Genomic DNA, 144179 nt, shown 5'->3' with positions numbered 1-144179 from the left:
AATTTTGTTTTAAATTATTTTAATAAAAAAAATAAATGAAATTAGATTTAGTATCATGTTACAATAATAAAAAATTACGATAATAAAATTTTAGTATACTTTAGAAAAAAATACATTGTCTCTATTAGTAGAAGTAAAATTTTAGAATAAATGAAAATATTTGTTTTAGAATATTTGTAATTAAGTAATTTTATTTTACAATTAAAATAATATTTGAACCAAACTGTAAGTTTTTAAATTAAAAGGGACTAAAAATACTAGGACTTATTTTCTAGGGACGAAAAAGGGATAAACGTAATAACTTTGAGATTTTATACTTATGCACGATGGAAGAACATTAAATAAAAAAACTCAATTTCTTCATCTGTATTCTCAAAACCCTCTTCCAAAACTTCTTATCATTTCGGTTTTAAACACTCCATTAAAACCCTAACTTCTTGTGCTCTTGAACTCGTCATCTTCGATTTCTCCCTGTATCAATTTCATTTTTCGATGTTGTGAATCCGATTTTCACTTGATAACATCGATAAAACCCTAAACTTACTTAATTTCATTCTTATCGAGTATTTCTTATCAACGAAAATGGCTACATCAACACGTGCTTCAAAATCTACACCATCAGATCACCTAAATGCCATTATTACCAGAACTTCTCAAGAAATTCCAGGTATTTCAATAGTTCTGTTAATTATCATTTATATCCTTGAGTCTGTTTGAAAACGGCGATATAGCTTTGAGAATTGACCTTCTATTGTTCCTCCAGTCTCCACATCTACATACTAATAATTAGGGCATCGGGCTCTTGTTTCTTAGTGAAATACTCAGCACAAACAATGAGACAAAGGCTTCACAACTGAGAATATGAGCGTTTTTGTGTTGTTTGAGTATGTATTTATAACAAAAATATGCGCCTACTTATATTACATTTAATACATTCTTATGTGGGATTCTTTGGATTAATGATAAATAAAGCTTTAGCCTTTCATCTATTTGCAGGGGCATTCAGTTTTGATTCCAACCAAACACATTTATTTATTACTTTTGAGATTTTGTGTGTATGTGAAAGAGGAAATAGACACAAGTGCTTTCAAGGCAGATATGAAAAGAAACTTTCTCATGGTATTGGTCCTGCTAGTCTTGCTATGAATAAGAATAATAAAGTTTTTCCATTAAATAATTGCATATTATGTCCTCTAATAATTCATAACTTGATCTGAATTAGTATAGAACTCATCAAATAAACAAAATAAAATTGTGTAATTAACAATAAAGTTATTATATGTGTTTTCTGAATTTTCTGATAAAATAGAGAGTTATCATTCCACTTTTGACATCTTACTATGTGATTCAACTTCTAACTGTTCTTTTACACAAAACATTAGTATATATGTAGCCTTCTTTCAGGATAAATGCTTGTTTCTAGTAAATGTATGTATGTATAAAAATTTCAATATGTCTGAAAAACCTCGTAAATCATTGTGTTTTTAATACTCCATGTGAGTTTTATAACCATGCTATTGACAAGGAATGCCTATACATAACGTTCTTCAGGCGTTGGAATGTTCTGACGTTTGTCACCCCAAATGGTGGATTGTAGCTAACAGTCAGGGCACGGGTTGTCAAGCCCGTATAAATCTATACACAAACACCATGCTCCCCCTCCAAGGGATTCTGGTATATAATATAAGACTTGAAATGTGTACTCGAACATACGTGAAGTTAATGTCTCACAAAACTTAGTATAAAACTGATTTACGTGTGAAAAAGTTGGTTCGTTATTGTATATGAAAGTAGCTTCTTTAAATAGTATTTCCATGTATGTAAAAGTTCGTAGTATTCTCGTAAAACTATACCTATTATAGTTTCCTAAAAGTGTGTTTCGTGTATAATAAACCCTTAGTAAAAATGTTCACTTGTTATGAAAAGTTTAGTTTTTGCAGTGCCAAAACCGACACACAGAAATGTAGTATAAGCGAGTATCTGATTTATATAAATACATAAATTGTTTCCCATTTCCAAAGATAAAATGTTGTCGTGGTATAATTTGCATATGAAAGTTTCCTTATAATAGTTTTAAATAGCGTGTGATTCCTTTGATAAAATGCGTATAGTAAAAGTTTATATAACACACGATAATAATCGAGCGTTTTACTTGCATTCCCCCACTTAAAAGCATGTAAAAGTACTCATAAAACATTTAAAAGTGTGAATTATAGGGGTATGAACTCACTTGTAAGATTGGTGGTTGCGGGATGAAAACCGGACAGAATTTCGGCTCGCGAAAGTGGATTTCCTCAGGATTCTCGAGAATCTCGGGGGCACAAACGACCTTCGGGACTCGAGCAAAGTGATCGGGGCTTCGGGGTAGTACGGACACGAAAAGCGAGGCAAGATCGTGAGAAAAGTGAGAGAAATGGGGTGTTTTTCCCGGAACCCTCGCATCTCTATTTATAGGGGGCTGAGAGGCCTCGGTACGCGGGGCGTACTCATGCGTCATGCGTGACCGAGTCCTCGACTGCCTCGGCTTCGAATGGGACGGGTCGGGGTAGCTCGCATAGGGGCGACGTGGACAAACGGAGGCCAACGCTTCGCATACGCTGGGCGTACGGGGTTATGCGGCGCGTAACTCAGATGAACCCGGTGACTCCCCTTTCGCATAATACCGAAATTTTGAATTAGATTTATATATTAATTATTTAGTAAACTTCAAAAATTCATGTCTTCTTCATACGAACTCCGTTTTCGACGTTCTTTATAACCCCGCGAAGGTGAGAAGATACTCTACAAGTTTCGTTTAGCTTCCGTCGGCAAATTCCGAAATTATTTTTATTATTTATTTTAAAGAGGTCGCGGTAAGAAAATTTCTTTAGAATTCATAACTTCTTTATCTGACGTCGGTTTTTGCTAGACTTTTTACCGCTCAAATACCATTGTTAAGACCTTCGATTCTCGTTTAGGTCATTCGGCCAAAAGTCGCTCGATCTCTAATTCGAGTTTTTAGCCGTCTGCCGTTAAGCCAAACTTGAAAAATTCCCAACTTTCTTATACGAAGTCGGATTTGAGCATTCTTTTTACGTACGATCACGGTTTAATGACATCTATCATAAAAAGGTAACTTAATTAGTGATTTTTGGATATTTTATTTTCGAAGTAAATTTTATTACATCTAACGTGGCTACAATACTTGACTTTTTAGGTCGTTTACATGTAGTTGAAATATCGGGTTGTCACAATAGATGTCTGAAAAGAGGAGAAGAAAACTGTAAATAATGTTCCCATTATTAACGAATATCCTGATGTTTTCCCTGATGATCTGCCTAGACTTCCTCCGGATAGGCAAGTAGAATTCTAAATTGACCTTGTGCTTGGTGTTGCTCCAATTGCAAAGACCCCTTATTGTCTTGCGCTAGCCGAGATGAAATAAATGATGATCCAACTATAGGAATTACTTAACAAAGGCTTGGTCCGACCGAGTACCTCTCCCTGGGGTGCTCCAGTATTGTTTGTCAAGAAGAAGGATGGATCAATGCGGATGTGCATTAATTATCGTGAGCTGAACAAGGTGACTATCAAGAACAAGTACCCACTACCTCACATCGATGATTTGTTCGATAAACTTCAGAGTGTTATCTATTTCTCAAAGATTGATTTGAGGTCTGGCTATCATCAGTTGAATGCACAAGAGCAAGATGTACTGAAGACTGATTTCCGTACTCGTTATAGGCATTTCGAATTCCTTGTCACGCCATTCTTCTTGAAAAATGCTACTGATGTATTGATGGATATGATGAATCGAGTATGCCACCCAATGCTCCATAAATCTTTCATCGTATTCATTGACGATATTCTAATCTATTCCAAGTCTGAAGCTGATCATGCCATTCATATTCATGAAATCTTAGAGCTTCTTCGATAGGAGAAACTTTATGCTAAATTCTCAAAATGTGAATTCTAGCTTCGCCAAGTTTAATTTCTCGACCATGTGATTTCTGGTGATGGTGTATCTATAGATCCTATCAAAATCAAACCCATTCAAAATTGGGAAGTGCCCCGTAATGCTTCAGAAATTCGTAGTTTCTTGGGTCTCGCGGGATATTACCGGAGATTCATTAAAGACTTTTCTCGTATAGCCGTACCGCTCACAAGTCTTACATGGAAGGAAGTCAAGTTCGAATGGAGTGAAGCCCAAGAAAAAGCTTTCTCGACTTTAAAATATCTTTTGACTAATGCTCCCATCTTATCACTTCCAGAAGGTGATGATGATTTCTCAGTGTATAGCAACGATTCAAGATTGGGACTCGGTTGTGTGTTGATGCAACGTGGAAAGTTGATAGCCTATGCTTCAATACAAGTGAAAGAATTTGAAAATAATTATCCCACTCATGACCTTGAACTCGCTGCTGTCGTATTTTCCCTAAAGATTTGGAGGCATTATCGTTTTGGTACAAAATGCCAACTATTTACAGACCACAAAAGTCTCAAGTACATATTCCGTCAGCGAACTCTGAAAATGAGACAACAACGAGCCATGGAGCTGATCAAAGATATGATTGTGAAATCCTATATCATCCTGGAAAAGCCAACGTAGTTGCCGATGCACTTAGCAGAAAGGTTTATCACAGTATTATGTATTATGCTATTACTCATACTACAGTAAAATTCACTATTTTAGATGAGTTAGAGAAATGGCAAGAAGAGGCCCTAAAGCGAGAAAATGTGAGGAAAGAAGGAATGATACATTATAATGATGCTTTACTTGATGATCCACGAGGATTAAAAGTATTCAAGAATCAGTTGTGGATTCCAAAGATTGGTGGATTGAGACAGAAAATTTTAGATGAAACGCATAAATCTAAACTGTTAATCCATCCTAGTACAAGTAAAATGTACTATGATGTAAGAGTTGATTATTGGTGGCCTGGATTAAAGAGAGACATTGGAAGATATGTACAAGAAGGCTTAGTAGGCTTATAAGTCAAAGCAGATCACCAAAAGCCATATGGAACCCCAGAAATTCTTTGTGTTCCTGTATGCAAATGAGAAGACCTATCCATGGATTTCATTACAAAATTGCCAAAGACTGCTAGACAGCGTGATAGCATTTAGGTAATCATCGACCGCCTGACTAAAAGTGCTTATTTTCTTGCCATGGATGAAACGACTCCAATGGAGAAATACGCACACGTATACTTGGATGAAATTGTTGCAAGACACGTGTGCCACTAAAGATCATTTTTGATCGTGATACTCGCTTCACTTCTCACTTTGGGAGAGTATCCAACGTGAATTAGGATCTCAAGTTACTCTCATCATAGCTTATCATCCCCAAATAGATGCTAAGACGGAGAGAACAATCCAAACAGTAGAAGATATGCTTCGTGCATGTGTCTTGGAGTTCAGTGGTAACTGGGAAAAATACTTACCTCTTGTTGAATTCTCGTATAATAATAGTTACCACACTTTAATCAAAATGCCACCATATGAAGCATTATATGGTCGCAAGTGTCATACTCCATTATGTTGGCGAGACATAGGATTCCATTATGTTGTCGAATTCAAGACACCACCGACAAGATTCAAATCGTACAAGAAAGAATGAAAGCGGCCCAAGATTGACAAAAGTCCTATACAGAAAAGAGAAGATGACCCATAGAATTCCAAGTGGGTGATTTCGTAATGCTGAAGGTATCCCCATGGAAAGGCCTTATGAGATTTAGGAAGAAAGGAAAGTTGAGTCCCAGATTTGTTGGACCTTTCAAAATCATTCAGAGAATTGGATATCAAACATACCGCTTAGAATTGCTTGAAGATTTGGTGGGTATTCATGATGTGTTTCATGTGAGTTATCTGTGCAAATGCTTGAGCATCTACGATGAGACGGTTACGTTATCCGATGTGAAATTGGATAATAAGTTAAGATATGTCGAAGAGCCTGAAGAGATCATGAATGAAAGAACAACTAAGCTACGTAATAAAGAAGTAGAATTGGTGATTGTCAAGTGGAAACACCATGGAGGCCAAAACTCTACTTGGGAGAATAAGAATGAGATAAAAAGCAAAATATCGCCATTTATTTTAAATCGATGTAATTTCGGGGACGAAATCCTGAAAAGGAGGAGGTATTTGTAACATACACGTTTTGAAATCATGTTTTAAGTAAATAATATTATGAAATATTATGTGAATTTGAATGTTGAGATCTAACGGATAGTTTTTACTAGAAATGAAGTAAAACTCTGTTTAGAATCACTCATAAAATATTAGAAGTCTTATGAGATTCTAATTAAAAGCCAAATAGTGAAATATAGCGAAAATATAAAGTTTGAAATAAGTAAAATGTTATTAGTGGAACTTGTAGATAATCTTGTTAGAAACATTTAGGCGAAAACCTCATCGAAATCCGAGTTATAACGAAGAAGTTATGACCAATCGAAGATCCGCGATAAAACCGGCACGACCCCGAACGAAGTAAAAAGTGAGTTTTTGAAAAACTAATTTTTAGCCTTAGTAATCTAAATGAAATTCGTAGTATTCATCAAACTGAGGAGTTTGATAAAAAGAACGCCAAAATATGACTTCGTATGACGAAGTTATGATTTTTCTAAGTTTTGGATTAGCAGTACCAGCTAAAAACTCAAATTTAAGATTGCGCGATATTTAGCCAATACAACCTAAACGAGAATCGAAGGTCTCGTTATTTATAGTACAACGGTAAAAACTCTGACGAAAACGGATGTCGGATGAAGAAGTTATGAATTTTTAACGGATTTTCTTGTCGTAGTCTGTTAAAAATAATAATATTAAAAATAACTTCAAAATTAGCCGACGAAGTCTAAACGAAAGATGTAGAATATATTCCCGCCTATGCGTGCATATAAAGAACGTCAAAAACATAGCCCTTATGCGAAAGTTATGAATTTTAGAAGATTTGGGCTCATTTTTTGAGGAATCTCACATGGATAAGCATCATCGGAACCGGCCACGTCACCTGTCCCTATGCGCGTCGTGTATGCAGGCTGGAGATGTGTCCTCCTTGCGTTTCTGAAGCCTGCAAAGCAACCGGTGACCCTCGTTGCTACCAAGTCCCTCACACGAAGCAGCTACGTCACCAAGATGTGCCATATCCGAGGTGCGACGCGTGTCGCGTCCAAGCCTCGCTGGCCCTCGCAGCTGTTGCAACCGAGCGGCTTCGCACCTACTTCGTCACCCCCTCTAGACTGAGCATCACAGATGCAACGTGGAGACTTCTCAACCCTAGGATTTGAACCCTCTCACCCTATAAATAGGGAGGCTGCGAACCTTCCCGGGTAATTTTAAGATTTTGACACTTTTTCACCCTAATTCCGTATTTTCACTATTTTGAGTTTCCCCGAAGCTTCGGTATCAATTTTAGCACCCGAAACATGTCCCGAAGCTTCCGGGAAGCCCGAAAAATATATCTTTTCGGTTTTGAAGCCCTAACTTCGCAGAGCCCGGTTTTCAATATATCTTCCGGTTTTTATAGAAGAAAGCTATTTATAGTAATGAAGTGCTACCCAAATTACTGTTTTGACCCCCGGTTAACTCAAAGTTGAGTTCAACATATAGGAACAATTGTATGTTATGTGTTATATGTACAAGGTGCTTTCTTGTGATATTCTGGTATTGAGTTTGAGTCTTTGGCCATGTAGAGCATGTCTCGTATTAATATTATACCTTTGATCATGTGGAGCATGTATTCTATTTTTTCGGTATTGGCTTTGTGCCTTTGGCCATGTAAAGCATGTCTCATATAACTTGTGATATTGGTAATGGGCTAGGTAGGGCTAAAAGCCTGTATATGCTAGCAAAATGATATTCAGAAATTTGTATATCTTCTATGCCATTTGGGCTTAACTTTATTGATGTATATCAAGCATTAAAAAGTATATCTTTGAATAAAGTCTTTGATTGATATGAACTCCTGTCACATGATTTCACATATGTATTTGTTGTTCCTCTTTGCTTCTGCTATATTGATGTATATATATGACATAACGTTATATTGTATCTATTATTGAACTCACTAAGCGTCACCGCTTACCCTATCAATGTTTAACAATAGCAGGTTATAAGTAACCAGTATGATCATATACTGTTGAAAGATTTAGAATAGTTTGTAATAATATATATTTTTTACTTCAGCTTATGTTTGTATAAATTACAATATCCTGGGTAGTTATGTAATATATAACACTTCGTAATAGACGGTTTGTATCTAGTAGTTTGTAACCTCTTTATCAATGTAAGATATTGATTTTATGAATATGCAAGTAGCATGTTTTGGAGTAATAATATTGTGAAGTATGAAAGTTCGGGTCTTTCAAAAATGCGAACGTTTGGGTCTTTTAATATAATGGTGCATATATGTATATAATTAGTTTTTACCTCAACTAATTATGATATGGAATCACTTTTGGGACCAGGAAACACTTATTTTGAAGTGTTATAATCATATATGATTGCATATGAGGGGTATATGGCCGCACAAATGGAGTGTAAGGCCTAGGTGCATCAGTTTTGTGGGTATGCGGTCAGGGTGTGCAGTCGCGCACTCCCTATGAAACATGCTAAAGTGTGTCTTAAGGCTTTTGAAACCATCTAGGAAGTGTGTCTTAGCCATAGGTTAACTTACAGGGGTGTTTTTTTTTTTTACCATTTTGGGGCCCTAAAAGGGTGTGTACGGTCGTACACCCTTGATGATCTTGTAAAGATAGTCAAATTTGTGTTTCAAGGCCATATGATGCATCCTCTAAGTGTTCTTGATCATGCTTTAGCATAGAATGTGAATTTTGAGGCCAATATCCACCAAACAAAGGGGTGTATGGCCACATGGGGTGTGTACGGCCGTACTCTCCTTGATTACCAAGATTTGGACGATTTCTAGGGGCATACCTAGTAATTAACAAGCATGGGAAGGAGTACTTACGATATAGAATCCTGTATGCGTGTTTGAGGTCCAACAACGTATTAGGCGTTATTGGTTTTGTTGGTGAAACTGAAGAACACTTGAAGATCTACCAAAATGGAGTGATTTCATGGATGAAATCAGTGATTCATACAAGATAGAGGAATAAACAACCAATCAAGGGAAGAAACACCTACAATCTTGATGATGTAGGTGAGAAATCGGATGATAGTTGAGAGAATAACCAAGTTCTTGGCTAAGGGAGGTGAAAAGGGTTAAATGGAGGCCAAGTCCCCCATATATAGGCTAGAGTGTACGGCCGGAGGGGGGTGTACGGCTACACACCCCAAGTGTACGACCGTATACTCCTCATGATGGATTGTATGGCCATTTTGTGAAGTGTTGAACATGTGCGACCCACTTCCAAACCCTAACTGTGAAGGTACTACTAGTATAATGCTCTATTTGACTCTAAACAATGCTAGAAGATCCCAAAACGAGTCCAAATTTGATTGATTTGAATAATTGTACAAGGTAGAAATTTTGGGTTGTTACAACAGTAACTACAGTTGTTACTGCCACTTGGAACATAGTCGAATCCACTCGTGGTAGAGGCGGCGGTGGTGGTGGTGCCATTGTGGTGTTCTTGCACTTGTTGTACTTTCGGGGTGGTATTTAACTGCCATAGATGGAATTGTCAATAAGTCTTTGATAAGAGTTATGTTCTGGACACTAATGTAACGAAACATTCGATTTATATATGTCAAGGCTAGTGGTTATTAAGCGTTACTTTGTAAATATAATTGAAATCTTGTAATAAAAAATAAATAGGAACAAATAAGACATAGCAGATAACAATATCCATAAATAAAAACACATGTTTTTTCATTAATGAGAAGGTAGTGGTACATAACTTTTGGCAAATTGACCTTTATAAAGTCTATAGTAGATGAAGATAAAAATCCGACAGCGTAACAACACTCTGAATTGTGTAATCACTTAGACGTAGGGTCGCTCCTACATAAAATACAAAAGGGTAGCACCAACGCATACCCATAAACTTAGTCTATGACAAGTGGTGAGAAGGACGAATACTACTCTCGTCAAGTAGTCCACTATGGTCCCTGGGATGACGTAGAGGCACCCTGCAGCTCAGTCAATCGATGCTCAGCGGTGAGTATTCTTTCCTCAAGTGTTGCATGCCTATGCTAATATACCCTTACCTCCGCTTGCAAGGTAGTAAGGTCCTCGATGAGTCGCTCCATAGGGTAGTAATTTTTCTCAAGGTCTCGATTGTGCGCGTCAGTGACCTCTATGGCAGTTTTCATCTCCATGAATCGGTTCGCCTTCGTCTGAGCTTGATAACCAATGTCTAAGATCCGACGGATCATAATATGAAGGGCTCGATCAGAAGGTCCTCCATAACAAAGGTCGTAAAATCCTCACTCCATCCCAAAAGGTAGGATTTGCCTCTGGTGCCGGCTCCATCTCTCAAGGTCATATGTCGAGGGGGCATAAGGACATTATATCCCCAACGGTATACATGTACTCTAGCCATGTAGGGAGCATCAATGACTTCGAACTCCTCATTCGACTCATCCTCCTCCTACTCCTCTCTCTCTCTCTACTTCCTCCTTAAGCTCATCCGCCGTCTCTTCCTCTAGGATCTCCTCAGGATCCTCCTCGATCCATCCTTCGTTCCTCTGTTTGGGGAATTAAGGATCTCACAGATGGTGGAAACTTGCCATGGCATCTGTACGAGAATATACGCATAAGAAAATAGATGAAAGATGCTTAAAATGCCAAAATACCCTTATAGTATTTTATTTCTTTGTGTTTTGTTCTTAGATTCTTTTGGTTTAAAGTTTGTTAGTTTTGGATTTGTTATCTACCTCGACCACCCTAAAAAACATGTTGGTCATATCTCGAATAAAGATAGTTGATCATGCTATATTAACCTAAATATGATTAGATAACTATCTAAGTTTGGCCGCGATGTCCAACTCCTCTAAAGACTTTTTATTTGTTTTCTACTATTAATATGCACACATGTAGGTAAACTTTTATAAAAAAACACTTATATTTTGTTAGCATTCTTTTATTCAGAATGTTTTAATCCCATTGTATTTATAGTTGTATATCTTCTATGGTTAAATATAACAGTTCACTATAAACAATGCTCTGATACAAATCCGTCACACCCCTGAACCAGGATGGCAAAAATGTCCGGAGGCGGTCGACTTCATTATATAGTATTATAACAATTGAATATAAATGAAACATAGCAACCAAGTAGTATACATTGAGAATAAAAACATACATAGTTTACATATTGTATTTGATCATAAGTTACACAAAAATGGCAGAAAAGTAAAATACCATAGTGATGCATCACTTGATATCAAAAAAGTTGATTACCTATTACTGGTTCCCTGAGAATACAAGTTATTTTGAAAAATGTCAACAATAATGATGGTGAGTTCATAAGCATTTTTGTATAAAAAAGGTTTGTAACTACTTTGTTTAAAATGACTTTTTATGTTTCCAGAAAATCCAATATTTGCTATAAAAGAGTTTTTTAGTCTAATAAGCGAGACTAAAAATGTATGTGTGTTATTTTTATCTTTCACTTGTAAGTATGAAAATGTATGTTCCCATAAAAATCTAATATTTTCTTATTTAGGAAAATTGTAGTGTTAAAACCCTAAGACCATATGTGTAGTGATAGTGTACTGAAAAAATAGTATGTAGTTCTATTTTTAATAAAACCGGTGAAGTATAAGCTTTGCATAAACCAAAATAGTATTGTTAATCCCTAGTTGAGTTATTATAACAATGCTTGATGTAACTTTTCTACCTGTACAACCTTCTTCAGGTGTCAAAATAGGTAAGACATTTGTCACCCTAGACTAGGCCATCTAGCTATTCCGAACAACTCAGGTGTGGGGTTGTAAATCCCGTATAGATCTATAGAAAACTATCTCGCTCTCCCTCTAAGAGACTCTAGTTATAATGCAGGACTTATAGTGTACTCTAGGTAGGTACGGTGAAGAGAATGCATCATTAGAGCGTTAACGGATTTACATGAACTACGACTCCCTGTTTCATGTATAATGGTTTAGTTACTTTATTGGAAATTTATAACATGCATTTTATGACACCCAAACTAATACCATTTATAGTTGGCCTTGTATATCGTTTTGTGTAAGCTATTTATATAAACTTTATATAATTATCGATTTGAAATTTATTCTAGTAGTAATATATGTTGTTGCAACATAATATTCTTGTGATTTAACCCACCAAGCAGTGATGACTAAAAATGTGACCACTTTTACTAGAAAAACTATTTTTAGCAAAAAAGAATTACCAAAACTTGTAGTTTTACAAGTCATAATTTCTTGTTGATACTTGTATCAAATAATGAGTTTTATTATTGTACATCAACGCATGATATTTGTGTATATAAGTTAGTGTTAACCACATCTTATGCAAATATTATTTCACATTCAAATAATAAAGATGAGACAAGCAAATATCCATAAGATAAACATGTTTTGACTTGCATCCCACCCCCCCCCCCCCCCATAAAATCAAGAAAAACTAAAAAAATTGGGGTATGAAGCTCACCTAGCATGTTTCATGTGGATGTTTTGAAGTGTTGTTAAGATATTTTGAGCCTAAACACTAGGTTGCTCTTGATGAACTCCTCGAAGTTTATAATACCCTAAGAAGGTTAACACATGATTTTGTGTGTAAATGAGAATGATATTTACATAATAATGTGTAACAACAGTAGGGGTTATTGAAATTACTTACCAAACTCTAAGGACCACATAGATGATGAAGATCTTTAGGAAGAACCAAGCTTGTTCTTAAGAGTATTTTGAAATATATAGCTAGATTGTAGAAGGAAATGGAAGAAATAAAAAATGACGGGTGCTGGTAAATGGAAGGAGTCTTTTGTCGTGGTTTAAATTGAAGAAATAAGTATGGATATATGTTAGATAATTGAGTGTTATGCATGGTAGTTTGCTAGGTAAAAAGAGGTAAGGTTGAATCTTTCCACCCAAGGTAAATCTTTGACATAGAGAATATCTTACAGAAAAATCCCCTTTGATAATTGAGTGTTATGCATGGTAGTTTTCGGTTTTGATATGGTCTATTAATAAGGGTTTTCGGTTCTATAGGCTACCTTAAAGGAGTTTTTTGTCCTTAGCTCATCCACTAAGGGATGATTTCGGTCATCGGTTTCCATGGCCGAAAACCTTAATGTCATCACCTTTTTAATTCATGTTTTAAGTATTTTGGTCCATCTTGACTTTTAACTATCTACTACGAACATGTTGTTGGATTTTGAGCATTCTATCACTCCTAAGTGTACATGCAACCCTAAATACCTTGGATCTATGTTTTCTCTATTATATATACAAATATGAACATCCAAGGTATTATCCTAATCTAGCATACAAAACAATGAATATAACAAGATAGAATACATACCTCTTTGATGTAGAATGTCTTCATGAAGCTTGAGTGCCTAGTGCCCCAAGTGTGACACCTCAAATGGTTCACACAACACCAAATACACTTGGAATAACTTGAGAGAAATTTGAACACTCCTTGAAATCGTTTGGCCCTCACACTCACATAGAGTTCATGATTTCTTGAGCCATGGGATTCTTTTATATGGTGGGTATTAGGGTTACACCATGTAACTCATGAATTTACCCATTCCTTATGTTCCATGGATTTTAACCTCCATGGAGTATCCATGGGTCACCCCATGGACTTACTCCAACAGAAGGAATCTTGGATCACAAGCCCATATATATATAAGAATGAATAATTTACACAATCAACAGATATATTTAATTAGTCTTCTTTTGATCACTTAATTAATTCCAAATTAATTATTGGTCAATACTAATTAAATAACCTTATTAATATATTAGAACTAATAATATATTAGAACTTATAATATATTAACAAACCTTAAGTGTTATTTCTCCCATTTTAGTCTATCCAAATGCATGATGCCATGCAACCCAAATGGACCATGTCGGGTCGGGTCAAGTCTTACCAATTATAGTTATGGACTTAGACATTAAACCAACAACTGTTTCACAATGTTTACTTATATGTGGATACACATAATGTCCTTTTTGATTTACAAGAATACATTGTAGCAAGGTTACATTGTACATTTATTGAACATGGTTACAATCTAGACTTTAATTGACCCTAAATTTACTAGTTGTGACACAAATAGTCATTTAATGGAAAAGCAGATAGATCCTAGGAAAAGATCACTTCATTCAGTATCAAGAGGGATATTGAACTGCTTGTGTGGTTTCCTATGAACTATAATTGAATACTTATAAAGAAGTATCGAAGGGATTCTTTTAGATAAGCTTCGACGGTAAGAACAATTTTGTTCATGATCACAACTTAACATAAGTGTGAATTCAATGATCAAAATTACTTATATGGCCAGTGTAGTCAGTGACAAGGAAGGTTATAAAAAATTGTAGGTAACGAAGAAACAAATTGATATTCAGATGAAAATCATATTTCAAAAACAAATAAATGTTGGATCCTGCTGGGAAAAACGTCTTGGGATAAGAACATTTTATCAAGACCACTCAAATCGAAAGAAATTTGATTTGAATATCTAAGAAAGGTACATAAACAATTTTTTCGTTAAAATATTGAACATGAAGTTCACCGTCAATTCCTTTAGTGGTTGGAAATTTTAGGTTTCACCATCATCACAGTCTCATGAATCAGGATCATTAACACAAACTTGTTCACTATCTACATGTTGATTGGTTTTTACAAGAGATGTCGAGCATACACAAGTGAAGTGTGTGTTTCGTGAAGAATTAAGTTTGATGAAAAATATTGTTTAAAGAAAACCATGTTGTACCTCTGCGAAAAATATGGACATAGCAAAAATCTCTTTACTCAAAATGAGAAGAGAAAAGTCGCTCGTCGACTAACAAAAATATACCCTATTTGGGAAGGAACCCTCTTAGTGAGTGATCCATTAAGGCTTCGACACACATTGAGTCTTTAGGATTAGGTCGACATACATCAACATGCTTCTAGGGACACCTAAGTAGTGCATAGAATCGAATTGATACCCGTCACAAAATAACAAAGCAATGACCACCAGAATATGTCGAAAGATCTACGAAGAAAATGATTAAACACAAAAAAACAACAAAAAAAAAATCTTTTCGTATTTTTGTTTTTGAAATGAAAGGACAAAAATAAGAAAATCTTTTTGGATTTTTTTTTGCAAATGAAAAGGCAAAAGAAAGAAAATATTTTTGGAGTTTTTGATATTTTTGAAAATAAAATAAAATGTTTTTGTTCGTTTTGATTTATAAAAAACAAGAATATGTTACCGAACAAACGAAGTGAAAGATATCAACATTAAGATGTGATACATCGACCCATCAAGCGTTGTCAGAAAATGAAGCGTAATCTGAACCATTTAGAGACATTTAGAAAACTAAGGATATTGAACACTTAACAATGAACTGTAATGGCCGATTCCTTTAGTGAAAGTCAATTCATCTTGATTTTATACTATGATGACGTACTGGGAACAACACTGGCCTCAAGATTTCCTAAGCCCAACAAAATCCTTATAAAATATTTCTCATCTAAAGGTTTAGTAAAGAAGTCAGCTGGTTGATCTATTGTCTTGACAAAATAAATCTCTATGTTACCAACCTCATCGTGATGTTTAATAAAATGATATCGAAGTGCGATATGTTTGGTCTTCGAATGTTGCATAGGATTATGGAAAATGCGTATGGAACTTTGCGAAACACAAGACAATGTAATCTTCTTCATGTTGATTTCATAATCACAAAGTTGGCTTTGTATCCATTTGACTTGAGAAGTACAAGCTGCAGCAGCAACATATTCGGCTTTTGTTGTAGAAATTGAAACATATGTTTGTTTCTTTGATTGCCATCTCACAAGCTTCCCATCCAAAAGTTGACATCTACCAGAAGTGATTTTCCTGTCTAGTTGACAACCACCAAGATCTACATCAGAATATGATTGAACAATGAAACCTGTCTTCGATGGATACCATAAACCCAACGACACAATTCCTTTCAAATAACAAAATATATTCATGATGGCTGTTAAATGAGGTTCTCTGGGATTTCATTCATACCTATCACAATTGCAAACAAAGAAGATTAAATCAGATCTAGTAAGAGTCGAGTATTGTAATGAACCAATCATGCTCCTGTACAATGTTATGTTGACAATAGGCGTGTCTGACGAAGGTCCTAAGCGCTTGCAACGACCAGCAGTAGTTTCAATTTTCAACAATTCGTCACGCCAAACTTCTCAAGCAAGTTTTAGTAATACTTTTCTTAATTTATCAAAATGCCATCCTTGGTTTGAAAATTATTTAATCCTGGAAACTTATTTATCTTACCCATCATGCTCATTTCTAACTGGGTTTTCATCATATTTTTGAATTTTCTTGACAAAGAAGGGTCATTCGAGCAAAAAAATAATATAATCTACATAAATTGGAACGAGCATCAAGTGATCCCCCACTTTCTTTCAAAATAGATTGGGATCAACAAATCATTGTTTAATTTTTGAAAGTTTTAGAAAATTTGTACTAGTTGCGTACCAGGCTCGTGGTGCTTATTTTAATCCATAGGTCGCTTTATCAAGAATATAGCAATGATCAAGGTATTTAACTTTTACAAAACCTGGTGGTTTTCAACATCTACAGTCTCTTCGAGTACACCATTAAAAAAAGTGAACTTGACATCCATTTGATAAACATCAAAGTCCTTATGTGCTGCATATGCAAGAAATATTCGAACAACCTCGAGTCTTGCGACAAGAGCAAAGGTTCCGCCTTTGTCAATGCCTATTTGTTGTTAATATCCCTTTACAACCAATCTTGGCTTATTTCGGACCACATTTCCTTTTTTTTTTTATCAATTTTAATTATAAAAATACATTTTAAACCTATTATTGATACATCCTCAAGTTTTTCAACAAGTCTCCAAACCAAATTTCTTTCAAATTCAGCAAGTTCAAATTGCATGTAAATAATCCATTTGGGATCTTCCAAAGTAGCCTTAATACATTTCGGTTTGATTTTTGAAATAAAGACATTAAAGATGCAAAATTCTTGATGACAATTTAGTACCTCATTCTTTCCATGAAGTTGAGCTCTTGTCAAAACTTCAACTTGGGGATCGCCCATAAGTTGTTATATTGGATGATTTAGTGTCCATCTATCAAGTGGTGGGTATGCAAAATTAAAATCCGAAGGTGTGTCTTCGAACATTTCATCCGTTTCAGAACCCTCACATGCATTTGACACATTATCAGTCAGATCGTGAAAAACATCAGTATGAGTATTAGAAGTAATTTGTATAGATCCATTTTGCACCCCCTTAAGAATAGGATCAAGATTATGTTTCTCCCTCTCGAAATCTACACTCGTATGAACATCCTCCCCCTCGAATGTATGCTCCCACTCAACAATAGATATTGAATTCATGTGCTCCCCCTAAACCTGATCACCTTGCAACACAGGGTTACATTCAACATGTATCAGGGAATTGGCGGTGGATTGTGAACTACCATCACCTTGAGTTATAGTAGAGTCATCATAATGGTTCAAAACTTCAGGAATTTGATTGTATTCAGCATGTGCTTCTACATTGATAGCCCTATCAAGAACATAAAAAATTAAGTCATATTCAAAATCAAAAGAATTTGAAATTGATGACTCATCAGAAGTTTCGTTAAGAATAGGCTTCTATTCAAAATACATTTCAACACGTTTAACAAAATAATCATCGAAAGTTAGATTGAATTTTTATTCAATCTTCCTTGCTCTCTTATTCAACACCCTATATGCAACAGAATTATGTGAACATCCTAAGAATATCCCCTCAGTAGCTTTTGACTACGATATCGAAAGGTTAACCTTGAGATTCATAATGAAGCACCTGCAACCAAAAATATGGAAAAATTTCACATTTTGTTTTTGATCATTAATGATTTCATAAGGGGTGATGTTAAAACAATGATGAATAAAAGATTGATTTTTGTGTGAAACACGGTGTGGAAACAGCTTCGGCTCACAGATATTTAGGTAGATTTGCATATATGAGAGTTATCCTTGCTGCTTCGCATAATGATATGTTTCGCCTTTTGACAACACCATTTTGTTGTGGTGTGTAAGGTGATGAAAAGTTATGTGCAATTCCAAGATCAGTTAGAAATGAATCAAGAACTTGATTCTTGAATTATGTACCATTGTCACTTTTCATTTTTCTCACGTTCTTTCACAAATTGAGTTCAATATGATTAATGAAATCAATCATTACTTGAGCAGTTTTAGACTTCTGTCGAAGAATGTAAACCAAAGTGAACCTTGTAAAGACATCAACAATGACCAGTATGTACCTATTTTTGTTGAGAGCCTCAACAGTCAAAGGTCAACAATGGTCAATTTTAAAAAGTTCGAAAGGTTCAATGATCTTTGAATCGATGACTATTGGATGACATTGACGATGTTGCTTCACTTGTCCTCATGCTGCGCAAAACAAATCATTATCAAACTTTAAAACGTGTAAGCTTGGATAAGGTCATTTATCACCGATATATTTAATTTTTTGAAATTCAAGTGAGAAAGTTTGCGATGCCATAGCCAGCTTAGATCAAATGTAGCTTTTGAAAGAAAGCATCCAGAAGGAACCCAACAATTGGATGGATGTCAAGTGTAAATATATCTTCATTTCCTTTCGACTTAAGCAATACTTCTTTAGTTTCTTTATTCGAAATGAGACTTCCTTATCCATCGAAGACTACTTGATTACTAGTGCCCACAAATAGTTATGAGAAACTTATCAAGTTGTGCTAAAGGCCTTCTACATATGCCACTCGATTAACTATGAAGTTTCCATTCGTTACTTCGCCATATCCTTTAACCTTGCATTTATGATTATTTCTAAATTCACCCACACCAACATTTTCCAAGATTCAATAATCTCACAAGTTTTTCTTTCGTCCAGTCATGTGACGTGGGCAACCACTGTCAATGTACCAATGTTCATCGTATTGTTTGTCACATAAAACCTGCAATTAATGTAAAATTTTAGGTCCCCAAGGCTTTTTGGGTCCTTGGTTATTAGATTGGAATGCATTATGACACGAAGATCCTAATACCCAATTACAAACTTTAGATTTGAAAGTATTGATTAAGTAAACTTGCATAGACTTAGGTATCGAAATGAAATCATTCAATGGTTTAGAGTTGATACTGGCTTTCCCTTTCCCATCAATAGTTCGTTTTTCTTCAACCTTTTTTATGGGAACTGCTTTCCACTTTCGAACTAATGGATTTGATTCTATGGAAGAAGAACTTCCGTTTGAAGAATCATTCCAGTACCTTTCATAAGCATGTTTGATTTCTTCTTGTGAAACCTTTCCAGATTGATAAGGCTTTCCTTCACCTTCAAGCCAGTAATTGATATTCTTCGCATCAGATTCCCCTTTAACAAACAAAGCTTTAACTGGCTGCTTTGAAACAAGATTAGGAAGACAAGTTTGTTTTGGTTTGAAAGGTTCGTTTCTTTTCACTTTGACTTCCATCTTTTCAAAATTTTGACTTGGAAATGTCAGTTTTGCATGTGGTTGACAACAGTTTTGAAAATTCTTGTTATAACCAATAGATGTTCGATTATAAACTTGTTGAGCATTTGAAAACCATTTTTGACCTTGAAATTGATGAAAATTCTTTGTTCATTGGATTTAAAATCATTTCCATGAAAATTATTTTGTGAAACCATTATGTTTTTTTTATTAGGAGCAAAATTCCTCTATGATTGCTTTTTAACAAAATTCTCATTTCTGGGTTTTTGAACACTCGTTTTTTGAGTAGGAATTGAAACATTTGTATTACTCTTTTGGAAAAAAAAAATTGTTTTAGGGTTGTTTTTTCTTAACAAAAGACATGTTTTGAGGTAAGGTCTAAACTTGTTTAGTTACTTTCTTAACAGTAAACTTTTCAGAAATATCTTTTTGTTTCTTCAAAGACTTGATATTTTTCCAATAAACCTTATTTAGAGCTTTTGATATCGGAATGCCTTCTTCTTTGGAAACTTTATGAATTTCATCTTTGAAATTGTGAGCTTTAGTCTTTTGGTTTTGAGAAACAGGCTCATTTGTTTGTTTGTTATCATTCACTTTTTCTTTCATTACTTCCCAAACTCTTTTTGTTATCTGTCCTTAAAAAGTGAATGAGTTTTTGTTCAGATTGTTTCCAACAGTGCTTCGATTTGAGAGAAACTTTCTTTCGAAATACCTTTGTTGTCTTCAACAACAATTTTGTTGATCACTGGTTTTACTTTGTCACAATTAGAAGAGGTAACAAACACTTGATTTGTAAAGACAACGTCATCAATGTGTTTTAAATTTAGATAAACAACAAAATTCGATTCAAGATAATAAGGACCTCTCTCCTTCATCAGCTTTTAAAATTTCTTTGTGTCCTCACACATTTGGTTAACAACTCTTGGAATACTTGTTTCACTCGGAACATCTTCGTCATCATCATCATTGTCGGCATTACTATCTTCAACAATCACACGATCATACTAATGTACTTTCGATGTTGAGGTTTGATCAGGATCAACTTTAAAAATGAATCATCACAAATTTATTTACCCTTGGTTATCGAAGTGACATTAATGATAGATAACTGAGAACAATCAACAACTTCCTCAGCCTCAATTTTACTGATATTTTTAGAATCACCTTCGACATCAACAAAAATGTTTTGAGAGTAAGATGTTGAAATTTCAGTCTTTTTCAAAATTTTCATTTGTTCGTTTTTGGTCAAGGTCTCATTCACAATGTTAACAAGATCGTTTTCAACTAAACATTCATCAATATTAACAATACCATATGCATATGAGTTATTTGGGACCTTGTCAAACTCAAAATTCTTTTTCTCACATTCATAGGAAGTTGAATCTATCTGTTAGAGTCAAAATCTATTGTAAGGTGTCGAAGGTTTTTTATATTTGGTGGTGTAGTAAAGTTATTTACAAAGGAATTGTTGTTTCAAAATTGTAATGTCTTAGTCGTTTGTAATTTTTTGTATTCTTTCTATTTCTCCAATAAATAGGGGGTGATACATAGATATAGATAGAACTTTTCACCTTGTATTCTGTCTAAACACTCAATGTATTCAAAAGCATAATTGAGCTGAAGCAATATTATATTTACTCTCGGTGTTCATAATTCTTTAGTACTCTGATTTCATTTCATTACTCGATTAATAAACCTCTTCAATTGGTATCAGACTAGGAATCATACTGCAATGATTTTATTTTCAACTTGTATTTATCGTATTTTGAGTCTCGTTTTAGATTCAAAACTTTCAGCACTTTTAATATTGAAAATCATCGTATTTTGAGTCTCGTTTTAAACAACTTGTTTGTTTAATCGAGTGTTCTGTTCACCTTTTCTGAACAATTCATTTCATAGTTCTTAAATTTCATAAGTTATTCTAAGTATTTGTACATCACTCGCGAATTTAAATATAAGCACCATGACATCGTTTTCTCATCTGCTAGGATCTTCAACAAATATTTTATGCTTATTACAGAATATTATGATCAGTGGGCTGATCGCATGGAGGATTATCTTAATGGTCTGGATGAAGAGATTTGGAATTGTATTGGAGGAAACAATCTTCCACCAAGGAATTATTAAAATATTGGTTCATCTGCTACATCTCAAATTGTTAATGATCACACTGAAAGACTGAAGAAGAATTAGAAAAGGTGAATGAGGAATTTACGTGGACCATTGCCTCCAGTTGATTACAACTATGTCAGGAGTTGTAAATCTATTGAGGATGTAACCCCCCATTTATTTAAATAAATTAATAAAGGTAAGTCTCGGACTAATTTGTGAAGAATTTAGAAGTTAGAGGTTAAAAGTGTAAAAAATGGATTTAATTTATAAGTATTATGGAAGGCTGGGACTAAATGGTATTTATTGGGACTTCATTTAAGAGATTTTGTAGCCTAAGGGCTGTTTGGTAAATCAGGTATCAAATTAGAAGGGAATTTCCAAAGTTGGGGGTAGAAAAGGTAACTTAGGGGCTTTGGTTTGAAAAGAATTTTATTGAGAGTGACTAATCTTGACATTATGGAATTAAATTTGAAGGGTGTGGGAATAAAGCCTTAGCATGTGTCGTTTGCCACAAAACCCTAACCCTAGCTAAGGTTGCAGCGTCACCCAACCTTATACCTCCCATTTACAGCTGCCAACTCTCTATCACATTATGCCTCCCTCATCGGCGACGCCACCCCCCCATGTTCCGATCACCGAAGTGCCACTAAGAAAACGCCGAGCCTCCACCATTCTTCTTCACTTTCTCCTTCTTTAACCGCCAAAGGGAAATTATCTAGCCACCGTTGTGCTGCAGAGCCCGCTGTCGTCGCTCCGTCATCATCGGACCAACATAATATGGTTGTCGGAGACGCCGGTGAAGACGAGCAGTTAGCTTCCAATGTTGAATCAGTCATGAGGAACAGAAAGATTGATGCTTGCTTTGAGCTGTTGTGATTCGAGATTGGATTGCTACTTTAATTTTCTATTCCATGCTGCCGACATGCCTTCCTGCTGAAGACGATGCCACTCCAAGACGCCAGAAATTTCGTGGAACGTAAGCACCGACCACCGCCACCACCATAGGATGCTGGCTACCATCGCTGAGAGCCATGTATATGGATTGTTGATGGTGTTGATGCTGGAAAATGGAAAAGATATCCGCCATGGCCGCCAGCCATGGTGGCTGCCACCTTCTACCACCACCGGCCACCATAAGGTGGGTGTGTGTGTTTGTTTTGCTTAGTGTGTGTGTTTATTTTGAGTCTTAGCATCGTACAGTGTAAATTACAAGTTGGATAATGAAAAGAAAATTGAAAACCACCACCGTGAGGTGGTGGCTATCGCCACCGGCCGCAGAGTCGGGTGGCAGTGTGCTTTGCTTAATTATGTTGACTCGTTTGTGGTGCTTGAAACCCTAATGGGCCCAATGAAGCCTAATAAGCTTAGTGAAAACCCTAATGGGCTTATTGATATTCTAGTGGGCCTAATAGCCCCAATAAAGCCCTAATTGAGCTAAAAGCCCAACAAATTTATAAATGGGCTAGTATTTGGGTTGGAGAACCCTAATGCCAATAAAACCCAAATTTGCGGAATTAATCGGGACATACAAGAATTATTTGATAACTTGAAAGATTAAATAATATTCATTGGCAAAAATTAATCTAAGCAATATTGGACTTAATGGATTAAGTCCTTAGTGGATTAAGTCCTTAATGGGTTAAGTGAGAAACACTTAACCCTAATCGTCATTTTATGTGAAACCACAATTTCATTTGGGTTTATAGTTGGGCCTTTCTATTGGGCCTTGATGATTGGGTTATTGGTGGGCCCAATTTGGATTAGAATATTTTGATGGGCTTGAGGGTAAGGCCCATATGTGAGGGTTTGGGCCCAATTTCGAATATTCGGCCATAGATGGGCCATAATGAGGCCTTCATGATTATGAGATGTTGGCCACTTGAAATGCCAAATGTATGGACTAAAATAATTGGTTGGGCCTCAATAAAGAGATTTGGGCCCGTTTTGGAAAATCGGGCCATATGTTGGGCTTTGGCCCATTACTTGAATATTGAACATTTGGGGTGTGAGTTGGACCTTAGGCTTGGAACCCAATTATTGATTAGGTATTGTTTGATGTTTGCAGTTTGGGAATCTGTAAACCAGCAGCTGGAGTTGCATCCGCAAAACTTCAGCAGTGCCAGTTGAGTTTCCTCACCATACCAATGGGTCTAAGGCACCAAGGCCGACCTATTTTATGATATGTGGTACACTAGCTGCAGTGGTATTGTGTGGCATGTTAGTTGGTTATGTGTTATGAGGTATGTTGGTGGTATATGTTTTATGCTTATATGGAAGACCATAGGAGAGCCCATAGCACCTAGATGTAAGACCATGAAGAGAGCCCATTGCATTCCTACTCTATAGTAGTGTTTATTGTAGATTCACTACTGATATATTCTGTCACACCCCAAAACCAAGAACGGCGGAAACGTTCTGGGGCGGAGGACGTCATGTAAAGTATCACAACACAGTAAAAGTAAACAAGCAAACAACATCATCCATTGCATTAAATATATAATTTTAATACAAGTGTGTTCCATACAGTTATAGACACCAAAAATAATGTAAATCAAAATAATAAGAGGAGTATCGGATGCGCTCCATCTTCTCAAAAGCTGGCATCGGTACCTGTCTACTGATGACCTGAGAATACAAGTTATTTTGAAAGAGTTTATCAGCATTAACTTTTGTAAGTTCATAAGTATTTTAGTGTCGGTATTTGTATCAAAACATTTGAACATAGTTATAAACAATAGTTGTAAACATTTGTGATAAAATTATGTAAATGTTTGTACGTGTTTGTAAAAGGTTGGATCTCACAGAAAAACCTATATTTTCTATTAAAAGTAGCCTTCTACCAAGGCATAACTGTTTTGTACGTTTGACTATTGTAAGAGTATGTAATTTTCAAAGTGTAACTATCATTATCAAAATATAGTTTATACATTATTGTTTGAGTGAAATAATCTCCAAATGTATATAAAGGATAAATTACTGTAGTACTGTAGTATTATAATGTAGGAACTACTATTGTACTATCTACCTTAAATTGGACGTATATTAAGGTATCATGTGATTTAGTTGTACCATACTATTGACTAGATAACAACGAAAAATGAAAGGTCGTAAAAAGATATGATGTTTGGCACCCGCAGACCTGCAGGTCCAACTGTAGCTAGCAGCAAGGTGTAGGATAGTCAATCCAGTATAGATCTATATGCAAACTCACGCTCTCCCTTCAAGAGAATTCTGGTGACAACTCGGGCCATGACATTTAAGGCATGCTCCGATACATTGGATCACAATTTTGTAAAAGTATATATATATATATATATATATATATATATATATATATATATATATATATATATATATATGCAATGTACTGTTACTTGTTCTAATATCGTTGTATGTGTTCTTCGTCTAGTATAGTTGTATATGTTCTTTGTCTAGTAATGTAAAGTATATGTTCTCATAGTAATGTAAAGTATATGACTCATGAATGAACTGACTCATTGATCTCTCAATAGTATAAATGTAATCCTGTGTTGCCCCTATGGTAACTCACTAATGATGTAACTGATACGCATGAATATAGAAGTACTTTTATGTCTATATATGCACATATGATGTATAATTAATACTGAAACGACCTTCGGACGGCTACCCGTCATCCCACCAGACCACATCCAAATCGAGGAAAAGGAAATAGGGCGGACGGCCTTCCTAAGCCTTTTAAACATTTCTTATATATCTATACATATATGGACATGCAATTTATAAGAAGTATAATAAAATTTAAATAAAAATATTTGGTAAGAAAAGAGTTTGTAAAACATTTTGAAGTAAAACAGTTGATAAATAGTTTGAAACAATGATAAAATCATTGGTTTTATAGTTATTAATCACATGTGGTTGATGTAATAACCATAAGTATTCAACTTGTATTCCCCTCCATAAAAGTATTTAAAATATTGAAAAGTATTTCAAAGGTTAATTAAAGGGGTATGAACTCACTTGTGGTGAGTGGATTGGATTGAAGTGTCGGGTTCGGTGCTAGGTGACAATTGGAGACTTGTACACACGCGCGAGCCTAGTTATCATATAATGAACATATGTATAACTAATTAGCCTTATTATAACTAATAATATGAGTTGGGACACTCTAGAACCGGAAAACACTTTGTTTCAAGTGTTAAAGTTCACAAGGTTTGCATCCGAGTGCTAGTAGGCCATAACTAGGGTGTTTAGGGTCCAAGGGTAAACTCCTTGGGAGTTTACGGTCTAAATGACCTTTACCCTTGGAGTTTATGGTAGTAAACTCTAGGGTTTACGGTCCAAACTCCAAATATTGCAATCCATGAGTTGTTTTGGAGTTTAACAAGTCCATAGAAGTAACCTTGCTAAGTGGTTTAGCTCTTGGAATGGATTAAGTCCACAAAACACCCTCCTTGAGGTGTTTACAGACTAAGGGTATTTTCCCTTGGGTTTACTACCGTAAACCCTTATGGGAGGTGGTATTTCCATTGTTTTAAGTCCTTATCACAACTAGGTAAACATCTAAGTTAATCTTTAGGGTTAAGAAATGAATATGACTCATTTAAACACCTTTTTGGGTGTTTACAGTTTTGGGGCATCCTAAGACCGTAAACACCTGTAAATGGTGATGTTTGGTGTTTTTCAAAGCTTAAACATATCAATGGAAGGTTCAATTATGTTAAGGTAAGTCTAGGGCTTCAAACTAGGGATTAAAATGGGACTTAAGCCAAATTTGAGGGACTTTATGGTGTTTGCGGTCCAAGCATCTTCTTGGACCGTGAACACCTCAATCATGGTGTTCTTGGCTGATTTACTTGGTGTTTGTTTGATATACTAGATTACAAGCACTTAAGGATGAGAGTACTTACTATAATGGTACTTGATTCGAGCTAAAAGGGCCAAGAACACTTAGTGTGTGTTCTTGGTGTTTTGAAAAATCTAAACAAAAATCGGAAATGAATGGATGAATAGATGCACACACACTAGATTAAGTGTTTTACTAACTTGAAATGGTTAGAACACTTACAAGATCGGAGTTTTGGAATTTAATGTTGGATGATAGTTGAGAGAGTTTTTGGGAGTTTACTCTTTTCACTTTTTGGGGAGTAAACACAAATGGCTAGTTCTTGGGGAGTAAAATCATACATAGATAGGAGTTTACGGTTTTTAGGTGATTTTCAAACCCAAAACATAAAAGTTTAGTCGGGTGATTCTAATACGGGAAGTGTTTGCGGTTTTCAAAATAAAAACCCGAGATGACACTTTCTTTTACCTGTTCGTTTAAAAATAATAATGAAATAATTAGACGAACTTTATATTTCTTAACAATAACAAATAATGATATTAAATCACGATACGAGCAGTTGACGTTCAAGGTTTAACCAAAAGGAAATTTCGGGTTGTCACAGATGTGTTCAATTGTAGTCTGTTGTTAGTCATCATAAACCGGAAGTCGGGAAACAGTATAGAGAGAATGATTAAAATTCATGTCTTATGTCTATACGATATCTTGAGAATGGAGGAATATATGATCCCTTATCTAAAGGACACGTGTATCTGATAAGATCAGAGTTGACAACGACTTTTGAAAGCTACGATTGCTGATAAGGTTCTGAAGTTATGCAAAATAGTTATTAGACTTATCCAAGTAGGAGACTGTTGGATTAGTGTCTAAGCCTATAACTATTTTGGTATGTACTTGACCCGATTATGAGCATGGTCCTTTTGGGTTGCCTTCACCATAGCAATATGTAGGATGAATTAAGGAGAGAAAGGATTAATAATGATTTATTAATATATTATAAGAATGATATATTAAAGGAGAAATCATAATGTTTAATTAATATAAGTCAAGAATTAATTAAGAATTAATTTTGTGGCTAAAAGAGCTTAATTAAACTTAGGGGACTGGAATTGTAATTATAAGATAATTGCAATTGGGCTATGGATCATCTTGGAATAATAGGTTGGACGAATTCTATGGGGAAGCCCATTAGAAATCATCCAAGGCATGTTCCAAAAGGGGTCCATGGGCTGCTTAGGGCTTAAGCAGTCAAATTAGGGTTTCCTTGTTTGATAACCCTAATTACCTAAGTATATAAGGAACTCTTGGGCACCAAAAACGTGGCTAACACTTTCTTTAGGGTTTCCAGCCGTTTTTGGTGCCTCCACTCTCTTCCCTCTGCATCCAAGTTTCTTAGTGGAGTTTGTGACTCCATTAGAGGTGCAACACTTGAGGCACTTAGCTTTATGAAGCCAATGATTGATTGTTATTGCTATATAACAATCAAAGATTTAAACCCTATTTTATGTTAATATGATTAATTGTATGCTAGAGCTAGCGTTTATAGATTTGGATATTCAATTGCATGTTTATTGGACAAACTAGATCCAAAAGCTATTAGGGTTTGCATGTACACCATAGGATTGATGTATTGCTCAAAATCCATCAAAACCATCACAAAAATGTCTCTAAATCAAACATCGAATAGTAACAAATCAGACTACAATCCCATGAATCAGATCGTGCGGAAATCAGATGAATGTGTGATGTGCAGCTACCACACCGACTCTTTCCCCTTCGCAAAAGAGGTACGTGCAACAAAACTAAAAACTGTAAGCACGAAGTGTGACAACCCGAAATTTCCATTTGTACGAACATTATCTTTTCAATAGAAGCTAGTCCAGTTTCAGTGAATTTCATACTTTTCCGAATAAGTTTGTGTACATTAGGGTTTACGTTTAAGGAGATATAAGGAGAGTGGATACTTCTAGGTTTGTGAAATTTGAACATTCCAAGTTTCATAATGTTATAGTCCAACTTCCGAAATAAAAATCTTTTCTGTCAAAATATTTCAGGACTATAAATAGATTTCTGAATTTAATTAATTCATTATTCCCAATTCCAACTAGAGAAAAGCCATTTTCTCTCTGACGGGTCTTCGGGTTTTCATTCCAGATTGTGAGTCTACTTTCCTAAATGTGTTTTATTATTTGTTTTATGCTTTATAACATAGATTACATGTCTAAAGTACAAGATCCAGGAGCTTACGGCCCAAGAACGTTCTTGGGGTGTAAACTCCAAAACAAGGCCTAAAAGCTACCCAGTCTCATTTCCATGTTAGGTACCTAATTAAGGACAATATGTATGAACATTAGAGGCTAGAAATCATCCAAGATCATCTAGTTTTAGGAGTTTACGGCCAAGGATATGCTCTTGGGCCGTAAACCCCTTTTTCAAGGGCTAAAAGTGCCCTAAACACCCCTAAGGCTTTAAGACAATTACCCTTTGATACTTGTAACTTGAATGGGTAGTAAATTACATCAAAATCATCCCTAAAAGGGAGTTTACGACCAAGGAACATATCTTGGGCCGTAAACTCCAAGTAAAGGCACAAATGTGTGCCTAATGTCCCCTTTAGCCTAAATCAAAAACATAGAAGCTATCCTACATGTGCAAGTGACTTAAAAGAATTAAAACCAACACCCCATAGGATTTTATGGCTGTAAACTCTAGGGGATATGGTCTTTAGTCCGTAAACTCCTCTATGGAGCATTCTAAGGCCTTAAACTACTTCAAGAATTATTCAACAAGTACTAGGCTTATTCTAGGATTTAGATAGCACCTTAAAACACCCAAAACCACCAAGAGTGGAGTTCACGGCCGTAAACTCAAGGAGTTTAAGACCGTAAACTCCAAAGGTGGGGTTTTTTGGGTGGTGAACTCTTATACAAGGCCTTGGAAGCTTCAAACCCTTTTGCCTTGTCCCGTATCAACTTAGATGCAACCATTAGGACCTTTAACACTTATGCAAAGTGTTTTTCATGTTCCTAAGTGTCCTAACTTATTTTATTAAGTTATAATTTGGCTAATTAGTTATATATATGCTCATTATATGATAACTAGGCTCGTGCGTGTGAACAAGTCTCCGTTTGCCACCTAGCACGGTACCCGATACATCAATCCAATCTACTCACCACAAGTGAGTTCATACCCCTTAAATTAACCTTTGAAATGCTTTTAAATGTTTTAAATACTTTATGGGGGGGATACAAGTTAAACACATACAATTATTACATCAATCACATGTGATTACATTAATCACATGTGATTAATAACTAGAAAACCAATGATTTTATCACTGTTCAAACTGTTTATAAAACTGTTTCACTTCAAAATGTTTTACAAACTCTTTTACTTATCAAATGCTTTTATTAAACTTTGTTTTACTTCTTATAAATTGCATGCCCATATATGTATAAATATAGAAGAAATGTTTAAAGGGCTTAGGAAGGCTATCCACCCTATTTCCTTTTCGCGCATTGAGATGTGGTCTGGTGGGATTTCGGGTAACCATCCAAAGGTCGTTTCAATATTAATTATATATCAACTATACATATATAGACATAAAAGTACTTCCATATTCATACTTATCAGCACATCATTAGTAAGTTACCATCGGGGAAACACAGGATCATACTACTACAATTTCTAGATCAACGAGTCAGTTCATTCATGAGTCAATACTTATTACTAAGAGAACATATACAACGATACTAGAACAAGTAACATTATATTACATATACACGAATACGTTAAAAATTGTGATCCACTGTATGGGAACATGCCTTAATTGTCATGACCCGAGTTGTAGCCAAAGTCTCTTGGAGGGAGAGCGTGAGTTTGCGTATAGATCTATACTGGATTGACTATCCTACACCTCGCTGCTAGCTACAGCGGGACCGACAGGTCTGCGGGTGCCAAACGTCATACCTTATTTTTCGACTATGCGTTGTCGTTGTTACCAGTCGATAGTATGGTGCAATTTATCACATGATACCTTAATATAAACCCAGTTTACGGTAGTTAGTACAACAGTAGTTCCTATAATACAAAACTACAATACTACAATGATTTATTCATTACATATTTTAGTGATAACCTCACTTAAACATTAATGTACAAACTATGTTTTGTTAAATGATAGTTACACTTGGTAAATTACACACTTTTACAACAAACGAGCACACAAAACAGTTAAGCCTTGGTAGAAGGCTACTTTAATAGAAAATATAGGTTTTTCTGAGAGATTCAAACTTTTACAACCACTTACAAACCTTTATATACATCTTACAAACTTATACTTGATACATGTTCAAACATTTTTGGTTGACAAATACCGACACTAAAATACTTATGAACTCACCAGCTTAATGTTGATAAACTCTTTCAAAATAACTTGTATTATCAGGTCATCAGTAGACAGGTACCGAGGCCAGCTTTTGAGAATATGGAGCACATTCAAGACTCATCTTATTATTTTGATATACGTTATTTTTGGTGTCTAAAATGTACAGAACACACTTGTATTAAAATTATATATTTAATGCAATGGATGATGTTGTTTTCTTATTTACATTTACTGTGTTGTGATTCTTTACATGACGTCCTCCGCCCCAGAACGTTTCCGCCGTTCTTGGTTTTGGGGTGTGACAGATTGGTATCAGAGCATTGTTTATAGTGAATCAAGTATATCAACCTATAAAAGATATACTAAACTATAAACCCATTTGGGATTAAAACACTCTGACCAAGAGTCTATACTTTAAATACTAAAATATTTAATTAAGTATACTAGTCTGCATTCATACTAAAACTAGTGTCACAACGACAAGAACAAAAGTATTACGATTGTTAAATATCACAGGTAAGCTCGGGGATGTATGGTCAGTCCTGGGAATAGCATATCCTGATCAACTATGCTGGTCCTAGGAGTGATTAGCATATGCCCTAGAATGGTTGTGTTAACAAGTCTAAAAACTTACCAACAATACCACAAGAAGATCAATAGAACCTAAACTTAAAATACTATAGGTGTATTTTGTACTTCTAGCTACATATATACTATATCTTTATACCTCTCTTCTCGCGTAGATTTAAATGGCTGGATTCCATCACGGCGACCCGTACTTTCCAAATGAAGGCAACGCAGGATGGCTCGAAGCAGAGTCTGATGATGAGCACCAAATTCCATTGGATGATCATCAAGCTGAAGGCTTCTCGGATGGATCAGACTCTAAGCCCGAAGTCAACAACCTACCTCTAGTAGGTCAAGCCCCGAATAACAACCCTCGACCAGCTTTTCCAGGTCCCACTCCCTTGTGGGTAGATAACTTGAATCGCTGGAGTGACGAACAGGGTCAAACCTTACCATACATTGGGGACCGAAGCTTTTACAACGTCAGCGAAGGTGGCTCAACTGACCGAGCTCTACCCATCATTATCCGCAGAATAGCTTGTAATGTTGAGCAAGGTCGAGCATCCATCGACCGGGTCGTGGAGATTGATGCCAACTCTGGTGTCAACACAGTCCGCATTCGCCGTCTCGAAGAAAACATGGAATGGACCCGGAGAACCAATGAAACCCTACAACAACATCTGGTTTCCTCTCAAGCAGAAGTCATGGAACTTCGAGCTCATCAAAGGGCTCATGAACGACACCTTCAAGAGGTGATCCGTCAAATGAGAGACCTCAGGGTTCTCCCGAGGAATACTCATCGCCGTTAGATGATGTCTAGTACATCATTATCTTTTGGGTTAAGGATTAGCCTTTAACATCTGTGCTCTAAGTAGCACTTATCTGTAAAATATTCCTAACTTTCAGTACTCTAATTAGGAATCTAAGAACTATCAAACTATCCGTATGGTATGATGTAAGACCTACTGTTAGGTCAATTTTCATTGAACTCGTTACATCAGTAATACCAATATTATTGACAACTACCTACTCTGTGGGAAGAATCTTTACACTTGTGTTTTCCTACAAACCTTTCTAGTTATGATCTCAAACACTCATTCAATTGTTGGGCTATGGTTAGTTAGTCCATGTGACACTCTCACCTTACTTACAAATTGATTCTTACCACTTTTCTCATTTTTATAAACTTATAGCTGAAAGATGCCTCCTCGTAAATCTCCCCGGAATAACCCTACACCTACACCGTCTCCTCCACCTCCAGTCATCGATACAGCAGCTCTAAATGCTGACGTAGCTGCAGCAGTGGCAACTACCATTGCACAGTATCACTCTACTGATGCCAGCAGAGGGGGAACCCCTGTTAACTCCATTCCGGTTGAAACTCCTGTGCGTTCGAGAGAGTGCTCTTACAAGGATTTCACCAACGGCAAGCTGAAGTCCTTTCATGGGACCGACGGAGTCATTGCCCTCTCATAATGGTTCGAGAAGATTGAAGCGGTCTTCGAAATTTGTTCATGCCCTGCAGAGAGCAAAGTCAAATATGCCGCATGCACCTTTGAAGGAAAGGCCCTGACGTGGTGAACGGCCACGTTAAATCTCTAACTCTCTTCGTAGCCAACAACATAGGCTGGGAAACAATGAAAGACTTAATTATTGAGGAATACTGCTGGAGGGGCGAGATCCAGAAACTAGAGCAGGAGCTTTGGAGCCTGACCATGAAGGGCACCAACATTGTTGCTTATACCGCCAGATTCAGCGAACTGGTGGCCCTCTGCCCTAATATGGTTCCCACTGAAGGGAAAAAGATCGAAAGGTACATATGGGGGCTAGTGCCTCCGTATCAGGGGAACGTCCTATCATCAAACCCCGCTACCTTCGACAGTGCCAAATGACTGGCACAACGACTCATTAACCATGGGGTCAAAACCCCTACAACAACAACAACTCTAGCCATCTCGGAACCCTCCAAACCTGCTAACACAAAGAGGAAACTCTAGGATGAAAGGAAGAAGACGAAACGAGCTTCCAAAAAGCAGCAAATTGTGGCGGTGCATGCTGCAATAACCCCTGCTGTTGCTGCTAATACTGCTCCGATAGGACAGTATGCTGGACGTTTGCGCAAGTGCAACAAATGCAACTACCACCACAATGGCCCCTGCCATGAAATGCAGTGCTCTAACTGCCACAGGAGAGGACACACAGTCCGTTTCTGTAAATCTCCGGCGAGACCGATCGCCCAAGTCCTCGGCTCTGGCGCGAGCCCGACCAGCTATGGATGTGGCGAAGCAGGCCACTATAAGAGGGACTGCCCCAAGGCGAAGAATGCTGGAGGCGCAGGGAGGGTACTAGCTATAGGCCACGGGGAAGCAGTTGCTGACCTGACAGTGGTGACTGGTACATTCCTCCTCGATAACTCCTATGCATGCATTCTGTTCGATAGTGGAGCGGAGCGAAGCTTTATCATATAATGAACATATGTATAACTAATTATCATATAATGAACATATGTATAACTAATTATCATATAATGAACATATGTATAACTAATTAGCCTTATATAACTAATAATATGAGTTGGAACACTCTAGAACCTGAAAACACTTTGTTTCTAGTGTTAAAGTTCACAAGGTTTGCATCTGAGTGCTAGTAGGGCATAACTAGGGTGTTTGGGGTCCAAGGGTAAATTCCTTGGCAGTTTACGGTCTAAATGACCTTTACCCTTGGAGTTTATGGCAGTATACTCTAGGGTTTACGGTCTAAACTCCAAATATTGCAACCATGAGTTGTTTTGGAGTTTAACAAGTCCCTAGAAGCAAACTTGCTAAGTGGTTTAGCTCTTGGAATGGATTAAGGCTACAAAGCACCCACCTTGAGGTGTTTACGGCCTAAGGGAAATTTCCCTTGGGTTTACTACTGTAAACCCCTATGGGAAGTGGTATTTCCATTGTTTTAAGTCCTTAACACCACTAGGTAAAATTCTAGGTTAGTTTTTAGGGCTAAGTAAGGAATATGACCCATTCAAACAACCTTTTGGGTGTTTACGGCTTTGAGATATCCTTAGGCCGTAAACTACTATATTTTGTGGTGTTTGATGTTTTAAAATGCTTAAACGTATCAATGGAAGGGTTAGATATGTTAAGGTAAGTCTAGGGCTTCAAACAAGGGCTTAAAATGGGACTTAAGCCAAATTTGAGGGACTTTATGGTTTTTACGGTCCAAGCATCTTCTTCGATCGTGAACACCTCAAACCTGGTGTTCTTGGCTGATTTCCTTGGTGTTTGTTTGATATACTAGCTTACAAGTACTTAAGGGTGAGAGTACTTACTATAATGGTGCTTGATTCGAGTTAAAAGGGCCAAGAACACTTAGTATGTGTTCTTGGTGGTCTTGGTGTTTTGGAAATCTAATCGAAATACACAAATAAATGGATGAATAGGTGTACAAACACTAGATTAAGTGTTTTACTAACTTGAAATGGTTAGAACACTTACAAGCTCGGAGTTTTGGAATTTAATGTTGGATGATAGTTGAGAGAGTTTTTGGGAGTTTACTCTTTTCACTTTTTGGGGAGTAAACACAAATGGCTAGTTCTTGGGGAGTAAAATCATACATAGATAGGAGTTTACGGTTTTTAGGTGATTTTCAAACCCAAAACATAAAAGTTTAGTCGGGTGATTCTAATACGGGAAGTGTTTGCGGTTTTCAAAATAAAAACCCGAGACGACACTTTCTTTTACCTGTTCGTTTAAAAATAATAATAAAATAATTAAACAAAGTTTATATTTCTTAACAATAAGAAATAATGTTATTAAATCACGATATGAAGGGGTTGACGTTTAAGGTTTGACCAAAAGGAAATTTCGGGTTGTCACATCATCCCCCTGTTAAGGAAATTTCGTCCCGAAATTAAAGTCTAAACAAATAAGATAGTTACACATAACTAAGAAAAAAGATGAGGATATTTCAGTTTCATCTGATCCTCACGCTCCCACGTGTATTCCGGTCCTCGCTTGGCGTTCCAGCGGACCTTCACAATCGAGATGCGGCTTTTCTTCGTCTGCTTGACTTCTCGGTCCATGACCTCTACCAGTTCTTCCACGAAGTTGAGGATCTAGTTGATCTCGATCTCGTCGAGTGGGATTACAAGAGTCTCATCGGACAGATACTTTTTCAAGTTAGATACGTGGAATGTAGAATGTACGTTACGAAGTTTGTCGAGTAGGTTGAGTTTGTAAGCCACGGGGCAGATCCTTGTGAGGATCTTGAAGGGTCCTATATATCTCAGATTAAGCTTCCCACGCTTACCGAAGCGTATCAAATCCCTTCCAAGGTGAGACTTTGAGAAGGACTCGGTCTCCCACTTGGAATTCCAAAGTTTTCCTTCTCTTATCAATCGTTCACGAATTTGAACGATCTTCTCTGTCATTTCCTGAATGATCTCCGGACCTGTGAGGGTGCTTTCAGCAACTCATCCCTTAGCTAACTGGGTATAACCCACCTCAGCCGAGCACAGAGGGGATCTGCACTTTCGGCCATAGAGGGCCTCGAATGGTGCTGCCTTTATGCTCGTGTGATAATTGTTGTTGTAGGAAAATTCGAGGAGGGGTAAATGGGTATCCCACGCTTTTCCAAATTCAATTACACAAGCACACAACATATCTTCTAAGGTCTGGATTGTTATCTCACTTTGTCCGCCGGTCTGTGGATGGTAGGTGTGCTCATGTCTAGCCTTGTTCCCAGGGAGTGTTGTAGCGATTGCCAGAATCTGGAGGTGAACCTACCATCTCTGTCGGAGATAATGGATATAGGTACAACGTGTAATCGTACGATCTCCCTAATGTATGTTCTCATAAGCTTCTCCAATCTTTGATAGGCATGAAGTGTGCAGATTTGGTCAATCTATCGACGATGACCCATATGGTGTCAAGTCCGCCCGTTGTCTTGGCCAACTTGGTTATGAAATCCATAGTGATCCACTCCCACTTCCATTATGGAATCTCTAGTTGTTGCAGTAGACCGGAGGGCTTCTGGTATTCGACCTTGACCTTTGCGCATGTAAGGCATTTACTTACGAAGGTATCAATTTCTGCTTTCATATTTGGCCACTAGTATAGATTTTTAAGATCCAGATACATCTTATCTAAACCTGGGTGGACGGAATACCGAGTGTTGTGCGCCTTGGTCATGACTAAATCTTGGAAACCACCATGTTTCGGGGTCCAGATTCGGTCCATGAAATATAAAGCTCCGCCACCCTTGGCCTCTAAATTTTTATCCATTCCTATAAGGGATTCACTCATCACGTTTTCAGGTTTCATAGCTTCAAGCTGGGCCGCCTGAATTTGCGTAGAAAAATGTGAATAGATAGTCATTGTCAACAACTTGACTCTTCGACCAGAATATTCCTTCCGACTTAGGGCGTCTGCTACTACGTTGGCTTTACCCGGATGATATCGGATATCACATTCGTAGTCATTCAGTAGCTCGACCCACCGCCGTTATCTCATGTTGAGCTCTTTCTGGTCGAATATGTGTTGTAAAATTTTGTGGTCGGTAAAGATAGTGCTTTTCGTCTCGTACAAGTAATGTCTCTAGATCTTCAGAGCAAACACCACTGCTCCTAGTTCAAGATCGTGGGTCGTGTAGTTAACTTCGTGTGTCTTCAACTATCTAGAGGCGTAGGCAATGACCTTACCTCGCTGCATCAGAACACACCCGAGCCCTTGGTTCGATGCATCGCAATAGACTATGAAGTCTTCTATCCCTTCGGGGAGAGATAGTATTGGTGCGGTGCACAAGGCTCGCTTGAGGGTTTGGAACGCTCTTTCTTGTTTCTCTTGCCATTCAAAGGCCACGCCTTTCAAGGTCAAGGTTGTAAGAGGTTTCGCTATTCGGGAGAAGTTCTGTATGAATCTGCGGTAGTAGCCGGCGAGGCATAGAAATTGACGAATTTCAGTAGGCGTCTTTGGTGCTGACCAGTTCTCAATGGCTTTAATTTTGGATGGGTCCACGTGGATTCCCTCTTCGCTTACCACGTTTCCTAAGAATTCGACTCTTCGGATCCAAAATTCACATTTCGAGAACTTTGCATAGAGTTTCTCCGTTCGTAACGTTCCTAAAACTTGTCGCAGGTGATCGCCATGCTCTTCCTTACTTCAGGAGTAGATCAGGATGTCGTCAATGAAAACGACGACGAATTGATCCAAGTAAGGTCAGCATACTCTGTTCATCAGGTCCATGAAAACTGTGGGCACGTTGGTCAATCCGAATGGCATCACCACGAACTCGTAGTGTCCGTAACGAGTTCGGAAGGCTATCTTTGGAACTTCCTCCTCTAGTACTCGTAACTGGTGATATCCGGATCTCAGATCAATTTTGGAGAAGTAACTCGCCCCTTGCAGTTGGTCAAATAGATCGTCTATGCGCGGCAAAGGGTATCAATTCTTGTCCGTCAGTTTGTTGAGTTCCCTGTAGTCGATACACATACGAAATGATCCGTTTTTCTTCTTAACAAACAAAACTGGTGCTCCTCAAGGTGAGAAGCTTGGTCTTATGAAGCCCTTGCTGAGCAGTTCGTTAAGTTGACCAGATAGTTCATGCATCTCTGCTCGTGCTAATCGGTAGGGCGACTTGGCTATTGGGACAGCTCTTGGGATTAAGTTGATTATGAACTCGACCTGTCGTTGCGGAGGTAATCCTGGTAGCTCTTTTGGGAAAATGTCAGGGAAGTCGCTCACTACTGGAATGTTCTTTAGTTCTTTCGTTTCGAGGTTCATGTCGACGATGTGAGCAAGGAATGCATGGTATTCTTTACGCAGATATTTCTGTTCTTGAATACTTGATATAATACGGAGTCTCGCATCAGGTTTGTCGCCGTAGACAATAAGAGTTTCGTTATACTAGAATAATTGGTTGGGCCACAATAAAGAGATTTGGGTCCGTTTTGGAAAATTGGGCCATATGTTGGGCTTTGGGCCATATGTTGGGCTTTGGCCCATTACTTGAATATTGGACATTTGGGATGTGAGTTGGACCTTGGGCTTGGAACCCAATTATTGATTAGGTATTGTTTGATGTTTGCAGTTTGGGAATCTGTAAACCAGCAGCTGGAGTTGCATCCGCAGGACTTCAGCAGTGCTAGTTGAATTTCCTCACCATACCAATGGGTCTAAGGCACCAAGGCCGACCTATTTTATGATATGTGGTACACTAGATGTAGCGGTATTGTGTGGCATGTTAGTTGGTTATGTGTTATGAGGTATGTTAGTGGTATATGTGTTATGCTTATATGGAAGACCATAGGAGAGCCCATGGCACCTAGATGTAAGACCATGAAGAGAGCCCATGGCATTCCTACTATGTAGTAGTGTTTATTGTAGATTCACTACTGATATATCCGGTATGCATGTATATGTGGTATGCTAGTGATCATGTGGTATGCTAATTGTCTTTGTGATATTTTCATGAAAGACCATGGGAGAGCCCATGGAACCTAGATTTAATACCATGTGGAGATCCCATGGTTTTCCTATTAAAGAACATGGGAGATCCCATGGCACTTAGGTGCAAGACCATGTTGGGAGCCCACAACAACCTGGAATAAGACCCTGCAGACGAGCCCACGGCATCCATATATGTTTACATTCATGGCTACATGATTGATATGGATAGGTGATTTATATTGTTTATGTAGCTATTATAGCTGATATGGATATTTGGTTATGTGGATTGTGTGGGTATGTTGTGTGGAACTTACTAAGCTTCGTGCTTATTGTTTTGTTTATTGTTTTAGGTATCATCCGTTTGGAAAAGAAGGACCCAGATTGATCGCAGTGCACACACCCGTGTTTTCCGCATTGAATGATTTTGCAATGGACTCTAATAAATGTTTTAATTAATAATGTTTTGGATGTTTGGAAATAATCATATCTATGTTTTGACTATATAAAAAATGAAACTTTTACCCTTAGTTTTTGGGTCGTTACAAAGGAAATCTGGAATACTCTCAAAGAAAATTTTCAAGGGAGTGAAAAGACGAAGATTAATTCTATAAAGCATTTTTTGGTTGAGTTGAAAGAGCTCAAAAAGAAGGAAGGTGAATCAACTAGACACTAAAGGGCTGAAGTGCTCTCAACTAAAAGTATACTATTAAAATATAAGTACTTTACAAAAAGTATACAAGTATACCTACATATCAGAAGCAGTATCATGTGAAGAACAAAACAAAAGTATTTGGATATTGGACACTGCGGTTAAACCTGGACAATTATGTAATCATGACTAGGGTCAATATAGCCTGATCAACTATATTCATTCATCCACTCCTTACTATGATCATTTGAACGAACTCATTTATCAGTGCAAATGTTATGGTATTATAAGGTAAACTATGGATTTCAATCTCAATTTCATCATGGAATTACGTAAGGAGTGGATGAATGAATATAGTTGATCAGGCTATATTGACCCTAGTCATGATTACATAATTGTCCAGGTTTAACCGCAGTGTCCAATATCCAAATACTTTTGTTTTGTTCTTCACATGATACTGCTTCTGATATGTAGGTATACTTGTATACTTTTTGTAAAGTACTTATATTTTAATAGTATACTTTTAGTTGAGAGCACTTCAGCCCTTTAGTGTTTATAGTTGTATACCATGTAAGGTTCAGTTTCTTTGGGTTCCAGATCTGGTTCATGAAATAGTAGACTCTGTCTCCCTTGATCTCTATGTTCTTTCCAATTCCCCTCAAGGCTTCACCCGACACGTTTTCTGGTTTTAAGGATTCCAGTTGAGCCTCTCTGATTTGCACAGATAAGTGGGAATGGATAGTCATTATCAGTGCTTTCACTCTACAACCTGAGCATTCTTTCCGGCTAAGGGCATCCGCCACCACATTGGCCTTGTCGGGATGGTAGCGTATTTCACACTCATAATCTCTAAGTAGCTCTACCCATCGCCATTGTCTCATATTCAACTCTTTCTAGTTGAAGACGTAATGCATGCTTTTATGGTCAGTGAAGATTGTGCACTTGGTTCTATAGACATAATGTCTCCATATTTTAAATGCGAAGACCACTGCTCCGAACTCCAGGTCATGAGTTGTATAGTTGACTTCATCTGCTTTTAATTGTCTTGAGGCATAAGCAATAACAATTCCTCGTTGCATGAGCACACAGCCTAGGCCCTGATTGGATGCATCACAGTAGACAATGAAGTCATCAGTCCCTTCAGGCAGAGACAGGATGGGTGTGCTGCATAGGGCCTGCTTCAATGTTTGGAATGTAGTGTCTTGTTTTTCACTCCAAAAAAAGGGTACACCTTTCTAAGTCAGAGTGGTTAGGGGTTTGGCAATTCTAGAGAAATTTTGAATAAATTTGCGATAATAACCAGCGAGACCCAAGAATTAACGGATTTCTATGGGAGTCTTCGGTGCTGACCATTTCTCTATCACTTTGATTTTGAACTGGTCTTGTATGCCTTCCTCGCTTACCACGTGACCCAAGAAAGTTAGTTTTCGAATCCAGAATTCGCACTTGGAGAATTTAGTGTATAGCCTCTCCGTCCTTAGAGTTTCCAGCACCAATCACAAGTGTTGTTTGAGATCTTCCTCGCTTCTAGAATAGACAAGTATATCATCGATGAATACGATTACAAACATGTCCAGGAAAGGATGGCACACCCCATTCATCAGGTCCATGAATACCGTCGGTGCGTTGGTTCGAACGATGTGCATTACTATGAACTCATAGTGACCATATCGAGTTTGGAATGTTGTTTTAGGAACATCACTCTCGTGGACTCACAACTGATGGTACGATGATCTTAGGTTTATCTTAGAGAAGTAGGTGGCTTCTTGAAGTTGATTGAAGAAGTCGTCGATTCGAGGAAGAGGGTAACGATTTTTTACAGTGACCTTATTCAGATCGCAGTAGTCGATGAACATCCGAAAATATCTGTCCTTCTTTTTCACAAACAAAATCGGGGCTCCCTAGTGTGAGGAACTCCGTCTAATGAATCACTTGCTAAGCAGCTCATTGAGTTGGCCAGATAACTCTTGCATCTCTGCTGGTGCTAAGTGGTATGGGGATTTAGCTACGGGGGTAGCTCCAAGATTAAGTCGATGCGAAACTCGACTTGGCGCTCGGGAGGAATTCTTGGAAGCTCTTTTGGGAAAACATCAGGAAAGTTGCAAACTTCTGGGATGCTCTCAAGGTCTTTAACTTCCTGCTTCTCATTAATGACATGGGCTAGGAATCCATGACAGTCCTTTCACAGAAGTGTTTGGGCTTTGATGCATGAAATGATACGAAAGTTTGAGCTGAGTTTCTCATCATAGATCATGACGGTTTCACCAGAGGGAAGATTAAGATAGATAACTTTTTCGTAACAAAGGATATCAGCACGATTGGGGCTCAACCAATCCATGCCGATGATGACATCGAAGCTTTTTATGAAAAATAGCATCAGGTCAATGGGAAAGGAATGGTCGTTTACGATAAGGGTACAGCCTACGAATATGTCGTTAGTGCTCTCTTTCTCACCGTTATCAATCTCAATGGTAAATGTTTTGTTTAATGGTTGGGGTATATGTTTGACAAGATAATAGAATGCATGAGATACAAAAGTTCTCTCCACACCAGAATCGAAAAGAATGCATGCATAAGAGTTGTCGAGGAGGAACGTACCCATAACAAAGGTAAGGTCAGCAACTGCCTCCTCTTGCCCCATCACTAGTACTTTCCCCAAGTTGCTAGTTGTTGTTTCCTTGGGGTAGTTTCTCATATAATGCGCAACTTCCCCATAGCCATAACATGTTTGTCTAACTCCTACTCCAGAGGCATGATTGGTTGGTTAGACTGGCGTTTTGCAGCCTCAAGTCATGTGACCCTTCATTCCATAATTGTTGTAGAGAATTTCACGACATGGGTCGGGGATGTGGTGATGATAACTGCACTTGCTGCACCAAGGGAGGGTACCAGTATATCCACTAGTAGGTGCTTGAGTTATACGAGCAGCGGTAGGAGTAGTAGCAGCATGGACTGCCACCGTATGATGTTTCTTGGAAGGCTCCTGCGAAGACTGGCCCTTTCGCTGTTTTCAGAAATTTATCTTCTCGTCACTCCCTTTCGCTGGTTCGGGAGCGGCTGTCACTTTATCAAGATCAACCCCGTGAACTTTGAGAGTCTTCACTAGGAACTTGGCGCTGTAAAAAGTGATTGGCCTGACAGCCAAAACATTTCCTTGAGTTGTGGGCGTCAATCCCCAAATGTATCTCTGTGTATTCTTGATTTCCAGGGTGACCATTCCCGAGCAAATAAGTTCTAGGTATTCAAAACTAGAAATGTAGGAAGCAATGTCGGAGCCCTTCATTTTCAAGTCCAATATCTCATATTCCAGTTTCTGCATCTCGCCCCGTGGGCAGAACTAAAAAAGCATGAATTCCTTCAAGCTCTCCCAACCCATATCATTTGCTGCTGGCAAGGTTAGGGATTTGACCCGACTATTCCACCAGGTTAACGCTCTGTTAGTGAAAGTGCAAGCGGTGAATTTCACCTTGTTGCCTTCAGAACAAGAGAAAATTTCGAAGATGTACATCATCTTCTCGAACCATCGAGTCAGGCCAATAACAACTCCATTGTCGTCGAAAGATGTCGGTTTTGCATTCATTAAGTCTTTATAGGAGCACTCCTTCTGGTGCCCTTGACTACCTTTATGATTTTGGGAATGATTACCACTCCCGGAACCACCAGAGCCACTAGGGTTAATCTGCGACAAAGCGGCAGTCACATCGGCAGTAACAACTGCCTGGAACATAGCGGAATCGAACTGAGCAGGTGGTGGTGGCGTTCGATCCATCGAGGAATTATTGTTCTTTTTGTTGGGGCTTTTCTTTGGAGGCATCTTGTTCTATATCAGGAAGAAGAAGATAATAAGTCCCCTAGACTTTCGAATCAAGAGATATAAAACAAGGCATATCAATATATGTTAGATAAAGTGTGCTACTAAGCGATAGATAAGGAAAAGTTACTACTACGATTCAACTTTCGCTAAGAAAGAAAGGAGTAGCAACACATGGGAAGAAATCTCTGCAATGAATTTGACTCTAGTAAGCTACTCCTATAGTATTTTAAGTTGTCTATTTTGTTCTAACGATATCTTGTTGTATGGAGACTTTGTAAGTTTTAGGCCTACTGCAACACCACAGTCACTCCCAAGCACATATTGGTCATGTCTCGAATGAATATAGTTGATCAGGGTATATTGACCATATTCATGATTACATAATTTCCCAGTTTTAACAGTAGTGTCCAACATCCAAATACTTTTTTTTTGTTCTTCACATGATATTGTTTCTGATATCTAGGTATACTTGTATACTTTTTGTAAAAATACTTATATTTTAAAAGTATACTTTTAGTTCAGAGCACTTCATCCCTTTAGTGTTTATAGTTGTATACGATGTAAGGTTTGGTATATTTAGTTCACTATAAACAATATCTCTAATACCAATCTGTCACACCCCCGAACAGTCGGAACGGACGGCGGAAACATCCGGGGACGGGCGACGTCATGCGTAGCATCATAACAATTGCATCATAGTAATCGAAGTAAACACAAACATTACATTAATATGAATATTGACATCAATTTGAAAACATAGTTTGTATACATCAAAAGTAGAAAAAGATAAAAGCGAGACTACAAAATGTTCTGTCTTCTCCAAATGTTGGCGAAGGTACCTGTCTATCGTTGCCTTGAGAATAGAAGCGGTTTTGAAAATGTATCAGCATAAAGCTGGTGAGTTCATAAGCATGTTTTATTATTGGAAACTAGTCACTTAATTTGTACAAATGATTTCTTTTCATTATAAGTAAATCTCATTTGTATCGAAACCCTGGTTATCACCAGTAACTAAAATATATTTCGTTTGAAAACCGTGGTTACCACGAGTAAGTAAAACATATTTCGTTCGAAAACCCTGGCGACCGCCAGTACGTGAGGTACGTTTCGTTTGAAAACCTGGCTACCGCCAGTAAGTGATGTAAGTTCTATTCGAAAACCCTGGCTTCCACCAGTATGAAAGGTAGTTTTATTACTTAAAATAAAACCAAAGGTTGTGTCCCCGGAATATCCTTCAGTAAGTAGATAGGCTGTTTTATTAACTAAAATAAAACTATTGAAGAAAGAAATCCCGTAAACAAAGGTTAGTTTATACTTATTGTGAGTCGTATAACCATGCTAATATGACCGATGACCTCCTTGACGTTTATTCAAGCATCGTACGATTACAAAATTTGTCACCCAGGCGTGCCCGTCTAACTGTAGGTAACAGTTCAGGTGAGGGATTGTCGGTCCCGAATAGATCTATTCACAAATTGCATGCTCTCCTTCCAGGAGACTCTAGTTATACTAAAGGTGAGGATTTACTGGTACCCCGAAGGGCATAATGAAGATACGTCTCACAATCATGTATTAACTAGTTTACGTGTGGTTCGGTTATTCTCGAATTTGAAATCGTTTGTAACAGTGTAGAGTATAAATAATTATACGCAAAATAATTATTTAGCAAGATACTCTAGTTTTCTGTACGTAGTAATGGATAAACTAAATATGTCATAGTTTATGTGTTTGACTTTGTACGAAGTTTGAATCATTAAAACCGGTAATGAATTTCCCAAACTTTACCTATTATAGTTTAACTGGTAAGTTGTGCAAGTATGTTTAGAAAACGTCCCTTATACTCGACATATTACAAAAGGAATAAAGTATCTAAATATTTGATGTAAAACTGTCGTAATTGCATCAGTTTTTAATTTGTGAAAACCTTTATGTGTGGATTATATTCTCCCCCTGAAAACATTATAAAAACTTACAAAAGTGTTGGCGTATGAACTCACAGTTGGTTGGATGCAAATGATTTAATTGGATGATCCCTGAGTTGATGTACATTGTACTTAACGGAATCCTAATATCACATAAATACATATATGTATCTAAAATAGCGATTTCGTTTGATAAGGTGTTAGATAAACACTTGGTTTTACTTAAGGAATGTTACCGGGACTTGGTTGGATCGAGGAAAACAGGCTTTTCTCCACGAAAGAGTTGTTAACGGCCGTAAACGATGAACAAGGTTGCAGCCGTGAATGGATATTACAGCCGTGAACTGTGTTTATGGCCGTGAACTATGTTTGTGGTTTTTGACGATCTGGGGAATTACGGCCGGAAACTCAAGAACAAGGTTGCTTGTTTTTGATGAAAAAGCATTCCAGATGTTCCCAAACGGCCTCAAATGACGATTCCAGCGTTTTCAAGTGAATGAAGGGCTTTATGGAGTTTACGATCACGAGGGTTAGAGAGAGAAAGAGTATGTTTCCGGCCAAGAAGGTTCAAATGAGGGTGGGGGTCTAATATTTATAGGCCATGGATATGGTCGGTGCTGGGGTCCACCTGGCACCGACCGTAAACTCGTCTTGGACATGAACTCGGTGATTTTCGAGGATTTGAAGGTTTTTCGCGTGATTTATAGTTTTCCGACTCGTATGTGATTATAATAATAACCTTAGTTAATTTACTTAACCCAAGAAGTTGGCGGAAAATTTAATAACAATTAAATTTTTGTTAACAGAGGTGGGTTAAAAATAACAAAAGAAATTTCAGGTTGTCACATTAAATTGATGAATACTTACATGCAAATGAGCTAGTTAACATTGTGAATGAATCTTTGACCAAAAATGAACAAATAAAGATTTTGAAACGAGCTAAGAACTCAAACTCTAACTCTCAATCAAATTTTGATGAAGTCGAAGATAATTCTGATACTATTAGCGAAATCATTGAAATTTAGGAAGTGGAAGAAATTGATTGTTCTCAGTCGTCTATCATAAATGTCACTTCAAAGGTTAAAGGTTAAGAAAAATGTAAGGATTCTGAAGTAAAAATTGACATTTACCAACCTTCAACTTTTAAAACTTGTGATTATGACCATGTGGCTGTCGAAGATAGTCAAACAGACACTGATGATGAAGAAGTGTCAACAGAAACAAAAGTTTCTAAAGTTTCGAAAGACAAAGTGATATCTCGAATAGTTGAAGATCAAGTGTATGGAGATATAGAAAAATTCGACAAAGTGACGAAAAAAAAAGGTGCTCATTATCTTGAAACAAATATCATTTTTTATCAAATTTTTATATGCACAGATGATGTCATCTTCCCGAATCAAGTGTTTGTTACATCTAGGAATGCTGATAACATCAAACCCGAATTTAACAAGTTGGTTGAAGAAGATAAAAAGCACATATCAAATGAAGGTTTCTTTTCAAGTCAATGTATCATTGAAAATAATCTTACCAAAAATTCGTACAACTTCCAATAACGAAAACCAAGTCGAAATTGGTCTGAAAAATCAAGAAGTGTCAAAAGGAATGACAAGGCCGACAAATCAAAACAAGTTTCGTTTGTAAAAACTAAAAAAGAAAAAGATGTTTCTAAGAATGATGAAATTGTTTCTCAAAAATTCAAAATCAATTCACAAGATTTTAAAGATCAAGTTGATAAATTTCGAAAGATAACCGAATTTCAAAGAGACGAGCTCAAACAATAGTGTTTTTGAATAACATTATGTCTACAAAGAAACCAAGTGCTTTTCTTAAAAAATGTGCTAAAAAGAAAAAGTCTAAATATGTTCAGACATTTTTTTGAAAAGAAACAAGAAAATAAGCCAAATCATAATTCCAGATCAACATCTTCGTTTACTCAAAAATCTCAAAAAGAGTCTTTTGTTAAAAAGGAGCATGTTTCAACAACAAAGAATTTGTTTTCACAAAAATCCATCTCCAATTCTGAAGCTCAAACATCTTTTCATAAGAATTATGTGCAAACCGAAGATTTTCCTAACAATCAATCAAACCAAAAGTTTTCTTCAACAAAATTTCCAACCAAAAGGTTTTCCTTCGAATGCTTAAACAAAGATTCATCAAGTTTATCATCTAAATCAATCCATGAAATCACAATCTATTTTCCAAAGAAATAATGTTTGTTATCAAAATCGTTTTCAAATTGTTATACTCCACATATCTCAGCACGGAAACCAACAAGACACTTTCAGAAGTTACATGTATAAGGTTGGAAATTTGAATCTTTCAAGCCTACTCCAACTTCATTTCCAAATCCACCAAACGACATGTCAAATATTCATTTGTTAAAGGAACAACAAATGTGAAGAACATCAATCACTGGTTGGAAGGAAAATGAATGAAATTTCAATCTCTGAAATTCTCACAAGAAATGATAAAGGAAGAGTTTGAGAAATATTTGAACGACTCATCGAAAGCAAGTTCATCTTCACAAGAGTCGAATATTTTTGTTTAAAAGTGGAAAGCTCTGTCAAAGACGTCAGTTGTTGCGAAACAAGCTACGAAGTAAAATGAAAAGTCAATGTGGATTTTAAATCAAAGAATAATTACTTTTCTCTGCCTTGGACTAATGAAATCAACTTGTTTGATAGTCTCAAAACGAAATTTCGTAGTTGGATTAAAGGTTCTTTGTTTCAAAATCCTTTTCAAACTAATAACCAAGGACCCAAACAGCCTTGGGGACCTAAATTATTTCCATAATTGTAGGTTTTGTGTGACGAGCAATATGATGAACAATGGTATATTGATAGTGGTTGCTCTCATCACATGACTTGTTGAGAGGAGAATCTTCATGGTTATCGGACTTCAGAGAATGTTGGGGTCGTGAAGTTTGGAAACAACCACAAATGTCATGCTCGAGGCTATGGGAAAATTACAAATGGGAATTTCATAGTCAATAGAGTAGCATATGTGGAAGGTTTTCAACATAATTTGATAAGTGTTTCGCAACGTGTTGTGGGAACTGTAAATAAAGTGGTGTTTAATGAAGAAGGTAGTGTGATTTTGAACATTCAGACAAAGGAAGTCATGCTGAAATCAAAACGAAAAGGCAAAATGTTTACTCGCGACATCCGTCCCATTGTTGGGAAACCCTAGGTGTGCTTACTCTCGAAAGCTTCTTCAGATGTGTTGGGCTTTGAAGATTGCGTCTTTTGGGCTCATCTGATTATGCTATTTTGTATTCCAGTTTGGCCTGTCCAACCGTGAGACTTTTATGTTTTGTATATAAGTTTACGCTTGCATGCATATTAAAAAAAAGGTTTTTTAGAGATCTGAAAATAACGATTCATCTAGACGACAAAAGGTTTCTTTGATCGTTCTTGTAACCTTCCAATCCTCTACAGTTGATGTTCTTAATCGAGCTCTTCTGAGGATTTTGTTTAATCATTCGACACGTTTGATTCAATCTTGTCTTGTTCTTTTATTGTGTTCATACCGTCATTGTTTACCTACTTGTTCAAGATCTAATCGATCTTTATAGATTAAAGGTTTGCTTAATCGCATCAATTGGTATCAGAGCAGGAGGCTGTGTAATTGATACACATCTTTTCTGTGAAAAAGATTTTCATTAGGGTTTTTCCGCAATCATCAATATTTATTGAGCCGTCATCTCTTTATTGACGTATCTTGATATTTATTATTTTGCCCTAATCTGCTTTATTACAAGTCTGATCTTTGAACAGGTTTTTTCGATCATAATGGACGCGACACAATCAAACGTTATTAATATTTCCAACAGCATTGGTTCGACGACAAAGATTCCGATCTTATACACCCATGATTATGAAGTGTGGGCACATCACTTCGAAGACTATGTTATTGGATCGGAGGAGAATAGGTATCTGATTTGGGAAGCCATCACCAATGGACCGTTTTCTCATTCTGCAACGTCCAGAATCATCAAGACTTAAAAAGAATACAATGATCTGCTAAAGGACGTGAAAGATATTGCACAAGATGAAAAGGATAAGTTCCAATGCAATATCAAGGCATTAAGATTGATCCGGTTCTCTCTTCAGTCCGATACATTCAGATTAGTTAGCTCATGCACGACGGCAAAGGATGTTTGGGATAGACTTCGCGAACTGTATTCTACAGACGAAGATCTTGAACATTCTATTCAAACCTTGCTTCTATCTGAGTTTGGAGAATTCAGGAAAGGGGTTGAAGAATCTGTGACCCAGACGTTCGATCGCTTCAATCATCTTCTCAGCAAGATGATCAAACACGATATTGAAAGGAAGCTCATCGAACAGAAGGTTACATTCCTGAATGGTCTGAGGTCTGAATGGAGAGCAATAGTTTCCACAGTTAAAGCCCATGAGCAGTTTAAATCATATTCTTTGGTGAAGCTGGTGGGAATTCTCAAGTCTCAAGAGAAGATCGTGGTGCAAGAAAAGAACGTCGTTTCCAGTCTTGGTTCGTTGGCCCTCCTGTCAAAAAGTAAAGTTGTTATGGAGGATGAAGACCTCAACCTGGAAGAATATGATCTCACATCAAAGGATTATGCCTTGATGGTGTCCAATCCCAAAAGGTTCATAAAGAAGAGATTCCCCAGCAACAAAAACCGAAACTGGCAGGGGAGTTACAACTCTGAAAATGTGAGTAATGAACCGAAAGCTGAGGAGCACAAGAAGGAACCGAAGGTGGATGGCGACTCTGGAGTGAGCTGTTTCTATTGTGGTGGGAAAAATCATTATGCTAAGGACTGTGTCCTTAAGAAAATGGCTGAAAAAAATGATGGGAACGACGAGGAAGCCGTGTTGCAGAAAAGATTGAACGAGTTGAGAAAGAAGAAGTCTGCTGCTAACCCGCCTATTAATGCTCTTATTGTGCAGGGTTCTGTTCTAGGTGATGAGTTCAGTAGCACGGAAGTTTGGTCTACCGACTCAGAAGACGAGGAAGTGAGGCAGCCTACTCATGGAAAGGCCTACGTGTCTAAGGAAGAAAGCAGTGGTGGAAAATGCCTCATGGTTTCTGACGTATCTCAAATGAGGGGATACAACACCGATGGAGGAAGTGATGGACAGAAAGCAAAGGAGGACATGTGCTTTACAGCCAAACCGCTCAGCCAGCAGTTCAATGAGCTCGATGAACTGATAAAGAAGGGCGGCGTCGAAGAGTGAGGAGCGGAGAATGTGGATAGAGTTAAAGATGAAAACATTTATTTGCAAAGAGACAATTTGAAATTGTTAAAACAACGAAATGTTTTTTGTTTAATTGCTAAACGTCTGTATTCTAATATTACTCAGCTTCACTTGGATTGTGAAATAGGCCAAAGAATTCACCGCATGATTTTGCCCTTCCTAGAGTTTAAGGAAGATGAAATCGATGCTGAAGCCTATAATTGTGAGAGTATGATATCGTCTGATGATATCAATCCCACCTACAAGTATGGACTGGACAAAATTGAATCCTTCATTAAATCCAAAGACCACAAAGACATGCTTAAAGATCTTTTGGATGAAAATGACAAACTTAAACTGAGAACCGAAACCATGCAAAAATTTGACTCTTTAAACGCCAACGTAAGCTCAGAAAACAAAATTGATGTTGAAAATGCATCTGAGCTTAACGAGGACGATAACATGAGCGAAATTTCTGTAGAGGACACGGTTGACTGCTCAGAATTTGTTAAAACTGAACCTGAAAATCACAAGAATCTAATTTCTGAAAACTCAGTGGAGTTCGCTCGGTTGTCCCATCAAAAGTCCCCAAAATTAGTTGAGAAAGCTGTTGTGTATCAAAAGGTCAGGACCACTCCAAATCAAGTTTACAAGGTGACAGGAGTAACTGAACATCAAACAGCTGAACTTGTAGCCATTGTAAACGAAGACAATGCTGATGGCTGTGATGAGTACTTCTGGGAAGCTCCAATTGATAACGCAGACGAAACCATTGGTTTATCTGAAAGAACTTCTTGGAAGAGCAAAGGAAGATACATACCTGAGCCCTTGAATAAACCGAACAACTTCGATGAGCCGAGCACCAGTGGTACAAAAGATATTCCTCAGAAGAATAATCACTCGGCAAAAGAAGATGTTCCCTCTGCTTCCTCAGCTCAAAGTAAAACTCCTACAGTTCAAAAGGAACTAGCTAGGGAGACACCGAATACGAAAGCAAATGTTCATCATCAACCTTCTCAGATGAGGAACATGAAGAGAGAAAGAAACAACATATACCGGAAGAACCTTTCGGAAAGGAAACAATTCTGGCATTCCCAGAATGCATATTTCACTCATCAAGACAAGAATCTGAAGTATGAAAACAATCCAGGAGGAAAGATTGAAAGTCACAAAAACCGAAAGCCAAGAATCGGTTCACAAGAAGAAATCAACCGAAACCAAAGGCTCGGTTCTGAAAAGGACTTCAACCAGAACCAAAGGTTCGGTTCCAAAGATAGCTCCAACCGAACGCAAAGGTTCGGTTCTGAAGACAAAAGAAAACAAAAATCTAAGGTCGTTCCCTCCAATGATCAAAAACAAAAGGGTCACCTAGAGTCTCCTTCCAAGACTTCTCATTCTTCTCCCTCTAATTCTTCTCATTCTTCTAAATCTTCCTCATCCACTGTTTTATCTCAATCTCGTTCTAAATCTGATTCTTCTTGTTCTCGAAAATCTCATTCATCAGCTGAGCAAAAGTGGAAGCAGAAGGTCAATAAATCCACACCAGAGTGCAAATCTAACTCACCTAATCTTAACAAAATCAAGGTTTACACCATTAAAAGGAAAGATAAAACAACTCTTGTAAAACGAACTTATCTTGTTGATATCTCTCTCATTGCTCCTGTTTCCATGCAAAGCTCATGTGGACCCAAGAAATTTTGGGTTCCTAAATCTGTCTAATTTTTGTAGGTTATAAGTGACGAGCAGTTCGACGAAGAATGGTACATCGATAGTGGCTGCTCATGTCACATGACAGGGAGGAAAGAGGAGCTTAGGGAATACTGATCTCTTGCAAATGGTGGCAACGTCAAGTTTGGAAACAATTCATTCAGCACCATAAAGCGATACGGGATGATAACCAATGGGGACTTCACTATAAGGAAGGTGGCTTATGTGGAAGGACTCCAACACAACCTCATTAGTGTATCTTAGCTTGTTGGAGGTACAGGTCTCAAAGTCTCGTTCGATGATGAAGGTTCTGAAATCATAGAGAAAAAGTCAAATAAAGTGATTCTCAAGTCAAAGCGAAAGGGTGAAATGTTTCCCTTAAACATCAAACCCATCAAAGGAAACCCAGCTATATGCTTGTTGTCAAAAGCTCAATCCGACGAAAGATGGCTGTGGCACCGAAGATTATCTCATCTTAATTTTAAAGATATCAACCGTCTTGTTACTAGAGGTCGTGTAAGGGGCCTTCCATTGCTCAAGTTCGACAGGGATCATCTGTGTGCTGCATGCGAAATGGGAAAGCAGAGTCGTCAAAGTCATCCATCTATAATCAACACAAAAATTGTTGAACCAATCGAATTAATTCATATTGATTTGTGTGGTCCTTCATCTATCGAAAGCATTGGTGGTAGCAAGTATATTCTTGTTATCATTGATGACTTTTCACGATTTACATGGGTGTTCTTTCTAAAGCTCAAATCTGAAGCGACTCAAAAGCTGATAGTGTTTATCAAGCAAATTGAAGTACAGCTCAAGAAGATTGTTCGCAACATCAGAAGCGACAATGGTCTCGAATTCAAGAACAGGGAATTTGAAGAGTTTCTTGCAGAAAAGGGAATCAGTCACAATTTCTCAGCTCCCTACACACCACAACAGAACGGAATAGTCGAAAGACGAAACCGATCCTTGTGTGAAGCTGCCCGAACTATGCTAAGTTTCGCTTCCTTACCTCTTTATTTTTGGGCTGACGCTATTTTTGCTGCTTGTTTTACTCAGAACAGGTCATATCTCAACAAAAGGTTCGCGCTCACTCCATATGAGATACTGAACAACAGGAAGCCAAATGTGACATTTTTCCATGTGTTCGACTCAAGGTGTTTCATCTTCAACTCTAAAGAACACCGCAACAAGTTTGATGTCAAAGCCGACGAGGGAATATTTCTGGGTTACTCGCTCACATCGAAGGCATACAGGGTCCTAAACAAGCGTTCGAGAAAGATTGAAGAGACGCATTATGTGACCTTTGACGACAACTATGTCAAGAAGCTACAGGCTAAAGAAGATATCACTGGGGAAATCTTTCCTCTAAATGGCCAGGTTACAGTCTCGGTCGCCAACTTATTCGAGACATTCATGGACCTCTTCGACGAACCGGAGAATGCTTCACTCTCTGAAGTAGGTGCAGCAGACAACAAAGTTGATCACATGAAGCAGATTGTCGAAGATGCTGCAAGAAGAATGCATGAAGAAACATCAACCTCTAACGACTCTCCTTCCAACAACGCTCAAGTCGAGGGGGAGCCAAACGCTCAAGTCGAGGGGGAGCCAAGCACTCAAATCGAGGGTGAGCCTAGCGCTCAACTCCAGGGGGAGCCAAATTCTACAACTTTAACCGAAGAGGCCTCAACACCAGGTAGCTTAGAACCACAAGAACCACCTGAACCTCATTTCTTCCAAAGCTCATCAACTGAGGGGGAACATAATGATGTGACACTCGGTTACGATAGCCAATCTGAGCTAGACGAAATAATTAATGCTGAACTAGACCCAACTTTTCATCCAAATTACCCTCCTCTTATCAAATGGACCAGAGATCATCCTGTCTCTCAAGTAGTTGGAGATGTCTCTGAAAAGGTTTTGACTCGATCACAACTGAAGGCAAAACAGACTTCCTTATTTTCAAAGGTTGAGTTTTGCATGTTTAACTCATTCGTATCAAAAGTTGAACCAAAGACAGTTAATACTGCCCTCGATCACTCTGATTGGGTTCAAAAAATGCAAGACGAGCTGAACGAATTTGAAAGGAACAAAGTCTGGCGCCTCATCCCAACTCCTCCAGATGCTTCGGTTGTTGGTCTCAAATGGGTTTTTAGGAACAAAATGGACAAGGAAGGTAATGTTATACGGAACAAGGCTCGTCTAGTGGTAAAGGGACACTGTCAGGAGGAAGGAATAGACTATGAAGAGACTTTCGCTACAGTAGCTCGGCTAGAATCTGTTAGAATATTTCTGGCTTATGCTGCTCACAAGAACTTTGAGGTTTTCCAAATGGACGTCAAGTGTGCATTTCTCAATGCAGAACTCGAAGAAATGGTGTACGTGGAGCAACCTCCTGGGTTCGTGAACGAAAAGCATCCAAATCATTGCTATATTCTGGATAAAGCTGTGTACGACCTTAAGCAAGCTCCGAGAGCATGGTATGAAACGCTTACAAAATTTTTAAAGATGTCAAAATTCAAACAAGGTTCGGTTGACCCAACCTTCTTTCGCAAAAAGGAAGGTAACCACCTTATGATAGTTCAAATTTATGTCGATGACATCATCTTTGGCTCCACGAATCCTAGCTTGACAACTGAATCCAGAAAACTGATGGAGACTAAGTTTGAAATGAGCTCAATGGGTCCTATTAATTTTTTCCTTGGTTTAAACATAAGACAGGGACCCGAAGGCATCTTTATTAATCAGGAAGCTTACACGAAGACTCTCCTAGCAAAGTTTGGAATGATGGGAGACTCAAAAGTCAAAGTCCCAATGGCATTCGGCACCAAGCTTATCCCATCCCTAGACAAACCGGCTGTCGATATCACGCTCTATCGTCAAATGATTGGCTCATTAATGTATCTAACTGCTAGCAGACCTGATATCATGTTTTCTGTGTGTTATTGTGCTCGATTTCAGGCAAACCCACGTGAACCTCACATGCTTGCAGTGAAGAACATCTTACGATATCTCAAGCGAACCACCTCCTTAGGTCTATGGTATCCATCCAACTCAGGCTTCTTTGTTCAAGCCTATTCTGATGCTGACCTTGGAGGATGTGGACTCGACCGTAAAAGCACAACTGGTGGTTGTCAATTTCTTGACGGGAAGTTAGTCAGCTGGCAATCCAAGAAACAAACGTGCGTGTCGTTGTCTACTGCCGAAGCGGAATATATTGCAGCTGCATCCTGCACATCCCAAGTGATTTGGATCCAAAGTCAACTTCGAGACTACGGACTCGATATGAAGAAGATCCCACTATATTGTGACTCTGAAAGTGCAATTAGGATCTCTCATAACCCGGTGCAACACACCAAAACCAAACACATAGCACTGAGGTATCACTTCATCAAAGATCACGTGGAAGATGGAAACGTCGAAGTTCACTTCGTAAGAACCACTGATCAACTGGCTGACGTCTTTACAAAAGCTCTTCCTGAAGCATCATTCAATAAAATATTGCAAGGCTTAGGTACGATGGTTGCAGAATCGGTCCCAAATCCTCAAGTCTCTATTTAAAAATCAAGAACCGAAGCAACCAGACCGCTCTGTTGCTTTCTGCTCTGGCGTTTTAACGGAACCGAAGCAATCAGACCGCTCTGTTGCTTTCTGCTTTGACGCTTTAACGGAACCGAAGCAACCAGACCGCTCGGTCACTCTCTGCTCTGGTAAAATAAAGGAACCGAAGCAACCAGACCGCTCGGTCACTCTCTGCTCTGGTAAAATAAAGGAACCGAAACAACTAGACCGCTCGGTCCCTCTCTGTCCCAGTAATTTAAAAGGCTCAAACAAACAACACGCTCGGTCTCTCTCTGTTCTAAAAGATTTACGGAACCATCCAAGACAGATCGCTCGGTTCTTCTCGATTTTGAAACTATCACCTAAATACACAGATCGATCGGTCTATCTCTGCTTCTTATTTTTGTATATATTTTATCTTTCTTTTTTTATTTTTCAGAAAATTCCAAAATTACAAAAATATTTGATCTTTCTGTTTTTATTTATTTTTCAGAAAATTCCAAAATTACAAAAATATTTTGTCTTTCTGGTTTTATTTATTTTTCAGAAAATTCCAAAATTACAAAAACATTTTATCTTTCTAGTAGGTGTACGTTGTGCACAGGTGAATACTAGCATCTCCTTCTATAAGGTTCACCCAGGTATGTTTTATCGTTATCAGACTTGTTAGACGTCCCTAGAAGCATGCTGTTGTATGTTGTCGCAAGCCTCTATGACCTCGAACATGCCTTAATGATTCAATCAATACCTATCGTTTCTTCCCAATCATGCTATTCTCTCATACTCGGTCTAGAGCTACCTTCTTTTACTAATCTGAAACATGAGTTGCTCTGCTTTGTCCCATTTCTGTAGCAGAAGGTACGTTCGGTCTCTTAACCCTCTCTTCATCTTCTTCATTTTCCTTCGATTCCCCAAAGTAACCCTTGATGTTCTCGGTCTTTACCACTGAGGCTTATGGTTGCACAACATCTGTGTTTATGATCTTAGATTCGTTTACCACGCTCTAAGTGAAACCCAAAATCCAACACCTAAAATGAATTGACGGTGAGAAATTAACTCAAGCTATTACTTGGAAATCTCTTTTTCTTTATGTGTGATCTTTTATGAAATTGTCTCGACCTATGACATTTCTTCCCAAAGAGGTCCAGTTTATTTTTTTGAGATTTCTGTATATACCTTTCATGTCACGAAATACTTCCCACCTACCTGTTCAACAGATCACATCGGTCTCACAGGTAACTCTACCAACACTCAGTTTTATGTCAAGACTTAATGCTTGGTTTGAGTTCAGCCACCCTTCAGCCATTATCAAAAGATGCCTTTCATTGTTTCTTTAAAGACAACTGATCGTATTTCTCAGGAAACCACACAAGCACTTCAGGTCTCTCTTGGCTTTGAAGGAAGCGATTCTTGCCCGGAATCTTCTGCTTTCTGTCTTCTATCTAGACAACACCCACTTCCAAACACATTTGATTTATTTCTTTGTCTTTCACACTCTTATGCACGGAATTTTTTTTCCAACATTCTAATTGCTGTTTGGCACATGGTTCTAAGTTTCAGTTGTAACCAAACAAGGGCACAAGGAATTTCAAACGGTACGAAAAAGATTTGGGCGCGTGCAAAGGATTCGTTTCACACCCACGTGTGCTGACGTATTCCTGGGATACACCATAACTTCCAATCGCGCTTTTTCAGGCGACGTTTTGGTTTCTTCATCATCACGGTTTTCTCTCTCCTGTGAACGGTATAAATAAGACGTGATCGTGTTCTTTGGCAGTTACCTCTCAAGCATTCTCTCTCTGAAAAAGTTACCACTGTTCATCTTCTTCCACAACTCAACAATGGCGACTTCTTCTTCCGCTCACGATCAATCTGCATCTTCTTCTTTACTCACAATCAAACCAAATCAGAACATGATCATAGAGATGACTCCATTCCTCTATGACTCATACATGCTCTACGTGGTGGAATGCCTCAAATATTCCCCACTGTTGTTGGCACTTATGCAAGTGGAGGCCGTTCCTATGTCCCTGCTCTCCCAAGTCTACACCACGGCCAGCTACGACAGGCACAAAGACCGCATCTTCTTCACTATTCACGACAAGAAGACTTCGGTATCCAAAACACGGTTTTGCTCTCTTATAGGGCTTGCCGTCGACTCCTCTGTCATATCACCGGATTTCATCACCACCACCCAGATATTTACGATGATGTATGAGATGGGGTATACAGATGTTCTAACCTCTATTGCCAAAGTCAAGAAATCCTGTCTTCCATCTCAGTGGAACGGATTGCTTACCCTTTTGATTAAGGGTTTAGCGGAGAGATGTGGTGGTTCCGACACCACAAGCAAAGGGTTTCTAACAATCCTATACGGTCTTTACAATGGCATTAATCTTGACTATGGGTCTATCATCTGGGCTCAAGTGGTTCAGAGTCTCAACACTACTGCCAGGCACTCCGAGATTTCTTGCGGCAGGTTTTGGACTCTTATCACCAGAAGGGCTATTGATTCCCTTGGCATCCCGGTAATGAAGGATGTTCTTACGGCTTCAATTTCCACTTATCACACCAAGAAGATCATCGTCTCAGATCCAAGTAAGTTTCAGCACTATGGACTAATCCCTGAGTCCATGTATAGGTGCGTCACGCCACACAGCACGATTATGGCGGACTACAGCACCCGAACCCCCTTGCCTCCTAGGGTTCTTTCTGAGGAACAATGTGCCGCTCTTGAGGCCCTGGATCAGCCTGCTAACCAAGGCAAGAGAGTGGAAAAAAGGAGAAGGCGGAGAAGAAAGAGACCGCACCACAAAAGGAGAAAAAGAGAAGGTCCTCCAAACGCAAATCCGAGGCAGAGGCACCTTCTCAGTCCAAATTGAAAAAGGTAAAGAAGATGGCTAAAAGAGCCAAAGGATCTCCTTCTTCTGAATCAGAAACGAATGCACCATCAGAAACAGAAGCTGCAGATCCTCAAACCGAAACCACACCCGTTTCGTCTCCACAACAACCATCCTCACCTGTATCTCCTCAAATTACCAAATCACCTTCTCCTCCTAATTCCCCAAAACTTCCAACCCCAACCCAATCACCCAAACAGAAGGTCACACTCTCTGTTCCATTATCTATTCCCCAAACCACAACAGAACCTAATATTCCCCTCTCTGTTTCTCAACCTTCATCCTCTATCTCCACGCCGATTATCACCGAATCTGTTACCATCACCACTTGCCAACCACCAATAACGGTCAACGTATCTGATACGGGGGCTACTACTGTGGTTGAAACCCCTGTCATCAACCTTCCCTCATCTCCTTCTCCATCCTCCAACTCCGGTGCTACCTTAGGGGGTGATGATGAAGACTTCGATTCCATCTACTATAGCCCCTACCGGATACCTACAGACACCGATGCAGATACCTCTGTGTCAAGTCAGCAGCTTCAGGAAATTCACGCCAAACTTGACAGTCTGCTGGCTGACAGTAAAGCCTATGGGGGTGCTATGCTGAAAGCCTTTATAGAGTCTGCGATCCAGACTTACACTGAAGCCTTGGATCGTTCCACTGACGCCGTAGATAATTCAGCAGCCTCATGCTCCAAAGCCACTAAGGAAGTTTCTGAGGTTGTTCATACAACTCAGATCTTTCTTGATTCTCTCAAGGCTCATGCTGACTCTAATGCTTCCAAATTTCAAGCATCAATAGAGTCTTTTTCAGCTACTCTTCAGGGAGAAACCAGCAAATTTGAGGCTCTGCGTGCTGACCTCAAAACTGAATCCACTTCATTCTTCAAATCTTTGGATTCACGTTTTACCTCTCTGGCAGCCGAGAGCACCCTGAAGGAAGAACTTATAAAACACCAGGCGACTATTGACTTACAAAAGATCCAACTGGCCCAGGCACAACAAGAAATAACTTTGCTTCAAACTCAGCGGGCAGTTCTTCAAAGTTGCACCGGTGACGTTAAGAATATGTTAACAGGCGTTCTTGACTCCCACGATCCCTTCCTAACCCTCACTATTCGTCAACATCTCCAGGCAAAACTCCTTCCTGCAATTACTATCTTAAGTGAAATGAAGGGTGTCTCGGAGAAGCTTGTTCTTCCGAGACAAGGGGGAGAGGAAGGTGTGTCCAAAACAGAACCGAAGGGTAATGTAGCTTCGGGTTCTGGTAAACAAGTCCTAGTTGAGAGCGAATCAGAATCAGACGAAACCATCACCGAAGCTCTTCAACGCAAGAAAAGGGACAAAGAGCTTGATGAAACTTTGAAGATAGCTCATGAGGCCGAGGCCAGAGAAAGGAAAATCAGGGAGGATGAGGAGGCTATTCAAGCTGAAAAGACTCTGTTCCCAGATTGGGACAGAGACACACTCATCACTCAAGCGATTGAGTTTCCTTCTATTTATTGGCTGGAACCGATTGCATCTTTTGAGTGTGAAAATTCAAGAGACTCGCAGTTTGACATGCCCATTACGCGCAAAGCCTTCACATTTCACTGCTTTGATGTCACTGCCAATGTCTCTCATCCAAACCCGAAGGTTGATAGAGAGCTCATCGATTTCTATCTGAAATTCAGTCAACCACAGTACTTGACATGGAGTGCATAGAAAATTATTAAAGTCAAGGTACTGAAACCAACCCAGGCTGGGAAATTTGTGAACGTCAATTTCAAAATCAACAGAGGAACGGCCAACACCGAACATCTTATTTCTCTGGCAGATCTTCCCAGTCTGAACCCGCACGATTGGATCCTGCTATACAACATTATTCTCTCCAACCAGAGAGAATATGAACCAATTCTTTCTCATCTTAAAAGAATGTTGGCTTCCTACGTCCATGAGCTCGCCACTATGGATCAGGAAATAGCAAAAGTGATGAACAAGAAACCAACTGTCAAGCCCACTTCCAAGACCGGAGATGTTCATAAAATGAAGTTGGGGCAAATTGATTCTTCCAATCTGACGGTTATGTTCACCAGGGGCGACAAGCATAAGTTTCTGTTTGCTTTGGTAGACAAGCATCTGTTTTCTACAGAGTGTCTGGAGCACATCATCAATATCATTCACCGATGCAAACAGAACTCAACAGCAGACAAGAAGAACTTTACAGATATGCTTCGTTGGTATATTACCTTCAGGCATCATATTCTGGCTTTGATACCGAAAATTTTTGAAACGGTAAAGAAGCCCTCTGCTTTGAAAAGAGAGTGAAGATCTCGCTCCAAATTGACGCAAAGGGGGAGATTGTTGAGCTTTGAAGATTGCGTCTTTTGGGCTCATCTGATTATGCTATTTTGTATTCCGGTTTGGGCCTGTCCAACCGTGAGCCTTTTATGTTTTGTATATAAGTTTACGCTTGCATGCATATTAAAAAAAAGGTTTTTTAGAGATCTGAAAATAACGATTCATCTAGACGACAAAAGGTTTCTTTGATCGTTCTTGTAACCTTCCAATCCTCTACAGTTGATGTTCTTAATCGAGCTATTCTGAGGATTTTGTTTAATCATTCGACACGTTTGATTCAATCTTGTCTTGTTCTTTTATTGTGTTCATACCGTCATTGTTTACCTACTTGTTCAAGATCTAATCGATCTTTATAGATTAAAGGTTTGCTTAATCGCATCAAGATGTTAGCTTGCTTTAACATCGAAGACTTTCACATTTGAACTTTCGAAATCTTAAAAAATTAGTGGTACAAGATCCGGTAAGAGGTTTACCTATTTTAAAGTTTGATAATGATACTTTGTGTGCAGCTTGCGAACAAAGGAAGCAGCATAGACAAGGTCATCCCGTTATCATTGATTCAAAGACTATTGAACCGCTGGAATTACTTCATATTTATCAATGTGGACCATCGACGGTTGAAACCCTCAACAAGAAATGGTATATTTTGGTTATTGTTGATGATTTTTCTCGATTTACTTGGGTTTATTTTCTCAGGTTAAAATCGAGAGTTTCTCAAGTAATGATCGATTTTATCAAGAAAATGGAAATGGATTTGAAGAAGGTTCAAACGATTAAAAGTGATAACAGCTATGAACTTAAGAACCATGTTCTCGATTCGTTTTTAACTAAAAGGGAATTTCACATAATTTTTCTTCATCTTACACACCTCAGCAAAACGGTGTTGTTGAAAGGCGAAATCGATCTCTTTGCGAACCAGGAAGAACGATGCTCATATATGTGAACCTTCCTAAATATCTTGTGGCTAAATCTGTCTCAACTGCGTCTTTTATACAAAATAAATCGTTCATTCATCATAGATTCAACATTAGTCCTTATGAAATTATCAATAACCGAAAACCTAATCATCTTTTTGGTTTCAGGTATTTTATCCTGAATCTCAAGGATAATCTTTCGAAATTTCAGTCCAAAACTGACGAATGAATATTCTTGGGTTATTCTCATAATTTGGTTGTCTATCAATTATTGAATAGACAAACACGAAAAAGTTACGACACATTAAACTTAACTTTTGATGATTATTATATCAAAGAAGTTGACAAGAGTTATGAACAAAAACCAATTAGTAATGAATCAAATAATGAACATGAAAGTCTTAATTCATCTGATTTTGATTATGATTTAATTTTTAGTGTTCCAGATGTTGATGCTGAAGATAATCAAATACCTGAATCAACAATACATTTTTATTCTTCGACGATTACTGAAGATGGTGTAGATCAACATTCGACAATCCATTCTCCTGGAAATAGCAAAAGTATGCCAAATGAACAAGTGGAGGGGGAGCACTTGCATTTGATTTCTCATTTTGAGGGGGAGCAGTATTTTGAGGCGGGAATCGAAGAATGGGTGATAATGTTGAGGGGGAGAAACATGAAACTGAAATTGTCGAGGGGGAGCTTAATATATCGAATAATAATCAAGATGAAATTTTTCATGATTTAAATGGTAACATTTTTGTTGTAGGTCCCGAGACTGAAGAAATGTTTGAAGATACGTAATTATATTTTTATCAAGCATATCCTCTAATGGATAAAAGGATTAAAATCCATCCTAAAGAACAAGGGATATGAAATTGACATGAAGAAGTGTTGAATAGAGCTCAAATATGTGCAATGAATGAGGTACATAATGCTCATCAAGAGTTTTGCATGTTTAATGTTTTTATTTTGAAAATTGAACGAAAGTCAGTTAAGGCTACAATGGAACACTCAAATTGGGTTGTTGGAATACAATCTAAATTGGTTGAATTCGAAAGAAACAAGGTTTGGAGATTAATTCCTAAACCAAAAGATGTTTTGGTTGTTGGGTAAAAATGGATTTTCAAAAATAAAACAGAAGATGATAATATTGTTCATAATAAAGCTAGGGTTGTAGTAAAAGGTTATTCGCAACAAGAAGGTATATATTATGAAGAAACTTTCGCCCCTGTCGTAAGACTCGAGGTTGCTCGAATATTTTTAGCCTATGCAGCTCATAAAGATTTCAATGTCTTTCAAATGGATGTCAAATGTGCATTTCTTAATGGTGAACTTCAAGAGACTGTGTATGTGTAAAAACCTCCAGGTTTTATTAATGAAGAATTTCCTTATCATTGTTATATCCTAGATAAATCTGTTTATCAGTTAAAACAAGCACCACGAGCCTTGTATGCAACTCTGACTAACTTTTTGAAGCTTTTGAAATTTAAACAAGGATCAGTCAATCCCACTCTTTTCCGAAAGAATGTTGGAAACCACACAATTCTTGTTTAAAATTTATGTTGATGATATCATTTTTGGCTCAACTGACCCTAGCAGTCTAGTTAATTTGAAAATTTGATGAAAAGTAATTTCGAAATGAGCATGATAGATAAAGTAAACAATCTCTTGGGTTTGAACATTCATCAGAGCAGGGAAGGCATTTTCTTAAATCAAGAGAAGTATACTTTCAATCTTCTTGAAAATTTTGGAAAAACGAATTACACCAAACTTAGAGTACCAATGGCAGTTGGAACGAAGCTGAGTCCTTCATTAGACAAACATGTTGTAGACATCACGTTGCACAAAAGCATGATAGGTTTGTTACTTTACCTTACAGCTAGTCGACCTGATATCATGTTTTCTGTGTGCAATTGTCCCAGGTATCAATCAAATCCCAAAAAACCATATCACACTGCAGTCTAGAATGTTTTTTGATATCTAAAAGGAACCATTTAGTTAGGATTATAGTATCCTTCGAAAACAGGATTCTTTATTCAAGCATTGTCAGATGCTGACTTGGGTGTTGCAACTTAGATCGAAAAAGCATGAATGGTGGGTGCCAATTACTTGATGGGAAGCTTGTGATCTGGCAATCGAGGAAACAAACCTATGTTTCGATTTCGACGGCAAAAGCAGAATACGTAATTGCTAAAGCTTGCACTTCTCAAATCATTTAGATTCAAAGTCAATTGCGTGATTATGCAACTAATATGAAGAAAATTCCTATATATTGCGATTCAAAAAGTGTTATACGCATTTTCCACAATCCTATGCAACATTCGAAAACAAAAGATATTGCTCTTCGTTATAATTTCATTAAAGAACTTGTCGAAGATGGGAATATTGAAGTTCACTTTGTAAAAACCATTTATCAGCTTACTAGATATTTTTACAAAGCCTTTAGATGAACAATCATTTGTAAGAATTTTGGCAGGTTTACGAACGATCGAAGGAAGTTCAGTTCCTGGATCCGGTTCAAAAGAATAATAAGGCGGAAATGAAGGACAGTTGTCAGAGTCAACGGTTACTATTCACAGTCAATGCTTCGACGTGCTCCACTTTCGAAATCATGCTGACTAGCTAAATGAAAAATCTTCGCAAGATGGGTATATTTACTTTTATGTTATTTTCGAATTTATTAATATCTTTTCAAAAAATCAAAAAGAACAAAAATATTTTACTTTTGTTTTGACTTTCAGTTTTCGAAAAATCAAAAAGAACAAAAATATTTTACTTTTTTTTGTCTTTAAATTTCGAAAAATCAACACCAATAAAAAAAAAATTTATTTTTTTTACAAAAATATTTTCTTGTTTTTGGTGTTTGTATTCCATGTTTTTCATACAACATTTAGTGAAGATCATCAATGGTTAATGCTTATAGTTCTAGATTCAGGTATATTTTCGAAAAACTTTGTACTAGTTAGCATGTCCCTAGAAGAAGGTGGCAGCATGTTGCTGCATGTTGACCCAAGCCTCCTTTGACTGAATGTGTGTTTTCAAAGTTTTAGTGAAGTTTTCATCACGACAATTTCTTCCCAATTAGGCTATATTCACATTAGTACTTGAGCTACCTTACTCTTCTCATTTGAGTTAAGAGTTTCATGCTTGGTCCTTACATAGCAAAGGTACTTTCGAATCTTTTACCAAAACTTTTTCATCCTAAAGTTCTTGCACTTTCACACACAATGAAATATGTCCAAGAGATTTATGGTATAAACCAATCAGGATCTAGACATATCAAAACTCTGTGTTTATGATCTAACATATCATGAGACCATGATGAAAGTGAAGCCCTAAATGTCGAACCAAATTAAAGAATTAACTAGGATACTCCAAATCATATTCTATCGTTTTAATTCGTTTTGATCAAATACTCGAATCCCATGATGTTTGTTACATAACAGGATCCCTCTAATATTTTGTTTTCTTGAATATGATTTCCATGTGAATATTATTTTTAATCTTAGTCACTTCAAAAGTTTTTCCAATGCTTACTTGTCACTGACTACACTGGTCAAATAGGTAATTTCGTTTACAAATTGTCACTCATAGGTTTTGTAGTGCATTGTAACGAAATTCTAAACCACCTTCGAAACCATGCAAAAAGAAGTCATTCGATATTGCTCATCAAGTATTCGATTGTAATTCACGGGAAACCACACAAGCAGTTGATCATCTCTCTTCATGATTAATGAAGTAATATTTGCCCGCGATTTATCTGCTTCTATGTCGAAATTATATTTTCGACATCACAGATCTAGATTTTTCTTAGTTTGTTTCATCTATTTTTCCTTGGCACACTGCACTCACGAAATCCTTAAGGTTCTGAGTGTTACCAACTCAGGCTGATGATTTCGCAAGTCTGGCATATGACTACGCTTTTCAACCCAGAAGTGAAAAATCCTAACCTCCGTTTTGAAGGTTTCTAATGGTTCTCATTCACTTGGGGCACGTTCACAGGATGCCTGACATGACATTTTGTATGCCATTCCGAGTTTCAAGGAAACGTGATGATCATTTATGACGTGTAGCTATATTATCGGTGTATTGGTACAATTTTCTAGGTGACGTTAGCTGTAATTACTAAGCCCGCTTCAAATTCAAATTCATGATCACCTATATAAAGGGTTCACGGGGCTCATTCCACGCTTACGCTTTCTGAATATCCCCAAATTATAAAAGACTTATTTTTCCTCTTCGATGTTCTTCAATCCCTAATCATGGCTGCTCATAACACTTACCAGTTCAAAGTGATGTTTCTGTGTACCTTGAAGAGTTGCAGGTTTTGATCTTTGCTCATCAAAACTCTATTTTATCCAAGGTGATGTTAGATGCTTTTGTTGTACTAGTTTCCTGGCTATCTCTTGTTGGATCAACTACAATATACAACAAAACATTAGATTCAGTTACATTTTTTCTTGTCAATGAGAAAAAATTTCGCTTATCCAAGAAGAATTTTTCTCAGATTTCAGGAATCCTAAATGTTGCTCCTTTTTACAAGGTAACTACTGAGAAAATTCTTTATATGTTCAATGAAATGGGTTACCAGCCACCACTTACCAAAATAAGTGAATTCAAGAAGTCAGGGTTACCATGTTTATGGAATTTCTTCTTTGGGATTTACTTTCGATGACTCACTAGCCTTATTGTTGGTTTAGACAAGGGAAGGTTGGATGCGTATATGATGGTCATTGAGTTATATTATGATCTCCAGGTGGATTGTGTGACTCATTTATGGAATGAATTTGTTAAAATTGTTGCAAACACTAATGTTGTGAATGAAATTTCTTGTGCTCGTTACTAGAGCCTTATAATGTAGTTCACTTATGAGGAGGGGATCGAAGTTCCTCAAGACGAAGACACTACATATTTTTGACTATTTAACTTTCCTAAAACAGTTGAACATTATGTGGATGTTTTTCCTATGATTGTTCGTATTTCTGATGCGATGCTTCGGAAAATTGATACTGCTTATCCGGTGATGATCGAATATTTGAAAATTGTTAATCCCAATTTCGAAACAGGGGTGTTGCTATCTTCTTCAAAGGTCAAACCATAGAAAGGCTCAAAGAAGCATCTTGAGAGTCCTTCTCACCCATCACCTATGAAAGTTGTCAAGAAGTTGAAAAAGCAAGACCACAGTAAGCAAGCTCCTATTGTTGGTGAAGAAACCAGATGTATCTCAACCTAAGGCTATCGTTTTACCATCCAGGTCTGGTGTTTTTAAGAAGTTGAAAAAAAAGGCTCGTCAATCATCTCCTGCTTACACAATTAAACCTCAAATTACACGAAAATGTGTGGTTTTTCAACAGGTTCCAGATCCTGTTTCTCCTGCTTCAAAGAAGCAACGGGAACAAGGTATAGCCAAACATTTATCAAAAAAGAAAAAGAAGAAACTTCGCAAGTTGGTTATCAATGATGAGCTACTAAAGAAGAGGTAATTTCAGAATCCCCGATGATAGACTCTCCAATAGTATCGAATATCAAGACTTCTACTTCTGTCTCTACATCTTTTGTTTCTACAATGGCTTCTACACTAGAGCTGACTGTACTTCCTACACCTCCGGTTTCAATTGTTAAAACTACCCAATATCAAGGTACTTCTCATTTTATTATATCATTTACCTTCAATTCTTCCACAATAGACACTTCTACATCATTCCCTCCCTTTGTTTCTACTCCAATTGTTACCCACTCACCCACATTTGATAATATTCTCAATCAACCCATTACATCATTATTTTCTTCTGAATCCACCGATCCACTTGACACCCTCGAAGAATAACAAATCCCATCTGATGATTATGAAAAAGAGTTCGATGGAACTATTGTTGACATTTAGTTTGATCTGGAGGAAGAGAATATTCCAGATAATCTGCTTCTTACATGGAAACAGTTCAAAATCCCCAATCAAAAGCTTAATTCACTTTTACAAATTCAAGCTAGTGGTGGAGGTAAACATTCAGTATCTAGTCTGGAGGTTGATATGTTGTTGAAACGTCACGAAAATCGTCTTTACTATGCCATTCAAGATGTTGATCGAAACAACGAGAAAAGGGTGAAGGCACATCTATCATCTTTTGCTTCTGATCTATAGGAATTGAAGGTTGTGGCAAAGGAACGACTCATCTTGTTTGTTCAATATGTCAAGAAACTTCGAGAAGATGTCAATTTAAATATTCAAGAACTTAGGGAGGATATAAGAAAAGAGATTGTGATTGTGCAACAATCACAATCAATTGTTAGTTGAATTAAAAGGTTGAGCAGATGCCTGTGGATGATGTTAAGAGTTTTTCTAACATAAATCAATTGTTAGTTGAATTAAAAGGGATGGTGCTTCTATTGAATTTGGTTTTTTCCTCATTGATCACTCCAGAGCTTCAGACACAAAAAAAATTTGATCTCGAATATGCTATTCATAAAGAGTTAGCTCCATTTTCGAAAAAACTGACTATTTTGCAAACAGGGGTGCAAAAGGGTGGATAGGACTGGTGTTGTCAAAGGTACATTGTTCGGAACAGGTGGTAGCTCATCAAAGACTAATGATCAAGATGCAAAAGTCGTGGGAAAGGTTTCTTCAAATCAGATTTCTATCTCTTTGGTATCTACTTCAACAATTTCGATATCCACAACAACTACAAGGCCTATTACAAAGGGGATTGTCATTGGTAGTTCAGTCGTTGGGGGATCTAGTTTAAAATGACCACCTACCACAAAAGAAATGCAGAATAAAGGAAAGGGTGTTTTCACGAACCTTCAGCAAAAGAAAAGAAGGCTATTATCGAACTTGAAATTGAGAAAAAATGACAGATACAAAGCATCATTTCACTCAGAGAAAGTGATCCTCCTGGGGTCAACAAAGGTATTCCTACTAAGTATTTCAACTTTGAATACATTGAAGCTACAGTGCTTTCTCTAGAAATACATTCATTTCAAAAGGTTCCGAAAACGAGTTATGAAATTGAAAACACGAATTTTAATCAGTTAGATTTTCCTATAAATCTAATGAGGTTTCGTGATGAGCAATTTGACCTTGCTAATGAGCTCAAGGATAAGGAGGAGTGCTTACGATTGAAGTATAGACTCCATGCTATTTTTGGAGGGAATGAAGAATCAGTTTGGTCCTAGGTAAAAATTGTTCGAGTGATGAATGTTTCCAAGCATGTTTTGTTCGAAGGGATGCTACAAAATTACAGATATGTTGCAATAAGAGCAAAGAATTTGATGTTTGATTTCTCAGTTGTTGATTTACCTTTGATTAACCTGTATGATCTTTTAATTGTTGCAATGATCTAGAAGTCCATTGATTATTCGAAGATGCAGCAGATTAACAAAGAAGACTTCATGATAGGTTTCGAACACTTGAGGCTATTCATCGATCGTTATTATGGAGCCCTGGCTATCACTAATATTGATTTGGCTACAACAATGGGAAAGAAAGTTTCGGTTCCCAAGTCAATGATTAAAAGTTAGCCATTTCTTAAAGATTACGAAGACGGGGAGATATTCTTGAAGCCCATGGGGATAGTGTTCTTAGGGAAGAATAAGAAGGGAACATCAACGAAATTTATGTTTCAAGTTAACGAAATTGAAAGGTTCACTTCTTCGCATTAACAAATTTTGTTGGTCAGAATGAACAACTATGCAAAGAATAGTGACTAGGAGAAAGCAAAAATAAAGAAGATTGTTAACTAGTATTCCGACATAAGAAGGGTGTTACCCCAAGCAGCTCAACTTTTCACAACCTGATTTCAACACTGCTTACAAAAGGGGAGGTTGTTAGAGTCGAAATATATTGTAAGGTATCGAAGGTTGTTTATATTAGGCGGTGTAGTAAAGTTATTTACAAATGCATTGTTGTTTCAATATTTTTATGTCTTAGTCCTTTGTAGTTTTTGTATGCTTTCTATTTCTCCTCTAAATAGGGGTTGATACTTAGAGATAGATAGAACTTTTCACCTTGTATTCTATCTAAACACTCTCTGTATTCGAAAGCATAATTGAGTTGAAACAAGATTATATTTACTCTCGGTGTTCATAATTCTTTAGTACTCTAATTTCATTTCATTACTCAATTAACAAACCTCTTCACTATCTTTTCCCTTTCGAATGCCAAGAAGGGCAAAAGTTTCCTATGGTGTTCTCTACTTATGTTTGAAGAATGATGCAAATCTATAAACTTAGCATAAATTCTCTTAGCATAATTACAATATATGTTTCTTTGTTTTAACAAAATACAATTGTCTATTCTCAAACATTCCCTATCACAAGAAACATTCTTTAAATCCAACTCTAAATGATCGATTCTACTTCGCTTCAACTCCAATATTTTCGGAGACTCTAGTAGTAAAGATTTTGATTTTTCATTGTCAGTACTAACAAAGATAAGCTTTTTGTTAACAAACGATAGAGTATCATCGAAGTCAGATAGAATAGCATTATATGAACTGAAACGAATATCAAATTATTCGAGAAGAGAACGTACCTCTGAAGTCATTATAGACTTCTCAACACTTGTAGATAAAAAGCATTTGCATGTTACCTTCTCCTCCTCTTCATTTTCCTCCTCATAATATGCAAACATGGCTCCATGCATAGGATTTCGCATTTCCACATCATCTGATCCAGATAACTAGATTTGGTAAGTCCCATCCCTTTCTCCGCTTCCTCTAGCCACCAAAGATATTCCTTTTGTTCTCGCTCTTACCTCTTCTAGCCTCTCCATATATTAGGCTTTGTCTTTTATCCTCTCATTTGTCTCTTCTCTCTTCCTTAACATAGAGTCGATTGCCATATGATTCGCACCATTGCATTAATGATAATCGAAACCAGAATCATCCTTCAACTTCTTTTCTATCTTCTCAACCCCAGTCTTCTTTTATTTCTTCTCCTCCTTATTTTCCTCTCTCATACTCTTCCCAAATGAGTTTCCGTTGGCATCACCACATCTAAACTTTGGATTTAATGGTTTTTTGTAAAACTTCTTCATTTTATTATTCAAATAAAATTCCATCACTTCTTCATCTAAGTTCATGATGAATCCTTCATTCTCAGTAGACTCCACCTCGATTTTTTTCCTAGACACCTTTGACACTAAAGCAAGAGGACCTCCTTAGCTCATTTTTTTATTTTTCATCTATTTCATTGTTCTCACTTTCATGAGCTTTCATAATAGTGTAGAGATCAGCAAGAGAGTAGTTTTCAAAGCTTTTTTGAGTCTTAATCATAAGACTGATATTTTTCCATTCTTTGTGAAATCCCATCAAAAAGGTCAAGTTGAATTTGAGAGTTGAATGATTCACTAGATATTGACTGCATTTGAAGATAATTCATTAAGACGATCATATTAGAGTTCAATATTTTCACCTTCTGTTTTTCTGAATTATCCTAACTCAAGAAGACATAGCTATAGAGCTCTTCTTTGTCTTCTCACTCCCTTGATACATGTCTTTCAAAGTATCCTAAATTCCTTTACCTGTTGTGCATCCACAGACATAGTAGTAAACTATTGGTGGTAGAGCACTGCATAATTCACACATACATCTTTTGTCGTTAGGTTTCTTTTTGTCATCTTGAGCAGTAACATATGTGGTTGAACCGATATTTCCGATTTTAGCAAGCATAGATGGCCGAAAGTTATCACTCTTGACAGACCGCTATAGATCTTCATCAATCTCATTCAAATAATCCTCCATCCTATCACCCCATTGTTATAGTATTTAGGGATGAGCATCGGAATTTAGGTCGAGAGTTCAAGAAGATGAGAAAATCCAGTCATTGGTTCATTCTAATTTTCTCGATTGTTATACGTAATAGAATAGTGAAAAGCTTCAAAATATAGAATCTAAGGAATAAGTGTTTGTGAAAAAGACTAGAGAATAATCGATTGAACAAACCGAAAATAAAATCAAATCAAATCTAATGATTAGATCAGGTTTTTAGATAAAAAATGTGGAAAACTTTTGGACTAGAAAACGTGATTCAAAAACTTTTGATAACAAGAGAAAAACCAGAAATCACCAAACATAATCTTGCTCTGATACCAAATTTAGTTTGAAGAAATCTAGTAGAGTGAACAAAATCAAAATACAAATCTTAATCAAGAACACAGAAAGTAATTAATATTTTTTTGGCACTAATATCACTTCAAAGAGTACAGGAATGAGAGAGTAAATTTCACTATTGTTAGACTTGTTACTCTTACCCTAGTACATATCCCTATTTATAGGAACCAATTAAGTGGAAAAAAAAAGTATATAAGGTTGTATATAGTAAATGTTTGAATCTAAGCTACCCTTACGATATATATATATATATATATATATATATATATATATATATATATATATATATATATATATATATATATATATTGTAACAGCCCAGAATTTCAGGTATTGCTTTAATATTATTTTTGGGGAATTTTAGGAAGGGACTCGGCGAGTTGAAGCCAGACTCGCCGAGTAGGACCACAGACTTGGTTGCGGGTTCGCGACTGGACTCGACGAGTCCAGATATGGACTCGGCGAGTCTACGCTGTTCAGCAGAAACCCTAGTCGTTTGGTTCTGGATCGTATATAACGCCCTATATGCCGTCATTGTCCGTCTTTTAGCCGATTGAGAAGAACCCTAAGCGTCTGTAGACATCTAGAGCAGGAGTGAAGGCTATTGGATACTTGAAGAATTTGTTAGGCAAGAAGAAGAAGAGTTTTGGCCAAAGGAATATCAAGGGGATCGAGTTCTGAGGTTTGGGGACACAGAGAGGGTGTTTTTCAAGTAATATTTCGGATCATTTCTGCTATATTGATGTGTGCACGAATTTAGGGTTTGTGAAACCAATTTGGTGATTAGATGGATTTTTATCTTGTTACCCAAATGATTATAACCCAATATTAGGACGTTTAGAGGTCCAGAAGGTCCCATGCTTGTGTATTTCGGGACCATACGTATTTCAGGAAGCAGTTTGATCGACTGCATGGCATGGACTCGCCGAGTCCAATGAACAGACTCGGCGAGTAGCTTGAAGATTGACTAGGACTCGTCGAGTCGTTCTTCAGACTCGGAGAGTGGAGTCGGGGTGGCCCCGCGATTCTTCCACGAGGATCTCATCGAGCCAAGAGGGATACTCGACGAGTAGAAAGGGAACATCAGGGAAAGTTGGGGAGGACGTCTAGACTCGCCGAGTCGCCTTTGCACTCGACGAGTCCGGTCAAGTTGACCGTTGACCGTTGACCGTTGACCGTTGACCAGAGTTGACCTGCATGTAGTTTCTTAGGGTCAGTTGTCTTGAATGATAAGAGTATTAATAATGGTATATGGTATTATAGGGAGTCTGCAGATCGGCGGATCGAGTGCGAGTGACTTCAAGGGTTGATAGTTTTCATTACCGCGAGGTGAGTCTTTTCACTATAGTGTACCCGGAAGGGTTTGACTGTGTGACCGGAAGGTTGGATATGATATGTGTTATATATGCTATAAATAGAAACGTAGTTGCTATGCGTGCTATGTATGTTTATATGGGCCGGAAGGCATAATGTTATGTGATAGAAAGGTCAGGTATGATATATGATATATGTGCTATATGTGTTAGAGTAGATGTATTATGTGATGTATATGTTTATGGGCCGGAAGGCAATATGTTATGGGCCGGAAGGCAATATGTTATGGGCCGGAAGACAATATGTTACGGGCCGGAAGGCAATACGTTATGGGCCGGAAGGCGATTATGTTACGGGCCGGAAGGCGATGAGTTGTGGACCGGAAGGTCAGGGCCTGGAAAGGCGTATGTGTGTAAGTCGTATACTGGGGAACTCACTAAGCATTTATGCTTACAAGTTGTTTTGTATGTGTCTCAGGTACTAGCGAGGACCGTGGGAAGGCGCCGGCGTGATGTATACACACTGCTGTTATTTGAGATCTTAGGAATTTTATAAATGTATTTGACATGAAACATGGAATAAATATATTTGGTTGAATGAAATCACTTTATTTTAAATGAAAATTTTATTTGAAAATTTGCGTTGTTACAATTGGTATCAGAGCCTTGGTTTGAGGGATTCGGGTGTACCTTCGGGTGTAACTGAACTCAAACCGAGGATTTGAGGAAAAATCTTTTAAAAATAATAAAGGCATAAACTTTTATAAATGGTAAAGTGGTAAACAAGAACGGAGCAGTGTGTACGATCAGCCAGTGCCCGAAGGGTAAAGATCCCCAGAATACCTTACAATGTTATGTTATGCACAAAATTATGAATTATTATGCATGCTAGAAGAGTAGGTATTCATGATAGGACTAGAATGGCCTGTTTTGTGATGCCTTAGTCTAGGGAGTTGCTTATATGAGATAGACGATAGCGTGCAGGTAGATAGTGCAAATCAGAAGTAGAGTACTCAGTATTCGGGGTTTGGGGAGGAAGATTTGGGATGAATGTTGATACGGTGTGGTCGGTAGTATTGGGCCCGTACTACCGAAGACACCGGGTCGGTGGAAGACCCAAGTAAGAATCCCTGGATATCGGAGACTGAGTAGGGTTGCGTTATCGGGTACGATTGTACTTGATGGAGTCTCTGATAATTTTATGTTGTATTTCAGAGACATCATGGTTACCACACGTCATGGGGCGAGTTCGAGCAGTGTGAGCGACGAGGATATTCGTCAGATGATTCAGGAGGAGGTAGCTGCAGCGATCTGGGTTGAGATCCCAGAGATGTTTGGGTCTATTAAGACCACACTGATGGAGACGTTCGAGGATCGGTACGCCGCACTGACTGAGGCTGCAGCCGCTGCCGCTACCGCAGCTGTGGCTGCTGCCAGGCCGCAAGGGGGCGATTCGTTGCTGTTCCGAGAATTCAGCAACACGAAACCCCCTGAGTTCGATGGGACGCAGGATCCGATTGCTGCGATGAGGTGGATCGTCGACATTGAGGGGTGCTTCTATACATGCTCATGCCCGGAGCACCTGAGGGTACGGTTCGCCTTGAACCAGCTCCGTCTGGGAGCAAAGGATTGGTGGAAGTTCGTGACGGCGAACTTCACTCTGGCGGAGATTACAGCAATGACATGGGAGAGGTTTACTGAGATGTTCAGGGATGAGTACGTTCCCCCAGTGGAGAGGGAACGATTGATTCAGGAGTTCTTGACCCTTAAGCAGGGTACTGATTCCGTTGCGGTGGTCACACGGAAGCTTCACGAGAGGGCGATGTTCTGCCCCGAGCTGGTGTCTACAGAGCAGTCACGGATGAGCCGGTATTTAGGCGTTTTGAGGAGGGATATCCGGGAGTTTGTGTCAAACTCCACCTATCGTACTTTCACTGACCTTCAGGCGAATGCCAGGAAGCACGAGATCGAGTTGGAGACCCAGGCTAGGGAGGAGGCCGAGTCTCGGCATGTGGACCGGCGGCCGGCTCAGTCTCAGCCGGCAGCCAAGCGGATCAAGTCCGCTGATTCGAGGATGGGAGGTCCGAAGGGCCGCACTTGCGGAAAGTGCGGCAAGGGTCATGAGGGGGCGTGTCGAGTGGGTGGTTGCTACAAGTGTGGCAAGGAGGGACACATTACCAGGGATTGTCCTAAGGGGTTTATGGTTTGCTTTCATTGCAACCAGACGGGCCATCAGAAGGCCGAGTGCCCGCAGCTTCGTCAGGGATCTACACCTACTACCAGGACTACTGAGACCCGACCGGCGAAGGTCAAGGCCCCGAGGGCTCGCGGGAGAGCCTTTCAGCTGACTGCGGAGGAGGTCCGCGCTGCGCCCGATGTTGTGGCAGGTATGCTGTAATTCACGTATTTACTTTAAAGTCGAAATGTTATGCTTATGTTAATATATGTGTAGGTACTTTTCTTGTGAACTCTATGCCTGCTCTAGTGTTATTTGATTTGGGTGCGAGTAGATCCTTTGTATCTTTAGCTTTTAGTCAGCATATCAGCATTAGTTGTGAGCCGTTAAGTCGGCCTCTGAGCGTTTCTATAGCGGCCGAGAGGGTGGTTTGTGCCACGGAGGTTCTTCGGGGATGCGTACTAGAGATTTTCGAGGTTGCGTTTCTGATTGACCTAATTCCTATTGCGATGGGGGATGTCTGTGTCATCGTGGGCATGGACTGGTTGAGCCGATTCAACGCTGTCATCGACTGTGAGCGCCAGCTGGTGACTATACGAGACCCTAGTGGGGGAGTTCTTACGGTATACGGCGAGGGTACCCGTTCGGGATCAGCTTTTTGTTCGGCCGCTAGGGCGAGGCAATGCCTACAGCAGGGATGATGGATACGCGGGAAGCTTCCGAGAGACCGAGGACAGTGGAGGAGGTTCCAATGGTGCGCGAGTTTCCAGATGTTTTTCCCGAGGAGTTGCCGGAAGTACCTCCTGCGAGGCAAGTAGAGTTTGGTATCGATCTGATTCCGGCGGCTGCGCCTATTGCGAAGGTGCCTTATCGTCTTGCACCTCCAGAGATGCAAGAGTTGTCCTCGCAACTCCAGGAGTTGCTGGGGAAGGGATTTATTCGGCCGAGTAGCTCGCCGTAGGGAGCACCGATTCTGTTCGTCAAGAAGAAGGATGGTTCACACCGGATGTGAATTGATTACCGGGAGTTGAACAAGGTGACGGTCAAGAACCGCTATCCGTTACCGAGGATTGATGATTTATTCGATCAGTTGCAAGGGGCATCTTGGTTTTCCAAGATCGATCTGAGATCAGGGTACCATCAGGTAAGAGTGCCGGATGAGGACGTCAAGAAGACAGCATTTAGGACGCGGTATGGGCATTACGAGTTCGTGGTGATGCCTTTCGGGCTCACCAATGCCCCGACAGTGTTCATGGACCTCATGAACAGGGTATGCAGGCCGATGATGGATCGGTTTGTGATTGTATTCATCGACGACATCCTAGTGTATTCGCGAACTAGAGAGCAGCATGAGGGACATTTGAGGGAGGTCCTTGAGGTACTGAGGTCGGAGAAGCTATATGCAAAATTCTCCAAATGTGACTTCTGGTTGTGGGAGGTCCAATTTCTTGGACATGTTGTTAATCAGGCAGGGATATTGGTCGATCCGGCCAAGGTGGAAGCAGTGATGAGTTGGGAGGCACCGAAGTCACCTTCCGAGATCAGGAGTTTCCTTGGGTTGGCGGGGTACTATCGGAGGTTTATTAGGGACTTCTCCAAGATTGCAGTACCGCTCACCAGATTGACCTGGAAGGGTGTTGCATTCTCATGGGGACCCGAGCAACAGACTTCCTTCGAGACACTTCGTCAGAGACTGTGCGAAGCCCCGGTATTAGCTCTCCCGGAGGGGATGGAAGATTTTGTCGTATATTGCGACGCATCGATTTCGGGATTGGGTGCAGTGTTGATGCAGAGAGGCCATGTGATAGCTTATGCATCGAGGCAGCTAAAGCCTCACGAGGCGAGATATCCCACGCATGACTTAGAGTTGGGGTTAGTAGTATTCGCTCTCAAGATTTGGCGTCACTACCTGTATGGGGTCCGATGTACTATATATACGGACCATAAGAGTTTGAAGTATTTGATGGATCAACCCAACCTAAATATGCGTCAGAGGAGATGGTTGGACGTGGTCAAGGATTACGACTGTGAAATCCTATACCACCCAGGCAAGGCTAATATGGTAGCCGATGCATTGAGCCGTAGGGCGGAGAGCACTCCATTGCGAGATGTATGTCTGAGACTGACGGTGATGACTCCGGTATTGGATGCTATTCGTGGGGCACCAGCCGAGGTTGTGAGATCCGAGATGCAGAAGAAAGAGCGGGTCGTTGGGTTAATTTCAGAGTTCGTTAAGGATGGACGAGGACTTCTGACGTTTCAGGGTCGGATTTGGGTACCATTCGTGGGCGGTACACGTGCTACTTTGATGGAGGAGGCTCATAGATCGAAATTCTCGATCCATCCCGGTGCTACAAACATGTATTTGGACTTGAGGAAGGAATATTGGTGGCCTTGTATGAAGAGAGATGTCGCTTGGTTCGTTGAGAGGTGTTTGACTTGTCGTAGGGTTAAGGCCGAGCACCAGAAACCGCATGGTAAGTTGCAGCCCTTGGAGATTCCTGAGTGGAAGTGGGAACAGATTACTATGGATTTCATCACCAAATTGCCGAGAACTGCCAGAGGAGTCGATGCAATTTGGGTGATTGTGGATAGATTGACGAAGAGTGCACACTTCCTTGCCATTAGCGAGAGTTCATCAGCGGAGAAGTTAGCGGAGTTATACGTGAGAGAGGTGGTATCTCGGCATGGAGTGTCGATCTCGATTGTTTCAGACCGTGATGTACGCTTCACTTCCAGGTTCTGGAAGAAATTCCATGAGGAGCTGGGTACTAAACTGCATTTTAGTACCGCATACCATCCCCAGACAGACGGTCAGAGCGAGCAGACGATTCAGACATTGGAAGACATGCTTAGAGCGTGTGTGTTAGACTTCGGGGGTAGCTGGGATGCGCATTTACCCTTGGCTGAGTTTTCCTACAACAACAACCATCATTCGAGCATTGGTATGCCACCTTTTGAGTTGTTGTATGGTAGGAGGTGTCAGACTCCCATTTGCTGGGGAGAGGTGGGACAGAGAGTGATGGGCAGTACAGAGATCGTACTCCAGACGACAGAGCAGATTCAACAGGTTAGGCAGAGGTTATTGACCGCCTAGAGCCGACAGAAGAGTTATGCGGACAGACGCCGGTCCGAGCTAGAATTCCAGGTTGGCGACTTCGTTCTCTTGAAGGTTTCTCCTTGAAAAGGAGTGATCCGGTTCAGAAAGAGGGGCAAGTTGGGGCCCTGGTTCATAGGTCCCTTTCGTGTGATTGCAAGGGTAGGTCGGGTAGCTTATCGGTTGGAGTTGCCAGCAGAGTTGGGACAGATCCACAATACCTTTCACGTATCACAGTTGAGGAAGTGTATAGCCAATGAATCGGCAGTGGTTCTGTTAGAGGATATTCAGGTGGATGCGAGCCTGAATTACGCCGAGAGACTAGTAGCTATCAGGGATCGGAAGATCAAGGTTCTGAGGAACAAGGAAGTACCTCTGGTGTTGGTTCAGTGGCAACACCGGAAAGGATCGGAGATGCCTTGGGAGCCGGAGCGTGAGATGCGGGAGCAACATCCGAAGTTATTCGCAGAGTGAGACTTCGAGGGCGAAGTCTAGTTCTAGTGGGGGAGAGTTGTAACAGCCCGAAATTTCAGGTATTGCTTTAATATTATTTTTGGGGCATTTTAGGAAGGGACTCGGCGAGTTGAAGCCAGACTCGCCGAGTAGGACCACAGACTTGGTCGCGGGTTCGCGACTGGACTCAACGAGTCCAGATATGGACTCGGCGATTCTACGCTGTTCAGCAGAAACCCTAGCCGTTTGGTTCTGGATCGTATATAACGCCCTATATGCCGTCATTGTCCGTCTTTTAGCCGATTGAGAAGAACCCTAAGCGTCTGTGGACATCTAGAGCAGGAGTGAAGGCTATTGGAACCTTGAAGAATTTGTTAGGCAAGAAGAAGAAGAGTTTTGGCCAAAGGAATATCAAGGGGATCGAGTTCTGAGGTTTGGGGACACAGAGAGGGTGTTTTTCAGGTAATATTTTGGATCATTTCTGCTATATTGATGTGTGCACGAATTTAGGGTTTATGAAACCCATTTGGTGATTAGATGGATTATTATCTTGTTACCCAAATGATTATAACCCAGTATTAGGATGTTTAGAGGTCCAGAAGGTCCCACACTTGTGTATTTCGGGACCATACGTATTTCAGGAAGCAGTTTGATCGACTGCATGGCATGGACTCGCCGAGTCCAATGAACAGACTTGGCGAGTAGCTTGAAGATTGACTGGGACTCGTCGAGTCATTCTTCAGACTTGGCGAGTGGAGTCGGGGTGGGCCCGCGATTCTTCCACGAGGATCTCGTCGAGCCAAGAGGGATACTCGACGAGTAGAAAGGGAACATCAGGGAAAGTTGGGGAGGACGTCTAGACTCGCCGAGTCGCCTTTGCACTCGACGAGTCCGGTCAAGTTGACCGTTGACCGTTGACCGTTGACCGTTGACCAGAGTTGACCTGCATGTAGTTTCTTAGGGTCAGTTGTCTTGAATGATAAGAGTATTAATAAGGGTATATGGTATTATAGGGAGTTTGCAGATCGGCGGATCGACTGCGAGTAACTTCAAGGGTTGATAGTTTTCATTACCACGAGGTGAATCTTCTCACTATACTGTACCCGGAAGGGTTTGACTATGCGACCGGAAGGTCGGATATGATATGTGTTATATATGCTATAAATAGAAAGGTAGTTGCTATGCGTGCTATGTATGTTTATATGGGCCGGAAGGCATAATGTTATGTGACAGAAAGGTCAGGTATGATATATGATATATGTGCTATATGTGTTAGAGTAGATGTATTATGTGCTGTATATGTTTATGGGCCGGAAGGCAATATGTTATGGGCCGGAAGGAAATATGTTACGGGCCGGAAGGCAATACGTTATGGGCCGGAAGGCGATTATCTTACGGACCGGAAGGCGTTGAGTTGTGGACCGGAAGGTCAGGGCCTGGAAAGGCGTATGTGTGTAAGTCGTATACTGGGGAACTCACTAAGCATTTATGCTTACAAGTTGTTTTGTATGTGTCTCAGGTACTAGCGAGGACCGTGGGAAGGCGCCGGCGTGATGTATACACACTGCTGTTATTTGAGATCTTGGGAATTTTATAAATGTATTTGACATGAAACATGGAATAAATATATTTGGTTGAATGAAATCACTTTATTTTAAATGAAAATTTTATTTGAAAATTTGCGTTGTTACATATATATATATATATATATATATATATATATATATATATATATATATATATATATATATATATATATATTCGAATCTAACATACAGACTTCGAATACTATCAAGCTAAAACAGACTTAGACACCTCACAACTAATATTCGAACCCTACAGAGTTTGCTCGTCTCTTTGAGAATCTGCTTAGTGGATGATGAGGATGTAGCACCCTTTGAAGATTCATTCTTAGTTGCAGGTTTGGAGATATTTGGAACAATTTTTTAGGATGTCGTTGTTGAAGGCTTGAAATTCTAAAGAACAAGATGCAAAGAGAGTTTTAAATAAGAAGATAGACAATGCGTAAAGTGGGAAAATTTGGAAATTTAAAACATTTTATAGGTTGGATAATTTGGGTCGGGTTAAAAGAATAGCGATGCTGATTCCTAAAAGTGGAATGGATTGCATTTAATCTGTTTCTAAATTAGCATCCTTAAAAATTGTAGTTGTGAAAGATGGGGCGTCTAGTTGTGCCAAAGAAGAAAATCGTCGTTTCATTTATAGAGTTGATGTCCACTTTATCAAAACGTGTTTCAGAGCACATTTATTGAGACTCTAAGGGAAATTATTAAAAAAATTATCATTTATGAGAAAACATTTCCGAATATAAAAACACTTAAATGAAAACCTTTGAACTTCTTTTTACAATTGAGGATCTCGAAACAAGCAGATTCTGAGACGATATGTCATAAGATACTTTGGAAAGAATACAAACACATCATTAATACATGATATAGACTTCAAGATGGCATAATCTTAGACTGAATATTAGAGGTAAAATGCATAAAGATCGTAGAAGACAATCCTCAACAGATTTAGATTATGAGAAATGAAGGATCATAACTCGGACAAAGATGAGAGATGAACGCACATTACTATTGTGGATTTGAATTCCAATGTTAATTTCACAACATTTGATTGGAAGTAAATTCCAAGATGAGATCAATGCAGAAACACCAATATAACTATATTGGTCAGGAGCTTCAAAAGATGAGGAAAGATGTACAACTTAAAACTATAAGAGGAGGTTAGACAAAAAGGCACATAAAATGATCCTTTATTTTTTGAGAAGAAAAGATTTTGATAGCAGAATTATTTCATTTTCTGATGTTTCCATCAGAGAGTACAAGTCTCCTAGAAGAATTGTGGATCAGGCATCATCATACTCATTTTGTTCAGAAACCCATTACATTTGGATTTGTCTGATTCCTTAGTAAAGACATCAGAAATTTCATCGTCAGATGGAATAAAAATAAGTTTGATGTTACCTTTTAAAATATGATCTTTAATGAAATGGTGTCAAATATCAATGTGCTTCGTGATGGAGGGCTAAATTGGATTGTAAGCAATCAAAATTACTATTTGAGAATCATAATAGATTAGAATTTGTTGAAATTGATAGCCATAGTCCAAAAGCTAAGATTTCATCAAAAGAATTTGTGAAGTACATCTTGCAGCGATGTATTCTGCTTCGGCTGTCGACATAGCAATGCAGTTTTGTTTCATAGATGACCAACTAACTAATCTTCCACCCAAAACTTGACAACCTCCTGAGGCGCTTTTTCTATCCAACTGAAGACCACCATAGTTTGAATCAGAGTATGCCTGCAAAAGGAAACTTTCATTTGTCAGATACCAGATTTTGAGGCTCTTTGTTCCTTTGTGATATAAGAATATTTTCTTAACCAACAGAAGATGAGACTGTTGGATTAGCTGTCTAAGCCCAAAACTATTGTTGGTATATAGTTGATTTGATTTGTAGCATGATCCTTTTAGGTTGAATTCACACATGCAACCTGATAGGATGAATAGAGGAGAGATAGAGAGAGAGGGGGAGAGAGAGAGAGAGAGAAGGAGAGACAGATAGAGATAGAGTAGGATTTATTATATGAATAATAAATTAGTACTGTGAATAATTTTATTAATATATTCTAAGATGGATATATTATTTAGAAATTGTGTTACTAATTAGTAGTTAATCAAAAATGAAGTAGATATTAATTTTGGGCTTAAAGGAACTGATTAATAATGGAGGGGCTGTTTTGCAAATCATTGATAGTTGCAAGACTCGGGTGATGGACTCCATAGAGTAGAGTGGATAAAATTTATGGGAAATACCATAAGTTTTACTCTAAAGGATCTTAATACGAGGTCCATGGGATGCTTAAGCCTTAAACAAGAATTAGGGTTTCCTCCAGAAACCCTACCAGCCCACCCAGCTATATAATTCCCCTACACGTATTGGAATTTCGCCGTAAGCTTAAGAAATCCTAGGATAGCCAATTTTCCAACTCTCTCCAAGTCATCTTTTACATTTGGTGTTTATGGCTCCATTAGAGGTGCAACACTTAGGCCACTAGGTTTTCAAGAGTCAAGCTAGTTCTTGTTATTACTACATAACAAGTGAGTTAATGATCAAACCCTATTATTATATATGAATTATGAATTGTATATGCTAGATCTAGGGTTACTGTTTTGGTGTTCATATTTGTAACTTCAATAGAAAAAAAACTCAGGTCCAAAGATTAAATATGCTCATAAACTATTAGTGGTATCAAAGCCTAGGATGTTTTTCAAATGAATTGTTGCAATAGTGAACTGTGCAAAGTAAAAGTGTAACATCCCAAATTTCAAGCCCGAAAATTTCATTTTTGAATTAATAATTTATAAAACATTTTACCATAACATTTTCAATAAACAAACACATTACAAAATCATAATGTTGTTTCCCAACCCATGATATCAAATGTAATGAAATCAGAGTACAATCCCAGAAAGTTGGATGCAGAATCATGTGTGTGTGTGTGTGATGCGATGCTACACCGTCGGTTCCTTTCCCCTAGACGAAGAGCTACCTGAAAACCAAAACTGAAACCGTAAGCACAAAGCTTACTGAGTTCCCCCATCATACCACATACCATACAATATCATCGGTTTCTTTCAACTGGTAACTTCCATAGGTATCTCTCAACCAGTAATCATCATTAGTATCTTTCAACCGGTAATCATCATCGATATCTTTCAACCAATAATCATCGTCGGTATCTTTCAACCGGTAATCATCATCGGTATCTTTCAACCGATAACTATCATCGGTATCTTTTAATCGATAACTAAGGACTATTTCATCCCTACCACTAGCATGCTACATCAAGATATAAACATACAGTCAGGCATATCCGAGTACTGACCTACCCTTCGGTCCTAAGGACCGCTATCAGGGAAACTGATCCCTACTATACACATAACATATCATACAGATAAATCTCTTGACCAAAGCACATAACTAGACCAAGATAAATATAACAAAGACAATCATCTTCTAAATACCCCTCTTTGGTGGGCCGACATTGTGGCATTAGACCCACATCTACTAGAAGGTAACTCATCTCAATGTTATGCAGTGTTTGAACTATCCTCAGCGTACAAGTCGACTCCCTTCGACTCCTCGATCCCTACATGACAACCTTCAAGTCACCACACATAACATGCAACCCTAAATACGGTAGATCAAGTCCAATCAAATTCAACATCAAGTTCACCCGACTCACCGAGTTGGGCCATCAACTCGTTGAGTTCCTAACCTTTTACCCGTCCTTATACACGACTCGACTCGTCGAGTTTTGCAATGACTCGACGACTTCCTCTTCTTTACGAGCATCGAGTGAACCTTCATCTGATGAACAAGTCCTGACCTTGATTCGTCGAATTGTATGAACAACTCGTCGAGTTTATCTTCAACCATAAAAAGATTTCCTTGGACTCGTCGAGTCTGTTCAAGCACTCGTCTAGTCCCTTGAACTCCAGGTCTAAAACTAAGTCCAATGTGTTAAGTTACTCCTTCTGACCTGCTACAACCCTCCTAACACCCAACTGAGTTCTTTTAAACCTCAATAGATATAGGACTTAATGCCTTGGACTTGTCGAGCCCCAAGAATGGACTCGCCGAGTCGATAACGTCCACACCCTAAATCCTCGATTCCTGATGTACAACATTTCTCCAAATGATATATCCAAGCCCCTAAGCTCAATCTAGCACGTAAAGTTATGAACTTTACGTGCATATATGGGATTTTTGAGCCTAAAAGTCCCTAAAATGGTTCTAATATTGCATGGGACCATCCTTGAGTGCAAAAGCAACTCCAATCTGCCTTGTAACTCTTCCCAAGTGCTAGACACGAAGTATTGACCCCCAAACATGTTTTCAGATCATGGTTGGTCACCTCGTATGGTTTAAAATCTCTAAATCTTCCCCAAAGAGGGATCTAACAAACAAGCAAGCAAGGTACATACTTTATACCTTTCAAAGACTGCAAATGATGAACCAAACTCGAATCCTTTAGGCTCATCTTGATCAAGAATTAATTAAGTGATCAAAAGAAGACTAATTAAATATATGGGTTGATTGTGTAAATCATCCATACTTGTATAGTGGGCTAATGCTCCATGGATAATCAAGTTGGGCTAAAACCCATAGGATGGTCCATGGATGCTCCATGGTGTACTTGAACCCATGGATCCAAGGAAATGGAAAGTCATGACAATTAGAGTTTACCCTAATTGTAATACTATATAAAGATCTTATTCTTGACCAAAATCGGCCACTAGTGAGAGAAAGAAAGGGCTAGCCGATTTCATTAAGTGTAGAATTCTCTCAAGTTATTCCAAGTGTATTTGGTGTTGTGTGAACCATTTGAGGTGTCACACTTGGGGGCGCTAAGCACTCAAGCTTCATGAAGACAAGCACTAACAAAAGGTATGTTATTCTAACTTGTGTTATTCAAAGTTTAGTATGCTAGAAGAGAACAATACCTTGGAAAGTTGATATTTGCATGTATAATAGAGAAAACATAGATCCAAGGTATTTAGGGTTGCATGTACACTTAGGAGTGTTAGAATGCTCAAAACCCAACAATGGTATCAAAGCCTAGGCTTGTTTTCTTGTTATACCTGCAATAGAAGCTGAAAAAACGAATTTGTTGTTGTTTGATCATCAGACTCGGCAAGTCCATCAAGGGACTCGGCGAGACCATGCCTAAAAAATGATCAAAACGATCCAACTCGCCGACTCGGTTCATGCACTTGACGAGTTGGACCCCCAGACAGCATATTTTTGAGGTTTTTGGCTAGAAATGGACTAGGAACATTACCCTAAGTTATTTTTGAACTTATAAACTTGTTTTTGATGTGGTAATGTTCATGCTAATCCAATTTCAAATATAATGGTCAATAGATTCATGTTTTGTATTAGTTTAAAGGTTAGACTAATTACATGAAAAAGTTTGATTTGAATTATCTTGTTCTTATGAGTTGCTTAGATTAATAGAAAAGTTGAATGAAATAGTTGTTTTCAATCCAAATTAATCTAAGAGTTGATTCTAAAATGTGTTTTTGTAACTTGTCCTCAAGTTATATGAAAAGTCATATTTAAGTTTCATAAAACTCATAAAAGTTGGCAAAGGTTACAAAAAATGAAGAGTCTAGTTCTAATTAATTGGAGTTATGACTCCATAATTTGTCCTCATGTTATGGAGGACCAAGAGTCTCTTCATTAAATAAAAAATAAAAAAATAATGTAACCTTAATTAATTCCATAAGTTATAAAATAAAGAAAAAGTTAATTCTTTATTAGTTTAAAGTCTTCCATAATTTGTTCTCAAGTTATGGAACTTGAAGAGTTTTTGGATTAAAACTACTTTAAATACATAAGTTATGAAATTAATTAGTTTTGAATAGTTTCAAAACTTGCCCTCAAGTTTTGGAATTTGTAAAGTTTTCTCATATGAATTTGTAAAGTTAAAATTCAACCCTTATACTTTATAATATTATAAGTTAATAATATATATATATATATATATATATATATATATATATATATATATATGTATGTATGTATAAGAGTAAAGTCGGTCTTACCGCTAGTACGCCTCATTCACGAAGCCGGTCTATAAGGTGGGTATAAGGTTGTTGCCTATAAAATGGCAACTTAATGGGTGTCCACTCTCACCCACCGCTTGCTTGACTGGTGGAGGGTCGTTAGCCAAACGCGTTTGATAGGACTATAATTCTCCCTTCATTAAAAGTATTAATGATAAATACTAAGTAACTAAACTATTAATAATTCATAATCTTAGTTACTTAGGAAAATGTGAATAAGGTGCTAATCCATGAAATTACACTTTACACTTTGTCTTTGTCGTTAGTGGAGCGTGTGTGGTTAACCGGCACACTAACATGGACTTAACAAGGTAGGTAAAGGGTGACTTAACATTTATCATAGTATCGATGGAGCGTGTGTGGTTAACCGACACATCGATTGAGGGGTAATTTATTAAGGGTACCAAGTAATTTGATTGGTTACTTCACACCTTGTTTTGTGATCCTCGGCATCCCAGTCACAAAACCTGAAGGGCACACTCGAGATTGAAACATGCCATTGAACAGTTCAATGAATCTCAAAGATCTAGGAGTTTCAAAAACCAATTAAAACCTAATTATTATTTCGTTTTTCATGGTGGAAATTGGTGAATCGTCATTCACCTACCTTCAAATTGTTTTATAGCTTGGATTACGGCATACCTCTTCTAAGTTATAAAATAGTTTGTTGGGTCCTAGCCTTAATATTTCATATTGGGTTTCATATTAAGGACTTTAAGATCCACTATCTTGAATATCTCCCAAAACATGTCTGGTTTAGACATTTATGATCTTCCAAAATCTCTTGAAACAAGCTTTCCTAATGAAGATGATGTCCCTTGGAAATCATACTTCTTTCACCTCCTCCGATTATTCTCCCTAACCCACAAGTTCTTGAAAAGTTTAAAGTCACTCAAGCCCTATTGGCAAGGCAAGGTCTAGGTTTGATCACATCTTGGAGATGTAGTCACATATTGACAAGTCGGGAGAGTTGGGTGTCAAAGTCTTGAGAAAGTTTGTTCAACCACTTTCTAAGTCACATAGCGAGTTGTTTTGGAACACCTATGAAACAGACTATGACAAGACCCTTAATGATCTAATCTGTTTGCTAAGATCAACTTCCTAAAACTTAATGGACATTGACAATGATGACATTGGATATCTAGTAAAGCATTCTCTTCCCAATGGAAAGGGATCGGCCATAGTCAACTCGGTTGACCAAATGGTAAAGAGAAAATCTAAGTCTGTGATAGTCTCGTGTACCATTATCAAAGGGTCCATATGTTTATATTGCGAAAGGAAGGGTTATTTGTTGCGAAGCTGCCTAATTTATCTAAGGATGTTAAAGTCAATAAGTTTGACTCTACTTCAGGTAAAGTCCACTATCTAACTCTGTTAAGTTTCTATTATGAGATTCTTATTACATGATGTGACTCGGTCACATGTTTATGTTTTAAGAATCAAAGAAAAATGAAGGAACTTAAAGAAAGAATATGCTGAATCTGATCGCATAGATGGATTTCTATCGCGTAGTTTGAAAATCGGATTCTTGAGCTACTTCTTGGGAGTTATGAGATATTGCTTAGGAATAGATAACAAAAAGTTTTCATATGGATTGTAAGGATAAGTTTTTCTGCCTAGTTTTAAAATAAAAGAAAAATTTTGATTTTAGTTATTTGAAAATATCCTTACAATGGCATTTGAGGAAAAATTGTTGCTTATATGATTCCATTAATAGCAAGAGTGGAAATATGTAATTGATTCTTTCATTTGTGGTAATGTCTAAACTTACCAAATAAGGAAACATTCTCATCACCCAAGTTTCATTTCGACCGGAACTTGGAATCATGCAAGTTCTATAGCATGATGAATGAGAAATTTCAAGTATTGGAAAAATTAAGACTAATTACTTGTTCACATGGATGTGTGAGTCAAGTAATGGAATAAGGGATCGAGTACATAGTCATGTGCACTGATTAAGTCCACCACAAAATATTGACAACACTATTCGTCATAGTTTACTAAAGCTCAGTAAATATGATTATACTTACAAGCTTAAGTGTAACTTTGAGACATTGGAAAAGGTTCCAATGTAAGGCAAAGCGAATAAGAAAAATCAAATTAGGCAGAAGGATAAAAGTTTCTCAAATCTGAAAAGATGGGAGAGTACTTTAGTATCAGTTTTGTGATCATCTTAATGATTAAGAAACCATATCAAAATTAGTTCTCTAAGGAAGTCTTAGTGCATTCGTATAACTAAGAAGAAGGGATCATGAATTGTTGAAATGGTTAAATCAAGAAAATGAGTCATACTTCGTTCCAATACAAGTCTTAGATTCATACTCCAAGATTGTAATTTGAGTGACATGTCTTGAACAAGGTTTAAAACACTTGTCAAATGTAAGAGTAAAAGTTTTCTACTCTTGTACATTTGAAGTTGGTAAGTTGTGATGTTTTGGATAAAACAAAGACCAATTAAGGCCAATTGTGTGAAGTGTTTGTCTTGGTTAGAATCCAAACTATCTCTTGGATGTTTGACAAGGGAGTCTTATAGGTCAAGAGGACAGTGGGAGTCTTAAAGGTCTTGAAAGTATCAAGAACTCATCAAGAATAGAACCTGAAGTTCTTCACTAACACACGACTTGAGGTGTATAACCTATCGTGTTGACATATTCTATGCCTATTCTAGTCAAAGTTGGCTTTGCATATGAGTTCTTAGAGCTCTCAATTCGTTGCACAACAACTTGGAAGAAATGACAAGCCCTTGAGTTGCCAGGTGGCAAGAAATTAGGATTGAGTTCAGTCCATATGAGTTTGGATTTGTCATTAACCTTTTCTTGTGACATTGGTTATAACAATTCACATGGATAAGAACACATACACCATTAAATCTAAGTGTCATAAGGTTTCTCTCTGATTCATGAAAATGATGGTGAGGAAACACTTTCACTAAGTAGATTTTAGTTAGATAGCAATTGTGATATTTGCATTCTCAAAATCGTTAGTGGAGCGTGTGTGGTTTACCGGCACACTAACCTGGACTTGTGAGAAGTGGCAAAAAGGTCTAACCATTATGATTACGGCATCCCTCTTCATAATTGTTTAGACACACAAGTGTGCTATCTTAGGGAAGGTGTATGATTTTGATAAAGTTCTATCAAAACAATCCAGTATCAGAAATCTGAACTTTGGTAAGAAAGTCAATAAAGTATTGATTTCTAGAAGTCCAGCTGATTTCTGAGTACATGTCAAAGCTAGTCGAAGCATAAGTGTTATGCTAATAATCATCATGTTAGTGGGAGCACGATAATTATGTTAAAGATTGCAAGTTAGCAATGTTAATTATAGAAAACAAAAGTTTCAATTGGGAAAAAGTTGTTTTGCTATAATTAAGAGAGAGGAAATTATACTTCATCTCAAATCTATAAGCTTAGATCGTGAGGTTTTAATCATTTAGTCAAGGATATATATATGAATTTCATGTTGGAATGGCTCAACATAAGGAAATTCTATATATGGGTCCATTATTTGCGTTCTAAAATTCAATTATGATTACGACATCCCTTTTCATAATATGAATTATGAGAACTTGGCAAATTGAAATGGAAATATTATAGCAAAAGACTAGTTTAGTCTTTCTGTGAGACATCATGAATCGTGTCCCATATGCTTCGGATATACGATCGATTACATGTGCTATATTCATCCTTTCTAAAAATTTCCAAATTCCTGGGGCATTAAGAAGGGAAAAGGTCTAGAATTGGATATGACTAAAAGGATTAAACAATTATCGAGGACAATCTAAGGTTTACCAAAGATTGGTTTCTCAAGGACTGTTAGAAGTATAGTGATACTTCTGGAAGGACCATATTGACATAATCTGTAAGGAGGCAACTCTTGTTCAGAAGTGATAGTCAAAATGGAATCTGGAAATGTTTCAAAGTCAGAAATTTCAATCTGTATAAGATTAAGGAAACTTAATGCAAGAAGGATATTTCCAAGGAACTGATCTCCTTTGGAATACTCTGTAATGATTGTTGCCAAGTTTTTTTTTTGACTTTGTGCATAATCATTACAAGAGGATCAATGCATATAAGTTTAGAATCTAACAGATTCCAGTAAATGACACGAATTTGGAATTCTTGTATTTGCAGTAAGGATTTGGGAGTGTGAAAAGAGAATCATTGAAGTTATGTTCAATGGATCTAGTTCACAAAGTAAAGATCATAGACAAACATAGTATGCATACTTGGTGTATGGCATGACTAGTGTTTAGAAAACATAGTGTACATGCTTGGAGCATGGGACAACTATTGTTTTAAATTCAAGAATAAAGTTGATAGCTGAAACAATATACAATGAATAATGTGTAATCATATGGTGATAAATAAAAGGTGTTTTATTTATGTTCATAGGTTTTGATACCATATTGGATTCAATTATTATTGTGTTTCACTTTGCATGTTTTGACTTCCCGAATAAACTAGGTTATTCTTTCGGAATGACTAAGTTATTCAAACCATCCACATTCGGTCATATGTTGGAAGTAGATATGAATTAAGACTGTCATTGGTTGGCTTGTAGAGGTCTAAGGTGTTGGACAAAGGGCTACAACACTCATGAGTGCTCATAAGTTCTGAGTATTGGATTCAACCCGCACTCATTGGAATCACTTCATGGATTTTATCACGAGTGATCATGAGACGATAATATCTTATATTCTTCAAACCTAGAGATATGAGTTGTTACTATGAGTTGGTTGTACATTGATTGCACGAAACCGCATTAGGTAACTCGTTGCTATAAAACGTGCCTTTGTGTATGATTCAACAAGTAGTAGAACAAGCCATATGAGTCGAAGTTTATCCATTCCTTTTACCTTCGGGATAAAAGCGATATCTGTGGGCCCCTCGATGATTTGATGATGACAAATGGAAGTGATCGGCCGGGCCAGGACTGATTTGATTTGTTCAATTAGTCTGTCGTCATAAATCGGAAATCGGGAAACAACAAATGGACAGAGAGAATGATTATAATCCATGTCTCAGTCCATATGATATCTAGAATGGAGGAATATATGATCCCTTATCTAATGGACAAGTCATTGACAAAGGTCAGCGTTTATCAATAAGGTTAGAGTTTGACAGAAGCTTTTGAGAGCTACGATTGCCAGTAGGTTCCTGAAGTCATACGCAATAATAGTTTTACACTTATCCAAGTGGGAGACTGTTGGATTAATGTCTAAGTCCATAACTATAATTGGTAAGACTTGACCCGACCTGGCATGGTCCATTTGGGTTGCATGGCATCATGCACTTGGATAGACTATAATGAGAGAAATAAGACACTTATGGTTATTAATATATTATAAGTTCTAGTATATTAATAATAAGAATAATAAGATTATTTAATTAGTATTGATCGAGAATTAATCTAGGATTAATTAAGTGATCAAAAGAAGACTAATTAAATATATGGGTTGATTGTGTAAATCATCCATACTTGTATAGTGCGCTAATGCTCCATGGATAATCAAGTTGGGCTAAAACCCATAGGATGGTCCATGGATGCTCCATGTTGTATTTGAACCCATGGATCTAAGGAAATGGAAAGTCATGACAATTAGAGTTTACCCTAATTGTAATACTATATAAAGATCTTATTCTTGACCAAAATCGGCCACTAGTGAGAGAAAGAAAGGGCTAGCTGATTTCATGAAGTGTAGAATTCTCTCAAGTTATTCCAAGTGTATTTGGTGTTGTGTGAACCATTTGAGGTGTCACACTTGGGGCACTAAGCACTCAAGCTTCATGAAGACAAGCACTAACAAAAGGTATGTTATTCTAACTTGTGTTATTCAAAGTTTAGTATGCTAAAATAGAACAATACCTTGCAAAGTTGATATTTGCATGTATAATAGAGAAAACATAGATCCAAGGTATTTAGGGTTTGTTGAAGATAATTGTGTTGCGTCTTGGGCCCTTTTGTTTTACAACCGGATTGGGATTGTCAATCCGTGTTTAACTAGATTAGCCTTCTTTTTCTTAGAAAAACGGTTAGGGTTTCATTATAAATATATGCATGCATGTATGCGTATATGAACAGTCGTCACTCTCATTGAATATTGTAAACCCTAAAATCCTCTACAGTTGATGTTCTTTATCGAGCTCTTCTGAGGATTGTTTATTGAATCATTCGACACCTTTTGATTCATTAGCTTGTTCTTAATTGTTTATCTAGTCATTTATCTACCTGTTTCATAGATCTAATCGATCTTTAAGTTTGTTTTAAACTCATCAATTGGTATCAGAGTAGGAGGCTGTGTAATCAATACACTTCTTTTCTGTGAAAAAGCTTCGATTAGGGTTATTCCGCATTCATGGATATTTATTGCGCCGTCATGTCATAATTGATGTATCTCAATATTTATTATTTTTGCCCTAATTTGATATATTACAAGTCTGATCTTTGAACAGGTTATTCGATCAATTATGGACGAGTCACAATCCAATCCCATCAATACTTCAAACAGCATTGGATCGACAACAAAGATTCCCATCCTGCACACCCATGATTATGAAGTCTGGGCGAATCACTTTGAAGATTATGTCATAGGATCTGAGGATAATGGATACCTCATCTGGGAAGCAATCATCTCTGGACCGTTTTCTCATTCAGCAACTTCAAGGATTATTAAAACTCAAAAGGAGTATAATGATCTCCTGAAAGATGTTAAAGATGTAGCGCAAGATGAAAAAGTTAAATTTCAGTGCAACATCAAAGCGTTAAGATTGATTAGATTTGCTCTTCAATTCGATACCTTTAGGCTGGTAAGTTCATGCACGACTGCTAAAGAGATATGGGACAGGGTACGTGAATTGTACTCTACAGATGAAGATCTTGAACACTCCATTCAAACCTTACTATTGTCTGAGTTTGGTGAGTTCAAGCAAGGAACAGAAGAAACGGTGACTCAAACGTTCGATCGCTTCAATCATCTTCTTAGCAAGATGATCAAACATGACATCGAAAGGAAGCTTATTGAACATAAGGTTACTTTTTTAAATGGACTCAGGTCTGAGTGGAGAGCAATCGTGTCCACAGTTAAAGCACACGAGCAATTCAAATCCTATTCTTTGGCGAAACTGGTGGGCATCCTAAAATCTCAAGAAAAGATCGTACTGCAGGAGAAGACCGTGGTTTCAAGTCTAGGTTCATTAGCCCTCCTGTCGAAAAGCAAAGCTGTGATAGAGGAAAAAGACCTCAACTTGGATGATTATGATCTCACGTCTGAAGGCTATGCTATGATGGTGTCAAAACCTAAGAGATTCATCAAGAAGAGATTCCCCACCAATAGGAACTGAAACTGGCAAGGAAGCTATAGCACTGAAAAGATCAAAGATGAACCGAAAGATGAAGAAGAAAAGAAGGAACAGAAGGCTGAAGGAGATTCTGGAGTGAGCTGCTATTATTGTGGAGGAAAGAACCACTATGCAAAAGATTGCGTCCTCAAAAAGATGGCAGAAAAGGATGAGGAAAATGATGAAGAAGCTGTGTTGATGAAAAAGCTTGATGAGTTAAGGAAGAAGAAATTTGTTGCTAACCCTTCCATGAATGCTTTAATTGTGCAGGGTTCGGTAGCTGATGATGAGTTCGGTGGCGTGGAGGTTTGGTCAACCGACTCTGAAGATGATGAAGTGAGGAAGCCTTCACATGGAAAGGCCTATGTAGCGAAAGAAGAGAACAGTGGAGGAAGATGCTTGATGGTGTCCGACGTTTCTCAGCTGAGAGGATACAACACTGATGGTGGGAATGATGACAAAGAACAGCAGAATCTGTGCTTTACTGCCAAACCACTCAGCGAGCAGTTCAGCGAACTTGATGAACTGATCAAGAAGGTACAATCAGTTTTTGTCTCATTTAAAGTCCCACAATGCTCATATGAAAAGGAATTAAAAAGTGTTAATTCAAGAATCTCTCATCTAGATAGTAGTTTAACTCAAACTCGGGTCACCAACTCTAACCTAACTGATCAATTAAGCAGGGTGTCTTCGAAGAGTGAGGAACGGCGGATGTGGATCGAACTGAAGGAGTCAGAGTTAATCAAGATAAAAGATGAAAACATTTATTTGCAAAGACACAATTTAAAGCTTTTGAAACAGCGAAATGTTTTTTGTCTGATTGCCAAACGTCTTTATACTAATATTACTCAGCTTCATTTAAATTGTGAAATAGGGCAAAAGATTCATCGCATGATTTTACCCTTTCTTGAGTTTAAGGAAGATGAAATTGATGCTGACGCATATAATTGTGAGAGTATTATTTCGTCTGAGGATGTTAATCCAACATATTTGTATGGACTGGACAAAATTGAATCTTTCATAAAATCCAAGGACCACAAGAATATGCTCAAAAACCTTTTGGATGAAAATGATAAACTGAAGCTTAGAACCGAAACTATACAAAAATTTGACTCACTGAATGTCAACTTAAGCTCGGAAAATAAAATTGATGTTGAAAATGCATCTGAGCTTAATGAGGATAATAATATGAGTGAAATTTCTATAGAGGACACAGTTGATTGTTCAGAATTTGTCAAAAATGAACCCGAGAACCACAAAAATCTCATCTCAGAAAATTCTGTGGAATTCGCTCGGTTGTCCCAACAAAAGTCCCTGATTCTTGTAGAGAAGGCAGTTGTATACCAAAAAGTTAGGACCACTCCGAATCAGGTATACAAAGTCACAGGTGTAACCGAACATCAGACTGCTGAACTAACAGTTATTGTGAACGAAGACAATGCTGATGGTTGTGATGAATTCTTCCGGTCGGCTCCCATTGACAATGCTGATGAAACGGTAGGTTTGTCTGAAAGGACTTCATGGAAAAGCAAAGGCAGATACGTTCTAGAACCTTTAAATAAACCTAATTGCTTCAACGTGGCAAGTACCAGTGGAACAAAAGATTTCCCTCAAGAGAAAGAAATTCCAGCAAAAGAAGTCACATCTCCAAGCAAAACAACATCGGTTTAGAGTGAATCAACCAAAGAAAATCAAAAACATAAAGCTAACGTCCATCATCAACCAAAGCAGATGAGAAGTCAAAAACGGAAAAGAAATCAGAGATACAAGAAAAATCTCTCAGAAAGGAAACAGTTTTTGCAATCGCAAAATGCCTATTTCTCACATCAAGACAGGAATTTAAAACCAGCGAAAAATCCTGTTGTATCGACAGAGAGAAACGACAACCGAACGCAGAGTCTTGGTTCTGAGCAGAACAACAACCGAAAGCAGAGGTTCGGTTCTCAGCAGAAAAATAACCGAAAGCAGAGGTTCGGTTCAGAGCACAACAATAACCGAACGTATAGATTCGGTTCAGAGAATGATTTCAACCATAAGCACAGGTTCGGTTCGGGAATTAAAAGAGGTCAAAACTCTAAAGTTGGTCCTACCGTTAATCAAGAAGTCATACCGTTCTGAGTCATCTCATTCTAACTCTTCTAACTCCTCAAAATCCTCTGTCTCTTCTCGTCCTAAAATCCACTATGTTTCTTCTCAAAAATCTCAGTCATCAGCTGAACAAAAAGGAAAACAGAAGGTTTCAGATACTGAATCAAGATCAATACCAAAACCATTAAATCCAAATAAAATCAAAGTTTTCACCATCAAAAGAAAAGATGAAACAACACTAATAAAAAGAACATATGTTGTTGACATCTCTCTTACTATTCCCGTAAACAACTTACGAGGACCCAAGAAGATCTGGGTTCCTAAATCTGCTTAATTTTTGCAGGTTATCAGTGACGAGCAGTATGACGAAGAATGGTACATTGATAGTGTAACGACCCAATTTTTACGTCCAAAAATTTCATCTTAAAATATTACTTTAGAAAACATTAATAAATAAAAAACATTGTTTGATCACACCATAACACATCACAACCATGTTCTCAAAAGGTCAAACCATACATCCCATCAAAATATCAGAGTACAATCCCAGTAAATCTCGTAAATGTGGAAACCGAAGAGTGTGTGTATGACGTGCCGCTACCGTGCCGGCTCCTTCCCCTTCGGTGCAGAGGTACCTGAAAACAAAACTGTAAACGTAAGCACAAAGCTTAGTGAGTTCCCCCAACGTACCACATACCATACAAACACATGACATAAATACTGCTAGGCTATTCTCGGGTGCCTGACTACCCGGTACGGCCATTCTGGGGTGCCGACCTACCCATACGGCCATTCTGGGGTGCCGTCTTACCCGTGTCAAGCCATTCTGGGGTGCTGACTACCCATGTCAAGCCATTCTGGGGTGCTGACTACCCATCGGTCCTAACAACCGATCCTCGGGGACTGGTCCCCTCCCGCTACCTTTATCGCATAACATAACAGACCAACATACAAGCATACCATCACATACAGTCAGATAATTCTGGGGTGTCTGACTACCCAGCGGTCCTAACAACCGAACTCTACTACTATTGCATATAACGTATCATGATAGCATATAACATAACAGGTAATAGCAAACCTAGATGATATCACAAAGACAATCATCTATCATACGTCTCCTACTGGTGGGCCGGCCTTGTGGCCTTAGACCCACCGCTACTGGAAGGTAACTCACCTCAAAGTAGCTGCTGAACTGATCGGGAACTAACTGACTGCTGCTGCTCCGGGAGTCCTCCGGCTGCAATTCCCACAACATACTCAATCAAACACTGCTAACTGTCCTTTAGGTAAAATGACCATTTTACCCCCGGTCTAGCTCTAAGTCAATGTTAGAGTCAACTTTCAGTTGACCCGACTCGCCGAGTGGATCTCCACTCGCCGAGTCCCTAGCAAACTATTGTCCTGGGTCCCTGGTTCTACTCGTCTAGTTAGGCAATGACTCGACGAGTTCATCTTCTTAGATTGATGTTCAACCTCTTCATCCTACTCGCCGAGTTGTATGAACAACTCGTCGAGTTCATCTTCATCCGAAGAACACTTTATGCTAAGACTCGCCGAGTCGTATGAACAACTCGTCGAGTCTGTTCTTGATCTTATAAAGATTGCCTTGGACTCGCCGAGTCAGGGCATTGACTCGCCGAGTCCTATCATGGGTGAGTTCAGCTTCCAACTCACCGAGTCACCCCCTGTGACTCACGGCTCAACTCGATACATCATGAAGGGACCAAATCGGTGACTCGCGACCAGACTCGCCGAGTCACCTACACGACTCGCCGAGTCGTCGCCATGCATCCACTAAATACACCGATTTACTCGATTTCAGTCCATGCCATTCATAGATCTGGACTTCTAGGACCCAAATCACACGTAAAGTTTCCAACTTTACGTGTGGATACTCACTAATAAGGATTTAAGGGTTCAAAATGCCTTAAAAGGGTAGATCTAGGATGAACAAGCCACATGGGGCCATAAAGCTAACAGATCTGAGCTCCTGGAGCTCAATCTTGCCTAGATCTAAAGGCCAATCCACTTATTACGAAATATTAAGCACAAACAAGCTTGAAGAATTGCTCAAGAGTGTCTCAAATGAAATCTTAAGCATAGAAACAGGGGAAAAACGTGATATACCTCAATGATACAGCTGAAAACACAATGATGCTTGGATGGCTCTCCTTTCTCTTGATCTCCTTCCCCTTCTTGCCTCAAAACCTTCATGAATGCACACAAGAGCCTCAACTACACAAGAAACAAGCTTAGGACGAGGTTTGGGAGCTCTGGGGGTGAATGGGGGCTGGCAAGGGGCAGATATGAGGTTTAAATAGGGAGCAAACCCCTGAAACTTAGGGTTTCATCCAACAGCGGTGACTCGCCGAGTCCAGGATATGGACTCGCCAAGTCGCCAACTTAAACGTGTCCTGTGTCTCGTCCCTACTCGGCGAGTCGGACCTTGTGACTCGCCGAGTCCAAGGCTAAAATAGGGCAATACTCAAATAAAATTCACATACCGGAAACCAGGTGCTACAAATCTCCCCCACTTATTTTAGACTTCGTCCTCGAAGTCTGCTGCCCGGTCCTGAAACAGCTCGGGGTAATGCTCCATCATCTCGTCCATCGGTTCCCAAGTCCATTCCGAACCCTTGCGGTGTTGCCATTGCACCTTTACTAGTTCTACCCTCTTGGTTCTCAACGTCTTGGTCTTTCTGTCAAGTATTGCGACTGGGCGCTCAATGTAATTCAAGTTGTCATCAACCTGAATATCCTCCAATGGTACTACTGCTGAATCGTCCACCAGGCACTTCTGCAGCTGCGAAACATGAAAGGTGTTGTGGATCTGATTGAGCTCGGCTGGCAGATCTAGCCTATACGCCACTTTGCCCACCCGGGCTGCAACCCTGAACGGCCCGATGAACCTTGGGCCCAACTTGCGCCGCTTCCTGAATCGAATGACACCTTTCCAAGGCGACACTTTCAGGAGGACCATATCCCCGACTTGGAACTCCAAGTCGGGTCGACGTCTATCGGCGTAGCTTTTCTGCCTACTCTGTGCAGTCTGAAGTCTACTCCGAACCTGTTGGATCCTCTCGGTCGTCTGTAGCACCACCTCGGTGCTTCCCATGACTCTCTGGCCAACCTCCCACCAACATATCGGGGTTCTGCACTTCCGCCCATACAACATCTCGAACGGTGGTCGGTCAATGCTCGCGTGATAGCTGTTGTTGTAGGAGAATTCAGCCAAGGGAAGATAGGTATCCCAGCTACCACCGAAGTCCTCCAAAGTCTGGATGGTCCGCTCACTCTGACCATCTGTCTACGGGTGAAAGGCGGTGCTAAAATGCAGGCGAGTGCCCAAGTCGTCATGGAATTTCTTCCAAAATCTGGAAGTAAAACGCACATCCCTGTCCGAGATCACCGATATTGGCACCCCATGCCGTGACACAATCTCCCTGATATAGATGTCGGCCAATTTTTCGGCCGATATGCTCTCCTGGATTGGAATGAAGTGAGCACTCTTGGTCAATCTATCCACGATGACCCAAATCGAATCCACTCCCCGTGCGGTCCTGGGAAGCTTTGTGATAAAATCCATCGTGATATCTTCCCATTTCCACAGCGGGATGTCCAACGGCTGCATCTTGCCATGCGGTCTCTGATGTTTGGCCTTGACCTTCCTGCAGGTCAAACACCGCTCGACGTACCATGCCACATCCCGCATCATGCAAGGCCACCAATAATCCGGACGAAGATCCCTATACATCTTCGTCGCCCCGGGATGAATAGAAAATCGGGACTTGTGCGCCTCCTCCATCAAAATCTGACGCACGCCACCGCGATACGGCACCCACACCCTACGGTGTAATGTCAAAAGTCCTCTGCTATCATAATCAAAGGAGGAAACCTGACCCACCACATGCTCGCTCTTCCGATGCTCCTCCTTGATAGCCTCCTGTTGAGCCTCTCGAATCTGCTCCAACAGGGGAGTCACCACTGTCATCCTCAAACAAACGTCCCTGATCGGCGCCGTCTTGCGGCTAAGCGCATCGGCCACCACATTGGCCTTCCCCGGGTGGTAAAGGATCTCGCAATCATAATCCTTCACCACATCCAACCACCGCCGCTGCCTCATATTTAGATTCGGATGGTCCATGAGGTACCTCAAACTCTTGTGGTCCGTGTAGATGGTACACCGAACCCCGTAGAGGTAATGTCGCCAAATCTTGAGGGCAAAGACCACCGCCCCCAACTCCAAATCGTGCGTCGGGTAATTTGCCTCGTCAGGCTTGAGCTGCCACGAAGCGTAGGCAATGACATGCCCCCTCTGCATTAGAACTACGCCCAACCCTGAAATGGACGCATCGCAGTAAACCACAAAATCCTCTACGCCCTCGGGTAGGGCTAGGATCGGCGCCTCACACAACTTCTGTCTCAGCATCTCAAACGCAGCCTGCTGCTCGGGTCCCCACCGAAAGACCACGGCTTTCTTCGTCAGTCACGTCAAGCGTACGGCTATCTTGGAGAAATCTTGGATAAATCTGCGATAGTAGCCTTCCAATCCCAGGAAGCTCCGAATCTCAGATGGAGACTTCGGGACCTCCCATCTCATCACGGCCTCGACCTTGGCCGGATCAACCAGAATCCCGTTCTGGTTGACGAGGTGTCCAAGGAATTGCACCTCGCGCAACCAAAACTCACACTTGGAGAACTTGGCATACAAGCTCTCCCTCCTCAGGGTCTCCAATACCTCCCTCAGATGCTCCTCGTGTTCCTCCCGAGTCTTGGAATAGACCAAGATATCATCGATAAAGACTATCACAGACCGATCCAGCATCGGTCTGCATACGCGGTTCATGAGGTCCATGAACGCGGCAGGAGCATTGTGAGCCCAAACGGCATCACCACGAACTCGTAATGACCATAGCGCGTCCGAAACGCAGTTTTCTGCATATCCTCCTCCCTGACCCTCATCTGATGATAGCCCGAACGCAAGTCAATCTTGGAGAACCAAGATGCTCCCTGAAGCTGGTCAAATAGGTCGTCGATCCTCGGAAGCGGGTATCGGTTCTTCACTGTTACCTTGTTCAGCTCCCGATAATCTATACACATCCGATGCGACCCGTCCTTCTTTCTTACAAACAGAATCGGGGCTCCCCAGGGTGAACTGCTCGGCCGAATAAATCCCTTGTCCAGCAGCTCCTGCAGCTGTGTAGACAACTCCTGCATCTCGGGAGGAGTCAGCCGATATGGTGCTTTGGCTATCGGAGCCGCACCGGGAATGAGGTCAATCCTGAACTCCACCTGTCGCTCCGGAGGTATCCCAGGTGGTTCCTCCGGGAAAACATCAGCAAAATCTCGAACCACCGGGACCTCGCTCACGGTCGCCTTACCCGCCTCCCGGGTATCCATCACATACGCGACATAACCCGCGCATCCCTGCTGAAGGTAGCGCCTAGCCCTCGCTGCTGAACATACAGTGGGTCCACACCGCGGCCGCTCTCCATGAATCACTAACTCTCCCCCGCTTGGGGTCCTGACTCGCACTAGCTGCTGCGCTCAATCTATCACTGCCCCATTAGGGCTCAACCAATCCATACGAATAATCACCTTGTTCCCACGCAATAGAATGGGAACCAAGTCTACCAGGTAACGCTCCTCAAACAGTCGCAGAACACAATCTCGAAACACCATCGATGCTCGCATCGATCGATCGTCAGCAATCTCTACCTCTAACGGGCAATCTAACTCGCCTGAAGTCTCATGAAATCTCTTGCTAAGAGCAAGAGAAACGAACGATCGGGATGCACCCGAGTCGAACAATACCTGAACCGGGATGCCGTTCACATGGAACGATCCTAATACACATGTATACACACGGAGCACATATCAATATCATAACAACATAAAATAAAAGATAGAAGGAAGGAGTCATACCCGTCACCACATCGGGCGCGGCGCGTGCCTCCTCGGCAGTCAACTGAAATGCCCGACTCCTCACCACTGGAGCCTCTGCCTTGCCCTGACGGCTATCCGTGATCCGCAGGGTCGCTGGAGCTGGCGCCTTCACTGGCGCTGAAACTGTCAACATGGGGCAATTGGCCTTCTTGTGGCCCCTCTGGTTGCAATGGAAACACAGCAACTCTGATGTCTGAATAACTGTCGCAGGAGCAGTGCAATCCTGCGGATATGCCCAAACTTGCCGCACTTGTACCTGCCTGACGATCCCATCCTGCACGCCCCCTCATGCGGCCTGCCGCACCTCCTGCAGCGGCTCGGTCCCGACTGGCCTTTCGGCCTCCCATCTGATCCCGTGGGCTTCTTCCCCGAAGCCCCTGCCGCCTGACCGTCCTCAAGTTTTAGTTTCCGGATGTGCTCCAAATCTATCTCTCTCTCCCTAGCCCTGGCAATCATGGAGTCCAGGGTAGGGCAAGCCGAAAAGCTAACATGCTCCCGGATGTCAGCTTGTAGCATATCATGGTAACGAGTCCTCCTCATGTCCTCGTCACCGGCATACTGGGCCACCAATAAAGCCCTCTCCTGAAACTTGACGGTGATCTCCGCCACGGTCTCTGTCATCTGCTTCATGTCTAGGAACTCCCTGGCCAGCTGCTGAAGCTCGACTGCTGGTGCAAACTCTGCCCTGAACCTAGTCGCAAAGTCCGACCAGGTCATTGCCTCGATAGCCGAGGCTCCCAACGAATCACCCACTGACTCCCACCAATCCCGGGCTCGGTCCCGTAAACACCCTGCCGCGTACCTCACCTTCGACCCCTCGGGGCAAAAGCTGGTCAATTGGGCGGACTCGATGTCCGCAATCCACCGCCTGGTGACAATGGGGTCCTTCACCCCGTGGAAATCCGGCGCACCACTGCCCCTGAAGTCCTTGAAGGACAGTGTGCGAGATCCTGACTGGCTAGAGGCCAAGTCGCTCCTGAATGCCCGTAGGCGATCCTCCATCAACTCTATGATCCCTTCCTTGATCGACCCAAAGAGGATGGGGGTCGACTCAAGGATACCCCTGGTAATCTCCGACGTGATGAACTCACGTAGCCTCTCATCAATCGGCTCGGTGCCTGATCCCGAACCTGACACCTCTCCTGAACCGCCATCTGTCGGTCTCGGTCGAAGTACCACCATTCTGCAAGACATCATAATAATCATTAGTGATACTGCTACTTTCTGAGGGATCTCAACTACTTACAGGTTCCTTGGTCTCGTCTTGGCCTTCCTCGGCTCGGGTACGGATCCTCTGCTTTCAGTAGTACGGGCCCATACTACCTTCCACATCTCTCCGTACCTTCTCCGAGGAATTCCACGACTCCACCAGATCCCCTTTACTACTGCTACTCTCTGTTATTCTCATCCTAGGCTTGCCCTAGGGAAAACTCAAGTTCAACGCGACTCGTCCTCAGCTGCTGTAGGTCTCCTCATAGTGCCAGTTAGCCACCACCTAAACACCACCACATGGGACGATGATTAGATAATCCTTCTAGTAAAAGATCCGTCCCTACAACGGTTGGACTCAAACAAGAGCTGCGCAATAGGGCTAGTTCCAATACTTTGGGATTATTCAACCCTGATTACATGTGGTGTGACGTGTTTACCTAGTGGCTAACTCCCATTACTCAGAACCCCACCAAGCTCGAAGGAAGCAGCATTCGGATAAGGGAAAACAGACTCAAACCAAAACTATTCTTATAACAAGAAACGACACTTAACATAGGATGCTAAGCTCATACTATCAGGCATAACCTAAACAGGCTATCCTACTGTTGTCTACTCAATTCTAGCATGCAATATTCATAAAGCTGTAACACATAAGCAGGCACATAAGGCATCACTCCTAGATCCTTAGCCCTATTCTAGCATGCGGTTCTACGTAAGCTGATAAACATAACATAAACTTGTATGGGTACTATGGGGAATACTTACTTGAGCTCGGCCGGTCGCGCACGTCACACACTTCGCTCTTTCTTATGACTCTTTTCCGGGTTTTAAAGAACAATTTCTTTTGGAAAATCTTTCAAAACCTCGATTTGAGTTCAGACACTCCCAAAGGCGTGTCCGAATCCCTCAAACCAGGGCTCTGATACCAACATGTAACGACCCAATTTTTACGTCCAAAAATTTCATTTTAAAATATTACTTTAGAAAACATTAATAAATAAAAAACATTGTTTGATCACACCATAACACATCACAACCATGTTCTAAAAGGTCAAACCATACATCCCATCAAAATATCAGAGTACAATCCCAGTAAATCTCGTAAATGCGGAAACCGAAGAGTGTGTGTATGACGTGCCGCTACCGCGCCGGCTCCTTCCCCTTCGGTGCAGAGGTCCCTGAAAACAAAACTGTAAACGTAAGCACAAAGCTTAGTGAGTTCCCCCTACGTACCACATACCATACAAACACATGAAATAAATACTGCCAGGCTATTCTGGGGTGCCTGACTACCCGGTACGGCCATTCTGGGGTGCCGACCTACCCATACGGCCATTCTGGGGTGCCGTCTTACCCGTGTCAAGCCATTCTGGGGTGCTGACTACCCATCGGTCCTAACAACCGATCCTCGGGGACTGGTCCCCTCCCGCTACCTTTATCGCATAACATAACAGACCAACATACAAGCATACCATCACATACAGTCAGATAATTCTGGGGTGTCTGACTACCCAGGGGTCCTAACAACCGAACTCTACTACTATTGCATATAACGTATCATGATAGCATATAACATAACAGGTAATAGCAAACCTAGATGACATCACAAAGACAATCATCTATCATACGTCTCCTACTGGTGGGCCGGCCTTGTGGCCTTAGACCCACCGCTACTGGAAGGTAACTCACCTCAAAGTAGCTGCGGAACTGATCGGGAACTAACTGACTGCTGCTGCTCCGGGAGTCCTCCGGCTGCAATTCCCACAACATACTCAATCAAACACTGCTAACTGTCCTTTAGGTAAAATGACCATTTTACCCCCGGTCTAGCTCTAAGTCAATGTTAGAGTCAACTTTCAGTTGACCCGACTCGCCGAGTGGATCTCTACTCTCCGTGTCCCTAGCAAACTATTGTCTTGGGTCCCTGGTTCTACTCGTCGAGTTAGGCAATGACTCGAAGAGTTCATCTTCTTAGATTGATGTTCAACCTCTTCATCCTACTCGCCCAGTTGTATGAACAACTCGTCGAGTTCATCTTCATCCGAAGAACACTTTATGCTAAGACTCACCGAGTCGTATGAACAACTCGTCGAGTCTGTTCTTGATCTTATAAAGATTGCCTTGGACTCGCCGAGTCAGGGCATTGACTCGCCGAGTCCTATCATGGGTGAGTTCAGCTTCCAACTCACCGAGTCACCCCCTGTGACTCACGGCTCAACTCGATACATCATGAAGGGACCAAATCGGTGACTCGCGACCAGACTCGCCGAGTCACCTACACGACTCGCCGAGTCGTCACCATGCATCCACCAAATACACCGATTTACTCGATTTCAGTCCATGCCATTCATAGATCTGTACTTCTAGGACCCAAATCACACGTAAAGTTTCCAACTTTACGTGTGGATACTCACTAATAAGGATTTAAGGGTTCAAAATGCCTCAAAAGGGTAGATCTAGGATGAACAAGCCACATGGGGCCATAAAGCTAACAGATCTGAGCTCCTGGAGCTCAATCTTGCCTAGATCTAAAGGCCAATCCACTTATTACGAAATATTAAGCACAAACAAGCTTGAAGAAATGCTCAAGAGTGTCTCAAATGAAATCTTAAGCATAGAAACAGGGGAAAAACGAGATATACCTCAATGATACAGCTGAAAACACAATGATGCTTGGATGGCTCTCCTTTCTCTTGATCTCCTTCCCCTTCTTGCCTCAAAACCTTCATGAATGCACATAAGAGCCTCAACTACACAAGAAACAAGCTTAGGACGAGGGTTGGGAGCTCTGGGGGTGAATGGGGGCTGGCAAGGGGCAGATATGAGGTTTAAATAGGGAGCAAACCCCTCAAACTTAGGGTTTCATCCAACAGCGGTGACTCGCCGAGTCCAGGATATGGACTCGCCGAGTCGCCAACTTAAACATGTCCTGTGTCTCATCCCTACTCGGCGAGTCGGACCTTGTGACTCGCCAAGTCCAAGGCTAAAATAGGGCAATACTCAAATAAAATTCACATACCGGAAACCAGGTGCTACAGATAGTGGCTGCTCGCGTCACATGACAAGGAGGAAGGAAGAACTAAGGGAATTCAGATCTCTTTCAAATGGTGGAAATGTCAAATTTGGGAACAATTCCTTCGGAACCATCAAAGGCTACGGGATGATTACAAACGGTGATTTCTCAATCAGGAAAGTTGCATATGTAGAGGGACTACAACACAATCTCATCAGTGTATCTCAGCTTGTTGGAGGTACTAGTCTCAAAGTCTCATTCGATGATGAAGGTTCGGAAATTATTGAGAAGAAGTCGAACAAAGTTATTCTCCAATCAGAGCGCAAAGGTGAAATGTTTCCCCTAAATCTCAAACCAATCAAAGGAAACCCAACCATCTGTCTGTTACCCAAAGCACCATCTGACGAAAGCTGGTTGTGGCACAGAAGACTCTCTCATCTCAATTTCAAAGATATCAACAAACTTTTCACTGGAGGTCATGTGAGGGGTCTCCCATTGCTCAAGAATGACAGAGCTCATCTGTGTGCTGCATGTGAAATGGGGAAGCAGAGTCGTCAAAGTCATCCATCCATAATAAACACTAAAGTCGTTGAACCACTAGAATTACTCCATATTGATTTATGTGGTCCATCTTCTATAGAAAGCATCGGTGGTAGCAAGTATATTCTTGTTATTGTTGATGACTTTTCACCTTTTACATGGGTGTTCTTTCTGAAGCTTAAATCTGAGGCGACTCACAAGCTAAAAGTGTTCATCAAGCAGATTGAAGTACATTTGAAGAAGGTCGTTCGCAACATCAGAAGCGACAATGGGTTGGAGTTCAAAAATAAAGAATTTGAAGAATTCCTGGAAGAAAAGGGGATCAGTCACAACTTCTCAGCTCCCTACACACCTCAACAGAATGGAATTGTCGAAAGACGAAACCGATCCTTATGTGAAGCTGCCCGAACAATGCTATGTTTTGCTTCCTTACCTTTATATTTTTGGGCTGATGCTATTTTTGCTGCTTGTTTTACACAGAACAGGCCGTATCTTAACAAACGCTTCACTCTCACTCCTTATGAGATCATCAACAATAGGAAGCCAAATGTGAAGTTTTTCCATGTGTTCGGTTCCAGATGCTTCATTTTGAATTCCAAAGAACACCGCAACAAGTTTGATGTCAAAGCTAACGAAGGGATATTTCTGGGTTATTCTCTTACTTCCAAAGCATACAGAGTGTTAAACAAGTGTTCAAGGAAGATCGAAGAAACTTACTACGTGACTTTTGATGATAGCTATGTTAAAAAGCTAAAGGCCAACGAAGACACAGCTGGAGAAATCTTTCCTCAAACTGGCCAAGTCACAACCTCGATTGCTAATCTATTCGAGAAATTCATGGAGCTTTTTGATGAACCAGAGAAGGCCACTCTTTCTGAAGGCAGTGCAGCAGACAACAGGGTAGATCACTTGAAGCAACTTATTGACGATGCTGCAAGAAGAATGAATGAAGATGAATCGAGTTCACAAGACCCTCCCCAACACAATGCATCAGTAGAGGGGGAGGATCCACCTTCATCCCAGCCAAGTTCACAAGTTGAGGGGGAGCTAAGGTCTCAACCTTCAACCAAGAGTGTATCACCAACCGAGAGTGTCTCACCAACCGAGAGTGCTTCACCAACCGAGAGTGTCTCACCAACCGAGAGTGCCTCACCAACCGAAAATGCCCCACCAACCGTAGGTACATCAACACCCGAAAGATCATCACCTCAAGAAACCACTATAGCTCAAGATTGACAAGACATTCCTGCAAGATCATATGTCGAGGGGGAGCATGCTAATATCTCATACGACTTCGACAGTCTGTCCGAACCAGAAGAAATGATAAATGCTGAATTAGATCCATCTTTTGATCCAAACTTCCCTCCTCTCACCAAATGGACCAGAAATCATCCTATCTCTCAAGTTGTCGGTAATATCTCAGAAACAGTTCTAACTCGATCACAACTCAAGGCAAAACAAGCATCCTTGTACTCAAAAGTTGAATTCTGCATGTTTAACTCATTCGTATCAAAAGTTGAACCAAAGACAGTTAAAACTGCTCTTGATCACTCCGATTGGGTTCAAGCAATGCAAGACGAACTGAATGAATTTGAAAGGAACAAGGTCTGGCGTCTTATACCAACTCCTCCACATGCCTCGGTTGTTGGTCTCAAATGGGTCTTTAGGAACAAACTTGACAAGGAAGGGAACGTTATCAGAAACAAAGCACGTCTGGTCGTCAAAGGATACTGTCAGGAGGAAGGCATTGACTATGAAGAGACTTTCGCTCCGATAGCTAGGCTGGAATCAGTGAGAATATTTCTTGCTTATGCTGCTCACAAAAACTTTGAGGTCTTTCAAATGGACGTCAAGTGCGCATTTCTCAATGGAGATCTTGAAGAGACTGTGTATGTGGAGCAACCTCCTGGATTCGTGAATGAAAAGTATCCCGATCATTGTTACATTTTGGATAAAGCCGTGTATGGTCTGAAACAAGCACCGAGGGCTTGGTATGAAACGCTGACTAAATTATTAAAGATGTCCAAATTCAAACAAGGTTCGGTTGACGCAACCTTCTTTCGCAAAAAGGAAGGTAACCACCTTATGATCGTTCAAATTTACGTCGATGATATCATCTTTGGCTCCACGAATCCAAGCCTAACACCTGAATTCAGAAAGCTGATGGAGACTAAATTTGAAATGAGCTCGATGGGTCCCATCAACTTTTTTCTTGGTTTAAATATCAGACAGGGACCTGAAGGCATCTTTATCAACCAGGAAGCTTACACAAAGAATCTCTTAGCAAAATTTGGCATGATGGGAGATTCAAAGGTCAAAGTCCCAATGGCATTCGACACTAAGCTCACTCCATCCCTGGATAAACCGGCTGTTGATCTTACACTTTATCGTCAAATGATAGGCTCTCTAATGTATCTTACTGCTAGCAGACCTGACATGATGTTTTCTGTTTGACTGTGCTCGGTTTCAGGCAAATCCACGGGAACCTCATATGATTGCAGTGAAAAACATATTCCGTTATCTCAAGAGAACTACCTCTTTAGGTCTTTGGTACCCTTCTAACTCAGGCTTCTTCGTTCAAGCCTACTCAGATGCAGACCTTGGTGGTTGTGGTCTCGACAGGAAAAGCACCATTGGCGGTTGCCAATTCCTCGATGGGAAGTTGGTTAGCTGGCAGTCAAAGAAACAAACATGCGTGTCTCTGTCTACTGCTAAAGCAGAATACATTGCCGCTGCTTCCTGTACCTCTCAAGTGATTTGGATCCAGAGTCAACTCCGAGACTATGGACTCAATATGAAAAAGATCCCACTATATTGTGACTCTGAAATTGCAATTAGGATCTATCATAACCCAGTGCAACATTCCAAGACCAAGCACATCGCACTGAGGTATCACCTCATCAAAGATCACGTGGAAGACGGAAACGTTGAAGTACACTTTGTTCGAACCACTGATCAATTGGCCGATGTCTTTACCAAAGCTCTTCCTGAAACGACTTTCAACAAAATTCTACAAGGATTGGGTATGATGGTAGGAGAGTCGGTCCCAAATCCTCAAATCTCCAACTAAGAATCAAGAACCGAAATAGACAGACCGCTCGGTTCCTCTCTGCTCTGGAGATTTAAAGGAACCGAAGCAAACTGACCGCTCGGTCTCTCTTTGCTCTGGAGATTTAAAAGAACCGAAGCAAACAAACCGCTCAGTCTCTCTCTGCTCTGGAGATTTAAAGGAACCGAAGCAAACAGACCGCTCGGTCTCTCTCTGCTCTGGAGATTTACTGGAACCGAACTAGACAGACCGCTCGGTTCATCTCTGTTCTGAAATTGTCACCAAAATACATAGATCGCTCGGTCTATCTCTGCTTCATCATTTTTTATGTTGTACAATTTTATCTTTCTGTTTTTATTTATTTTTCAGAAAAATCTCAAAATTACAAAAACATTTTATCTTTCTGTTTTTATTTATTTTTCAGAAAAATCTCAAAATTACAAAAACATTTTATCTTTCTACTTTTATTTATTTTTCAGAAAAATCTCAAAATTACAAAAACATTTTATCTTTCTGTTTTTATTTATTTTTCAGAAAAATTTCAAAATCACAAAAACATTTTCTTACTTATTTCCACTACTCGCAAGTCCTGGTCGGTGTACGCTTTGCATAGGTAAATACAAGTATCACCTTCTGTAGTGTTTACCCAGGTATGTTTTATCTTTCTCTCAGACTAGTTAGACGTCCCTACAAGCATGCTGCTGTATGTTGTCGCAAGCCTCTATGACCTCGAGTACGCCTTAATGATTCGATCAATACCTATCGTTTCTTCCCAATCAGGCTATTCTCTCACACTCGGTCTAGAGCTACCTTACTCTACTCATTTGATACATGAGTTGCTCTGCTTTGTCCCACTTCTGTAGCAGAAGGTACGTTCGGTCTCTTAACCACCTCCTCAAATTCTACATTTACCTTCGATTCCCTAAAGTAACCCTTGATGCTTTCGGTCTTTACCACTGAAGCTTATGGTTACACAACCTCTGTGTTTATGATCTTGGATTCGATTACCACGTTCTAAGTGAAACCCAAAATCCAATACCTGAAATGAATTGACGGTGAGTGATATACTCAAGATATTACTTGGAAATCTCATTTTCTTTTTGTGTGATCTTTTATGAAATCATCTCCACCTAATACATTTCTTCGCAAAGAGGTCCAGTTTATTTTTCTTTGAGATTTCTGTTTATCCCATGCTTGTCACACGATAATTCCCACCCACCTGTTCAACAGATCACATCGGTCTCACAGGTATCTCTGCCAACACTCAGTTTTATGTTAAGACTTGATGTTCGGTTAGAGGCCAGCTACCCCTCAGCCCATGATCAAAAGATGCCTTTCATTGTTTATTAATAGACAACTGATTGTATTTCCAGGGAAACCACACAAGCACTTCAAGTCTCTCTTGGCTTTGAAGGAAGTGATTCTTTCCCGGAATCTTCTGCTTTCTGTCTTCTTAACAGACAACACACACCTCTCAAACACCTTTGATTTATTTCTTTATCTTTCACACTCTTATGCACGAAAATTAATTTTTTCCAACATTCTGATTGCTGTTTGGTATATGGTTTTAAGTTTCAGTTGTAACCAAACAAGGGCACAAGGAATTTCAAACGGTACAAAAATATGATTTGGGTGCGTGCAATTGATTCGTTTCACACCCACGTGTGCTGACGTATTCCTGGGATACACCATAATTTCCAATCGCGCTTTTTCAGGCGACGTTTTGGTTTCCTCATCATCAAGATTTTCTCTCTCCAGTGAACGGTATAAATAAGGGGTGATCGTGTTCTTTGGCATTTACCTCCCACGTAATCTCTCTCTCTGAAAAGTCTCCACTGTTCATCTTCTTCTTCAATTCAACAATGGCGACTTCTTCATCTGCACAAGATCAAAATGCATCTTCATCTTTACTCTCCATCAAGCCTAATCAAAATATGATTATAGAGATGACCCCGTTCTTATATGATGCGTACATGCTCCACGCAGTGGAATGCCTAAAATATTCCCCATTGCTGTTGGCACTCACGCAGGTGGAAGCCGTTCCAATGTCCCTGCTTTCTCAAGTCTGCACAACAGCATACTATGACAAACACAAAGATCGCATCTACTTCACCATCCATGACAAGAAAACCTCTATGTCCAAAACCAAGTTTTGCTCTCTTCTAGGGCTTGCAGTTGATTCTTCCGTCATCTCACCGGATTTTATCACCACTACTCAACTTTTCTCGATGATGTACGAGATGGGTTATACGGATGTTCTTACAACAATCGTGAAGGTCAAGAAATCTTGTCTTCCTTCTCAATGGAATGGATTGCTTACCCTTTTGATCAAGGGTTTAGTGGAGCGGTGTGGTGGTTCTGATACCACGAGTAAAGGATTTCTCACCATACTTTATGGTCTTTACAACAGCATCAACCTAGATTATGGCTCCATAATCTAGTCTCAAGTCGTTCAGAGTCTCAACACCTCTACACGGTACTCTGAGATCTCATGCGGCCGTTTCTGGACGCTTATCACAAAGAAGGCCATGAATTCCCTTGAAATCCCTGTGATGAAGGATGCTCCTATGGCTTCAATTGCCTCTTACCACACTAAGAAGATCATCGTTTCTGATCAAAGTAAGTTTCTCCATTATGGATTAATCCCTGAATCCATGTACAGGTGTGTCACGCCTCACAGAAAAATCATGGCTGACTATAGCACCAGAGCACCCTTGCCTCCAAGGGTTCTATCCGAAGAACAGAAAGCTGCACTAGAAGCCCTTGATCAACCTGCCAACCGTGGCAAGAGGGCCGGAAAAAAGGAGAAACCAGAGAAGAAAGAAACTGAACCGAAAAAGGAGAGAAAGCGAAGATCCTCCAAACGAAAATCCGATGCAGAGGAACCTTCTCAGTCCAAATCAAAGAAGGTCAAGAAGATGGCTAAAAGAGCCAAATGATCTCCTTCTCCTGGCTCTGCTCCTAATGACCCATCCGACACAGAGGCTGCTGCTCCTCCAACAGAGACAACAATTGCTCAGTCTCCTCAACAACCATCTTCTCCTGTAGGCACTCATCTTCCCTCTCCACCAACATCTCCCAAAATTCCCAAATCACCCTCTCCACCAGCATCTCCCAAAATTACCAAATCACCCACTCCTCCCACTTCTCCTAAAATTCCTACCCCACCCCAATCACCAACACAGAAGGTCCCACTTTCTGTTCCTATAACCATCCCTCCCACTACAACAAAACCAACCATTCCCTTCTCTGTTACTCAACCTACATCTTCTATCCCCACACCAATTATCACCGAATCAGTTACTATCACCTCTTCCCAACCACCAGTAACAGTCAATGTATCTGATACAGGGGCTACTACTGTGGTTGAAACCCCCGTCATCAACATCCCACCATCTCCTTCTCCATCCTCCAACTCCGGTGCTACCTTGGGCGGTGATGATGAAGAATACAACTCTCTTTATTATAGCCCATACCGGATTCCCATAGACACTGATGCCGATACCCCTATTACCAGTCAGCAGCTTCAAGAAATTCACGACAAACTCGATAGTCTGTTGGTTAATAATAAAGCCTATGGGGGTGTCGTGCTGAAAGCCTTCATCGAGTCTGCGATCAAGACGTATACTGACGCTCTGGATCGTTCCACTGATGCCATCGACAACTCAGCTGCTTCATACTCCAAAGCCACAAAGGAAGTTTCTGAGGTTGTTCACACAACTCAGATCTTTCTTGATTCTCTCAAACCACATGCTGATTCCAGTGCGGCCAAGTTTCAGACGTCAGACGACTCCTTTTCGGCTACCCTTTAGGGTGAAACCTCCAAGTTTGAGGCTCTGCGTGCTGACCTCAAAACTGAATCCACCTCTTTTCTCCAATCTTTGGATTCACGTTTTGCTTCTCTAGTAGCAGAGAGCACCCTAAAGGAAGATCTTGTCAAGCATCAGGCAACTATCGACCTTCAGAAGATACAACTGGCCCAGGCACAACAAGAAATCTCTTTGCTGAAAACTCAGCGGGCAGTTCTTCAAGGTTGCGCTGGTGATGTCAAGAATATGTTGACAAATGTTCTTGACACTCATGATCCCTTCCTTACCCTTACTATCAGACAGCATCTCCAGGCTAAACTCCTTCCTACGATTAACATCTTGAGCGAAATGAAGGGTGTCTTGGAGAAGCTTGTTCTTCCGCGACAAGGGGGGGAGGAAGGTTTATCAAAGACAGAACCGAAGGTTAATGTAGCTTCAGGTTCTGGAAAACAGTTCCTTGTTGAGAGCGAGTCAAATACAGATGAAACTATCGCTGAAGCTCTTCAACGAAAGAAAAGGGACAAAGAGCTGGATGAAACTCTTCAAATAGCTCGAGAGGCCGAGGCTAGAGAAAGAAAAATCAAGGAGGATGAGGATGCTCTACAAGCCAAGAAGAATCTGTTCCCAGAATGGGACAGAGACACACTCATCAATCAAGCAATTGAGTTTCCCTCCATATATTGGTTGGAACCGATTGCATCTTTCGAGTGTGAAAATACCAAAGACTCGCAGTTCGACATGCCAATCACGCGAAAAGCTTTTACATTTCATTGCTTTGATGTCACTGCCGATGTCCCTCATCCAAACTTGAAGGTTGACAGAGAATTAATAGATTTCTATTTGAAGTATGGTCAACCGCAGTACTTGACATGGAGTGCACAGAAGATAATTAAAGTCAAGGTACTGAAACCAACACATGCTGGGAAATTTGTGAACGTTAACTTCAAAATCAACAGAGGAACGGCCAACACAGAACATCTCATTTCTCTGGCAGATCTTCCCAGTCTGAATCCGCATGATTGGATTCTGCTATACAACATTCTTCTCTCCAACCATAGAGAGTATGAACCGATACTGAAACATCTCAAAAGAATGTTGTCTTCCTACATCCATGAGCTCGCCACTATGGATCAGGAAATAGCAAAGATAATGAACAAGAAACCGACCGTCAAGCCTACTTCAAAGACAAGAGACGTTCATAAAATGAAGTTAGGGCAAATTGACTCTTCAAATCTGACGGTCATGTTCACAAGAGGCGACAAGCATAAGTTTTTGTTTGCTTTGGTAGACAAGCATCTATTTTCAACAGATTGTCTGGAGCATATTATAAATATCATTCACCGATGCAAGCAGAACTCCACAGCAGACAAGAAGAACTTCACTGATATGCTTCGTTGGTATATCACCTTCAAGCATCACATTCTGGCTATTATACCGAGGATTTTTGAGACGGTAAAGAAGCCTTCTGCTGTTAAAAGGGAATGAAGATTCTGTGCCAAAGACGCAAAGGGGGAGATTGTTGAAGATAATTGTGTTGCGTCTTGGGCCCTTTTGTTTTACAACCAGATTGGGCTTGTCAATCTGTGTTTAACTAGATTAGCCTTCTTTTTCTTAGAAAAACGGTTAGGGTTTCATTATAAATATATGCATGCATGTATGCGTATATGAATAGTCGTCACTCTCATTGAATATTGTAAACCCTAAAATCCTCTACAGTTGATGTTCTTTATCGAGCTCTTCTGAGGATTGTTTATTGAATCCTTCGACACCTTTAATTTCATTAGCTTGTTCTTAATTGTTTATCTAGTCATTTATCTACCTGTTTCATAGATCTAATCGATCTTTAAGTTTGTTTTAAACTCATCAGGGTTGCATGCACACTTAGAAGTGTTAGAATGCTCAAAACCTAACAGAAAGTTCATCTAAAACCTAGAAATGAACCGAACATCTCTGTCTCAAATCACTAAAATTGGCACCCCGTGCCGCGTCACTACCTCCCTGATATAGATGTCGGCCAACTTCTCGGCCGAGATGCTCTCCTGAATCAGAATAAAATGGGCGTTCTTGGTCAATCAATCGACGATGACCCAAATCGAATCCACTCCCCGCGCGGTCGTGTGAAGCTTTGTGATAAAATCCATCGTACTGTCCTCCCATTTCCACAGCAGAATATCCAACAGTTGCATCTTGTCGTGTGGCCTCTGGTGCTCAGCCTTGACCTTCCTGCAGGTCAAGCACCGCTTCACGTACCATGCTACATCCCGCTTCATGCAGGGCCACCAATAGTCCCAGTGAATATCCTTATACATCTTCATCGCCCCAGGATGAATGGAGAATCGAGATTTATGCGCTGCCTCCATCAGAACCTAGAGCACACCCTCGTGGTACGACACCCAAACCGTACGGTGTAGAGTCAATAATCATCGGTGGTCATAGTCGAAGGAGGAAACCTGCCCCATAATTCGTTCGCTCTTCCGATGTTCCTCCTTCATGGACTCCTACTGGGCCTCCCGAATCCGAGCCAACAGCAGAGTCACCATCGTCATCCTTATACAGATATCCCTGATCAGCACTGCCTTGCGGTTAAGCACGTCGGCCATCACATTGGCCTTTTCCAGGTGGTAGAGGATCTCACAGTCATAATACTTTACCACATCAAGCCACCAATGCCGCCTCATATTTAGATTTGGCTGGTCCATGGGATAGCTCAGGCTCTTATGGTCCATGTAAAATGTACAACAAAGCCCATTGAGGTAATGATGCCAAATCTTGAGGGAAAACAAAGCAACACCCAGCTCCAAATCAAAGTGTCGAGTAGTTCACCTCGTGAGGATTCAACTTCCTTGAAGCGTAGGCAATGACATGCCATTTCTGCATCAATACTACGCCCAAACACGAGATGGACGCATCGCAGTACACAAAGAAATCCTCCATGCCCTCTGGCAGGACTAAGATTGGCTCCTCACATAATCTCTCTCTCAATGTCTCGAATGCAGCCTGCTGCTCAGGCCCCCAACGAAAGCCCACAACTTTCCTTGTTAGCCTGGTCAGGGGTACGGCTATCTTGGAGAAATCCTGAATGAATCTCGGATAGTATCCGGCTAATGCTAGGAAACTCCGAATCTCAGATGGAGACCTCGGAATCTCTCATCACATCACGGACTCCACGTTGGCCGGAACTACTGAAATCCCTTTCTGGTTGACAAGGTGCCCAAGAAACTGCACCTAGCGCGACCAGAACTCACACTTGGAGAACTTAGCATACAATTTCTCCCTTCTCAAAATCTCCAAAACCTCTCGCAGAAGCTCCTGCGTCTTGGAATAGACCAAGATGTCCTAGATGAAAACTATCATAGATCGATCCAGTATCGGTCTGCACACACTGTTCATCATATCCATGAACGTGGCAGGAGCATTGGTTAGCCTGAAAGGCATCACCACAAACTCATAGTGACCATAACGGGTCCGAAAGGCAATCATCTGCACATCCTCCTCTTTGGCACTCATCTAGTGATACCCTGAACGCAAATCAATCTTGGAGAACCAAGATGCTCCCAGTAGCTGGTCAAAGAGATCATCGATCCTCGGAATGCATAACGGTTCTTCACCGTCAACTTATTCAGCTCCCAATAATCTATACACATCCGATGCGACCCATCGTTCTTCTTCACAAACAAAATCGGGGCTCCCCAGGATGAACTGCTCGGTTTAATGAACCCCTTGTCAAACAGCCCCTGTAGCTGTGTAGACAACTCCTGCATCTTAGGAGGATCCAACCAATACTGTGCCTTGGCTATCGGAGCAGCACCATGGACCAGGTCAATTCTGACTTCCACCTGTCTCTCCGGAGGTACCCCGGGAAACTCCTCGGGGAATACGTCCTCAAACTCCCATACTACAGGCACATCACCCACCGTCGCCCTACCCTCCTCCCAGGTATCCATAACATACACAACATAACCTACACAACCCTACTAGACATAGCTCCTAGCCCTTGCTGCCGAACATAAAGTTGGCCATCATTTTAGCCTTTCGCCTTGACCACCAACTCTCACCCAATAGGGGTCCTAATTCGTACTAAATGCAGCGCGCAGTCCATCACTGCCCCATTTGGACTCAGCCAATCCATACCAATAATAACCTTGTTCCCCCGCAAAGATATGGGAACCAAGTCCACCAGGTAACGTTCCTCGAACAGCCTCAAAACACAATTCCGGTAGACCTCTAACACTCATACCGACTGGTCGTCCACAATCTCGACCTCTAGAGGGCAATCCAACATGCCCGAAGACTCCAGAAACTTCTTGCAAAGCGTAAGAGAGACAAATGATTAAGTGGAACCCGAATCAAAGAACCCCTGAACTGGGATACCATTCACATGGAATGATTCTAAGCAAGGCACATAATATATCAAAATCATAGTGACATAACAAAAAAGTGTAAATAAGACATCATAACCATCACCACATCGGGTGCAGCGCGTGCCTCCTCGGTTGTGAACTGAAATGCTCGGCTCTGAACCACTGGAGCCTCCAACTTGGCATTCCGTGCATCCACAACCCGTGTTGTCGCTGGAGTCGGCGCTGCTGCTAATGTCAATCTAGGGAAATTGGCCTTTTTATGGCCCCTCTAATTACAATGAAAGAAAATCAAGTTTGATTTCTGAATCTCAGTAGTAGAGGCAATACAATCTCTGCCAAAATGTCCAACCTCACCACACTTATGGTAGCCTGAACCCGGCCCAGTGCGACAAGCTCCGTAGTGTGACTGACCACATTTCCGAAAGCGGTCCCATCCTGAGTGGACTTTCGGACTACCATCGGATCCTTTAGGCTTCTTCCCTGAAGCCCCCGTCGTCAGCCCCTCCACTGCCTTCCTCTTCTGGATGTGCTCCTGATCAATCTCCCTCTCCCTAGCCCTGGCAATCATGGAATCCAGGGTAAGGAAAGCTGAGAAACTGACATGCTCCCGGATGTCAACTCGTAGCATGCCATGGTAGTGGGTCCTCTTCATGTCCTCATCACCTGCATACTGGAGCAGCAATGTCCTCTCCCGGAACTTGGCGGTGATCTCCGCCACAGTCCCTGTATTCTGTCTCATGTCCAAGAACTCCCTGGCCAGCTGCTGAAGCTCCACAGCTAGCTCAAACTCCACCCTGAATCTGGTCAAAAAGTCTGACCATGTCATAGCCTCAACAGTTGAGGCTCCAAGAGAGTCACCACCTGACTCCCACTAATCTCTGGTCCTGTCTCTCAAACACCCTGCAGCGAAACGGACCTTCGACCCTTCCGGGAAGAAGCTCGTTAGCTGTGCAGACTCCATGTTTGCGACCCATCTCCTAGCAGCAATGGGGTCTTTCACCCCATGGAACTCCGATGCACCACTCCCTCTGAAGTCCTTAAAGGACAGTGTGTGTGATCCTGACTGGCTGGTCGCCAAGTCACTCTAGAACTCCCTGAGGCAATCCTCCATTAGCTTAATGATCTATTCCTTGATTGACCCAAAAATAATCGGCGTCGCATCAAGGATACCTCTCGTGATCTCAGACGCGATGAACTCGTGTAACCCATCATCCACATGCTCGGATCCTACACCTGAGCCCGATCCTGACCTAGATCCTGAATCTCCTGCTCCATGTCGCGTGACCACCATTCTGAAAATAAACATGCAATTGTTAGGGTCACATATACTTTCTACAGGTCTCACACACTTTCCAAGTTTCCAGGTTCCATCTAGGCCCTCCTTTATTCGAGTACGGATCCTCTGCTATCACTTAGTACGGGCCCATACTACCTTCCACATCTACCCGTACTTTCCTCAATGATTGCTTCGAATTCACCAAGTCCCTTTTACCGATACCCTTTCCACTAACCTCATCCTAGGATTCCCTAGGGCACTCTCTGACCAACCCTCCACCAGCAGCTGCACTATGAGTCCCCACCACCCCCCCTAACTAGCTTGCATATACTTTTACATATATTCATTCCTTAGCTAGTTGAAGATGGCCAGGACCCTCATAGCACAAAGCAAGATGCATTCGTGCATTGGGTAACCAAACCAGACATAACCTACATAGGCCATCCTACTGCTGACTAAACAGTCCTAGCATACAACTCATACAACAGGCATATAAGGCATCATCCCTAGACCTTTAGCCCTAACTAGCATGTAGTTCTAAAAATCATATATCAGGCACACAAGGCATCCTCCTAGATCCTTAATCCTATTCTAGCATGCAGTTTTCTGAATCAAAACCATATAACATAACATAGTAAGTATGGGTATCTTGGGGAAAACTTACTTGAGCCCGGCTAGTCGTATGCATCACACACCTCGTCTTTCTTAAAATCCCTCCATTTAAATTTTAGGAAAAAAATTACTTGTAAAAATCTTTGAGTCGCTCGTTTGAGTCCAGATACACGCGAGGGTGTGTCCGAATCCCTCAAACCAGAGCTCTGATACCAACTTGTAACATCCCAAATTTCAAGCCCGAAAATTTCATTTTTGACTAAATAATTTATAAAACATATTACCATAACATTGTCAATATAGCAAAACATTACAAAATCATAATGTTGTGTCCCAACCCATGACATTAAAAGTAATGAAAATCAAAGTACAATCCCAGAAGGTCCGATACGGAATCATGAGTGTCTCTAATGCGATGCTATGTCACCGGCTCCTTCCCTGTAGACGAAGAGGTACTTGAAACCAAAACTGAAACTGTAAGCACAAAGCTTAGTGAGTTCCCCCATCATACCACATACCATACAATATTGTCGGTATCTTTCAACCGGTAACTTCCATGGCGATGTCTCTCAACCAGTAAACACCATCGGTATCTTTCAACAGGTAATCATCGTCGGTATCTTTCAACCGGTAATCATCATCGGTATCTTTCATCCGGTAATCATCATCGGTATCTATCAACCGGTAACTGTCATCGGTATCTTTCAATCGGTAATTGTGGACTATTCCACCCCCTTCCACTACTATGCAACATGAAGATATAAACATACAGTCAGGTATATTTTGGTATTGACCTACCCTTCGGTCCTATGGAACGCTGTCAGGGAAAATGATCCCTACTATACACATAACATATCATACGGATAAATCTCATGACCAAATCACATAACCAAACCAAGATAATTATCACAAAGACAATCATCTTCTAAATACCCCTCTTTGGTGGGCAAGCATTGTGGCCTTAGAGCCACCCCTATTCGAAGGTAACTCACCTCAATGTCGTGCAGTTTTGAACTATCCTAAACGTACAAGTCGACTCCCTTCGACTCCTCAATCCCTACACGACAACCTTCAAGTCATCACACAGAACGTGCAACCCTAAAAAGGGTAGATCAAGTCTAATCAAAGTCCACTTCAAGTTGACCCGACACACCGAGTTGGGCCTTCAACTTGTTGAGTCCCTAACCTTTTACCCGTCCTTATCCACGACTCGACTCGTCGAGTTTGGCAAAGACTCGACGTGTTCCTCTTCTTTACCAGCATCAAATGAACCTTCATCCAACTCGCCGAGTTGTATGAACAACTCATCGAGTTCACCTTCATCTGATGAACAAGTCCTAACCTTGACTCGCCAAGTTGTATGAATAACTCATCGACTTCATCTTCAACCATAAGAAGATTGCCTTGGACTTGTCGAGTCTGTTCTAACACTAGTCGAGTCCCATGAACTCCAAGTCTAAAACTAAGTCCAATGTGTTGGTTCACTTCTTTTGACTTGCTACAACCCTTCTAACACCTAATTGAGTTCTTTTGACCCTCAACAAATATGGGACTTAATTCCTTGGACACGTCGAGCCCCAAGAATGGAATCGCCGAGTTGATAACATCCACACCCTAAATCCTCGATTTTTGATGTACAACACTTGTCCAAATGATAAATCCAATCCCCTAAGCTCGATCTAGTACGTAAAGTTATGCACTTTACGTGCATGCATGGGACTTTTGAGCCTAAAAGACCCTAAAATGGTTATTATAATGCATGGGACCTTCCATGATTGCAAAAGCAACTCCAATCTACCTTGTGACTCTTCCCAAGTGTTAGATTTGAAGTCTTGACCCTCAACCAAGTTTTCAAATCATGGTTGGTCTCCTCATATAGCTTAAAAGCCCTAAATCTTCCCTAAAAAGGGATCTAATAAACAAGCAAGAAGGGTACATACTTTATACCTTTCAAAGACTGCAAATGATGAACCAAACTCGAATCCTCCAATCTCCTCTTGATCCTTCTATGCTCTTCCTTTTTCCTTGAGGTCAAACCCCAAAAAAAATCACTCAAAATCCTTAGCTCTTGCACAAAAACACTTAGGCTTTGCTATGGAGGGTCTTTGGGAGCAATAGGGATGAGTGGTGGCTGAAAGAGATGATTGAATAGGGTGCAAACCCTCATATTATGGTTTTTGTCCAGTTAGAGCCTACTCGTCGAGTCTGGCCACTGACTCGATGAGTCCGCCATTTAATTCCCATGTCCAAACCCGCTCTTACTCGACGAGTTGGACCTTCAACTCGCCGAGTCCCAGGCCAAAAATCCAAAATACATTAAATAAAACACATACCAGGAACCGGTTGCTACAAAAAGAAAATTGATTTTTTGTTGTTTGGATAGGGAACTCGACAAGTTAAGTATCAAACTCGAGGAGTTGCATGAACTCGATGAGTTCACTTAGCTACTCGATGAGTTGACTCGTCTATCCCTTAAAATTTTGATTTTCAAACCAGATTTTTTAATTGGATTATTACCAAAACTCGTTTTTATTGCCTATAATCGAGTTTTCTGAATGGTAACATGATATCCTTATTAAAATTAAATCATATGGTTCACTTTGGATAATATAAGATTATTTTTACTTTATATGTATGTATGTATGTATGTATGTATATATGTATGTATGTATGTATGTATGTATGTATGTATGTATGTATGTATGTATGTATGTATGTATAGATATATAAGAAAAGGTCACCCATAGCGTTAGTAGGCCTCATTCACAAAGCTGGTCTATAAGGGGTGTTTAAGGAAGCGGACTATAAAATGACTGCCATTGGGTATCCACTATTACCCCCCGCTCTCTTGACTAGTGGATGGTTCTTAGCCAAACAGGTAGGATAGGATGTTAAACTATCATTAATAAGTATAATGAATATACAAAGTAACTAAACCTTTTATAAATTCCCAAACTTAGTAACTTTAGGAAAATGTGAATTTGATGTTAACCCATGAAATTGCACATTGCAAACTAGTTTGTGACTAATGTAGGATAGCATTGGGTGGCTCGTAAATTATCGTTGATCGATGGAGCATGTGTGGTCAACTGGCACGTTGATTTGGTGATAATGAAATAAAGAGTATCAAGCTAATTTGCATGGTTATTCACAACTTGTTTGTGATCCTCAGTATCATAGTCACAAACTTAAAGGGCATAATCAAAATTAAAAATGTCATTGAAAATTTCAATGAATCTTAAAAAGATCTAGGAATTTCATTTAAAACCTAATTCGTTAAAATTTCATTTTCATAGTGCGACTGGTAAATCGTCATTTACCTACCTTCAGATAATTTACAATTAGATTACGGCATCCCTCTTCCTAATTGTGAATTATTGTGTTGGGTCCTAGCCTTGGTATTTCATTTAGGTGTTATATTAAGGATTAAATCAACTACCTTGAATTTCTCCCTTTTTATAGATGTCTAGTTCTAACAACTATGGTCTTCTTCGTCCTTTTGGAAAAAGCTTTTCGTCTAAAGATGATCTTCCATGTGTCGATGAAGGTGAAAGATGAATCCCTTCCTCAGGCATTAGTGGAAAAGCAAGTCATTCTTCTCTTCCTCCACCTCTTCCAGTGATTCTCCTTGACCCACGTTTTCATAGAATTGAAAAGTTCAAGGTCACTCAAGCCCTATTGGCATGCAAGCATCAAGATGGAACTCTTGTAGGTGCACATGTTATGAAGATGAAGTTGCACATTAATAGACTAGGAAGTTTAGGTGTTGTTTTCCCAAGGAAGATGGTTGTTGACTTGGTTCTTTAGTCATTTCCTGAGTCATGTGGTCAGTTCGTTAAGGAGTAGTATATGACAGACCACAATGTGACCGTTATCGATCTGACGTATTTGCTAATTGCTACTAAATCAGCAATGATTTGGCGCACTGGTAAAGCAAAATTTATTGGAAGAACCACTTCCAAAATTTGCATTGACATGTGTAATAACAACGTTGATAGTCCAGAAATGATTTCTTCCTTTAAGGGAGAGAAATTAGCCAAGGTTGAAAAGTTTAACCGTAAGAGAAAGGTTGACTCTGAGATAGTTCCACATATCATTCCTAAAGAGTCCATTTGTTTCTACTGTCAAATGAAGGGGCATTGGAAGCGAATATGCCCTGAATACCTAAGATATCTAAGAGATGGTAAAGTCAAATTGTATGGCTCTACTTCAGGTACATTCACTATCTAACTCTATTAAGTTCCTATTTATAGTTCTTAATACATGATGTGATAAGATTCCATTTTGATTTTTTGCAGAATCTAAGAGAAAGAAGGAAGTATAAATGAAAATTAAGTTGAGTCTGATCATGAAGAAGTGGATTTCGGTCGCACGGCTCAATGATCATATGTTTGAGATGCTGCTTAGGAGTTATGATAGAATGCTTCGGAATATTTAGTAACGTATTTTTCATATCTATTTACATTGTAAGGACAAGTTTTTCTGCATTTTTATAAATAAACTAGATTTTGATTTTATCTTACTTTACGTATCCTTGAAATGGCATTTGTGAAAATTGGTGTTTATATTTCTATTGATAGCCGTGTTGAAAAATGAATTGATTCTTAGTTATAACCCTTGTGTTAGTGTCATAATTTACCAAGTGAGTAAGGATTCTCATCACCCAAGTTTCAATTGGACAGAAACTTGGAATCATATGATTTGAATTATGTGATGTATGAGAATCTTGATCCTTGGGAAGTTAGGACTAATTCCTTGTTCACATATGTATGTGAGTCAAGTGAAAGACTAAAGAATCTAGTACACATTGATGTGCACTGGTCAGATCATCCACAAAGAACAATAAGTCTATTCGTCATGATTTACTGATGGTTCAGTAAATATGGTTATGCTTACAAGTTTAAGTATAATTCTAATATATTAAAAGGTTTCAGTGTATAGCAGAATGAATAAGAACAGTCAAATTGGGCAGAAAGATAAAATTTTCTCCATTCTAAAAGGGAAGGAGAGTACTTTAATCATCCTAATGATTATGGAACCATGTCACAACTGATCATCTAAGGACACCTTAGTGCATTTACATGACTAAGAAGAGGTATCGGGAATTGTTGAAATGGTTAAATCAAAAGGATAAATCGTACTTTGTTCCAAAGTCAAGTTTTATGGTTATACTCTAGTTACTCCATGTTGTATCTTGAGTGACATATACTAAGTAGGTATATAACACCTCATCAAATGTGCAGTAAAAAAGTTTCTTAATCTTGCACATTTAAAATTGGTAGTTGTGATGTTTTGGTTAAAACAAAGACCAACTAAGACTAATTACATGAATTGTTTTCTTGATAAGAACCCACATTAACTCTTGAATATTTGTTTGTCCAGGAATGCTCTGAAGTGAATTATGAACATTGGTTTGGCATGAGAAATTAAAGAACACATAATGAACAAGGTGATTTAGGTGTTTAAAAGATGCATTTGATATGTATGGTGTTATAAAAAAGGATCTAGATCAAAATCTACATAATTAACACACGTAAACACTATCAATGTTTACACCTCCCAAGCACACTTATACAAGTGGTATGACACCACCTTATATAGAGGTGTTTACATGTCTCTTTCTTTATCTATCATGTCACATGGATAATGCACCACATACAAGTGGGTCTACAAAAGTCAAACCATTTACAAAGTCATACATGGATAACTTTGTACCCAACATTCTCCCCCTCAAAGTTAGGAATGGATGACCCACTTCAAATCTTCCAAAATCAAGCAACTACGCGATCTGAGCCTCAAGCATGACATATATAGAGATAAACTACAAATATTCAATTCTTCCATGATTCTTCAATTTGGGTTCTAGAATGTGAGACCATACAAACTGGGCATCAACGAATAATTAAGGGCTTATCAATCTCCAAATAATCACCCCAAAGTTGAGCATAAAAACACACCCTAAAAATCTTCAGTAAGTCCAAATCCATCATGAACCAAAATCACTTCCGAATTTCCAATCGAATCATTTCATAAACTTAAAATACTCAAGGTCACTTCGGTCTTCAAGACTGCATAATATGAAAAATTCAAATATTGAATTTCCATATAAAATTCTCCCCCTTTTATAATAAAAAATAATTATAAAACTAACAAGGAAAGATAAAGTGCTCGATTTGGAATTTTTCTAGCCAAAACTCCCCTTAACATGTGGCATAAACTTTTTGCTTTAATCTGGAAAATCCAAAATATCCTCAATTTTTAGCTTCGTTCATGGACCGCCTTTGACAAAATTTCTCAAAATATGGTAGAAATTGTAAATTTCAAAATTTAGCAGTGAACCGGTGCACCTAAAACAACCAAAAATGCGAAACTCTCCCCTATTTGTGAAACTAGGTAAAAAGTGTCAATTCGCATTAACTGCAAGGGCTTGAACTGCATATTCTTCAATTTCTCAGCAAAATAAGTCCATTTTTGAATTTGTGTATCATCAGCCAACTTTTCGAAACTTCAGAGACTGCTTTCGAAAATGCTGCACAATTCATCAAACTTTTTAAAAATTTCCCCAAAATTCAAAACTATAGGGACTTCTTTTGAAACTTGATTACTTTCATCCTCAATTCATGAATCCAGTAACTTACACCAAAACCTTCGTTAGGCCCGATATCACTAAATTCATTAACAAAACAATGACCTTCGATTCGATTTTTCCCTAATATCACCAACCCAATACTTTGATTTCCAGTAAAAGACCACATATCGAACTCTAATACAACTCATAGAAACGAACCCTAATATCAACCTCTTCATTTGAGAGTATACATCTCGAACCAATTACACAGCCTTCGCAATCAAGTCTCTATTATCATCTGACACTTAATCATAGTTCATTCATCTTCATATCTCGATGATACCTTCGTCCTTTTCCTTGCACATTCTTCGAAAGAGAGAGAGATAGAGAGAGAGAGAGAGAGAGAGTAGGATTTATTATATGAATAATAAATTGGTACTTAGAATGATTTTATTAATATATTATAAGATTGATATATTATTTGAAAATCATGTTATTAATTAGTAGTTAATTAGAAATTAATTTGATATTAATTTTGGGGTTAAAGGAACTAATAAATAATGGAGGGGTCAGTTTTGCAAATCATTGATAGTTGCAAAACCAGGCTGATGGACATCATAGAGTGGAGTGGACAAAATTTATGGGTAAGACCATAAGATATAGTCCAAGGGATCTATAGAGGAGGTCCATGGGCTGCTTAAGCCTTAAGCAGGAATTAGGGTTTCCCCCAGAATCGCTAGCCTCCCACCCAGCTATATAAATCCCCTACACCTCTTGGAATTCCAACCGTAAGCTTGAGAAACCCTAGGATAGCTAATTTTCCACCTCTCTCCAAGCCATCTTTTGCATTGGTTGTTTATGACTCCGTTAGAGGTGCAACACTTGGGGCACTAAGCTTTCAAGAGTCAAGGTGGTTCTTGTTATTACTAGATATCAAGTGAGGTAATGATCGAACCGTATTATTATATATGAATTTTGGATTGCAAATGCTAGATCTAGGGTTATTTCTTTGGTATTCATATTTTTATGTTTAATCGAGAAAAACTTAGATCCAAAGAAATTAGGGTTGCATGATCACATAGGAATGTAGATATGCTCATAACCCATCAGATGCATCTTTAGGTTCTCCTAAAATCTGGCACATAGGCATGTTAAGAACGTTATGTTTGGATGACTTGTAGTTAGGTAGCAATCTAATCATTCCACTGTACTTTTTTTATCAATAGCAACACCTGATGAGTCTTAGTAGATCTTGTCTCGAAAACCCATAGGAACCTTTGCAGAGGCACAGGTGTCCATTGAATATTTTTTCAGGAGTTTGGAAATAGATTTCTCCTGGTGAATAAAGATTCCTCTATTGGGTTTCTTGACTTGGAATCCAAGGAAGAAACATAATTCACGATTCATGAACATTTGGAGTTGACTAACCATTATCTTGGCAAAATCATCAACGAGTGTTGAATCCATGGATCCAAAAATGATGTAGTCAACATAAATTTTGACTAACATGAAATGGTTTCCATTTGATCTCCAAAAATGATGTACCAGGCGCGAGGATCTTGCTTGAGGCCATAATCAGCTTTTTAGAGATTGTAGAAATAGTTCGGACAAGAAGGATTGACAAAACCAGGGGGTTGTTAGAGATATAGTTTGTTATCCAGTTCACTATTGAGAAAAGCATTTTTAACATCCATTTGGTAAACCTTAAAGTTTTTGTGAGCTACATAAGCAAGAAAGATTCAGATGGCTTCAAGACAAGCAATATAAGTGAAGGTCTCATCGTAATCCAGTCCTTCGATCTGAGTGAATCCTTTGGCCAAAATTCTTCCTTTGTTTGTGATAATAACTCCAGTGTCATGTAGCTTTTCTCAGAAGATCCATCTTGTCCAAACAATAGTGTGATCCTGAGGAGGAGGGACGAGAGTCCATACTTCATTTCTATCAAATTCTGCTAATTCCTCTTGCATGGTTGAAATCCGTTCATCATATTCTAATGCTTCCTTGATAGATTTTGGTTCAACCATTGAGATAAATGCTAAGAAGTGGCATTCTTTTGAACGCTCGTAGCAAAATGAATTTGGATACCAACATTGAGATTTCTGATGACTTGATTTGCAAGATAATCCTTTGTCTAGATGTTTAATCTCGGAAGCTCATGTGCAGCGGATGACCTAACATCAACAATTCATTTATTTTGCTCCCCATGAACAATCTAAATTTAAGGATGATGCTCCCCTGAACTTCTAAATTGGATACATCGCGTCGTTTCGTTCAGTAAGTAAAAGAAGTTAGCATCATCTTCATTGATTTCAGAATATGATCAAATTTAGCGAATTATTTTGTTGCATCTTGGAATCCATCCACATTTTATGTGAGGGATGGATGTCCATTCTTCCCCACAACCTAAGAAGGTTGAACGGATCAAAATCAAATGGAGGAAAGGTAGGGGTTGGACCAGAAACGTTTTGAGAAATTGGAGCTATAGTTGATGACGACAGTCTTGATCGAGATTCCAAGTCAATAGCAGTTTCTAAAGGTCCGAACAGGATTTCGAAGTCAACTTTAGAGATGGATTGGTAATTCATAGATCCTGGTGATGGATCATCAGACTCCATGATGTGATTTGTAACATGAGTTGGACTAGAATTTCGAACAAAGTAGTCATCAAAAATGAGCTTTCTTCAAGTACAAGAGTTCGACAATTCAAAACTCTGTAGGCTTTGGATTTTGCTGAGTATCCCAAAAATATTGCTTCATCATCTTTGGGTTGAATCTTGGTGAGTTGATATCGGTTATTTTTCATAAAGAATCTACAGCCGAAAACATGTAGGAACAAGATACCCGGCTTGCGACCATTAGCCGAAAACATGTAGGAACAAGATATTGGGCTTGCGACCATTCATAGCTTCGTATGGTATCATGTTGAGATGGCAATTAATGATGCTTTGGTTTTGAGTGAAGCATGTGGAGGACACAACTTCAGCCTAGAGATAGAGAGGTAGATTTTCAAAGTTCAACATTGATCAAGTGGCTTCAACGAGAGTATGGTTTCTTCTTTCAACCACACCATTTTTTTGAGGAGTGTAGGGAGCAGAGAAATTATGGTTGATGCCTTTGTCGGAGAGGAAATTCTCAATTGTGACATTGGTGAATTTTGAGCCATTGTCACTTAGAAATCTTATAAGGGGAAGTTTAACAAGAACTTAAATTCATTTGATGAAATTAATAAGTTCTAAGGTTGATTTAGATTTTAACCTAATGAAGAAAACCTATGGGAACCTTTTGTAGTCATCAACAATCACAAGAATTTACTTTTTGTGCTACCTACTTTCTACGCTGGAGGGTCCACAAAGATCAATACGTATAAGTTCTAATGGTTTTGAAATTGGATTTTCAATGATTACAAGAAGACCTTTCTTGGATTGCTTCCCACATTCACATGCAGCACTAATATGATTGTTTTCAAATTGAGGAGTGGCAGACCTCAGACCATTTCACCGGAAATAAGATCATTATACATCGGCAGTCTAGGAGAGCGAGCCTCCAATTCCATAACCAACTAACATGAGGAAAGGCTTTAGAGAGAAGACATAGTTGAGGCTTTTTGATGATCATGTCGATGTCTAATGGATACATAATTTTGTCATGACATAGCTATACTTTTTTAAAAACCCAACTCTTTGGTGTGCATCAGTGAGTTGAGCCACACTAATCAGGTTGTGTTTGAGATCAGCTACATATGCCACATTGGAGACAGAGAAATTATCATTGGTGAAGATGCCATAACCTCATATTTGTGAATTTGAATTGTTTCCATATGTTACATAACCAGCCTTTGGAGAACGTTTGAGATCATGTTGAAAGTCTTTCTGCCCCGTCATGTGCAAGGAACAAGCACTGTCAATATACCATATTGTATCTTGTTACGAAGCACAAATTGCCTACAAAATCAGTGAGTTTTGGAGTTTTTAGGCACCGAGTTAGGTTTAGGGACATAAGCATGGGCTTTAGACTTGGGTTATGACATTTGAGTAACTGGTGTTTTAGAGGTTTTGTTCCAATACACTTTGGGAAAGAAGTAGAATGCCATGGTCTTTTAATTTATCTAGAAATCATATTCAATGAAAAGTTGTTTGGATACTGCTTTTATCATATCAACAGTTTTCTAGGATGAAGGAATCACTATGTTGATTGAAGTTACGGATTCATTTTCAACCTTTTTTACTTTCCATACAAATTTTTGTTTTGAATCTTTTAGAGATTTTTCAACAACAATGTTTTTACCAACTCGTTCTTCACTTGTTGCTTTTGATGGCACATTTGGTTTGAAAATTGATGTGGTTTGATACCATCATAGTTAGTTTTCATAGAATGAGTCTCAATAGTACCTGTTTTTAGATTAGGACTGGCAAGCTTATTTTGAACAACCAGACTAGGAAGATGGGATGGTCTTTTGAGTATCCTAACAGACGTAAAGGTACTATGGTTCCTAGTGATTGGGCTATCTATCTGAGATACTTTCTTTTTGGATTTCTGGATGAATTTGGAATCATTCCTTGGCCTAATTTTCTTCTTAATGGCATTTTTTTCTTTAATCTTAGGGTGGAAAACATCTTTCTTATTCAACCATGGTTTCTTCCAAGAGTCAAATGATGACTTGGAAGTTTTTCCAGATGATGGATTGTTAAACTTAGGCTTAATTGTCACTAAATTTCTTTTCGAGATCAATTTAGACTTAGTGGCACACGAGTCAGATGACTCATCATATACCATTTCTTCATTAATGTCACTATCTAATGATGCCTAAAGGAAGTCTAGTCTGTCAGAGTCATGTCTAGTTGTCTCAGGAATTATTTCCTTAAAAACACAATTTTTCGGAGGACCGAAGTTTGGAATTTGAAATCCATTAACAGATGATGTCAAGGAATGAATCCAAAGACTGGTTCAAGTCCAAGCGTATAAGAGGCGGAATACACATGGAATCAAGACATTTGACAACTATAGGTTGGAAGTCATAAATCAGATATTAGAATTGGTCCAAAATCTCAAGGTGTGATAGTGGTGAGACAGGGGTATCCCAGTGTTAGATGTTCGGGATGTATGCCATAAAAGTTACATTTTACAACTCCTTCAAGGGACGAGCAACTGGTTTTGGAAACTCCTTTCTAAGACCTGGTGCTTTTGACCATGGATGATGAAAATTATGCGTCGTATTTTCATTTGCTTCAAGAATATAAATTGAATGATGTAAATCATCAAATTTGGCATTAATAAGTTTGGTATCATAAACTAAAGCATTTCTTTTAGAAAATGTGATTTTAGATTTGTCTATTAAAATGATACATTCATCTTAATACATTAAAAGTTCTCTTTCTAGTTATTCTAATTTAAACTTTCAATCTTCAAAACATAATCTAAGGCGAGTCAGATTGCTCTCTAGCTTCTCACTTACTTCTCTGGCAAAATCATAGGCATTATGGACGATGGTCATATCTGATTGGATTAGGGTTAGATATGGTTCACAAAGAGATAAATCAAAATTATTTTCACTAATCATAGATTTTACATGCTGAACAATGCTCCTGCTTGGTAGATCATTGGTTTCCATGTGGCAAAAGTTGGCCTCATCGTCTTCTTCTGAACCTGATGACCAGTAGCCTCCATCACATTCAATCGAATTTCCTGCCATAAGAAAAAAAATCCTTGTAATACTCACATCATCCTCATCTCTAGAGGACCTGTACCCTTCAACATCTCTTGACACAGTAGTAACAAAAGCTTTCTCACTTGCTGCTAACTCTTGAGCTCTGCGTGCATGGTATGTATAATATTTTACCTTTGTTTTCTGATAGGTTTAAGCAAGTCAATATTAATGGTGCAACTCTCTCTACAAACGAGTTGATTGCATAGCTCCACACAGCAACAGACGAGTCAGTGCTTTATACCATCTTCATTGTTTAATTTGACGCATGCTTTATTGTGTGAGGAGACATCTTTTGTCCTTTTCTTGAGACACACATGTCAACTGAAAGATTGGGAATAGTATGTTCTAAAAGTCTGTTTTTTCATTTTGTTCTCTTTCCCTGCACATGGCAAGCTTTTGTCCCACCTCATTTATTGTTTTTCTACCTCTTGTCTATTTTTGAATCTTTTTTCTGAGATTTGAGCTACTTTCATATTATTTCTGAGATTAATCCATTCATATAACTCTTTTTTCTATCATCCAATTTACTCCATTTCGAGATTAAGAAAAAAAATTTAAAAATATTTGATCTCGGATCCTACCTTTTTTCGATCCGACTTAAATGGAATTTATTGGAGTTTACGCATTTCATTTTTAGTTTCAGACTTAGTGTAATTCATTCCAACCGTTATTTATATTTAATTGCAGATCAACCTCTTTGTTCGGATCCTATTTTCCGAAATGAATTGTTTTGTGGATTCCCACTTTCTACTCTTGTGAATCCATTTTCCAAACTTAACCGAACTGAGCATGGATCCATTTTCTGAACTTGTGAATCCACTTTTTAATTATTATTTTAATTCTCAAGTTTCGAATTCAATCTCAAAATCTGGATTCATTTACCCTTTGCTTCGGACCCACTTTTGTTTTGAATCCCACTTCTGAGACTCCTTTTCTGAACTCATATAGTTTGTTCGGGCCTTTTTTAACCAATTTCATTTCTTTTATTTATTTGATACTTTTTTGTTTAAAACCAATTTTTTTATTATTAAAACCAATTTCCATTTTATTTTTAAGTAATTTCTTTTCATTAAAAAGCATTATTCTTTTAACACTATTTTTAGCCTCATGGTTCAAGACATCATTCTTCTTGCTGATTACAAGTAAAGACACAATTATTTCAAATATTATTATTTGTGTGTGCTTCCTCCTTCCAAGCAACTCACATTTGCAGCCTTCAACTTATGTGCTTCAGAGATTCAGATCCACAGTTTTTTATTCGGAAACTTGCTTTATCAACAACATTTTTGGAGTTTTGGAGTTTTTCCGAGGTTCACATTTAGTTCCTTCGAACTAGTTACATATGGTCTCGGACCTTCATTTAGACTGATTAGAGGCCTAGATTGGTTCACTTCGACCTTAATTAACGAGTCATCAGCTTTGCTTCAAGAGTTCGGGTTTGTATTTCAGTTATCAACATTACTTCGGTTTAGCATTATAGTTGTTTAGCAGTGGGATTTTATCATATATGTTCTACATTGTTTTTCAGTTCGAAAATACATCACCAAGTCTACCCATGACAAGAAAAAATAACATCCTCATTTTTTACGTGTAGATGCTCCCATTAAGGGGGAGCGTGCAATGCTCCATCATATCTGACATATTCTCTTTCCAGGTTTCATGATTATTTTTTATATTTATTGCATAGTCGATCAAAAATAGTGGAGAATCATGAGAATCCATTTTAAGTTTTTATTGGAGTTATAACGTTAGAGACATTTGAAGATAGAGACCGATTTAGTATAGTGATGTGGCACTAAATTTTGACCTTTACCGATCGAATTTTTGGCATTACTAGATGTTCTTTGGATTATGATTATTTTAACTTCAGAGTCTACATTTTGGGATGTCTCATTTTTGTTAGCATCCGTATCAGATCTTACGATTTCTCGAGCTTGGGTTTGCGATATTTCAAAGATGAAGATTATTTTGGCAATGTGATGCGGTACTTATTTTGATCTTCCAACATAAATTTAGGGATTGTTAGACCATGTCTTCGGATTGACATTATTTATCATTCAGGCTTTACTTTTGCATGCTTCACATTTTCAGTAGGTTATTCTTCAGAGATTATTTGGTGCAATATTACTCGAGTTCAGAATATTGAAGACGTATGATTTGATATTGTGCTCTTCGGTTCAATAGTTCAGGGGAGACTGTGAACAAGATCAGTTTTTGGGGACAGATCATGTTCGAAGATTTTATTAAGAGACTGGTTTCCTCTATACATTCTTTTTTTATTGGATTCCATTGCCAGATTTCATGATCACGACAGCTTCAGCTTTTCCGAGACACTTCAGCACCAGACTTACCGGACCTGCCCATTGGATGTTCTGCCTTTTATCACTGCTTTACCCTCACCCTTTCCTAGAATTTAAGGGGAGATTGTTGGAGCATGATACATCACCAAATACTTAAGCCACTTAAGCTCACGACTAAGAACTAAAACCCTTGATTGGAACAGACAAGTCACCAATGCGACTATCCACTTGTCGAAGGATATATGTACTGACGGTTCGCTAGTCGATACCATTTGATTTCTACTGACAATCCCAAAGGCTGAGACAATCCATGCAAACCACACCTCCCCATTACTTAAGAGTGATACGCTATCACTACTCATCCCCTATTGATAGCAATAGTCAACAACTTGAGCTTTAATAATGGCTATTTTTCCTTAACTAGTCAAGCCCAATGCTTATATGTTTTAAGAGTGTGTAATTATTCCCAATACCTCAACGAATCTCAAGATCCTTAAGCACTTTCCATTGAGTCCACTACAATCGCTCAACGGCTTATTGAATGATGAAGAACAACATCTCAAATATCAAAATGGTCTCCCAACCGACTCTACGACCTATATGTACTTAGAGAAATTCCAATGCAAATATGTAACTGACCCTAATACGGAGGTGTGAACTGAAAACCATTCATCTTACAACGACGATCAACAAGTTCCTTATTTCCTCGAAATTACGAAGAACCACTACATATCAGGCATTCTGACTCGGCATACCCATCTCGCGGGTTCCTCGAATTCTTGCGGGTACCACTAAAGATCTCATCGACTACTGGCCTCCTAAGCAGGATGCTCAAGACTCTTCTAAACATGGTCCACGGGATGCAAAATGCCATATGACATTTCTTTGAACAATGACTCTGTTAATAATAGAGGAACTCTGAAACATAGATGGGGTTATTAGAAACTTTTGATTGTCAGAAATATAAACCTAGAAAAGCGATCTACACCTCTGAAATATGAATCATCTTTATGATAGAACTCTAATTCATTGAAATTATAGAAACTACAATATGGTGCTAATCATCCTACTATACAAAAGATTTATGATCCGATGATACAACACTGAAAAAGAACATACGTATTCTAGATATAACACCATTACAGAACTGGGGCACAAAGCACATACCAACGATTTCTTGTGGCTCGACCTTGACCTCGTTAGGAACGATGAGTGTTGGGACCCACACTCCCTCCGCTACCCATACAGGATAGCTAAACTGGAAATAACCTGGATGCTGACAATGAAAGCATATATGATCCTTCTTATAATCCTAGTGCCCGAGCCCTTTTTCCCTACACTTGAAACACATGAACTTGTGACAAGAAAATCCATGAGTTCCATAACACATGCCACATATCTCATAGTTCTCTTAACATCCAAAAACTAGATCAGTTGTATCGAACTCTCCACTTCCCTCCAATCATCCTAAGTCGTGTATCTGTCTTCTCTTTCCTTGTCGTGTCTCCACATCTAGATTTCCATCGCTAGCAGCCTCACTAGCTTCTCGTGCAACATGAAAAATTACGGTCTGCTCCTCGAACATGGCAATCATTATGTCAGTGATTCGACCAATAATACCAGAAAACTATCTTAGAGGACTCCGATTCTCTTCCAGACATCGACATCCTATACATCAAGACCAAACGGCCATCTCATAATCAAAATGTTATCATTAATTCATCATACATTAACCATTAATGAAAATCTATGAACACCATCCTCCTACTGACACCTTAGATTCCTCGTGATGCTTCCTAATTTGATTGCGGATCTTGTGCTTCCAAAAGTACGGATACAATCCGACCTTCCACAGTTATCCATACTTTCCTCAAGTATCTTCTTAAATCCTCCAAGTTACCTTTACAAACTGATACTCTAAATACTCACTACATAGTGCAACCAACCCACTAAAAGCATTACCTAGACTCTCCTAGGTTCCTAACCTTACCATGGCATCATCTATTGAAAAACTCCCACTGATGACAACTAACTACCTAATGAACAGTCACATGCAATAAAGCTCAGATAATCCTTCAAGTAAAAGACTCAACCCTAGAAAAGTTAGATGTAGACAAGAGTTGTGCAATAGGGTCAAATCCGTTACTTTGAGATTATTTAACCTCTGAAACATGTGATTTAACATATCCCCTTAGTAGCTAACCCACATCACCAAGAGTCTCACAAAGCACAAAGCAAGTAGCATTCGGGCAACTGAAAATCTAACCAGCATACCAACTAATCGAGCCTTTCTATCAAATTAACTAAAAAGCATACTATCATGTAGTTCTAACAGCTCAAACAATCAGGAATACAAAGGCATCTCTCCTAACATGAAATCCTGAGCAGATCCTTAGCCCTAATCTAGCATGAATTTCTCATAACATATAATTATATCAAACATGTACGGGTATTCTGGGAATCACTTACTTGAGCTTCTCCCTAATCACACATCACACCCCTTTATTTTATTATAAAATTATTTAATAAAACATTTATTTATTTATTTATTTATTTATTTATTTATTTATTTATTATTTGAAAAAAATTACCAAACCCTCAATTTGAGTTCAGGCACACCTGAGAGTATGCCTAGATCTCTCAAACCAAGGCTCTGATACCAACTTGTAGTGTCCTAAAAATTATAAGATAAAATTTAATTTTAAATTCATTTCAAAGCACTTAGTAATCAAGACAAAACAACCAAAAGTGTGTCATAGTGAAATAAAATCATATTACAAATTCCAAAATCACATAATACGGAAAATATGAGTGGATGTGGGGTAGTTATGCCTGGCCCTCCTCAGTTTTACCGTAAGTACCTGAAAAATAAACTGAAAAACAGTAAGCGCAAAGATTAGTGAGCTCCATAAATTACCACATACTAAAAAAAATATATTGCTAAGAATATCTGGGTACTAGCTTACCCCTTCGATCTATTTCAACTAGATACTACCAAGTATATATGCATGCTTGCCTACCCCTTCTGTCTATTTCAACTGGATATTATCAAGCATATCTTGGTGCTTGCAATCCCCCTTCAGTTTATTTCAACCAGATGTTGAGTCTATTTCACCCCCTACTACTACCACATAATATCATAACAGAAATCACAGAGTTATCAAACAAATACATGCAGAACTAACAATTGTCATGAAGAGAATCATCACACTACAACATTAACTAATGGGTTAGCCTTGGAGCCTTAGACCCATGCATAATGCGAAGGAAGACTCACATTAGACAGAAGATATCTAATTGCACTAGGTGGATAACTCACGAAATCCTCTTCCTAAAACAAAAACATAAAACCCTAATCAGAAATTAGGTCACACTCTAAATCGAAGGTACAAATTCTAATTCTTAACTTAAGGAAAAAAGGGCTTCTTTACCCTTGCCTCAATGGTCCTCTATTCCCCTAAGGCCTAATCTATTAAGAACAACCCAACAAGCATCCAAGCCCAACTACATGGCCTCTAAGGCCCAAGAACAGCTAAAATGTCCTTAGGCCCAAAAATGGATTACTACAATAGGTAGGATCGAGGCCTAACTACAACAAGTCCAAAGCCCAGATAACACACATGCCCAAAAATCACCTAAACCGATAGACTGTGTACACCCGGCATACAAGGCTCGTATGCCCAATGTACACTGAAGCTCATCTGAACTTAGGACACTGGCCTAGTATACACAATGTACTCTAGAGTACGACCAGCATACTGGCCATCCAACCTTATCTCATTCCAAGGTCTTAATACATTCAGCCTTTGCATTCAAAACTTGGATCCATTCTCAAAATAACGTATTAAACCATAAAGTTGCAAACTTTATGCTTTTTCATGCAAGGATGGGGCTCAAATCATGAATTAAGTCCATAAGCACACTTGGATGGTTATTAACACTTGCATGGTCGAGGCTTAACCATCAATATCTGATTTTCATGACTCAAAACACTTCCAAGAGTCCAAAAAAAATTAGGTCCGAGTTTTATGAATTAGGTGTTCATCATATTGCTCATCACACAGTACCTACGATCAGTTAAAATAATTTAGGTCCACAAGGTATTTTGGATCCTTGGATATTAGTTTGAAATGCATGGTGATATGATAACCCTAGTACCCAATTACAAACTTTTGACTTTAAGCCATCTATTAAGTCAACTTTGACAGACTTGGGCATTGGGATTCAATGGTTTAGGTTTGACACCAACTTTCCCTTTTCCATCTATGGTTCATTGTGATTCAACTTTTGTCTTCTGTGTTTCTTTCCATCTTTTCACTGACAAATTCGATTTCAATGATGATGAACAACCACTTTCTGACTTATTCAAGTAGCTTTCGTAAGCATCCTTGATTTTCTCCTCAGAGAACTTTCCCGATTGGTATTTCTTCCATTTTCCTTCGAGCCAATGGTTAATATTCTTCACATCATTTCCCCTTTGACAAACGAAGCTTTGACTTTCTGATTCAATTCCAGACTTGGAAAGTGAGGTTTTGTTGGCTTAAATGGTTCCTTTTTCATTCCTTTTACTTCCAATTTTTCAAAATTTCTTTCTGGAAATGATGATTTTGGAGGATTTTGAAAATGTTTGTTATAACTGACACATGTTCAATTAAAAACCTTTTGTTCTTGTGGAAAACTTCTTTAACCTTGGAATTGATGAAAATTTATTTGTTCATTAGGTTGAACAACATTTCTTTGAAATTCGTTTTGCGAAAACCTTTAATTTTGAGGATTTGAAACATAATTCCTTGGACATTGGTTTTGTACAAAATTTTCATTTTTTTTTTTTTTTTTTGAAAAATTGGTGTTCGAACTGGTTTGTGAACATTAGATTTACCCTTTTTAAAATCATTTTGCTTTTGAGTCGACTTATTTTGAAAAAAAATCTAATTTTGAGAAAACGTCTTAACTTGTTCAGATGGTTATTGCTTGAAAACTTTTTGTTTTTGAAATGTTTTGAGCTTTTTCCAATAGACTTTGTTTCGTGCTTTTGATACTGAAACACCTTCCTCTTTTGCAACTTTTTAAACACCCTCATTGAAAATTTGTGCTTTTGCTTTCTGAGCTTTCAAAACTGATTCATTTGTTTGATTATCATCTTTAGATTTTTCTAATTGAACTTCCCAAACATGTTTCTGTTGTTGTCTTTGAAAAGTCATTGAGTTTTTGTTTAGGGTATTTTCGATTGTGCTTTGATTAGCGAATAATGAAGGGTTTTGAGCATTCTAACACTCCTAAGGTGTACATGCAACCCTAGAAACCTTGGATCTATGTTTTACTAAGATACATGCAAATTTGATTTTCCAAGGTTCTTAACCTAACTAGCATGGCATAGGGAACTTTGAATCATAATAGATAGTAGAAGAACATATCTTTTTTTGCTTAGATTCCTTGAGAACCTTGTGATCCTAGCATTTCAAGTGTGATGCCTCAAATGTCTCACACAACACCACAACACTTGGAATAACCTTGAGAGAAGTTCACGAATACTCAAAATTCGGCTAGCCCTCTTGTACTTTCTAATAGTCCGATTTTTCTATTCATCGGTTCTTTATATACTTGTGTCACAAGAAGGGTTACACCATGTAAACTATAATTGTCATGGCTTTCCATATTCTCTGATCCATGGGGTTATAACCTCCATGCACTATCCATAGAGCACCTTATGGGTTTAGCCCAGTTCATATAAACCATGGATCATTAGCCCACTATACAAGAATGGATGATTTACACAATAAACCCCATATATTTAATTAGTCTCTTTTTGATCACTTAATTAATTCTAAATTAATTCTTTGATCAGTACTAATTAAATAATATTATTAATATATTAGAACTTATAATATATTAATAATTCTTAAGTGTCCTTTCTCTTATTTAGTCTATCCAAGTGTTGCAATGTCTTGCAACCCAAGTGGACCATGCCAACCGGGTTAAGTACATTCCAGAAATAGTTATGAACTTAGACACCTAATCTAATAGTCTCCCACTTGGATAAGTCTAATAACTATAACTGCAAGAATGAATTCAGGAACCTATCAGCAATTGTAACACTTTCAAGGTCTCATGGAACTAAGATGATGATGATACGCCATTTAAAATAAGTGATCATATAATCCTCTGTTTTAGATATCAGTCGGAAAAATACATGGAACATAGTCTTATTTATTATCCAGCGGTTTGTTTCCTGATTTCCGATTTGTTTGACATAGAACTTAATCGAACACATCAATTAAGTTCTGACCGGGCGCGGTACATAGGTCAAAACAAAATCATCGAGGGGCCCAGATATTGCTTCTAATTCAAGAAGGAATAGATAAACATTGACTCATATGTTTGTTCTACTACTCGTTGAATTATACACAAAGGCATGTTGTATAACATAGAGTTACCAATGCATTTTCATACAATCAATGTATAACCAACTCATAGTCAACAACTCATATCTCTAGGTTTGAAGACTTATATGATATTACTGTCTCACGATCACTCGAGATAAATTCCATGAAGTGATACAAGTGTGTGTGGGTTGAATCCAATACTCAGAACTTATGAGCACTCATGAGTGTTGTAGCAAATTTTGCTATGTCCAACAACCTAGGCATCTACAAGCCAACTCATGAAAGTCGTGATTCATATCTACTTATGACAATTGACCAACTACGAAGAATTTGAATAATATGATATACCATAACATAATTATTCTGGAAGTCAAAACATGCAAAATTGAAATGATAGTAAACGATTGACAAAAGATAGAAACACTTATACCTATAAATAAACAACAACTTTTATTTATCATGAAATGTCAATTACACTTTACAAATTTCAAAAACTATCTAATTTCTATAACTAATATCATCCTTTAGCCCTATGCTCCTCACATGTTGGAGATGCTTAACCCTACCCAGTCCCTTCATGAGGGGATATGTTGGGTTCTCATCCGATGATACCCTATTTTCCACGATGAGTCCTTCTCCTATTGAATGTCTGATTAAATGGTATTTCCTATAGATTTGTCTGGATCTTCCATGATCCCTTGGTTCCTTGGCTAAGGCAACTGCACTTTCACTATCACAGGAAATTTCCATAGGCTCCTTTATAGCTGGTACAACTCCAAGGTCTCAAATGAAGTTTTTTAGACATATAGCCTTCTTCGCTGCCTCGCTTGCTGTTGTATACTCCGATTCGCAAGTTAAATCAGCCACTGTCTCTTGCTTGGAACTTTTCCAAGTAATTACCCAGCATGAATGAGAGTGGCAATTATCCCTATCAGTCTCGAAGCTAGCATCACTATACCCTACTACTCTTAAGTCATCACTTCCTCTGAGGGTAAGGACCCATTCCTTTTTCCTCCGCAGCTACTTGAGAATGTTCTTTACCGAAGTCCAACGAGCCTTGCCAGGGTTCCCCTGATATCTGCTGACCATGCTCAACACTAAATCCACATCAGGACGAGTACAACTCATAGCATACATGATCGAGCATATAACGGAAGTATACGATACTCGACTCATCTCAGCAATCTCAGCCTCTGTACTCGGGCTCTGAGTCTTACTTAATTTGGCATTACTCTATATCGATAACTCTCCTTTCTTGGAATTCTGCATGTTGAACCTATTCAACACCTTATCCAAGTAGGTACTCTGACTAAGTCCAATTAGTCTTTTACTCCTGTCTCTCAAAATCCTTATCCCTAGGATATAGGCAGCTTCTCCAAGGTCCTTCATAGCGAAACACTTCCCAATCCATGACTTCACTTCCTGTAGAGTTGGGATGTCTTTTCCTATGAGTATTATGTCATCCACATACAGTACCAAAAATCTAACTATACTCTCACTAGCCTTGACATATACACATTATTCATTTTCGCTCCTCGAAAAGCCAAACTCCTTGACCTTCTCATCGAAACAAAGATTCCATCTACGAGGTGCTTGTTTCAATCCATAAATGGACTTCTCAAGCTTACACACTCTATTAGGGTACTCTGTGCTAATAAAACCCTCTTGCTGACTCATGTAAACATCCTCAGCCAACTTTTCATTAAGGAAAGCGGTTTTTACATCCATTTTCTATATTTCATAATCATAAAATGCGGCAATGGCTAACATAACCCTAATAGACTTAATCTTTGATACTGGTGAAAAGGTCTCATCATAATCAACTCCTAGAGTTTGAAAAAGCGCTTTGCAACCAGTCATGCCTTATAAGTGTGTACATTACCATCCATGTCGGTCTTCTTCTTGAAGATCCATATGCACCCGACTGTCTTACCACCTGGTACATTGTCAACCAACTTCCAAACTTCATTGTCATACATGGACTGTATCTCGTTGTCCATAGCCTCTTTCCATTTGGTAGCCTTAGGGCCTACCTTGGCTTCCGTGTAGCTATGAGGTTCATCCAGACTTATCAGTGTGTTATCACTTATAAGTGCATCACTTTCCGCAGTAATATGGAAACCATAGTAATGCTCAGGTGCATTCCTAACTCTCGTGAAACGCCTGAGAGGTATAGACTCGTATGTCGGATCAACATGAGTTTCCTCCTTAGGTTGACTGCTAGGATTTTAGGTTCCTTCACCACTTGACTCTTGAATTTCTTCAATATCAATTTTCCTCCTACTGTTTCCTTGGATTATGAACTCTTTCTTTATCTCTAAAGACTCCTCTCCTTTCTACAAAGACCATATTATCACTGGGTCTGTAGAAGAGGTAACCAAAGGATTTTTGTGGGTAGCCAATGAAAATACACCTATCACTTTGAGGTTCAAGCTTATCGTGAGTCTCACGCCTCACAAAAGCCTCGCATCCCCAAATCTTGATGTCATCTAGATTAGGAACTTTTCCAGTCCACATCTTGTAAGGTGTTTTGGCAAACTTATTTGTAAGGACTAGATTAAGGATATGGGCAGCTGTCTCTAGGGCATACCCCCAAAATGAGATTGGTAGCAAAGCACGACTCATCATAGAATGAACTATGTCCAACAAGGTTTGATTATGCCTCTCAGGCACACCATTAAGTTGTGGTGTTTTGGGAGGTGTCAATTGTGAGACAATCCCACATTCCATAAGATAGTCAAGGAACTATGTACTAAGATACTCACCACCTCGATCGGATCGAAGCATCTTAATGTTCCCGCCCAATTGATTCTCCACATCCTGTTAAAACGCTTTTAACTTTTCAAAGGTTTCTGACTTATGCTTGATTAAGTAGACATAATCATATCTACTATAATCATCAGTAATAGTCACATAGAAGCGGTTAGCATCCCTAGTGACGGTTCTGAAGGGTCCTCACACATCCGTGTGTAGCAAATCCAACAAACCTTCACCCCTAGCACAAGACCCAGTGAAGGGTGATTTTGTCATTTTTCCATGTAGAAAAGATTCATAAATATCATCCGACTATAGGTCAAATGACTCCAAGACTCCATCTTATTGGAGTTTTTCTATGCATTTGTTATTTCCTAGGTTATCTACAACCGACACAACTTCATACACACCATCACAAGGTAATGCTTTAAAATAAAGAAGATTATTAAAGAAAGCATTAATACC

This window comes from Lactuca saligna, chromosome 8, assembly GCF_052625555.1.
Source record: "Lactuca saligna cultivar CGN05327 chromosome 8, ASM5262555v1, whole genome shotgun sequence".
NCBI classification, from domain to species: Eukaryota; Viridiplantae; Streptophyta; class Magnoliopsida; order Asterales; family Asteraceae; genus Lactuca; species Lactuca saligna.
The sequence above is the reverse complement of the archived record's forward strand: the minus strand, read 5'-3'. Positions refer to the sequence as shown.